Source organism: Conger conger, chromosome 13, assembly GCF_963514075.1.
Source record: "Conger conger chromosome 13, fConCon1.1, whole genome shotgun sequence".
In the NCBI taxonomy this organism is placed as follows: domain Eukaryota; kingdom Metazoa; phylum Chordata; class Actinopteri; order Anguilliformes; family Congridae; genus Conger; species Conger conger.
Window position 1 is genome coordinate 39,671,226 of NC_083772.1, and position 144,179 is coordinate 39,815,404.

Sequence of the window (144,179 nt, forward strand, 5' to 3'; positions counted from 1 at the left end):
TGACCTGGCCTCCCCCGGAGAAAATAGTCCTGTCCGAATAGGGCTTTAGAGGCTGTTCCTCACAGGAGGGGTAAACAATGAGGACCAGCAACCAGCAACCTGCTCCAGATCTGAATCTCCTCACCATACATCAAAAGTTTCTACTCCACATGCTCTCTCTTCAAAAGCAGCCGACTGTCATCCAGTCCGTGACACCTCCCTTCACTTCTTGGTCATCGCGGCTTTCCGTTTTTTTCCCCATTTTTGAGATGTCACCTCAGATGGATGAATATATGAAGATATAACGGCGAGCTGATCTGTTTTGAGTGCCGGGCGGTGCGAGACTGACGCTGGCATATTTTTGGCACGGAGCGGACTTAAATCCTTCACCGCGGCAGGTACTGGACGGTGATTGAGAATGGGGTGATGTTCTTGGGGGGTGAGTACAGTATCTCTGCAAGACTTCTTTATTGTCCTCTACACTTCTCCAGTCCAAATTAATGATCGCGTACTCAGATTGAACAGATTTTTGCCCTCACTCCTACTCACAGCGGTTTGCTGCTAGTCTATTGGGTGTTAGCTTCCCCACAGCGGTAAGCACAGCAGAACCCTGCCCGTCATCTGACACAGACTGACGAGCCTGCTCTTCAGACTGTAACATGGCTCCCCTGACTTTCAAGATCGGTTGTCTCTTCTTTCTTCTGTTTTGGGATCATGTCGTACATTATACAGTAGCTGTGTAACAACGGGCTATCTGCAGTGTTACTTCCTTTGTTTGCAAAGTTATTTGTTGGCTTGTTAAGCGAACTTTGATTTAAATAGGCCTACTGTGCCTTGGGAATACAGCACCTGCAAGAACTGAAAATGCAACAATGACGCATTATGCAACATTTGCGCATAATGTAATAAAAAATGAAAAAAAAAAACGTATCTAATAACCTTACGTAATGAAACTGCTTTGCGGAAAAGTTCTTACAACATGCGTAATGTTACAAGTCATCACATTATAAAGCTAGTGAAATAAGTTTGAGTTTATAGTGTAATAACCTTATTACATTATAAAGTGAGTATTACGTGGCATTTAGCAGAGTACATTTATTTAGTTTAATAGTGTCATAATGACGTGTAGTTACAGTTGATCTATGTACATGTATACAGTACAGTGAGCTCAGGTTTCGGACTAATGCATATTTTGGTTCTTCACTTGGCTCTGCACTCCACTATTTTAGACTTCTAATAAAATGTGTTAAGTACAACATTTATTTTTGTTATGGTTTACTACATGAATGCATTCATTCCTGACCACAATTCATCTTAGTCTCACAACTATGCATCTAATAGTATGCAAAACACGGTTTTGAAAAATCAGACAATTAAGTATTGCATCGTATCATTATACAAAATCTATCTTTAGCACTCATCAATGCCACTTACATAATGAGACATTTGTAAGAACAGTTCAGTCATCCCCTTGCATAATATGCTTAATTTGAAATTATTAAAATTGATTTCAGTGTTCTTTATTTAGAAATTTTACCCCCACCACTCCTATTTGTACTGCGGATAATCTCACAAATATTCTACTGCAAGCAGACATATTAACAAACTCTGTAAATATTTTACAAATAATATGTATAGACACTCAGTGACCACTTTTAGGTAGACCTGTACACCAGCTAGTTAAGGCAAATATCTAATCATTCGATCATGTGACAGTGACTTGTTGCACAGAAACATGCAGACGTGGTCAAGGGGTTCAGTTGTTGTTCAGAACAAACATTAAAATGGGGAAGAAATGTGAACCAAGCAATTTTGACCATGGAATGATTGTTGGTGCCAGAAGGGGTGGATTATGTATCACAGAAACGGTTGAACAGTGCAACTCACAATCAGAGTAACAAAAGCGGAAAATAAATTGTGATTGCGTGCACATTTCAGAAGCTCTCAAGCATCGACAGGGGAATCCAGGCGTAGAGCGGGCCACAGAAAACCGCTGAGCATTAGACACCGTTCGAAAAATAAACTAGCAAAAAAAGAAGATGTTTAAAAACAAAAAAAGGGTTATGTGATTTCTGGTGAATGGCTCGAAGCGAACAAGCAATAGCACTCCGGCAGTATCGATCTGCGGTCGGGAGGACAGGAATGCATTTGCAGGTGTTCAGTTTGAGGGGCCAGCATGGTGTGAAATGATTGGAGTCTGGCCCAGCTGACACCCCCCACCCCCCGCCCACGTGGTAACTGCCAGGCACCCCCAGGGGGGAGCGTCCCCCAGCCATGAAGACACTTGTTCTATGATCATGATGAATAATTCTTCTGATTACATCTTTCCATGTCTCGGTTATTTTCCTTCAAGTTCTCTGGCTTTCTCACAACAGTCAGATACAGCTGAAGTACAGGATCTTTGTTTTCTGTGATGTGATTAATTATGGATCTTATCTGTAATAATGGGCTCACAGGAGTACAGGAGACTGCAGTCTGCAGGTCTCTCACTCTCTCTCACACACACACACACACACACACACACACACACACACCTCAAAGGTGGTTCTGAGCACAATAAACAAACTCTCTCACACACACACACACACACACACACAAACACACGCGCACACGCACACACACGCACCTCAAAGGCGGGCTCCAGCACTCTCTGGGGGAAGTGGCTGTAAAGGGTAAGATGTGTTAGAAATGTAAAGGAGATTTACTGCTGATGACTGCGCACTATCTGCACAAGGTCTAGTGGTCTCTTTCCATATGTCAGATGCTATTAAGCCAACAGTTCATCCCACCCAAACTCCTTTGCAGAATTCAGAGCAAAGCAAATGTGCAGGGACTGACAAGGTGACAGGTTAGCACAGCATCTGCCTGATGAAACTGCACCAGCAGCATATTATTTATTGAGTGTTTACTTGTCACACCAAGCCTTCAGAAAAGGAGAACTAACCTAAATCTATTATACGCATGTGCTTAGGAAAAAATGAACTCAAAATGTATTTGGATCGGCTTCAGGATATATGGAAATGCAAATGAAAAATAATATGACAGGGAAAAGTTTAATTGTGGATTTGCAAAACCACCACTATTTTGAAAACAGAAAATACATTCAGAACATAGAATAAAGTTTTACACAAATTGAATCTCATGAAATAAAGTCCAGTCTATGCTTCAGAACCATTGAATGCAAAGCTATAACCTTAATAAATAAGTCGCTGTGTGACTTATTCCGTATTATATCTGTGGCCAATTATTTTTATATTTTATTCTTTTATCATGAATTTCATAATGATTAATTTCATAATTAATATAACACTGTGAAACCCAAATGTCCATGGACATAAACTATTGGATTCAGGGCTGGGCGATATGGCCTAAAATGTATATCACAAAATATTTTGAATTTTGGAGGTAACAATATATCACAAATCACAATATATGCTTTTTTTCCCCTCCTAATTTCAAGAGAAGATGCTTTAAAGGCTCAGGGCTGACGGACATTATGATTTATTAAATTCATCTATCATGAATTATTGAGTTAGCAGGTTTGCTTTCCCTTTAAGAAATCTCCACCAAACTTTTTCCACTAACGCTGTGTAGCCATCAAAATCCATTCTCTATCGATATAGATGAAATAGCTAAATCCATATTGTGGCCCATATTTATACCGTTATATTGCCCACCCCTAATTGGATTTAAATCAGGTGATACGCAGGGTGTTTGTAGTCATAGTCTTGATGCAGGACGAAGCACCAGCCAAAGAAGATGGAATTTATTTGTGCATAGCCAGACAAAATCTGACTGTACACTTCAAAATTCATCCTACTGTTGACATCTTCCCTTACACCATCAACAAAGATGGCTGACCCTGTTCCAGAGGCAAACAAGCAAACATACATGCCCAAACAATGACACTACCTGTTCCAGAGCATTCCACCCCATGGGCTGAGACAATACACATTACACACACACACACACACACACATTCTGCTCATAGGTCTGAGAGAGAGACCTTCCCATCGCTTCTGTAAAGGGGCATTCTGTCATCTGTCTTCCACAACTCTACGCGCTTGTCTCCGTATTCTTCGGCAAATTGTAATCTGGCCTATCGATCCTTGCTGCCAATGAAAGGTTTGCATCTTGCAGTGCAGCCTCTGTAATTCTGCTCTCAAGGCCTTCTTTGTATAGTGGTGTGTGATATTTTCACCTCTGATCATTGGAGAGTGCTAGTGATGTCACGAACCACTTGTGGGTTCTTTCTTTTTCAAGACTTCTTCTCTTCTCTCGCCTCAAAGATTAGTTGCTTTTCAGCTATAGTTAGTCTTCTGGTTTCCATGATGTTGTATGCCTTCTGACTACAAATAAAATCTACGCAGATGAAAGCAAAGGGTGAAAAGCAGGACTACAAACTTGCGGCTCTTCCATGCGTGAATAATTCATGCAGAAGGAAATAATTGAGCAACAGCTAACACCTGTCAGTCAAACATTAACTTGCATCACTGGAAATAGAGGGACTCTGTCTCTGTAAGACGGTAAAACATATATGCATGCAAATACCATGAAGTAAAAGCTGAATGCCGGTAGTTTTGTCTCATATTCATCCTTTGATCTCAAAATCAAATGCATTAGATATACACTCACCGAGAACTTTATTAGGAACATTTTTACTTTATTACACCTACTTATTCATGTAATTATCCAATCAACTAACTGTGTGGCAGTGGTGCAATGCATACAGCCATGTATATAGGGGTCAGTAGCTTCAGTTAATGTTCACATCACTCATCAGAATCAGAAGTGACTGTGGAATGATTCTTGGTGCTAGACAGGGTTGTTTGAGTATCTCAGAAACTGCTGATCTCCTGGGATTTTCATGTACCCTAGTCTCTAGAGTTTGCAAAGAATGGTGCAAAAAAAAAAAAAAAAAATCCAGTGAGCAGCAGTTCTGCAGACAGAAACGCCTCGTTAATGAGAGACATCAGAGTAGAACAGCCAGACTGGTCAAAGCTGACAGGAAGGTGACAGTAACTCAAATGACCACACATTACAACAGTGGTATGCAGAAAAGCATCTCTGAACACACAATGCATCATAACTATCCATACTATCCATAACTATCCATAAGCGGATAGGCTACAGCGGTAGAACTAAAAAAAAAAGTCTACTAAATACCTAATAAAGTGTTCGGTGAGTGAATATTGCAGCAAATGTAAAAAATATCACTCTACCATTACTGTATTCTTGGAGGCTTTAAGTGTCAGCTTGATAAAACTATTCACAATAAGTACATTTTTGCAATTAGCTTAAAAAAATGAATCTGGGAAATTGTGCTTTTACAGTAGATTGAGGTATTGTTTAACTGAAATGTAATCTTTCCCGAAGAGACATTAAACCTTACTCCTGTCTCTCACTTTCATTTAGGGTCAGTGACACAGCCCATATGACACACATAACTCATTTTAAGTAGATACATTTACAAGCCTGTAGCTCAGCCCTGTAAAAGTATGTGACCTGTTGGACCATCATGTCTAATTATCCCAATCAAGCACCAGGATCATATCAATTAGAAAGTTGATGACAAATGAGTGTGTAAAAGGAGTTTTAAAGAAGTATATGTACAGTATGATAATATCTGAGTAAGATATAGATACCATTATTTATTAACTGGATATTTAAATCTTAAAACCATGTTGTTACAATGTCACATTGCACATGTAATATGCAGTAATTAACTGTCGGTGACCAGTACGTAAGTAGAGTATGCAAATTTATTTTAGAATAGGAACCTTGTGTGTTGATTTTGCCATATCCACAAGAATTTGCACCAATCTCACAGTTGATTCCAGTTTAGGCAATACATGTTTACGGTTTTATTTATTTGATTACGTTTATTTACTTTTTTCAGCTGAATGCGAAATGAAGCATCAAGGACTTGGCAGACACTAAAATGAATATTCAATCCCAAATAAACTCATAAATAAAGAATCCAAATGAAGAATAAATCTTACGCATCACCGTGTGGCTGTCATCAGGGGCCCCGTACTGTAAAATCGCATTTCAGTTATGGTTATTACAGAAACTAACGGTTTGAAATCATCACCTGGTAACTTCAACAAATGCAGTTAAATTTGGAAGTTTGTGGGCATGTTTGTGAATTTTAACACTCACACCAGTGGGTGTTTCCTTCATACCACAGACTGAGTGGGAACCTTCTGTATATAGCTCAATGCAGAAAACAAACAAACAAAAAAAAACTGTAATGTGTAAAATGTCTGCTTCGTATAAACAGAAAGGGATGCACAACTCTGGTCCTGGAGGTCCAGTCAGTGTGCTGGTCTTTGTTCCAACCAGTTAGCCTGACCTTTTTCTGACAACTCTACTATATAAACCACGCCAGTTCACTCCTGTAGTTCGGCGTAGTAAAACCATTAGGATACAACAGCAGTGTGTAGCTGTAGCTAGTGCCTATACAAATATCAGATCAAGATATGATTCAGCTAATTAAATAATGAAAAGAAGTTGGAAAATCCTGAAATGGATTCGCTCTTTGTGTGCACCCCTGGCATTGACAGTTCACTTTAAACGCTAAAATATTTTTTAAAAGTTGACATCACCAGGAGGTGAAATACACAGAGGTGCTTTACATTGCAGTGGTCTCAAAGTCATTGCCAAGGAGGGCTGCGTGTATGAAGGTGTTCATTCCAACCAATTAACGCTGCTTTACGTAACTGATTACAATGACTCATTCAGCCATATACATTTAGCTGCAGTAAAGCACAGAAAATAATACAATTTATGTTGACAAGACAAATACCGCTTTTCACTCTATATACATTATGTGGAAACCTACCATGCTAATTGAGCAAATAGGTCAACAAATTATATACCTAAGCAAGATCTGAGGCTGGATTAAATACCAGCATACACAGCCCTCTAAGGCACTGAGTTTGAGAGCACTGTTATAATGAATGTCCAAAACTACACCGCATGCAAATGCTAATACACTCATTGTGTCAAATACAGTCTGCACTTTGCTTTGTTACTTTCAAATTCATCTCAAATGCCATTCTGTCAGACAGAGGGAAAATAGGTTTTGCTTTAAAGGTCCCACATTGTGGAAAATTACATTATAATGCGGATTATAAAGAAGCTGAAGGTGCTACACACACACTGTGAAACTATCAAAACGCAAATAAATCCACACAATCCGCATGAAGAAAATGTGTATATAAATGAGCTGTTTGACCAGGATACGCTCGTTTGCTTCAGCGCGGCCCACCAGAACCAATCAAAGTGCTCGGCACAGATGGCGTTCAGTTTGTTGGAGCTAGCCAGCCAATCAGAACAAAGGTTCATTGACATAAATGAGCCTTAAAGGCACAGTCACTAAAACAGCCTGTTCATGGTAAAGCTCATGAGAGGCCCTGTAAATACTGGTCGTTTATGGTACTTAAAACCACACAATCCTTAGGGATTGCAGGACCTAAAATAAAACTCTGGAAAGGTGTACAATATAGGACCTTTGACCTTCTGTTTGTGTAGTGCAAAAGCAATAATGTGGATCAAGCCAATAGCTAAAAGGGTCTCTTTCAGCCTGAGACTTTTCATTGGCTGATAGCACTGTTGCCAGGGAGGCCAGCCCCACTGGCCCCTGCCTCTGGCTACAGACAGTTCTGTGGCAAGGTTTTTAACCACAGATACCAACTGCTTTACTGGTATTTCATATAGTGGAATGCTATCTATAGCAGACATTGCAGCCAATGCCTAGGGCGGGCTAGTGATATTTCCCGTCTTCATTACCCACATTTACATTATAACTTACAGTAATTTAGCAATACATGGAGACGGAGAAACATGCTTCTATTCTTGTACCCATTGAACATTGACAGCCTTGCATTCACTATTCCAGCAAAGAAAAACACTACTTTTTCAGTCACTGGAACAGGCAAGCAGTCCAGACATGTACATAACGCCGCACTGTGTTGTACCTGAAACATTTCCATGATAAGGACTGTATTAGTTTTGACCAAAAAAACGAAACAAAAGAAAAACAATTAATGCATCGAATGAACCGATTGTATTAACAAGTCATAATCGTAAAAGGACAATGTTAATCATTGGTCAGGATTTAGCATTACTAATTTGTCAAGTTTGTCAATTTTAGCATTTTGTTCATGATGATAAAAGCAATCTGCGAATTAACTGCATAAATAAGTGAATAAATGAATAAATAGTAATGAAAGGAAAGAAGAAAACAAAAAGTAAGGGGGAAAAACCTCTCATTGTTCAATGCATATTTACTTTAGCCTCGCCATACACATCCTTCAACACTTTTATGTTACATAATTATTTTACAAAGATTTTTACTTTTGACAGACTGCTGATAATGAGCACTTGTTACTTGTTTTAGTACTGTACTATCTGTGCTAAGTGTCATCACTGGAACATTTCTGTCAAAGAGAAAAATGTACTTTAAATTATCAAAGATGAAATATTAATGTAATTCTACATATCTCGTATTTTTTTAAACATATAAGAGGCAAATGGGATCAAAGTTTCAGGTTTCAATGTGGACCACATGTCGAAAACGAGGACAAAAATGTTCAAGTTCTTAGTGAGCTACTCGAGTGATGCTGCCATTTTAGTGTCGGTTTACACCATCCGGTGAAGACATCAAGAAAGCGACATCGACCAAATTAACAATGAATATTCTTACAGAAGTCTGTCACTCTCTGTGCTCCCCTGCCATTTTCTGTTTTCGTGTCTCTTGTCCTAGCTCTCTTTTTGTAGTCTTGTCATTCATTAATTCGTTCATTTCACCTCTTTCTCATTACCTGTTTCTCTGCACTCGCACCTGTTAGTTATTTCAGCTCATCTCATCGTCTCTGTATTTATACCCGCCTGTTCGCCCCTTGTCCTTTGCCAGATTGTAATGTGCTCACTCCATTCTCTCCAGTGTTTTCTGCCTGTCCTGTGTAATGACCTCCCTTGTGTACCCCGACCTCTGTCTTTCGGATTACCCTTCTGCTCTGTCTTTGATCACTCGTTACTGGACATTGCCTGGTTTTTCGCATTACGCTTCTCGGATCACGTTCTGTACCTTTGCCTGGTCTGACCGCCTTGCTGTGTTTGAACTTTTGCCTCTGACCTCAACGGAGTACCTCTGTTACATCTGTTTGCCCTGTGCTTGGACTCTTGCCTGTGACCCCGATTACAAACTTGATTACCCCTGCTGTCTGTCTGCCAACATTTGACCATTGCCTGCCTGACCAGCCTTTTGAAAAATAAAGACACTTATTCTGCTTATTTCCGGGTTGCTATAGGTTCTTCAGTCTTGACGCCAGACAAGTTCATGCTCAGCATGGTGCTTCGGGAAAAGCACACATTAACTTTCCCACACAAAGAATCAATACCATAGCACACACTGCAGCTACGAGCAGGCTTTACCCTCAAACAAATTATTTATCTTCTAAAGAAGGTAACAGAGGTTTCTCAGAAAATATTTTTCACACAGAATTACTCAGTACACAACCTGGTCTCACAAGATCATCCACTCAGTATATTTTTATCCACAAAAAGATTTGTGACCGCATCTGTCAAACCACACAATAAACCCACATTGTTGAATAAGGCTTTATGATACAGTACACTTAGGATGCTGTGCCTTGTCAGGGTAGAACTACGTTTTTAATGTGGAAGCACTTTTAGTCCCAGCTATCTGATATGCAATATTTTACCTAAAGCAAAAGTGTGAATGCACTTTCCAACTATTAAAATAAACTTAAAGAAATGCCACTCAAGGGTGGAGATGACATTAGAACTCAAACTATTCTCTTCATCTCTGTGTAACTATGAGAAAGCAGGATTAGATGCATACAATACTTTTATATCAAGAGAGCAACCATTTACAAAAGCAATTATGTCATTTTAAAGAACAACTCAAATTGATTGCTGACTGCTCCCGTGTAAACTAGAAAATATGATAAGAATACCAGCCTATATGCGCACACATGGTTACTGTAATGCAGGTGGTTTTTGGAATGTAACATTGTATTCTGTCTATATTATACATTCCCCATTCCCTGACATTCTGCAATTGGTGATAAAAACACCGACATAGTGACCTCTCCTTTCTTCCCTGACAAATTTCCCTCATTATTTTCAGTAACTAACTCTTTGTCCAACAAGTCATATTTTAACAGTACTGAACATCCTCGATCGTCAAGAAAATGACTTTTACAGTATTGAGAAAACAGTTGACACAAAACCATAAGGAATGTTCAAGATTAATGAGAAATATTCCATTTTATATTGACTGAGTGGAACCATTAAGATGGCTAGTCAGGCGTTGAACATTTAATTACAAGGATCCGCTAAGCTTTAATGACATCCAGTAAGTAGCACAGAATCCACAATGAAGCAATGCTAAGATGTGCAAATAATATGACAAAAAAAAATTAGGGACCAACTTATTCTTGCAGGAAAACATGCATCATTTCTCATTTAGATTTGATGGCCTACACATTCATCATACTTATAATATATAATATAATATAAAAATAATACAATAAAAAGAAACAAACTGAAGAACATGTACTTCCAAACCAAAATAGAACAACATTTGAGATTTACAGCTTAGTGTTAATTAGAGTGTTAATGGTCTCAATATACTCTAACATATCAATCTTTAGCCATTTATCAAGGAGTTTATCAATCCTGGCTAAATCATAGCTACCCGATGATCCCATTATGCTGAGAAATAGCGGTCCAATCCAACGGATAGGCAGTAAAGACTTTAAATGCCCTTACCTGTGGGACACATTTGAGGAGTTTTATGAAACGCACTTAGATGAAATCCCTTAGGTAAGGGCAAACAGCCTCTTTAACAAAACATCTAAGGGGAGAACTTAAGGTTTTATGCAACCAGCCCCTGCTTTTAACCGAGTCTGAGATACAGGAGATGAAAACATAATGTGCGATGGATGTTATGTTTAACAAGCATATCACACCTTACGGGTATTCCGTCAAGTCTCAGTACCAGTAAAGAAAAACAGTTCTCTAGCTGAAGTTATGACCTCTATCTGGAACCGCAAAAGTTCAAGAAGGGAATGTTAACTTTCTCTCCCCCCCCCCCCCCCCCAACTCTGCCGCTGCCAAGTTTTTTGAGTTCTGCTGCAGACAGTCTTCCATAAATAGCTTGCCTCTTTCGCAAATGGCCTTGCCTGTTGACAGTCTTACTTTCACATTACAGCGTGCCCGTCCTGCCCAGCAACTCACCTGGCGTGTTAATAAGAAAGAAGAGCCACATTCCATACACATGACTTAAAACAAAATGTCCGCATATTCGTCAGACTGGAAAGTCGGAAAAGAAGGGGAATTAGTGGGACATACATTTTTATCTTCGAGAAGGTCAGTGTGAGAAAAAAAAAAAAAATCAATTTGAGATTATGATATGAGTAAAATTTATATCTACTTAACTGAGCCTCAAAAGAGAGAATAGGCATAATTAACCCGCCTGACTAAAAATAATACCTATCAGCAGGGCTCTGATTTCTCCCAAATGAGACCTGGATGACACTTTATCAAAAGAATAATCCTGAAAACGGAGCCCTGCAGAGCTAAAAATGTGTTTGATGTTTTAAAAAAATAGTTTCCCCTCGTAGCGCACAATGCAGTTCGGGGCTGGGCTTTTAATGAACGACCGATTCAAGTCTTGAACAGCAGCTGACAGACCTGCCAACGGTAGTTACAGTTTTACAGCACCCCCACCAGGCTTTCAGTTAAGCATTTAGTCTCGCAACGCACTCTTTATCCCAGGGTTCATTTCCTTGTTTTTAGAAGTGTGCCTTTCACGCCTTCTCCATAATTGCTCTGTTATATCTGGAACACCCGCTGGACTACAAAGGCACAGCAGGGCGTTTTGAAAGCAGGGCCCCAAGCAGGAAGCTGATTTCAATAGAAAAAAAATATTTAATATAGCACGGTCCAATTCTTTTTTTTGGTTGGTGGCCATATACATGTTCTTGGAGTATGACAGAACATAGTTATATAGTTTTTCTTTTGTTCAGCTACATTTGTAATGTTCTCAAAAAGATCATTTCATCATATGGGCGGCCTGTAGCGTAGTGGTTAAGGTACATGACTGGGACCTACAAGGTCGGTGGTTTGATCCCCGGTGTAGCCACAATAAGATCCACACAACCGTTGGGCCCTTGTGCAAGGCCCTTAACCCTGCATTGCTCCAGGGAAGGATTGTCTCCTGCTTAGTCTAATCAACTGTATGTCGCTCTGGATAAGAGCGTCTGCCAAATGCCATTAATATAATGATATTTGGCATCACAGTTTACCACAGGTGTCTTATGTAACCCTATAGAGGACAGGCGTGGGTCTATCTTCCATTATGCCTAGCTTGTGTCACACTCACTGACAGGATGTTAAGGTTTTTTTAAGCCCAGCATGGGTGGAGCTGCAATGAGTATTACATGTTATTTAGCTGACGCTTTTATCCAGAGCGACTAACAGTTGATTAGACTAAGCAGGAGACAATCCTCCCCTGGAGCAATGCAGGGTTATGGGCCTTTCTCAAGGGCCGAACAGCTGTGCGGATCTTATCGTGGCTACACCGGGGATGGAACCACTGCGTGTCCCAGTCATGTACCTGAACAACTAGGCAACACACTGCCCAAATAGCAGTACCTGCTTGTTTGAACCAATGGAATGATTTTCTCAGCACAGCAAAACACGACGACTGGATCAAATGTCAACCACCACTACCAGTTTGGCTAGTAAAATGCATTAGAAATAAAGGATCAGTGAGGCTCAGTGCTGACAGTCTGCACTCACGCTCCAGACTCTTTAGCCGCTGCAGTTTTGCTGTATTTGCTTAGCGTCTTCACGTCAGGAGGGAGAAAGAACCGCCACATCTTTCTCAGTTGAAGTGTCTGAAGTGGCTAGCACTCGCTCGCTCCCGCTAATAATGTTGGGGGGGATGACTTGGGTCACTGGCTTAGCGCGGGCGCAAAGAGGCTCTGGGCGGCCGGCTTGTCAGCTGGCTTAGCGCTGAGGGATGAAAAGGTGTTTGCCCTTTGGGTTTTGCTGAATTATCCTCTTCAGCCAAGACAGGGGCGAGTGAACCTAACAGGGCTGAGAGGCACAGAAATAACTGCTTCTGCTGAAGCGGGGTTTTTTTCTTATTTTTTTTGTATCCCGACATTTACTTTATTTTTTTCTCTCCTTTCACGTTTTAAATCAAACAGGGAGGTCTCTGTTTGATTTATATGCAAAGGAGTGAAAGGTTGTCCTCCAAATTCTTAGGATTCATTCTGTCTATTTTTCCATATTTCAAAAATGTCCAGTGTTTCTCAACTGCAGTACCCGGGGGGGCCAACCTGCCGGAAGGTTTTTGTTGTAACCAGGAAGTCACACACCTGACGTAAAGACTGAACGAACACAACCCAAAATAACCCATGATGAGTTAAATCAGGTTTCTGAGTTCCTGTTACAGCAAAAGCCTTCTGGTCCCGAGGACTGAGAAGTTGTTGAAAGAAGCACGGCCAATTAAAATAAATCTCTCTAAATTAAGCCTGGTTTAAATAACCACGGTCATATTAAAGCGTTTGTTGTGTCTGCCTGGTTCCAGCTCAGTCATCAAGAAAAACAGGTCAGGAAAAACTCGGGTGTTCATTCTCTTCCCGCTGACGCTGTTCCACGGAGCCCATGTGACCGGCTAAGGAAATATAAATTGAGCCCCATAATGCCTTCTAAGAGCCCACTATCCAATTACAAGCAGCTCCCCGCCATCCCAGAAGGAGAAACGGGAGAGCTAAATGCTAATTGCTTTAGCGCTCACGCCTACGCCAGCCCTCGGTCTCAGAGCGTAATGCGCGCCAGCAGTTGGACGAAGAGGAACACGGGCTGAGATGATGAAGGGAGCTCTGGCCTTAACTGACAACTCCCCGACCGCCCCTCTCCAGGAGCGACGTGCACCCGCTGACATATGCAACCTAACTGCGAGGATCTCAGGCTTTTATGAAGTCTTCCAAACTACGTCCCCTGACCCGAGATATTCGTCTCCTGAGTTAGCGACTGAGAGCACATCACCGACAGAGGGATCTCCAGGTTACTTCAGAAGGCACAGTCGGCTGCACTTTTCTTCGTTTGTGTCTGGAAAAGCAGAGGCGCCATTTGGAGCGCAGTGAAAGGAGAAGGTCTTGCATTGCGTTATTGCATCTCCGATGCGTTGCTGGTCATGTAAGCGACCATTGGCTTCAAGTTTTTACAATTTAATTTTGCTAAACTTTAACCCACCAGCCTCCCCCCCCCCCCCCCCAAACAAAGGTACAAATCAAGTCATTCATATTACATTAATGGCATTTGGCAGACGCTCTTATCCAGAGCAACTTATAGTTGATTAGACTAAGCAGGCGACAGTCCTCCCCTGGAGACAATGCAGGGTTAAGGGCCTTGCTCAAGGGCCCCAACACCTGTGCGGATCTTATTGCGGCTACACCGGGGATTGAACCACCGACCTTGCGGGGCCCCGTCAAGCACCTTAAGCACTACACAAGGCCGCCGCATTCAAACATCAAACTTGAAAAACATAGACAATATATTTGAATCTCAGAAGAAAATGTATTCACAGGCAACACGTCTTAATACTAAATTAAGTTCAGGCCATCAATGTGCAAGCAAATGCACGCTGAAAGTGAGTTCAACTGAGTCAAAAAAAAACACCGCAGTCAATGGTAAGGTTATCTGTTTCACTCTCAGCTTTATAGTATACTGCAGAACACAATTTAAAAAACAAATTTATCACAGGGAACTTTCATTAACTCATTTCATTAAATGAAACGAATAGCTCCACATTCGATTCACTCAAATTAAAAACATACAATTCAAATGAACTGGATGCTTAGCTTTCAATTATTCTACCATACACCTTCTTGAGATGCTTATTTGCCTTTAAAATAAACATTAATTCTGAATGCACTGCTCTTGAAAACAACTCAATTATAATAAACAATAATTAATAATTACAATTATTCTACGATTAATGTTGGAGCCTAGCGGTTATAGACTAGGTACAGCCCAGAAATCCATCTCGTGTAGCCAACGCGAAATCTGCAGATGTTTCCGGAATGACAAATGCCTGTTCAAATAATTGCGCTCAATAATCCACACCGGGCTGCACGAGGCGGGATAGATTCGACTGAACTCTCCGCCACCTCTCCTTCCCCCCCCCCCCCCCCCCCAGGGGGCCCGGAGACCACATCACACCCCGCGAAAAACATTCAGCGAGACAGCTTTATGTCCGTGTGCCGGGGAACATTTTACTTAACGCGCATCCTGTCAATAACCCCGTTTATTGATGTGAGAAGAGACTGCCACGCTGGCCACGGCCCGCGGGCAAACGGCACGGAAGGGAGAGGAAGCGGTCGCGCATCTTCCCCAGGTTTACCCACGGAAACACGCCGTTACGGGGTCCTCTCTCCTGATAGGTTTATCAGCGGCTCCACTTCCTTCTCCCGGGTAGCAGTCAAACCGTTTTCAGAAGCCGGTGATGCCCTGCTTGAAGTCTTTAGGAAGATTGTACCATTTCTCACCTAAACATCTTTCCCCTCCGGGAAGAGAAGCCAGACCGGCGGCCTGTTTATATTTGCTGCCGAGTATCTCGACCCCGAATGCTATACTCTACAGAAGTAGGATGACTCAAGGATGAAGAATATATTATCGATAATCTCTTTCAATATATTCCGGGGCGGGTGTTCTAACTGTAAAAATCTTCTCTCACTTCAGCCATTTTTAAGATTTAGGATTTTACCGTTACAGAAGGAGAACTCTGTAAGTGCAGTTAAGAGTTGAGCCCTAACCTCTCTACAGTTAGTTTGTTCAGTCATAAGCTCCCTGGAATATATTTGTTGAGGTTCTGCCCTGGGAGTGCACCAGGGCCAATGCGGTCATGTTCTGAAGTGGCGGATACGCTTGAAATGTGCTGAAAACGCCTCCATTCGATAGGGCCGGGTCGCCTTAAAGAAAGAGGCTGCTAGGAGCGTGACCAATGGGAAGGGGGAATCGCAGACTCCATAGGTTAGAAAGTAAGCTGCTTACGCACACAGAGTGGCATCAGGGCCCTGCAAACAGAATGAAATGTGACACTGATTCGAAATGAAAGGGGGCTTAATGAAAACTGAGGAAGCCTGGCTTTCACGGATGTTTGTTAGCGCGCTACCTTTTCCAATTCGGGCTAAAATTAGCTCATCCCAAAGAACTACCCATCGATTCATTACACTGGTGGTTTGGCTCACAGAAGTCGGTTGCTTCGACTTGACACGTCACTGTCAAAGGGATTGGTGACGCTGTTGTTTTAGTGAAGAGCAGTGTTAACCAAGCCTCTTCCTGGAAATATACGGTCTCGTAGGTTTTCGCACTAATCCAAACAAATGCTGCCTTCCTTGTGAACTCGGAAACTTGTTCCAGTGGTAACTTTGTAGCAACATGACGGCTGGCAAGAAGCTCCGGGAAGGTCACAATTACAAGTTTCCGAGATATTGGGAATGCAGAAAAAACACACCTCGCTCACTCTAGAAATCTTGTTGAGCTGCTAGTTAGAAGTCAATGTGATCATTGTAATCAGATGTGCCAAATTCGGTTTGAAGCGAGAACCTACCACAGGAAGGTAGATTCCCCAGGAACAGGGTTGGATACCACCACAGTGGAGAGTAAATCGTAAACAGTTGGCATTTATATAGTGCCTTTATCCAAAGCTGTACAATTGATGCTTCTCATTCACCCATTCATACACACACTCACGGCGATTGGCTGCCATGCAAGGCGCCAGCCAGCTCATCAGGAGTATTAGGGGGTTAGGTGTCTTGCTCAGGGACACTTCGACACAACCAGGGCGGAATCGAACCGGCAACCCTCCGACTGCCAGACGACCGCTCTTACCGCCTGAGCCACTGTCGCCCCTAGAGTAGTTTTATCACATACTTGTGTGTAGTACACTAGCATTAGCATGGAAGTGGAGCAGGGGGAGGGTGAGTGCGCTGAATATTCATAGACCTGCCCGCCCGTGTGCAGGCCCGGGCTCAGGGAGACGGCTGACGGCGGGCTGACAGACTGCGTTTTGTACTATTTTAATCGGCGAACGGCGTGCCCGGACTGCGGTTAGCGGCGGCGCGGAGCGGAGCGAGATTCCCCGGCTCCGTGCGTCTCCGCAGACTGATGAGGTGCCAGGTACGTATTAATCACAGCCCGTCCGCCTGTCTGAGAGGAGACGTCCCGTCCAACTGCTCCCAGACGCTCCCTCGCGCCACGACCAGGGTTCACAGGGCCGCGCGGTTAACGGACGCGCCAGGGTCAGACAGACAGATGCGCGGATAATCGGGTCCACTGTTTCCGGATGCGGCCCGAGGTTTAAGGCAGTTGTGGTGAAGAAGGTGGCAGGCTAACTCACATTTACACTTACACGCACACACACACACTCACACATGCACACTCACACGTGCACACACTCACATGTGCACACACACACACTTACACATGCACACTCACACGTGCACACACTCACATGTGCACACACTCACATGTGCACACACTCACATGTGCACACGCACACACTCACATGTGCACACGCACACACTCACACGCGCACACGCACACACTCACACATGCACACGCACACACTCACACGCACACACACACACTCACACATGCACACGCACACACTCACACGCGCACACACTCACATGTGCACACACTCACATGTGCACACGCACACACTCACATGTGCACACGCACACACTCACACGCGCACACGCACACACTCACACATGCACACGCACACACTCACACGCACACACACACACTCACACATGCACACGCACACACTCACACGCGCACACACTCACATGTGCACACACTCACATGTGCACACGCACACACTCACATGTGCACACGCACACACTCACACGCGCACACGCACACACTCACACATGCACACGCACACACTCACACGCACACACACACACTCACACATGCACACGCACACACTCACACGCGCACACACTCACATGTGCACACACTCACATGTGCACACGCACACACTCACATGTGCACACGCACACACTCACACGCGCACACGCACACACTCACACATGCACACGCACACACTCACACGCACACACACACACTCACACATGCACACGCACACACTCACACGCGCACACACTCACATGTGCACACGCACACACGCGCACACGCACACACTCACACGCACACACTCACACATGCACACGCACACACTCACACGCACACACAAATCTGCACATACATTTACACACACACACAGATACACATGCGCACGCACACACGCACACACACACTCACACACACAGGCACAGGTACAGACTAACCTACACACGCAAACCCATGCACACAAACACTAATCAAAACACATACATGCATACAAATACACCCACAAGCACACACACACACACACACACACACACGCGCGCACAGACACAGACTAACCCACACACGCAAACCCATGCATGCAAACACACACACAAGAAACACACACACGCACACAAATGCATGCATGCACAGACTAACCCAGCCACCCACACACAAACACACACAGAACAGCCCCCTCCCTCACCCCCCTCCCACGCACACACACCCCCCTCTTTCAATGAAATTAAAAAAACATGCAGCAGTCAATTACCAGAAGGTTTATAACAGCAAATGCATACCTTTGCGTACGTGACCATGTTCTTAATAAACAGTGCACAGTTTTTTGCATGTTCACCTTGTTATATGCAATATTGCCAGTGCACAACCATTGTGAAATTGCAAAAGGATTGAATTAAGAGCAAGCTACTTAGCCATCGTCACACATCTGAATCCATCTCTATGCCTCGTGCTGTGTGTATAGCTGTAGATTGTTGCCATCTGCAATAACAGCATAATAATAATAATATATATGCACAATGTACTCCATATGACAAATAAACAGCCGGCTTGTGAAGACGCCATCGCATATGCAGCCTTTTATGAATATGAATGGAAACATGTCGGCAAGTCAGCACCATCCAGATTTATGTTAATAAAGAATGTAATGGCGGACACGCTGAAGTCAAACTAATAATTAATATCTATCATTGTCAAATGTCTACGCATTTCTCCATTTCCCCCTTCTATACACCGTTTCCTTCTTCTCAAGGAAATGGAGCAGGGCTTAAGAAAAGATAGAGAACACCTTTTTTATTTTTTAACGGCCGAGTGCAATAGCAGCAGTCTTCATTATGACTCAAAATGGCCGACACAGCTAATCACCAACTGTATTATACCTGTGATGCCCAACGGCGAAATAATACAGCAAAACCAAGAGATTATCCAAACTGACACAGCCCAGGTAGTCATAGCCCCCCGCTCGATTCTCATAGCTGCAGTGCAGCGGAAGAGTCTAGAAAGTACAGTCTGGAGAGGTGAGGCGCCCATGACAGTTTATCTAACTGGCGGTGTCAGTTAGGGGGTTGGCATTCGGCAACACATCACAGGCAAGAATGGCCACAAGTGAACGGAAAAAAACATGAATTAATGTTATTCAATCCCACCTCAACTGCATTCTGATCCGTGACCCTGAAAAGTAGACTGAGAAGTTAGACTAACTAACAAGACTACCTACTTGATCATAATCTTTCGTTTTCACTTTTGACTAAACGTTGCAGAAGCAGTGTTAGCTAACGACTTGATCTTATAGGCTAACGGTGTCAGCGGTTGGCAATGAAATAAAAGTACAAATCTGGGTTTAAACCCGTTTTCTGTGCGCTAAGCCACACAGTGGCTTTCTGGCGTTTGGAAAACGGCTGATTTTTATATACGCGTGACTACATTTTGCGCGGATGTAAAGACTGGTCACTGACGGTTTGGTTTATTTCATACGGAAACTCCGCCGGGCCTTCCCCCTCGAGGCACGAGCCTGGAGAGAATACAACGTTTCTGTGGGCGTGTTCGCTCTGGCCGAGTGGCTCTACAGTCCTACCCATCAATCAACAAGAGGGTAGAGTTCATTCGCTCACGTCTATGCCGGTTTTTACCCTCGTGCCACGTCAGATTTTCAGTCAAGCTTGCTCTCTTTTCACACAAAACGAAGTAGCGCGGCTTAATTAAATATAAATTTCTTAAAACAATAGGATTACTGTTATCTATAAAACGGAGGCAAAAAAACTCAGCTTTACAACTCAAAAAGCTGATTTAGGGTTCATTACCCCTTTAATACTGGTTAATACTGCTTTAGTTCCTCTGGCCCCGCTACAGACCAGCTACCAGTCATCACCCGGGAGAGATCTACCACCCAGGAGGATGAGACATAGAGGAGGAATAGAGAAATAGAGGAGAGGAACTGGGGACGAGTGAAATAGAGGAGAGGAGCAGGAGGGTGAGTGAAATAGAGGAGGAGAACAGGGGGATGAGTCTGAAATAGAGGAGAGGAACAGGAGGGTGAGTGAAATAGAGGAGAAGAACAGGGGGATGAGTCTGAAATAGAGGAGAGGAACAGGAGGGTGAGTGAAATAGAGGAGAACAGGGGGATGAGTCTGAAATAGAGGAGAGGAACAGGAGGGTGAGTGAAATAGAGGAGAGGAACAGGAGGGTGAGTGAAATAGAGGAGGAGGAGAAGAGGGGGATGAGTCTGAAATAGAGGAGAGGAACAGGAGGGTGAGTGAAATAGAGGAGAGGAACAGGAGGGTGAGTGAAATAGAGGAGAGGAACAGGAGGGTGAGTGAAATAGAGGAGGAGAACAGGGGGATGAGTGTGAAATAGAGGAGAGGAACAGGAGGGTGAGTGAAATAGAGGAGAGGAACAGGAGGGTGAGTGAAATAGAGGAGAAGAACAGGAGGGTGAGTGAAATAGAGGAGAGGAACAGGAGGGTGAGTGAAATAGAGGAGAGGAACAGGAGGGTGAGTGAAATAGAGGAGAGGAACAGGAGGGTGAGTGAAATAGAGGAGGAGAACAGGGGGATGAGTCTGAAATAGAGGAGAGGAACAGGAGGGTGAGTGAAATAGAGGAGAACAGGGGGATGAGTGTGAAATAGAGGAGAGGAACAGGAGGGTGAGTGAAATAGAGGAGGAGAACAGGGGGATGAGTCTGAAATAGAGGAGAGGAACAGGAGGGTGAGTGAAATAGAGGAGAACAGGGGGATGAGTGTGAAATAGAGGAGAGGAACAGGAGGGTGAGTGAAATAGAGGAGAAGAACAGGGGGATGAGACTGAAATAGACAGGACTGAGGTGATCAGGGGACACAGATCTTGACAGGCTGACAGACAGAGTGATGTTCTGTTTCTGCTGGCCTGTCCAATCTGGTAAAGTGTGGATACGTGTCACCTACATTATTTGCAAAACGCTCAATAATGATAATAATGATTATTTCTACCTTTATGTATACAGGGTGAGTTGACTGAGCATGCATGCAACGCCCTGTTAATGCCCCCACACAGAAAGGCCCTGGCCCGGGATTCGAACCCACAACCTTCTTCCTGTGAGGAGACAGTGCTATCCACAGCACCATTATTATTATGATTATTACTGTTATTAATAATAATAATGCCCTGCGATGGACTGGTGACCTGTCCAGGGTGTATTCCTGCCTTTCGCCCAATGTATGCTGGGGTAGGCTCCAGCCCCCTGCGACCCTGTTCAGGATAAGCGGGTTAGGATAATGAATGAATGAATGAATAATAATAATGTTATTTTTATTATGAATAATAATAATAATAATAATAATAATAATAAATTATATTGTTATTACCATATTTAGACAAGGCCTAGTCATTAAACTCAAAGCATGCCGTACAGCACTGAAAAATGAATTAAGCCAAAAGTTATGTTCATTTTCAATATGCGGATAGGCTGGCTGCTTATAGGTACCAGTAATAGATCTAGAAAAGAACAGCATGGGGCTAACTACTTCAAGGAAACAGTAACAGATCCAGAAAAGAACTGCATGGGGCTAACTGCTCAGAGGCAACAGTAGACGCTCCAGAAAAGAACCGCAGGGCACAGAGCCAGTCAGGGGAGAGCGCAGTAAGCAGTAAAGGCGCGCAGTCTTTGGGCTCAGACGTGATGAATTAGCGAGCCTGATTAATTCTGGAGGAAGACAGTCGATGTCAGATTCCAGCGGCCCATAATTCATCCTTTCTTCAGGAGAACTCCTGAGGTAAAGAAGGAAAAAAGGGCCGACAGCAGTCCCTGAAACCTTCAGCTGATTTAGAAGGACACGGGCCTCGTCCGCGCTGTATCCGAATGAGGCCGGCCATATGTCGCCCGCTGCGGAGAAATCAAGCCGTAAACCGGCACGGAGACGCACCTCCTGCCTCTCAGAACAAAAGCATGAATCTTGTAAGACCGGTATTGCGTCTGCCATATCAGCCTGAAACGTTATGCATTAAACATGATATGCGCGGAAGTGTACAAGTCGACTAGAATTGTATCTAAACGGCTGTAAATCAATCAATCAATCAGTCAATAAATACATACAAGGCGTCACCGAGACCGAGGTGATGGATAGCACCTCTACCCATAGATCAATGCCTACACTGCCTTTCTAGGTGTAGATTTTTCCGGAATATCTGCATGCGAACACCAGAAATGCGCATAGCACATTTCCACCCTGTAATGTACCTAGGACGACACTTTCCCCAAACAGACGGTGGAGCCGGGGAAGATCAAACCAAAAAAGATTAATCTCAAAACAGGGCCCGTATGAAGCCATAGATTCAGGCGTCGAAATGAGATATTCCAACACTCCACGGAGCCCGCGCCGCGGAGGAGATTGATGAAATTCGACAAAACAAACATCAAAACGGAAAAAGACGGCTCTGATCAGCGCTTCAAAGACGGGGAGGAAACGTACGCACACGACACGTCTTAAACAGCGTTCGCTGCATCCTGGCGCTCCGTGCCATGGGTGTGTAGTGCTGCTGTGATCCTGATTCTGGGTGGTGTGAGACGGCAGCAGACAGGACTAACGTCGGTTTCAGGGCCCAGACACCGCTGCAAAGAGCGGAGCATTGTGACCCAACCTTCAACTCATTTATTCATTAATCCGGTTAGTCCATTAATTATTGAAAGCGTGTCTGTGCTCAATCACTACCACTGCTGTGCACTCAGTGGGCAGTAGTCCGCTGCGGCACCAGAACCAGCGCTGATCTGACTTCAGTACTGCAACACAACATGGTAATGACTCACACCATGAACAGCACCCTACATACTCACAAGCACACTGCAGCACCATGTACAGCACCCTACATACTCACAAGCATACTGCAGCACCATGGACAGCACCCTACATACTACATACTCACAAGCACACTGCAGCACCATGTACAGCACCCTACATACTCACAAGCATACTGCAGCACCATGGACAGCACCCTACATACTACATACTCATGAGCACACTGCAGCACCATGGACAGCACCCTACATACTCACAAGCACACTGCAGCACCATGTACAGCACCCTACATACTCACAAGTACACTGCAGCACCATGTACAGCACCCTACATACTCACAAGCACAATGCAGCACCATGTACAGCACCCTACATACTCACAAGCATATTGCAGCATTATGGACAGCACCTTACATACTACATACTCATAAGCACACTGCAGCACCATGGACAGCACCCTACATACTCATAAGCGCACTGCAGCACCATGGACAGCACCCTACATACTACATACTCATAAGCACACTGCAGCACCATGGACAGCACCCTACATACTCATAAGCGCACTGCAGCACCATGGACAGCACCCTACATACTCATAAGCATACTGCAGCACCATGGACAGCACCCTACATACTACATACTCATAAGCACACTGCAGCACCATGGACAGCACTCACACAGCCACTACAGCAGCTGGCCCTCATCAATAGCGTGAGCAGCTGCAGTGAGGTCTGTGCAGAGGCTCCCGGGGGAGAAGCAGTTCTGGGCTAAGCTGAGGAGATGTGGCTTTTTTGGATTCCAGCAGTCCTGAGCAGGAACAGTGCATGCCTATCGCTCCCATTCCCTCACAGCTGCCCGACCCAGAGAAGCACAAACACCGTGACTCACCTCCGCTCCTTTACTTATTTATTTACTTACGTAAAACTGCCCTCATTTCCTCCTGTGGGGGGGAAATAATCTTCATTTTAAAGCACATTAACGTTTCAATCTCATATCTACACTTGCCATGTGGACCGCGGGTTTGAGTCAACGGGCCCAGTTGTTACACGGGCAAAAAAAGCACGGCATGACATTGTGGTTTCCTGGACTGAAAAAAATACTCCAGGCATCAAATCGCAAATCCCAAAAAAGGGGGTCCAAGACTGATATTTCCAGAACTTAAGAGATCTGTGAAAGTTAATGAAATCTCGTCTGCGGGAGCACTCCAGAGCCTTCCAGAGCCTGAGAGGGCATGGCCTGAAGCTCAATGCGGAGCGCGCTAGGGGCTAGCACAGGAAGCAGCAGCTCCACTGATCCCAGACCTGTCTGTTATGAGCTGTGCGCTAGGGGCTAGCACAGGAAGCAGCAGCTCCACTGATCCCAGACCTGTCTGTTATGAGCTGTGCGCTATGGGCTAGCACAGGAAGCAGCAGCTCCACTGATCCCAGACCTGTCTGTTATGAGCTGTGCGCTATGGGCTAGCACAGGAAGCAGCAGCTCCACTGATCTCAGACCTGTCTGTTATGAGACCTTCCTGTCAACCAGTCTGGCCATTCTCCTCTGATGTCTCTTAGTAACAGTGGTTCTGCCCACAGAACTTCTGCTCACTGGATGTTTTTTTTTACACTATTTTCTGCAAACTCCAGACTGTTGTGTTAAAATCCCAGAAGATCAGCAGTTTCTGAGATATTCAAACCACCCAGTCTAAGATCACATTTCTTCCCCATTCTGACATTTGGTATGAACAACAGCTGAACCTACAGGTCTACCTAATACAGTGGTCACTGAGTGTATATTTGCCCACATCTATGCGAACACTGAATAGTTCATATTGCTTCTGTCTCTCTACAGTGTACTGAAGCATAGTGGTTAAGGTACATGACTGGGATCCAAAAGGTCAGTGGTTCAATCCCCAGTGTAGCCACAATAAGATCCGCACAGCCGTTGGGCCCTTGAGCAAGGCCCTTAACCCTGCACTGCTCCAGGAGAGGATTGTTGCTCTGGATAAGAGCGTCTGCCAAATGCCATTAATGTAATGTAATGTAATGAATGTTGCTTGTCAGAAAAATGCATTTCAGTAGTTTAATTGGCATCCTAGTAATAGTTTTACTCGTTAGTATGTTCACAAGTGAGAGAATATGGTTACTGTTCTAAGCTATGGTGTCATAAAATGTAAATTATTTGGACTAAAAAGTAACATTAGCTTTACGTCTATGGTACTTGGGCATATGTACATAGACCCACAAAGAAGTCTACACAAGTAAACAGAAGGACAAATCAGCTGGAGAAAGCGGTAAAAATGTCACATCACTCCAAGTTAATTCCTGCTCATTTGGCGGTCAGGAAGCGACTCGCTCCCATGTCATCTGGGGTATTTTCAGCTCTCCTGCCCCCTCAGCAAACGCAACACGACAGACACAGTCTCACACCCCGAACTCAAACCGCCGCCCCTGACTGCTCGTGGAACCACTACCGAAGAACAGAGAGAGAATACTCAGCGGATCTGCAATTCACACCTCACCCTTCCTCGCTGAAGGCAGCAGACAACTGCCTGAAACGCACAGAAACAAAACGGCCTCCTCGGAACACAACGCACTGTTCCCCCACTTACCAGATATCCAGTTTGACGGACAACATCACTACATATAATATAGCGTGTGTACAGTACTGTATAAAAGTCGTCGGCACAAAAAAAATCCATAAAGCAAAGACGCTTTCAAAAATAATGAAATGAAAAGTTTCTAAATATCAAAATACTATAAAGAGCAGTGAACAGTTAGGAACTAAAATCAATATTCGTTGTGAGCACCTTTCACCTTTAAAAATGCATCAGTTCTCTCGGGTACACTGTCTGCAGTTTTGTAAGAAAATCAGCTGGTATGTTGTTCCAAACATATTGCAGAACTTGCCACAGTTATACAAGCAGACTTTGGCTGTCTCACTTGCTTCTGGCTCTCCAGGTAATCCCAGACAGCTTCGATCAGGTTTTTTATCTGAAAAGCGGTCAAATGCTTTATAGGTTACCTTATTTAACAATAACCTTATTTAACACTGTAACGTTTCTTTTTTTGGGGGGAAAATGAATGTTCGGAAATAAATACATTAAAATCAAAGAACAATTTCATATATTTAAAAAAATCTAGGGCGCCTTAGACTTTTGCACAGTACTGTACATATTGTACATACGGCATAGCGCATACATGCAGAACAGTTGAGTTGGCCAGCCCAGCTGCAGTCACTGCAGGCCTGTGGTTCAGTAGAGCCAGCAGACATTCCTGTTTCCAAAAGCAAGAAAAGGTGAACAGCTTGCGGAAGAGTCATAAGCAGAGGTGCCTATCTTCCGTTTCTATTTTCGGTATTTCCTTACCCAGGGTGTCTGTCATACGCTTCTGTCCCCCTGACAATTCGAATAACAGAGTCTGGAGGTTTTTCATATTTCATTTTCTCACCTTGATTGCACTAAGGCAGTTAAAATGGCGTCCATGTTTTAACACGAGCTGTTCACTGTAAGGCGCCAGACACAATGCAAAACACACGCCAATACACCAGGGGACGCGAGTTCTGGAAAACTTTATTCTCTTTTCTTTTTCTAAACAAAACAAATCAAGAAAGAAGTATTTAGCACAGCTCTTTTTTTTGTACAGATTAAAGCAATGCAAAGAAACTGCATAATTCCAGCCAAGAAGAACAAAAAAAAAGAAACAAAAGCCTTTGAAGTTCAATGGGCTCACGCACAAAAAAACCATTATGAACAAAGAAAAAAAAAAGTTCTGAATGCTTTCGCTTACTTTCCAAAAATGGTAGCTATTATAAAAAAACAGTAGTATTGTTCGGCTGGAATTTAACAGAAGTTTTGAAGTGGCAGTCAAGGCGCGCATATGGAGGTGAGAGGCAAGCGTATCAATATTTTCAGCACAGCCCTGGCTTTTAAACCACCGTGTTTCGAGGCAACTGGAGAAAACGCTTAAAATACAAAGTTCTCACTGCTGAGGTGCCGTGACAGAGCAAAAAAAAGTGGCAAGAACTCTGCACTCGCTACGAGATGAAATTCAGCAGTCCCCCGGCCTGACTCCAGCAGGCCCGGTCTCCGGGGGCTCGTAACGCTGCTACAGATGTACGGATAAAGATTCTGAACCCGCTCCGGCCTGCGGTTTCACACCCTCCCTGCCTCCCGGACACCTGGGTCGCTCCCACCGCGCCGTTAAACACATACAACGGCAGCTCCACGCCTCGCCTGGCCTCCCAGTCCGGAACAGGGCACCGTCAAGCATTCTCCTCAATCTATTCTCCATTCCAGACGGCGGATGTTTATTGGCTGATTAATTAAAAGATACTGACAGGTAGCCGGCAGGGATGAGGCCAGGTGGAAGGCCAGTCGCTTACAAAAACACGAAGCCTTCAGGAAAGAAGTCAACCGCTATTAAACATAGATAAATGCACAAAATTAATGAATAAATTACAACCGTACACTGTGGTCAGCAAAGTGACAAAATGGCGTGCATTATGTATTCACTCCTACTGAATATAAACCATCCCTAAATCAGGGCCATCACATACGTAGCTCATGCAGCATATGTGTAATATCATTCAATTATTTGTCCTCACCCACATAAATGTATGTGCTTATTGAGAGAACAGCGTCACCATTTTGGATCGAGATTTCACCATTTTGGATCGAGATTTTTTCCATTACCGCAACAGCCATGCTAAAGCGATGGGCGACCGGCCAGCCCCCGTATTTATCACCCGCTCATTCGGAAAATGGGAAAACCCTCTGTCCATTTCCCACAAAGAGACAACGCGGTCATTTCACATCTGGCCAGTAACAAATATCAATTACTCGCACATATCAGCCGTACCTAATAACACGCTAGGCTGTGCACGGAGCGGGAGAAGAGCACGAGACCAAACTTCATTCTGTCCTCTGCTGCGGCGTCTTCCTGAGATGAACAAGCGCTCCTTTAAAGAAAAAAGAGACCGTCTGATGTCTGTTAATGATACTGGGAGAGCGCCTATTACTGTTCGACAGCACGACCTGGGGATTTTTGTCCGTTTCCACAGGAAATGAAAAATTTTCACAGGGGAGAGTGATGTCAAGCTCCAGCTGATATGTCATTTATGTTTAGAATCTGATCTGTCTTTTTTCCCCCCTATCTGGAGATATATGGTCATCTTTCACATAACCATGACAACTGGGCTAGAATGACACAGTGAAAGGCTTAGAAATTACATGTTTAATTATATTCTCCACTTTATACGGCTCCAGCGATCCACAATGAGTGCTACTCATTGTTCGGTTCATTTTCACGGTATACTGTTTGCTATTTTCGTGGGTTCCCTGCCAAATGTGAAATATATCACTCATTATATTTTTTTCAAGTAACTGGAAGCAAATTCGATCGTGAATTTTTAAGATCGCTTTGGGAGATTTCTCAAACTGAATTAACTGAAATGAAAACTCATATATGAATGTTTCAACAGCCCAAACAACCGCTCCCTCCCCCTCATGGATGTATGGACCAATAAGGCGAGATTATGCCATCATATGGCACCAAATGTGAGTAGCATCAAACCTTCCACTGTTCATCCTGCTGGTCATTTTCTCTTGGAAGTGTGAACTTGACTATAGTCCAGCACAATTGTAACACCCCAATTCAGACTACCCTAGGTACCCTACTCCTTCCTTTTTTTTCCCCTTACTATTTGGGGTTTCAAGCCAGGCTTTTTTTATTTTTTTTTATTTTTGCCCTTCTGTTACTCTGTAAAGTGTCTTAGTGACAGTTTTCTGTGAAAAGCGCTGTGAAATAAAATTGACTTGACTCACTTAACTGTCTCCTCAGGTTCCTCTATTGTGTCAGATTCCTGCAGTCGAGAACGACTTTGGCTTTTTAACCTGTCACAGCATTGGTAGGTTAAAAAGTGAACATGCCAATTGTTCGGTGAAAGATTTCTGTGTGACGGAATGCTCTGAAAAAATCTGCAGACACTTCTGAGCCCTGCGGTTCATCTCGAGCACATGACCACAAGGCCTGTCCACCTGCACTCAGCGGTTCTCCACCTGGTGGCACTACAGGCAATCCACGCAGATGCCCGACTCATTACGCCAAAAGGCAACGTGACATGTTCATCAGAGCAAAACAATAAAAGCGATGCAATTACAGGAAAATGTGGAACAGCGTAACATAAACAACAAGCAATGTTTTCAAGACTGATGACAGGGTAAAATAATATGCTACAGGTACATGGCATGCTTATGGTCTTAATGCATTTTGTACATTAATCTAACAACTTATCTACACACCTCACAACACACAAAGATTGCCATAAAAAACTAACATCAACAAAATTAAGATGGGAACAGGAGAGGAGTAAACAAGAGAGAGAGAACAACGAAAACACTATTTGAATTCTGATTTAATGGAGGTTCGAATCGCAGCAAACATTCCTACCCAAAAAGCGGATGGCTCAATGACGTGAAGGTTTTAAAGCACACGTGGGAAATTCAAGCACAAGGGGCAATTCCAACATCCAGCCAACTACGCAAGGAGCACTTACCCCATACTGCCAATCTGTACATTCAACATAAGTATCTCTTGCACATTATGTTTTGCAAGCACAATCAGTCATGGGTGATTTGAGAATGATTCCAGCAGATACCGTTAATCTCCATTTCAAATATTGTTCCTCTGTGCAGAGGACATTGTGAAGCGCTTAAATACACTCACTGAGCACTTTATTAGGTATTTATTAGACTTCTACTGCTGTAGCCTATCCACTAAGAGTTATGATGCGTTGTGTGTTCAGAGATGCTCTTCTGCATACCACTGTTGTGATGTGTGGTTATTTGCGTTACTGTCACCTTCCTGTCAGCTTTGGCCGTCTAGTCTGGTCATTCTCTGATGTCTCTCATTAACAAGGCGTTTCTGTCTGCAGAACTGCTGCTCACTGGATTTTTTTGCACCATTCTTTGCAGACACTATAGACTAGTGTGTATGAAAATCCCAGGAGATCAGCAATTTCTAAGATACTCAAACAACCCTGTCTGCCACCAACAATCATTCCACAGTCAAAGTCACTTAGATCACATTTTTTCCCCATTCTTATGGTTGATGTGAACAGTAACTGAAGCTCCTGACCCGTATCAACATTATTGTATGCATTGCACTGCTGCCACACAATTGGCTGATTAGATAATCGCATGAATAAGTAGGTGTAATAAAGTAAAACATTTTCCACATATAGTGCTCAGTGAGTGTATATTCAAGGTTCATTTTGATACAGTGTGTGGACAATGTGACTCAGATGGTCAAGGAATTACTGTACCTTCCTCTAATGATGACAACTCACGAAACCTGCAGTAAGCTTGAGAGGCTTTCAACCTTGGAATTACTGCTTTTAAGGCAAATAAGTATAATAATAAACTTGAAAAGCTGACAACTGCATATGGCACACAAGCACAAGAGCTCCAATTCAGTCAGTAACAGAACAAGAAACTGCCAATGCATTAAAACTAAATGACAGGAAAAAACTCACCAAATACCACAATGCCAACCAACTGAAAAATAAAAGTGGCTCAGTCAACCAGCTTTGACACTTCTGAAAGCTTCTCTAAACAATCTCCCTCAAGATGCCATCCCAAGCGTTAAAATAAAATGTTACTAATGGTAACATTACTAACATTTACTAAAGTAAATGCGAAAATATCTTTCGACCAGCTGAAAATACAAATGACAAGAGTTTTCTCGCACGAACATAGAACTGAGAAAATAGGGTAAAACGACTGATGCTTAAATTTAACAAAATATTGAGTGCTGAACTTTACTTACTAAACCTGAATGACATTTATACAGCGGCAAACAGCTCGTTTTATTTTTTGCCGAACAATTTTGTTCTACACTAAAGAGAAAATAGCATGTTTAAAAACACACAAGCCCAACTCCTTAAAGAACTATTTCACATGTTGTTGAAGGTGTTATTGCCATATTGTCTGCGTCATGATCAGTGTCAACATGCATAAACACGGTGCTGTCATTTCTCCTCACGCATCTAATTACATGGTAATTGGATGATTAACGGATTGCTGAGTGCTACAATTATGAGAACCGTGGCCGTTTCCACACGTTGCTTAAAATGGAGGCTCCATGCTTTGTGATTTGGACTGAAATGTAACTATTGTCGTATAAGAATATCACTGAATCAAGAAACTTGGGAGTGAGAGCCGGTAAATAACCAACTTTTTTTTTCTTTTTTCTTTTTAATGGCTGTCTTTCAGAAGACAATTTATCCGTCGAGTTCTGCTCGACAGAGGAGCAGCAGAACCGTGGACTATGGCGGGCTAAGGGGAGGGGGGGTGAGTCTCAGAGGCCATCTGGAGCGATCTTCTTGTCTTCCTGCGGAGACAGCATAACCGCTCTAAACTGTATCTCTCGACCCTCAGGAGCGGATGCCAAGAAACATCTGTTGCACTGACTTTCACTTTAATGACCGATAATTCCCGCCTTCGCGCCGATGTAGGCAGGGCACGATTACGCCGCAGGGCTTTCAAAACGGACCTGGCGGGCACTAACGCATCCAGGCAACACAGCCCCTGGAGCGGTTCTATCGCTGCCCTCTGGTAATATGGGTGAGGACGAGTCCACAAAAACTGCCCAGCACAACCTGCTTGTGCAATTGGTTTATTTTTGACCGTGCCCTATTCTCGAACTCAAAATCTTTTCAGCAGATTCTGTCTGTGCGGACAGACTTGACTTCACTTGATTAGTTTTTTAGGTTGCCCGGCGCCACTAAAAAGGCTGTCAGGGGGTTGACTTGTTGCAGTTTAACGTGATCCAATTTACAATTTTGTTCCGGTAGCCTACTTGGTGCAATTCTTAACGGTCTAAAAGCTCGCGAAATGATAAGGGGTTAAAACATGGAAGTGAGAGAGGAAAAGACTGAACACACTCGTTTCTTATCATCAAGTGACAGCGCAATTACTGAAGCACGAAGGAGCAGCAGTAGGTTATATGCGATTTGTATTATTTTAATAATTATTATTATTTGCGCTGTGTTGAAAGATTCATGGTCCAACTAGAGCACGTCATTCGTTATAATTGTAGCTACCTAGTATGGTTGCACGAAATAACATTGTTCAAAAAAGGTGCAGTGGCTACAATTTGAAACACAATTCTAATTACAGCAAGGCGTGATCTTGCAAATTATCGCCACCATATACAAAACAATACTTGAATAAACTTTAATAAAAGGAGTGGTAAACAATTGCTTACACGATGGGTCCTGGACCCGGTATCGACCTGCACAATTCCCAACTGTGTTGCATTACCCTCTACCCAATCGAGGTCAATTAGCACCCACTTGCTTAGTTCTTATTTATTAAAGGGTGGATGATTTATTATCCGGTGACTACCTGCAGTACTTGTTTGAGTTTGACGGTTTCGGACCTTTATTGACTTCCGAACACCTGAACACATTTTAGCAAGGACAGACAACCAACTTACTAACTTTGTGTAATGACAGGCATTTTTAATTTCTGCTAATTGCTCCTCTGTTCAGGGGTTCTGCAGCAGAGACGCTGATCCGCACCATACATAAACCCTACAAGCTCCGAGAGCGTGTGTCGGCAAAAAAAACAGAAAATAATTGTTCATAGTTACGTCATGAGAATCAGGTATCCGGCGGTTAGGCTATATGTCCCATTCCTAAGCAATATAGACGTGCAAGCGTAAGCTATCTGGTTATATGCTACATATAAAATATAGACGTTTAAAAAACGTGGGGAAATATAACAGTCTTAGTAGTGCATTTTTGAGACGCATTCAAATCACATGCTTTGGCTAGCGTTCTAGAGTCGCAGTAAACTAATCGCTTCATTGTTTACCAATTACTCTGTAGAAAAGCACTTCAAACATTATGCAACATAATTAGCACGCGCTTAAAGTAGCGCAAGGCAATGGTGATGTTTCATATGTCAGTTCCCTTAATCCATAGAATTGATGAAGATATGAGTTTCCACAGGTACACTGCAAATTTACAAATGCATATTTACCGTATGCCAAGCATTAGACAGAAAACTATTTTTTTTTGCCTACCTTGTTGAAGCAACAGTACACTCATCCCCATCAGAATACCCAAGCACACCGGATTGTTCATGTCGATTCTAGTGGCAGTTTGTCTCGAGCGAACGGGCTGTTTTGAAATCGCAGGTGGTGAATTTAAAATCCACAGTAAAGTACTACAGCGAAGCGCGCAGTTCCCACTGATAAGTCCCAGTCTTCCCCGACAGAGAGGCAGTTGGAAAGTAGCAAGAATCCCTCTCTTGAAAGCGCCGGCTATTGGTTGCGGTTGATGAGAGACTGACTAACGATAGGCTGCTTCGCACGGCATTCAAAGAAGCTTCTGTCCAAAATCCCACTGTCGCTATCATCGTCGATTTACCAAACTGATTTTCTCCACTCTTCTAAGAACATCTAAATTGATTCAGTTGATCTATCTGATTTTTGCTATAACGTATTTTCTCCCTGGAGGGGCGGGGAGAGTTTTGTGATATCTTAGGAACACATGAACATATTATTATTTTTAACGGAAATAAAATCGTGTGCCTTAAAGTCATTACACAGTACACTCTGTGTCCATTGCCTGCTAACTTTGTCCACGAGGAGAAATAAGTCTTCCTGCCTGCAAAATGAATATCTTGATCATTCATGTCCAAGTCTGGATTACTATCAAATGTGATATGGTAAATGGTAAATTTGATTTGATTTGATTTGATTTGATTTGAAGGTATGACACTTAATGAGACCCTTTCAGTGTGGCAGATGGACATGTACTCTGCTTCCTTACAGAACAAAACAAACAAATGCATGCAAGGAGCATAAACTTTTCATGGACTTGAAACATATTGTGTTGAAATGCCTCTTTCTCTTCCAAAGCACATTCCAATGTACACTCCTTTTTCGGACTGGGTAGGACCTCCCTTTGCTCCAGAATAGGCTGAATTCTTTTGGCATGGATTCCACAAGGTGTTGGAAATATTCCTTAGAGATTCAGGTTCTTGTTGACCTGATAGCAGCACACAGTTGCTGCAGATTTGTCGTTGGCACGTTCTACCACATCCCAAAGGCGCTCTACTGGATTGAGATGTGGTGACCACAGCCCTATGTTTCCACATTTCTAAGATTTAATTTTTTTTCAAAATTAAATGTTTATTATTGATCGTGTAAACTGAACTTTATATATTTAGATGTCAAAATAGTCCTCAAAGGACAGCACTTGCAGATGCCTGTTCCTGGCACATAAAAGGTTGAAAGTACTGATGTAGAGCCCTTTCCAGTTTTAAGTGAACTGCATAAATAGTGTTTTTTTTTTTCTTATTTCGCTTGTTTGCTTGTTCATTAAAAACTTATAGATAATTGAACGTGTAGTGTGTCTAAATTGCACAAACATACACTGGATTTCTTCACGTCCCATGCAAGCAGCCTGCTGAGTGTGAAGTCAACTGAACATAGAGCTGTGGGAACATAGACACGCTCCCGTGGCACTAAAGCAATGCTCAATTTATATTAAAGGGCCTATTTGTGTATGTGAGATTCCTCAGACCAGACAACTGTTTTCCAATTTTTGCCTGTTCAACCTGCACCAATCTTTCTTTCTTAGCTCACAGGAGTGGAAGTTGAAGCCCAGTGTTGTCTGCTGCTGTAGACCTTCCACCTGGCCATTCACTACTGCCATCAGAGATACTTGTAACAAGTGGTTATTTGAGTTACTGTTGCCTTCCTGTCAGCTTGAACCAGTCTGGCCATTCTCCTCTGACCTTTCCCCATCAACAAGGCATTTTACACAAACAGAACTGCTGCTCACTGGATGTTTTTTTTTTCTTTTGCATCATTCTCTGTTAAGTCTAGAGACTGCAGTGTGTGAAAATCCCAGGAGATCAGCAGTTTCTGAACTACTTAAACCACCCTGCCTGGCACCATCAATCATTCTACAATCAAAGTCACTTAGATCACATTTATTCCCCATTCTGATATTTGGTCAGAACAACAACTGAACCCCTTGACCATATCAGCTTGCTTTTATGAATCCAGTTGCTTCCGCATGACTGGTCAATAAGATATTTACATTAAGAGCTGGTGTACAGGTCTACCTAATAAAGTGCTCACAGTGTTATTTAACACATCATAGCTGCTGTAACCTTCTCTGCCTGGGAGTCATAGTGGTGCTACTCAATCCTGGTCCTGAAGAGTCGCAGGGTCTGATGCTTGTTTGTTTACACTTGAAAACCAGCCACCAATTCAGACCCAGTCGACCATGTGACATGTGTTAACCATGTAATCAACTGCTGTAATTGATGAATAAGATGCTAGCACCAAGGAAATCCACAGCATCTGCAGGTTGAGAACTCTTGTTGCTACATAAAGCTAGCTGTGCAAGTGCTAATTTTTTCAAATGGATTTGTACTGTATTACATGCTGATATCTTTGTGCATTTGTTGCAGTTTTACCTCCCAGCTGAGGCACAGCCAGTGCACCATTGTATAGGGTATGGGGTATAACCGGCTTTCTGTTATTTCCTTAAAATGTATTTTTATCCTGCATTTTGTAATTTGTGATGATAATTTAATTGTATTGTTATATTATTTTTAACAATACAATTCAAGTATTAATCCCCTTTTTTGGTTAAAAAAGGTTAAAACAACCTTCTCACCTTCTCTGCATTTTGTAAATCCACATACTACAAGAAATACGGTAATGTCAGTATCCTTTTCTCAACTAGTGTCCAGCGGACCAAATGCATAATAGTTTCTCATTCTGAAAATGCGCTAAAATGGAGAAACTTTGATTAAATGTCCATTATTTACTTAAAATTTATATAGAGGAATTAGCATTGTTGTCTGTTTTGCCGTATACTTCTACAAAAGTACTTGTACATAGGAATGTATCTACATTTTGTATAGGCTTTATAGAACATTATCAGCCCAAGCACAAGCATCTCCAAACAGTATTGGTAACTTAGTTGCAGATGAACTGCATTACCCCCATCCGTGTGTAGGAAAATTCTGTATAACTTCAGCTCATCAAAGAACCGACTACAGACATGTTATTGAAGTGATGACTAAAAAGCATTTTAGCTAATAGCATTACATTTCCAATGGTGTGTAGTTCGTTGATGTAAGACCCATAATATAATTTTGTTTCCATGTGTCATTTTGGAGTTTCCAAATGTCCCTTCTGGAAAACTGTCTAGACATAGATTCCAAAAAACAATATAGAATGCTCATTTTTGGTGATATTGTCCTCAAATTTGAAAGGGGATTTGTGCAATGCTGTGACTTGGCTCCATTGTGTTTCTAAGCACACCAGCCACAGCTACAAGAATCTATCCAGAAAATCTTTTCAGTGAGAAAAGAGCTTCTACTCCAGTGTGTTTGTGCTTCTGTAACTTTGTCTCAGGAATATTTAGAGCAATTCTGACAAACCCCAAAGGGCTACCTTTCAAAAGAGAACCGAATTATGCATGTAATGAAAAGGGTTCAAGAATAGTAACCATTTTATGTTGGGTATTTCTTTTCAAGCGTGTGCCAAGAAAAGGGGTTAAAGTAATATTGTTTCACTCATTTTAATTAATGATACATGTCAGAATTTTGAATAAGCATTGGCTGTTCCATAACTGCAGCATCTTGCAAAAACGTCCGTAGTGCATCACTCGGGTCTGTATTAAGTCAGGCCAGCCCCCTCGATGAACGGTGCCATAGAAATGCAATCAATTTCTCTGTGAAGAAACGCCGTTTATTAGATTCTAGAGGTATTTCACATTATGGGGCACTAGCAAAAAAAGAGAGAGTTTTCAAGGAGGAGACATCAAGAGATAATGAAGCTTGTACACACAAGATATGCTGTAGTAACATATTTCAGCTCTGAGCTCTAAGCCAAACAAAGTAACACAGAGGTCTTTATAAAAAGCCAATAGACGTTGTCAGCGAGATTAATGTCCAAACGAGCACTGACCTCAACAGCATAAATCTGGCTGACAGCAACAGTTCAGATAACAAGGCGCAGAATTCAGAAGTCGGACAAGTTCCCCAGTCCTGAACCAGTAGACTCCTTTGTCTGATTTAGGATCATCTCTCTCTCTCTCTCTCTCTCTTTCTCTCGACTCTGTACTTTCAGACATCAGTAATTCTATGGTGTCTCTCTCTCTCGGTCTCTCCCTCTCTCTCGTGCTCTCTGCCTCTCTCGATGCCTCTCTCTCTTTCTTTCTCTCTGTACTTTCAGACATGTAATTCCATGGTCTCTCTCCCTCTCTCAATTTTTCATTCTTTTTTCAATTTCAAGGTGCTTTATTGGTATGACATGCACTGTGTTGCCAAGGAAAATGTCACAAAGACCAACTCTAATGAAATAAAAAAAAAACATAAAAACAATATACACATACAGTATATAATTTCTTATTTAGGAGACGCTTTTATCCAAAGCAACTTGCAGTTGATTAGAATAAGCAGGGCACAACCCCCCAGGGCAATTTGGGTTTAAGGGCCTTGCTTAAGGACCCAACAGCTGTACTGATCTTATTATGGCTAAGCCTGGGCTTGAACCACCAATATCCAGGTCACAGTCTTGTACCTTAACCATAGGACTACCATATGTATGCCATACGATACACAATACATTAACTGCGGATGTTGAGAGACATTGCACCTCTGTGTCAATGACAGGCTGCCACATACAAAGCAATAAGCAACAATAATAAAGCAAAAATACTTATAAAAAAATAATAATGATACCAATTTTTCCGTATATTTCATTATTGCAGTGTAAATATACCTCACCTGTCTCATGGTCCTCTCCTCCTTGGGCCGTCAGGTTGTTTGTGTCTTCCTGTTTCAATGCCCAGGCTGTGCGCGCAGTCTGTGTTTGGTAAGAACCTGTCTCCGCTTCATACTGTGTCTCTGACAGCGGAGCACTATTCTGCCAATTTGACATTTATTTTTAGCATACTATAACCATCCCGCTTGTCTTGCAGTTTTGTCATTATCTTCCATTGTTCTGAATAAGAATGTTTTTTCATTTGTTGATTCATTGATTTCAGTTGAAGCAGGGCCGGTGTGAAACCGGTCATCGTGTTATTCGTTTTTGTCTGGTTTGTTGGGGCATAGCTTGTGGGATTGGAAGCCTCTATAATGGAGGGAATTTGGTTTGCTTTGTTTTAGTGTAATCCAAAATGGTAATGTTTTTTATGTTCATAAGTAAACGATTGCAGTCCAGTTCTGCCCTGCATGCGTTGTTCTTTGATTCAGCATACATGGTTTCTACTGGGTCTTTGTAAGTAGTCTTGATGGCTAAGTGGGCCCCATACCTCACTTCTATACAGCACAATCGGCTTTAATAAGCAGTCGATTATGTTTAATTATATTTGTAAAGGTACTTTAATGTTGCGAAGCTTTCTTTTGATTGCATAAAATTCCCTTTGAGCTTTAACCGAGTAGTGCATGCACTCCAAATAAAATCTGACTTAAAGATACAAAGATACCTGTAGATACAGTATGTGTAATGTGTGCTGTGTTCATGTCTCTGTCTTTCTTTCTTTCTGTCTCTGTCTCTCTCTCTCTTGCTGTCTCTCTTGCTGTCTGTCTTTCTTTCTTTCTCTCTGTCTCTGTCTCTGTCTCTGTCTCTCTCTCTTGCTGTCTGTCTCTCTGTCTTTCTCTCTCTCGCTGTCTGTCTCTCACTCTCTGTCTCTGTAATGGGATTAATTTATGCAAAGGTATCTCTGATACAGCTGTACTGTAACACTTGTTTATTTACTATTGTATTACCATATCATTATTTGGAATGAATGTGGCCCTGGGTCCACAGTCACCTGTGGGTCAACCATATGTGGTGGTGTTCACTTTTTGTCTTCATAAAACCGTTCACATTTGAGCAATCAGTGAATCAGCATGTTTAGGAAGCCAGTGTGAATCTGGCACCAACAATCATTCCACGGTCAAAGGCACTTAGATCACATTTCTTCCCATTCTGATATTTGGTCTGAAAAACAGCTGAACCTCTTGACCATATTTTGCCTGCTTTCATGCATTTAGTTGCTGCCACATGATTGGCTGATAAAATATTTGTATTAACAAGCTGGTGTACAAATCTACCTAATAAAGTGGTCACTGAGTGACTATGAAGAAATAGTTACTGTTTGAAACAAGCAATGATCATTACACCTACCGTGATGTGGTTCCTGTCAACATTACTGAGCAGTCTATCTTGCAGTTAAAAGAACTAAACTGGGGTGTCTCGGTGGCGCAGCCTGCAGAGCACTGACCGCATGCTCATTGTGAGCCGCGACGTCAACAGGTCGAATCCGACCGTCTGACAATTTGTCGCATGTCTTTCCCTCTCTCTCGCCCCCATTCTTCCTGTCTCTATATACTGTCCAATAAAGCTGAAAAAGGCTTAAAAAGTATCTTAAAAAAAAAGAACTAAACTGCACAGTGTTTCCAATATATGCCTATGTTTTGATAATATATTATAATAATCATGCAACTAACACATTAGTTAACATATGTGTACTAACTAATGAAAAGTTAATCTGCACCATTTTAATGTATTTGACATTACGTTAATTGCATTTGGCAGACGCTCTTAGAGCAATGTACACCGTTGATTAGACTATTCAGGAGACAATCCTGCCCTGGAGCAATGCAGGGTTAAGGGCCTTGCTCAAGGGCCCAACGGCTGTGCGGATCTTATTGTGGCTACACCGGGGATCCAACCACTGACCTTGCGTGTCCCAGTCATGTACCTTAACCACTACGCTACAAGCCGCCCCTGTTTTTGTTCGTTAATGGCAATTCATGTGACCTTATTGTTTTCAAAATATTTTACAGAATGCATAACTGGAAGCCTGATTTCTGAAAAAATAATTTTAAACACCCTCCTCGCTCAATGCAGTTTTTCCACGTGATCTTTTTTGATCTCTTCACCCTCACCCTTAATACCTTTTCGGAAGTCTTGCTCGCACACAGCTGGAGAAGTACTGGACCGGTCAATGATAGGAGAAGATGCAACAGTGATTGAGAATGGAACTTGTGACCTTCGGGTCAGAACACATGCTGTCAAAGCACCTCTGCACCAGTGCGCTGTGGGGGCAGTCATTAATTCCATTTGAAGCGGGCGATCCGGTAGTTGCTACAGAGGCTTTGTCTATTTTTATCGGTGAATAGGAAAGCTCTCTTAGGTGCAAATGAAATCGCAAGCGAGCTGGATAGAGGCTCAGTGGGATTAGCTCCTTCATGCCGGCTAATCCATTCGACATCATCGCATTTTGTTGATTCGCCTTTTTCTGGCGCAATCTATGGTTAAGAAAAAAAATTAATGGAACAAGAATCTAAGAGACTATCGCTTTGTCAATAATGGATGCTTACAATCAGGTGTACAAGGTTCATGCATTAGGCAAAATGTTCCAAGCAGGAAGGAGAGGAGGGTGTGGGTAGTTTCTCTGGACACACTGGATGTATAAAATATACGGTGACACTTTCTTTGGCTCCAGTTGCTTCAGAAAGTATTCAGACCCCTTCACTTTTTTTCCAAAAAGTTATGTTGTAGATTTCATTTTAAATGGATAAAATTGCCCATCAATCTACATCCAATAACCCATAATGACATAATGTTTTTAGATTGTTGTTTTAGAAATTTTGTACTAATTTAAAGCAATCGAGTGTGCAATTTGAAGTTAAATTAATTTGAATATATTAATTGTTGACAGCTGCTAGTGAGGTGTTCCATAAATGCGATTTAGATCAGTAATTTCTACATGAAGCCTTTTTTTCTTTATTTCCTTTGTGTACACATCCCATGGGTATCCTGTAGGTTTACCATTCTGCAAGTATAAAGATCAGCCTGTTAGGATATATCAAGATCAGCCTATTACGATGTATCAAGATCAGCCTGTTCGGATGTATCAGGATCAGCCTGTTCACATGTATCAGGATCAGCCTGTTCGCATGTATCAGGATCAGCCTATTAGGATGTATCAGGATCAGCCTGTTCGCATGTATCAGAATCAGCCTATTAGGATGTATCAGGATCAGCCTGTTCGCATGTATCAGGATCAGCCTGTTCTCATGTACCAGGATCAGCCTGTTCACATGTACCAGGATCAGCCTGTTCGCATGTATCAGGATCAGCCCATTAGGATGTATCAGGATCAGCCTGTTCGCATGTATCAGGATCAGCCTGTTCGGATGAACTACCTTTGGCTTAAAGGCCTCAGGTGAGGCTATACAACTTTGGATCGTAATGATGTACACAGTACATACTTTGAGAAACATTCTTTTTGAAATAAGAGTCCCTTTATTATTGTTGCATTGTTTGTCTCTTTGTTGCTTTTTCCTTTTCCTTTCCCCAAATTCTCACAATCCCACTCAGTATCCTTTGCAAAAACTCCCATCGGAAGGCTGTGAATTAGGCACCTTGGATGAAAGAGTTCCTGTTTGAATACCAAAACAAACAAGTCCCAGTCAGACACAAGGTGTGCTGGGGAAATGGACTTGTTCTTTCAATTTACATCAAAACAAGAGATGCATCTTTGAAGTTAATTTATTTTTAATGCTAATCCAAAATAGGAATTAATCAGTTCAATGAAATGCACTTGTATACACAGCTGGAATGCTGACATCGTGTCACAGAAATCAAATGAATAAATTAAAGAAATCACAGGCATATCTCTTGCACAGATTCACAAGGAAATAAGAAAAGGCAGGAAAAAAAAGATAATTTGACGGTACTGTTCACCACGAACATTATAAATAACATGTTTGAGTTTGCAGCTGTAAATCTGACTGTGCTAGTAAGGTGCAGTTATGAATAAAAAGATGTAATAATTTTCTTCTGTGGAACGTTTCCTTTCTGGCAGTTTTGCCCTTTGTCATGAAGGTTAACCTTCAAAGCTTCAGCCTGGTTCTAAAATAAAATGGCCTTTGTCTTCCACCAATCTCCAGAAAATGACTTTGCGGAAAGTGGTTGGGGATATTTCGGGATGTGTCACAGAGGAAAACATGGTGGACCCTAAACATAGCAGCGTAGACAGGCTGAGTGTAACAACAGACAGGAAGAGAGAATTGGGCCTTTTTATTCCAGTATACACAGACATCAAACTGCCTTGGATGCTTTCTCCGTTTGTTGGTAAACTTGATCTTCCCATACCGTTCGGTAAAGACCTTTGTGTGCTTTTGTTCCAGCTGAAATAACACGTTTTCGTTGTCTAATGAGCCGGCAATTCATATCTACTCCGCAAAGTGGGCTCGCCTACATACAACAGACTGATTGCGTTTATTGACCGGTTGATTGATTGACAGGCGGAATTGCACCCGAGTTACAATTTCTGAAACCGCGGACATCTGGTTGCCTCATTCTAATTTTATCAAAGAGGAAAATCATTGAAGTACGCAAATTAATGTTCCCTCATTCGGAGAATATCAAAGAGAAAAATCTTAGAAGCTTGCAAATTAATGTTCTGAACTGTGCCCATTACGGTATTGGCCAGAATACCAACAAGGATAAACAGAGGCTCTCAGAGCCTAGTCAGAAAGCCCTGTGTAAACCTGACATCTCTGCCTGAGAAGTAGGGTGCGGGATTCGCCATCTTTGACATCAATTTGAATCAGGCTTGAGGATGATAATTAGCTGGTCTTTGGAAAATTATACACTGAGAAAGGTGCCACACAAATGAAGACAAATGAATGCATTGAGAGACTGGGTCATCATTCTAATTGTATGAGGCAGGGCAGCAGACATACCGGTTGTTCGGATGTGTTTTGCTTTTGAAATGGCAACTATTCACTGTCACATTATGCTGCCGTACATAAAACTCCCCTTTCTTACAAATCCATCAGACCCGGTTTCCTGCATTCATTCTCATTCTGTCAACCTCCACGAATACTAATATCCAAAACCGGCGTGAATTAAAACATTTCTTTATCTAAAGGATTATTTTAGGAGATGAACATTCAGCATATTATGTTTTTAAACAACCGAGTAACAATTTCTTGAGAAAGCGCTCCAAGAATCTCTTTCATTACTACTTTTCTGCAACGTTGGCATTTGTACTGATGATCTTGGCCCGTGATTGCAATGACCTTTATCTACTGTAATTACTTTCAAGTTCGAGTGATAGACACAAATGCCCCCCCTTCCCAAAAAAAGAAGTGCATGCTGCTGTCACTTCTTTGAAGGTCAAAAAATGTCAGAAATTTCAACTCAGGGGCAAATCTACCTGGGCACTGGACTACAAACAGTTGCCATGTCACTGATTTCGTTGAAGGCCACCAGCTGATCTTCTCAGCCATCATTCATAATGTAGAAGACCAACTGACCAGAAAAGCCGCCCTCATATCAGAAGATGAGACGAGGAAAGCATCATTGAAACCCTCCCTCCCTGGGTGATGTCATAGGAAATGATGTGGCCATAGCCAGCACTTGGACTTTCAGGATTTGCTATCAGACATCTACACATTCAAACTGAGAGCATGAGGAACCACTCAGTCACCATTTTCAATTAAATGTACTAGCCGCTGTTTTCAATTACGACCACTATACCATCTTCCTGATAACTTGTTTGGGGATTATCATATACAGTACGACTCGACTGCAGAGCGCGAATCCTCAGACTCATTTTCAATTTCCCGTGTTCTTTCTGAAACTAATATTGTTTTATGCAATTATAGCCATGAACACAAAGCAATAAAGACATATTTCCTCAAGTTCCAGCAAGTGTGCCGATTACCTCCATTACATTGCCTGCACTCAAGAAGCCAAACTCTGTATATTAGTTTGACCATAACGGACAATATGATCTGTATTTCATTTTGTTAGTCAACAATAAATATTACGCTTTGACGTAAACTGGTACAACAATAACAACAGCAATTCAATGCGGTAAGCATTATTGAATGAAATGAGTCTCAGGTCGGCGTTCCATGAGCTCCTTTTGGTACATCAGCGCCCTCTGTTGATGACCAAGATGTTTTGCAAGCAGCCTCCCTGTGCAGAGCTCATAGTCTGGTACAATGTTTCCACAACTCAGTTCCTTACTGTGAAATTCGCTGCACAGACAGTGACACAGCATGCAGACTCCATTGATTCCATGCAGAAACTAAACACTGTGTTTGCGGTGTCGACCTTAAAAATATAAAAATAAAGTTTTATTAAAAAAAGAATATGTAAGTACTGAATAATACTGACTATATAGTTAAACTGTTTTTATTTGGGAATTATGGGGTGTACTACAGACTACAGAGTGACTGGTTTTTAATTTGTAAATATCCAATATGTACATAATATTTTAATTAACTGATTACCATCTGATTGGAACAGATTAATTATAAGAGGTGCAACCTGCCCTGCAGATTAGCTTTGAGGCTGGCTTCAGCTGTTCCGCATTAAAGCCAAATATGCCAAATATGTGGTTTGAACACAAACTTCAGTTTAAGGGTGAGAACATATCTGCTAATGGTGCATTTGATTTGTTAGTTTTTATATATATAAGTTTTACAATAATTGCATCCATGAAATCAACATTTGCTAAAATAGCTTTTGCTTTGTTGCTGCAATGTGGTTTGTTCGGCATGAATCAACTCATGGCACTGTTTATGTAGAAAATAAAGAGTTTAGTACAAATGTCGGATGAATTCGGACCATTGAATCACAAACAGTTTAACTTTGACAGCAGTCCCAGTGATGTGTCAATATACTCATCCGAGGATTCACAGAAAGGATCTCACTCCGTTGAAAAATAGGGTATTGTACAAGCACTCCCTTTGGCTGACTTTGTAAAGTTCCCATCCCTGACAACTGACATGGTGTTCAGATGACAGCACATTTGTCAGGCTGGTGCCAATAGACCTACAGGACACCAGAGTGCACACCAACAATAACAACAGCTCACTGTCCTCATGTAGCCATAGAAATGTGTTACTACATAAACGTACTGCTGTATTATGTAATACATTACACTAATATACACTCATGTAATATGTATTTTATATACAATTTCTCTTACAAACAAAAGTAGGACCACTTAACACAGCTATACAGTTTCACAGTATAGCTGTGCAATTATGTTGGTACGATGCGCATACTTTATGTACATATAGCACAGAATGTTACAATTTCAAAAAAAAAAAACTTTTATGGTCAAGCACAGAGAAGACAAAATTTCCCATGCATTGTTGACAATTTTCTTTGTATGAAAAAATATCAATGTAATAGTTTTGTTTTTTTTAATTGATGAGAAAGAACATCACGCCAATATAAACATCATACAATGTTCCTGTAAAAAACTAATTTTCCTCCTCCAAAGAGAAAAGGATTGTGCTGAAAGGCAAAAGGTGACAGGGAAGGTACATCTCGACTCTCATTCCCCATATTGGTGTAATGAGCCAGCTTCCCCTTAACCACGGATTTGTGGATCATTGCATGTAAATGACATTACATTACAGGCATTTAGCAGACGCTCTTATCCAGAGCGACGTACAACGAAGTGCAAATCGAACACAGGGACAAGTGTGAAGAGGACCCTAGAGGACAGTGCGGTTTTGAGTCCTAGTGTGACCATACAGATACAATTGGAATCCTTAAATGGCCTTGTTAATGTCAACATAGACAAGGTCCTTAGTGAAATTGTGACTTTCTCTGGCGAAGACGATTCGAACAGCAAACAGAACATTTGCATGCAATTCCATACCACGTGCGGTCTACACATTTCACTCTACATGATGACAAAAGATTCTCCACCCAAAATATTATTTCCTTGAATGCAGTCCATCGCGGACCACCACCATAACTACTGCTTGCTTATGCATCCATAAATAAGCAAACCCTCGGGGGGTGAACCTCAAGAGCTAAGCTTTACGAGCGTCAGTTCCACATGTGAAGCATCTGGTGTCATGAATGCCATCAGGAAAAGTGTGTGGGGGTGGTTTGGGTATTTGAAGCTTCAGACAGGGAGAGATGGCAGGAGTGCAAAGGTCTCATTTCGCATGTGTGTGTGTGTGTGTGTGTGTGTGTATTGTGGAGGGGTATTGTGCCTGCCTAGGTGCACTGCCTTCTTCCTCCACTCTAATTTACAGCTAGTCATTTTCCAGTGCCCCCCGCCCCACCCAGGTCCCATTATCCTCTGCACAGCGACAGTGATCGAGCGGCCATTTTAAATTTGAGCTGGCTCTGCGCCGCTGCGGGCTGTCAGTCTCCTCCCAGGCCATGTTTCTTCCATTATGACATCCCCCTTTCCCTGATCAGCTCCAGAAACCTCACTGACACGAAGGCCCAGAGCGACGTCGAGCGCGAAGGGAAGTCCTGACTCCAGCAAAATCCTCATGACACTTATTTTATTTTTCCCAGGCGTACAATTGGTTTTTTTATTCAACGGAAAGTTGAATTTTGAACGATTTTGAACTTGCCAAGTGCTTGCGAGGACAAAAAAATGTACGAATGAAATGACACGTGTGATAGAGGGCTTGAAACAAGGTCCTCAGAACGAGATAATCGAGGTGCTTACAGGTAAAGTATTTGTTTATGCTTCACCGGCCGCGGTTTCAAACATTGATTTTCAGTATCGCTCTGCGCATCAATCGAAGCGCTTCCCTGGTGAAAATTGCAGCGGCCATCTTAAGATGTAATCTAGCTGCAACCAGCTTCTGCTCCTGCTGGATCCCGTCTAGAATTTTGTGATGGTCTGCTGTCTATAGCAAGCTGCCCCACCAGCTGGACATGGTTTTGCCTGCCATCTCAGCCATCTTGTTTCCAGTCTGACGGTTTCCAAACCAGCTTCAAACCAGCTGGAACAGCTTAAAACCAGGCTGGAAGCAAGCTGCAATTTCCACCAGAGTTGATTCCAGTTAAGTCACCTCAGAGGGTTTCTCCTCGTTGCAGGTTTGAAGTTCAAAACAAAGCTCAGCGGCCTATAAGGCTTCCTGGAACCATCCTGTGTACTGACCCTGCTTTTCTCCGCAGTCCAATCTGTAGCCTGCAATTCAGCCGAAATCCAATATGTGCTTCTGTAGCTGTTTCACTAGAATATATAATATGTTATCTGGCTGTGATAAAGCAGCGATCAATTCAATATTAATCATTCAATACTTACACGTCAATTAGGAGAGACTAATCGTGTAGTCCGACAAATAAACAGACAATGGAAGAAGAGACCTTTCAGTGAACAGCACTGTACTCCAATATTCACCTGGTGCAGCACAGTCAGTGATTACATTTGTATGTTCAACCATTTTAAGGAAAATATTTTGACATGAATAAAAAAAGAAATAGACATTTTTGGCAGGTAAAGTACTTCACTGTTCTATATTGCCCCTGAAAACAAAGTGTCACTGAGGCACACACAGTCTCCAGCATCCTATTCAATGTGTGAACAAATAGTATTTCCTTTTTAATAAACACTTTTGAAAAGATACTCTGCGGAACCAATGTCTTAGACTTCAAATGTATTGAAATGTATACCTAAACACATTTGTGGTTAAAGTGTGGTTAAAGATGTTCTGAAATTGCTACTCAAGCTGAAGAATGAAACACATTTTCATTACATTTCCTCCAAGCCTAGAGGTGTTGGAACCTTTAGACACCCTTGTGCAGTGCTGAAAAATGAAATTGTCAGTATATCAAGCCACTTCAAAAATAAACTACAGTATGAGGCCTGTATCTGAAAGCAACTTGCTTTAAGGTCCTTTGAGAAAGTTGGTGAGGAACACAGTTAGATTCAACTGCATGTAATCAGGAAGTCCAGACTTTGCAAAGGGCACTAGAGGGGATAATTAAAGTGATTACCTTACAGGCTAATTGGAAACAGGCAAATTTGCACTCCATACAATTTACAGAGAAACAAATAATAACATTTAAGCCAAAAAAAACACACAATTCACAACAAGTTATACTTACAAATGGGGAAACATTCGTAATTATTTATGCTTGTTACTTATGCTTCACTTAATTTGTGCATTAGAATAGCAATTTGTTAATCCGGGAGAGCATGGGTTAAATAAGTAATTATAATGGAATCAATCATGCAGACATTTATTAATTATGGTTGTAATAGTCTTCTAACTAGCTGGAAATAATCCATTGCGCAATAGCAACAAACACACACAACTTCCTGTTAAACAAAGTATTACCTCACAATTCAATGAAAGCAGTCAAAGTGAAAAGTCTTTCTGCTGAGAAATGTATAATTTAACCACCATGGGTTTAAATCTTGCAGACAGAACAATACAAATCACAGGTTTACAAAGCTGTGTTCATGGCTGTGCAGAACAGCAGTAATATAACTCACAGTTAATCTCAGAATGCAGATGCACCATCTGAGGAACTATTTCATTCTGAGGGAAGAACTCTAGGGTCTGTCAGATCAACTTCATATCTGAATAGTTTTATTGCCATTATTCCATACAATGGGTATCAATGGACAAATTTAACTAGTTTTGTGCAAGCTGCCCATAAACTATTCAAATTTAAAGTCAACACTGCTACTGCTACTGATACTACTACTGCAGCAGCTAATGCTACTGCCAATAGTACTGCTACTGGTACTATTACTGCTGCTGCTGCTAATGTTACTGCTAATAGTACTACTGATATTACTACTGCTGCCGCTGCTGCTAATGCTACTGCTAATAGTACTACTTATATTACTACTGCTGCTACTAATGCTACTGCAAATAGGACTACTGATACTACTACTGCTGCTGCTAATGCTACAGCTAATAGTACTACTGATACTACAACTACTGCTGCTAGTGCTATTGCTAATAGTACTACTGATATTACTACTGCTGCTGCTGCTAATGCTACTGCAAATAGTACTACTGATACTGCTACTGCTGCTGCTGCTAATGCTACTGCTAATAGTACTGCTACTACTGCTGCTGCTGCTGCTGCTGCTGCTGCTGCTAATGCTACTGCAAATAATACTACTGATACCACTACAGCTGCTGCTAATGCTACTGCTAATAGTACTACTGCTACTATTACTATTACTATTACTACTAGTACTAGTACTAATCTTTCAATTAAAAAAGGATGAGTGCATTTATAGGTGGACAACTGAGGTGGGCAACTTTTTGACTGTGTCAAAATGTCATGAAATTGATCGAAACATGAACTGTGGCTGTCCCAGTTGTACACCTTGCAGACCTGGGTCAACCTTGAAACCATTGATGAAAATACTGTTCTACACATTACTGAGTTTTTCTGATGTATTGGGACCGATGAGGTACTCTCAGAAAGTTAAAAAGTCTTCCGGTCCTCTCAGACGGCTCAATTGCACCAGGCAAAATCAATTGATCACAGAAAAGTAATCTTTTCCCCAGACTGGGGCTGGGCCTGGTCCAGGCCTTTAAATGCCCGGAGTGTTAACCAGGGAGGGTGGATTTCAATCAGCAGGATTGCCTCTTGAAGCAAATGAGACGACTGAAATTCTGATTGAATGCCAGCTGCACACAAGTTTACAGTACTTTACTGGGTCACGCCAGTCCTGAATAGCTACGCCAAAATCGTAAGAAAAAGATAATTGGAGATAAAAAGCTGTTTAAAAAAAGCTCTCAAAGTGAAAAGTTTAGGGGACACTTCCTCTGTGCTGCTCGGCTCCTACACAAGATAGAAGAAGCTGGCACGGCTGGTTTATCGCGTGTTTCTGACTCATAGATGTGTACCTGCTTTATCGGTGTTTGGCCCCGAGCTGTTTATCATCAGCGCTTCACTGTAGTTGATCCAATGCTCCTACCTTTACTGGAGAAAAAGTTATCTTTCTAAAGCCCAGATATGGTGCCCATTGTTCATAGGGAGTGTGTTTTCCCCCGCCTCTTACAGGAGATCACAACCTGAGCTTGAGAACAGTCATGGTGTTTTGTTGTTTTATGTAATCTAATACTATCATGTGACACCTTTTTCATTTACATAAATAAACTGTCACATTGGAATACTCTACCATGTTCATGATAAGCAGATACAAAAGACATACACAACTCGGGCTAAAGGTCAAGGCAGTGCACATAATACAGCATACCAAAGCAGAAAGAAAGAAAATTGAAATTATGTGAACTCTAGGTCATGTCCATGCAGCTGAGAAACTGAGGTGGTAGTCTGAGCGACTGCAGCTAACACAGTCGTGTTATATCTGCATATCCTGTCATGCAGGGACTTGTCAATTCCCCATACAAATTAAACTACGATACACTTTCCTGTTTTCGAATGTCGCTCAATCAGTTCAGCAGTGGCAACCATGCCCTTGATAATACCACAGGAGGCCAAGCTTTAATGATGCTAATATTAGCTTCGGATGCATCTCACTTTGTAGGCCACCTTGTTGAAAAAAAAAAAAAACAGTTTTGAAACTGCTGCTCCTAGCTGGTTGACCAGCTACCAGCCCAGACAAGCTACCAGCACTAGCTGGTTGACCAGCTCATACCCAGCTAGACGAGTGTTAGGACCAGCTTGGTCATGCTGGTTGACCAGCTCATACCCGGCTAGACCAACTTTATAACCAGCTTGCCCAGCTCAATTTTCAAACTGGTCAAGCTGGCATAGCTGGACTTTACAGCAGGGTACCTATTGAACGTGGTCCATGGGAAACCAATAACTTAACCTTGTTCAAACCATAATATGCTACAGGAAGGAACTGGACCTCACAGACCACTGCAGCCCTCCATGCCATGAGGTGGCGCTCCACTGCAGCCCTGCTCCTGTGCCTCCCCTGGTCCACCCCACTCATCCACACATCCTGGAGCTACAGGCGCATCCCTGTGCCTCTCAGGAGTGGCCTGTAGCGTAGTGGTTAAGGTACATGACTGGGACCCGCAAGGTTGGTGGTATTGTGGTGTAGCCACAATAAGATCCGCACAGCCGTTGGGCCCTTGAGCAAGGCCCTTAAGCCTGCATTGCTCCAGGGGAGGACTGTCTCCTGATTAGTCTAATCAACTGTATAAAGCTAAGAGCGTCTGCCAAATGCCATTAATGTAATGTAATGTCTTGAAACTATATTTTTCCCCTCATTCCGACTTTTCCCTAGTTAACCCTTATGCGGAGTTCGGGTCAAAATGACATTTTCTGTGAAGAATTAATTGAGTACTCATGCTATGCCCCCCTACAAACATCTCTGACAAAATTTTCTGATGAATTTGAATAATGAAAGGGTGGAAACTAGGTGAAAACCGACAGCTCAGGGTAAATATGAACCAAAGACTTCTTCTTACACTATTTTCATCTCTAATTTGCCCTCACATCTCTGTACACACATGTACATGCATGCATACACTTATGCACACATTCATATATTCATAAACAATATTCTTTTTGCCTTTTGCTCAATCAGATTTGCAACATATTTCATGGAGTGAACACATAGCCCTCTCCACCATGTTATAGACCTATTGCCAAAATAAACCTAGTGACCCACCTCTACCCCCATATACAAACCTCCCCCAGCTCCCACCTCCCACCCCCATATACAAACCTCCCCCAGCTCCCACCTCCATCCCTATATGTACAACCAGTATTTCAACCCTGAAGCTAGCAGGCACACAGAGCGACACACTGCCTCCGCTTCCACATGATTCAGGAACTATCAGATGCAGGTCTTGTTTTGCGAGAGATTTTTGTCCGTAAGCAGGCAGAAGTGCGAGAGCTCTAGAGTGCCCAAAACTTGTGGACCGTAGAAAGCAGAGCAGCGCTTCTCCATAGAATAAAATGAGTTGACATACGCAATATGATCCCACTGATGTTGGGCTGTTTTTCAGTGCTTTTTTTCAGTGGGATTGTACAGATGAACACAAAAAGGCATAAACTCTTGTTTGCTAACTCAAGGTAATTTACAAGCTAGCTAGAAAGTTTGGCGGAACAACTTTAGAGTTTACAAACATTAGCAGCAGGAACTATTATTTGCTATTTTCTTGTGAATAAAAAACGCTTTCACTTGGATTGTGTCAAAAATATCTATATTCTTAAATTTTGTAATTGTTTTATAAAAGCAATAACTCACTCCAGGCCCTGGTATATTGTAATTTTATCATAGCTCCACTGTGCAATCGGCCGAACAACACCCCTTAGCTGTGATAAAATGTATATATACTGTACCACTGCCTGTCATGAGTTATTGCTTAAGTACTGATTTCATCAATGCTATTAACCAACCAGATTGCAAGATTTGTCCTTCCTGTCTTATATAGCCAAACATTACTCACACGACACGGCAAAGGTCTTCATTCTAAACATTCTTCTAGTTTCTGCATTCACATTCAGTCGTGTTAATTCATGAAAGAACGCGTGCCTGTTCGCACCTTTATTTGTCGAGTAGTTGCGTTGAAGTGGGAGAGTCTACAACACAGCGCAGTAATTATACTTATTATACTTTTATTTATTTGTATTATTGAGACTGTAGATATGTATTTTTTCATGTTCATACTCCATTTATTCTTATTTGCTTACACATTTGATATATTAAACTATACGTAGGCCAATATGTTATCCCAGTAGGGAACCATGATCATCATGGATTAATGTGTTAGCCTAATTAAGGGAGGGACCAAGGTCATTTCACCGATTAGTTTAGTTTCCCTACGTATTGTTTCATATGGAGAGTATCAGCTTGCTGTAATGTTGTCATTCAAGTCACTGCCAAGGTATTGACCAGCGACCATTTTGTTTTGTGTTCTTTTCTTTTTTTTTCCATCTTGCTAGTTCTCTTTCTTTGCACCACCTGAGCTGACCACCACCACATCCAGTATACTGCTTCCCCAGTGTTGGCACTATTGGCATGAACAAAATGTCGAGGTCAGGGTGCTGTCTAAAGTATACAGAGTTATTTTTCTATTTTGCTTTTATGTTCTCTGTCAGTGTCAATGAGCTGATGTGAAAAAGTCTGAACCTATTTGAGCTGACCCTGTGTCATTTAAATCAAACTTTTCCATTATGTACAAGTCCTACAGTATATATTTAAATGGTCTGAGTATCTGCATCATTAGGCGATAATGAAAAGTGCTTCTTTTTCCATCTGTACTAATGTCCATCTTGTCTGCTCGCAGTGTACCAGCACAAAGAAATGGACTTAGTAATATCTACCCTACTGTCATATTTGCAAACACCCACTTAAGAGAAGCAATGACACAGATGGGTAAGCCACTAGATTTTCGCTGTATCTGACATGTGAGAAATAATCATTGCTTTTAGTGAATAAAGTGGTCAGGGGGGGTATTTTTTGCTAATTTCGTAGACAAGCTCTTCAGATTACACAAAAGCACAGAGTGGGATTTCAATGGCAAATAAATTAAGTGTTGTAGTTTTGTCTTCATCTTCACAGTACAAAATGCTCATTATTTAAATCCATGTAAATTGTAGTAATGCAGGATTGTTGGAAATCAGTGGACAAACTTTTTTTAGATTATTTAAATGGGTAGCTATTCATCTACTTTTTAAACTGTCCGAATAACAAATTTCCAGTTCTCCATTGTTGTCACGTGACCTTTTTCTGCTTTATAATTGGACACCCACGGATCAGTGTCCATTCTGAGCATCCACATCCACAAGTGCGTTTGTGCGTCAACTCAATACAAAATGGCCACCTCGTTTAAAGCATGAAGCCATGTTGTTTTTACACGGATCATTGAAGTGATTATGAGCAGACCCAGCTTCCGCCAGCAGCTCTTTGTATGAGAAAAGAAAAAAAAAAAAACAGTTATGAGAAAATATTATAAAATAAAATAAACTTTTCAAGCTCCAGTAGAGGCTCTAATTTAACGCATCGCCTCCTCTCCACTAAAGAGACTTTGGGTCTGGATTTTCAATTGAAAGCATGCAGTCATCAGTATTACTGAAACCTTCAAGCTCTAAATATTTCTGTTTTTTCTGATTGGCTGCCACTCTGCCAGGCCCTTTTTGATTGCTCAGTTTGTCCTTCAGAACGTCTCCTCTGCACCGACTGAGAATGACTCTTAATAGTTGATGAAAATCTGCCTGTCTTGGCACAATTGGACCCTGGTGTATTTTGATAGACATCCTGATTTTAATACGGCATCACACAGTTTTCACAGGGTAGATCAATTATGGTAGGCTATTATTCTCTGAAAGCAGAAGGATTCTCTGACAACAACAACAAGTAAACATTTATATATAACAGAATAAAACAGATTGCAAATAAAACAATAATAAGGAACAATAATACAAAAAATAGGCCATAAGATACAACCACAATACAGCATTTCACACACGGAGAGACACCCTTGACTATTAAAAGCATTTACATTCTTCCCGAAGAGCTTCTTGGATGACATATGTAAAATCCCAAATTCCCGAGGGCAATGCTTTCCTGTAAATTATACCAAGCCCATGGTTCATAGTGAGAAAAAGCAGCTTTTCTAAAAGAAGCGACTCAGTCTTTCCTCTATTTTTTGGCCCAATGAAAGATGGGTCCAAAAGGTAACATCACGTTGCAAAATGATGACAATAGGTCTTGAGACAGAATGGGTAGCAGTGTTGTCAGTTGACAGCTCATTTGACTCTTTAGAGACTCGGTCTGAAGTTCAAATCTCAATGGATTAATGAGTGAGGTATTAACCTTGAGTTGCTTTTGTAATATTGTAATAAAAAAAAAAAACAACAACAAAAAAAACAGCTCAAGCTGGGTTTTGAAACAGCTGGTAGCTGGTTGACCAGTTAGTCCAGCTCCATACTCAACATGGTTTAATCAGCTCAAGCTATGGTTTCTAACAGCCGGTAGCTGGTAATTTCAAGCTGGTATTCACACCAGGGTATTCAGATGCGTACACGGATAAACGATAGCGCGGACAGTTCGTCTGAGATAATGGTATTTGCAAACTTTGAAACTTTTAGGTTAGCGTTTTGCCCTCAGCTATCACCAGGATTCTGCAGCACTAGAACACATTTCACTGCATCCTGCCAGAGGTAGAGTGGGTTTGAGTCAGCCAACTCTGAAATGCGTAACCATTTGATACCGAGCGAATGCTCTTGTCTGACTGCCAGTCTGTCGACACACAACATACACAGCTTCCTGATTCAGATTCTGAGCACGCTCAGTTCTGTCAGTTTGAGTGCGAGATGTACTTCATGGGAGGGGGGGGGGGGTCTTTTCTGTGCCAGAGCAGGGAATACACTCCTTATCATCTCTGTGCTGACACATTACTGGATGCAGCACCACCAGTCGAGCAACAACATGCATCAGGCCCTGTGGTGGGAGAAGCACTTCACCGGGACAGAAAGCACCGGAAAGAACGGGAGCACCATGGTGGTGTGTACAGAAGCATCTCTGACGGAAATGACCACCATCTTACTCAAACTGCCAGTGAGCTAGCAATGATGTCAGAGTCTGGAGGTGGTCCAATGAATGTACATGTTTTTTTTTGTTCTTTGCATTAATAATGAAGGGATTGGACTTTCTGCTGTTTCTTTCCAACACCAGTAAATTCCTTCATACTGAGGGTTCACTCTTCCGGCCCTTCCAGGAAAACTGCTGCTGTGTGTGGTAACCAATCACTGTGCAATAGCAGACCAGAAGGTGCTTCGCTCTGGTAATGTAACACGTGGCCTTGTTCCCAGTCTAGACTAACCAATGTTCCAGCTGTGTTCTTTGTCCCTATCTGTTAGCCAAAAGCTAAACAAAAATGTATTTTCTGTATTCATAATATAATGCAAACGGCGGATAAAATGTTGCTTCCCTAAAATTATTGGTTCAAATTTGAGGCCAGATGGCAAATATGCAGCAACAGTCTTTTGCATAAACTGATATTAGAATAAGCTGACGAAGAGATTGCCTTGGTTTTCAATTTGACAGGTTTCCATTTTCAATTGGTATAGAGGTTATGCCATTTTGTTTACTCAATTATCAAACTGAATTGAATAACTTGGAGGCATTCGGTTTACCGCCTGAATTCCAATGAATAGTTTAACAGGGTCTTATTCCATATAATACTTGGTAGAATTATTTTATTATTCAATAATGGAAGCTGATCAGATTTGAAGCTATATCTCATGCTATAATGGAAAGCCTTAGGATCTGCGGTATCTGACACATTTAGACATTCAGATTAATTATAGTATGCCTGGCCTAACAGACTGTTTCTTTAGTGTTCCAGCTTAAAGATGTCTGATCATGTTTAATGAACAAGCATTACCAAAACAAAACTATCAGATGAAACAAATGGTCTCTGTTTAACTCTGTTAAACAACGGCAGCCATTTTGCACAAGATTGCTCACCACACATCAGCTTGGTTGGAGAGGAAGATAACAATTATTTCAGCCAATTAAATTGGGCGATGATCAGGCGACAGGTTGAGAGAGCCAGGACATCGTGGAACCCCCTACTCTTTGCGATGAGTGTCATGGGATCTTTAATGACTGCAGTCGGGACCTTGTTTTAACGTCTCATGAAAGACAGCATCACCTGCTGCAGTGTCCCCACTGCAGATGGCACCCGTACCTTCATCATCCTCTCTGTCCTGGCCCGCTCTGCTGGCCTGGTCATCGGTGTCATGGCCTTCATCCATTACTCCTCCTTCGACGGGTTTTACTAAAACTTAGCCGCAGGCGTTGTTTTTCTTCTCACAGGAGTGTTTTATTTCCATTCATTCTCCCCTTCACCCTCCACCTGCGCTTCATCTCCGAAGGTCGAGGAATATTGACTCATTCATTGTTTTGCAATTAAAAAGTAGCACTTTAATTGTCAAAGTTAAGGATGGGTATTGATCTAATTCAGCTACAGACTGTGGACTGAGCACTAGAGTAGTGGAAGGTAGGTGAGAGCTAGAGTATGGTATTCTGAGAACATTAAACATTTAATCTGTATGGAAGGCCCAATATCTTCTAACCTGGTCTTTTGAGCTCCTTGGTCCCTCTATCGTAAAATGGAAACCTCTCTTGTTACTCTGTTTTCTGTGTTTACACTCTGAATATAAAATGCAGTCTGAACTTCCAACCTCAGCTTTATAAAGGCAATCCACAGAAACAGAAGTAAATAAAAACCCAGTGCATTGTGTTGCATAATGATTTCTGAGAAGTAACGTGTGGGACGCATGTATATTTAAAAAATTATATTATAAGATATCCATAAAAACCATATAAGCTGTTACCATTGCTTCTGAAAATCAAATACATTTTCTAAAAGCATTTTAACAAGAATGAAGGTATTATTTTTATTTCTTTCGATTACTCTGTGAACTTATACAATCTTTTTTTTAAATGTTTGAAATGTACCAGTTACCTGTTCCTGCAGCTGTCAACGCATAGGGAGAAACTGAAGGCTACAGAAAAAACAAAAGTACAAGGTGTACAAGTTAAAGTATGTTGTAATAATATGAGATTTTGAGAAATGGTGGGAAGGTAGAACATAACTGCTTGTGCCAGTATGAGGCATGGAGTCAACAAAAGGCGGGGGGGGGGGGGGGGGACGGTGGTGAACAAATTATTTAAACTCAAGGCGCCCTCTGGTGTTCATGTGTGAAAGTATGTCACAGCTTTCGCTTGTCACTTTTCAAACAGCAGGGCAATGGTCCAATATAGTAGGCATTTAACACACACTCTTAACCAGCGTGACTTACAAAAGGTTCCGGCAGCAAACAGCAGGATGCAAGTCTCATTAGAAGCCTTGGTGCATTTATTATAATAATGGCATGGTCTGTTCTTTAAAATGCCATTAAACCATTAAAATGTTGGATTTGAGCTATTGACCCAGAGAGACCACACATGCACAGGGATCAGAATTTCATGCTACACCCCATTGTGCAGATATAAAACTACCCATTTGAAATATATATAAGGTATACAGTAGTATAGCTTATTATACTTGAAGTACAATATGAGGCATACACTTTAAGTATGTTGAAATGCACTATTTTCTCACATGGGTGATTTTATTAACAGTCACAAACTACACCTTAATCCTACTGTTGACTTACAAATCCATATTACTTTTAAAGCAGATCATGGCTAAATTCCTCTATATTTTATATACAGTACAGTAATATGTAAATACATAGACTGTAAAGCGAGCTGAAACAAAGTAAATTGTATGTCCCCTTCAGTTCCTCCAATATGAAATAGACATGCACCTTACCAATTGTACAAATGCAACTACAGTGCACCTAACTGTGATGAGAAAGCTAGTGCACTGCACATGCAGTTTTGTGTTGCCTCAAGTTATACAGTACTGCACTACACCATGGACAAATATTCACCAGTCTGCACATGTTTTTGAGATTTTAATAAAGACAAACATGTGAAGAAAGTGTTCTCTTTCAAAAGGGGAAGTAAGATCACTGGCATTTCTTCTCCATGCTTGACAGGGTGTGAATGTTCAGTGAGTTATCATGATATCTATGGTGGCCAAAATGCAATCTTCAATGACTAAGCTATTTCAAAACAGGATGACCAGTTGAGTTTATCATTAACTTCCTGAAATAAATATGCAATGACCATGAAAGGGACTGAGTCAGGCAAATTCAGGCTTTTGTCTGGCCTAGTCAGGCAGATTGCATTATGGCCACCATAGATATCATGATAACTCACAGAACATTCACACCCTGTCATAGCATGGAGACAGAAGGCCAGTGATCATACTTCCACTTTTGGGGGTTACATTTGGAGTGATTTCTTTTGGTTTTTTTCCCATCATTACAACCATAACGTGCGGACATTGTTCAACCAATTAGAATGCATTAGACCTTATAAATGCACACCTTAATTTGTCAGTAATCGGACAAAGGGAACCCATTGCAGACTCAGGGATAAGATTACAGCAGGCTTTATTGACAAAGGGCAGATCCAAAATGCAGTCCACAAACAGACATAAAACAGATGACAGAAAAACACAGAACCTGACATGAATTACTTGCCTTTGAAAGAGAACAGTGAATGTTCAATGAGTTATCATGATATCGATGGTGGCCATAATGCAATCTGCCATGACTTAGCCATTTCAAAACAGGATGAGTTGAGTTTATCATTAGCTTAATAAATATACTTATGCAGTGACCATGAAATGGACTGAGTCAGGCAAATTCAGGCTTTTGTCTGGCCTACAAGTGGATATCCAGGAAACGATGTCCTTGAAGTCTCCCTGGACTCATGAAAAAGAAAGGACTCCCCTCTTGTTGTGCTCACAGATTGTACTGGAATAGAGTGTCCATTGTCCCTTTTCCTAACAGCATTGGAGAGAGATTACCAAAGGGTTTCAAGAAAATATCTCATTTTCTCAGACTCTTTATCTGTATTTCCCATGTTTCAGCTTTTTCGAGATTCTGTAATGAACACATTGAGACAAAATAACAGACGCTATTCAATACTCAGTGCTCTCCAAAATTATTCATACCTTTGGTGAAGATGAGCAAAAGGCTGTATAAGATAAACAAGACAGGTAATGAGCTACATTGTATGCTAAAATGAAATGGGAAATTAAATTCCTTTGTGCTGATTTCTCTGAAATGGTCTGTTGACAATGGTGTGTCATATGTTACGTTCTGAATGTGGGGAAACTGGATTCGGATTGCAAGCCCAGTTTGAATCACGTCCAGAATTGGTCTGTGCCAGATTCCGTCGGTATCGGATTCGAAAGCAAACTTTCCAAGCATCTTCTCCTGTTGCCAACTTCCAGCTGACATACTGGATGACATCCCATAATAAGCGTGCTGGAGTCATGAGACACCCTGTTGCAGAACTCGTTGTCAGGTCAAATGGAATGCCGGCTGGAGAAATGTGATCTTGCTCCAACACAGTGAATTGGATACACAACATAAACAAACAACTGCATGCATTGGATAGGTGGAAATCTGGGATGTCAACGGTATCCTACGAGTGCATTCAAGATTCAAGGTTTGCACAGTGTAGATATACAGATAGGTCATTTCATTTATATAGCGTTTAAAGTGCTTTACAGTGATGAGGGGTAAACTCACCTCAACCACCACCAATGTGTAGCACCCACCTGGGTCATGCATGACTGCCATTTTGTGCCAAAACGCTCACCGCACATTAGCGTAGACCTGCATCTCGCATTATGCTCTAGATAGACTGGTCTTAGGCAAAAGCACTTCTGCATGGAGATGAGAGACATTTTAAGCAATAGCGCCTGTCATGGTCTGTGGTTTGAAACAACTTGGGCCAGTTACACAGACACAGGTTAATCCTAGTCATATACTACATGGTTGGCATTTATATAGCGCCTTTATCCAAAGCCTTGTAGAATTGATGCTTCTCATTCACCCATTCACATACACACATTCACACACCTCACCAACAGCGATTGGCTGCCATGCAAGACACCAATCAGCTCGTCAGGAGCAATTGGGGGTTAGGTGTCCTGCTCAGGGACACTTCGACACACCCAGGGCGGGATTGAACCGGGAACCCTCCCACTGCCTGACGATTGCTCTTATCTGCTGAGCTAATGACGTCCATAAATAAAAATTTGAATGGATTCTCCATACAAAACTCACTTCAGCCCAGGAATACAGTAGGCTTAATCTGTTTCTGTTTGAGCAGATACACCCCACTAAACACTTTATTTCTAGTTTTGTTTTGCTTTTTGGTGGGGGGGGTGAATAGCTGGCTGGTTGAGCACAGAGGAGAGCCGGGGACCTGCTGAATTAATGCTCTATCTAATGCATGGGCACTGGGCTGTTGAGGCACAGTCTGGGAACACATTTCGGCTGGAAACACTTGCGCGACAGTGAGAATGTGGTGTTTAAAGGCTGCAGTGCAACGCGCTTCCATCTGGTGTCGTCACAGTCGTTACTCTTGATCACAAAATACACAGACACACACAGAGCTCATACACTCACTCACACACACACACACACACACACAGCTCATACATTCACACACACACACAGCTCATACACTCACACACACACACACACACACAGCTCATATACGCGCACACACACACAGCTCATACACTGACACACACACACAGCTCATACACTCACACACACACACACAGCTCATATACTCGCACACACACAGCTCATACACTCACACACACACACACCGCTCATACACTCACACACACACACACACACACACAGCTCATACACTCACACACACACACACACACAGCTCATACACTCACTCACACTCACACACACAGCTCATATACTCGCACACACACAGCTCATACACTCACACACACACACCGCTCATACACTCACACACACACACACACACACAGCTCATACACTCACACACACACACACACACACACAGCTCATACACTCACTCACACTCACACACACACACACACAGCTCATATACTCGCATACACACACAGCTCATACACTCACACACACACACACACACACAGCTCATATACTCGCACACACACAGCTCATACACTCACACACACACACACCGCTCATACACTCACTCACACTCACACACACACACAGCTCATATACTCGCATACACACACAGCTCATACACTCACACACACACACACACACACACAGCTCATACACTCACACACACACACACAGCTCATACACTCACTCACACTCACACACACACACAGCTCATATACTCGCACACACACAGCTCATACACTCACACACACACACCGCTCATACACTCACACACACACACACACACACACAGCTCATACACTCACACACATACACACAGCTCATACACTCACTCACACTCACACACACACACACAGAGCTCATACACTCACTCACACACACACACACAGCTCATATACTCGCACACACACACAGCTCATACACTCACACACACACATAACTCATACACTCACATACACTCTCACACACAGAGTTCATACACTCACACACACACACAAACACACAACTCATACACTCACATACACTCACACACACACAGCTCATACACTCACACACACATACACACACACAGAGCTCATACTCACACACACACACACACACACAGCTCATACACTCACACACACACAGAGCTCATCTTGTGTGAAAAAAAACACGAACAGTGAGATTCAATTTTAATTCTCAAGGGTTTCTGTGCAAATGGTTACAATCCAGAAGGCGTTACTTTTCATCTCTCCACAGCATTACGTTCGACTCACCTGTCACTGTCATTTGTGTGTGGTTCCAGCGCTAATTAGAAGAAGCCGAGTATGGCACAAAGCAAAGCACTTAAAAAGGTAAAAATAACCTCCGTCAACATACAGCTGTCACCTATCAGTCATACCCAAGTCTAGAATATTCCGTGAACAAGCCTCGTGAAAGATACTACCGTTCCAGAGAAAGGGTTGCCATGATGCAGCAGAACTCAGAAATGGTGAAAACAGGAAGTGACCTGTAAAATAATCTTCCCCATTTTGTTGCATTAACAGAAAATTAAGAAAAACAACTACAGAAAGAGCAAAGGTATATCACATCCGAAATAAAATTAGGGTAAATAAAAGCCAAAATTGTAGAATTGGAACGAGTTGGAAGGAAGGATTAAAGAAACTGAACAGTGCATCCCTAAAATCTTTCATTAAGAATTCATCAACCTGTTCCATTTAAACATCTCAACCAAGTACTGGAAGGCAAATAAACTGAAACCAGCATTGCCAGTGTGGTTCAAGAGTGAGAAACCAGATCCTTGGTTATATGGCACCAAAGTTGTCAATGCCAACGGTAATCTTATCCACTTTTGTGCTATGTTAGACACTCCTTAGTCTCTAGGTGTGTAAAGGACTGTTCCAAATGCTTTAAATTACCAAGACCTACGAGGGAGAATGTTCATAACATTTCTTTATTTGGTAGCTTTTGATACGTAAACGGTACGTTAACCACATGTTAACAGTGCAAGTGCAAATGCCAGAAAATGCGGCACATTTTCAGGAATATAAATGTAGAAATAGAGAGGCCAATACAGTACTGTAGCAAAACAACTTGATCAACTGGAACATAAATATATCAAAGAAAAAGTACACAGGTTCCCAGTTTCAGTTTTTTGCATCCTCTGCGACACGTTTAACTTACATTATGCCAACAAAACACTTAGGAACGGTTATCAAATCAACTCAATATTCAAGCTTAGTGAAAGAACGGACACATCCCATTCCGGTGGAAAATGAGTAAAACATGTTGAAATGTGCTACCAGCAGGCAGGGGGCGCGGGGCCGGGGCGGGCAGGAGCTCAGTCCACCTCCTCAATGGTCGGGCCGGAGGACCCTCCTCCTCCAGGGGCCGCCCCGGCCCCCGGGAAGCCTCCCGCCATTCCGTCGGGCATGCCCCCGGGCATCCCGCCAGCGCTCTGGTACAGCTTGGTGATGATGGGGTTGCACACCTTCTCCAGCTCCTTCTGCTGGTGCTCGAACTCGTCCTTCTCAGCCGTCTACAGAGAGAGGCCACAGTGAATTCATCGCCGATAACGAACTCGGTAATTTTTTGGTCGACTTTGTTTGCCGACATCAGTCGTTAATGGTTGTATTCACCCTCCCAAAAGTTCCATTTGAAACTAAAACATTCACGAGGAGCACATCTAGCGCTTTTGTTTTTCTTAGATAAACCAGCGGTAGCATATTTGGATGGTATTTCAACTGTCACGGTAACATTGAACAGCATACCAAACTTCAGAAAAAAAATGCAACAAATAACTTCCGTTATGGATGAGACGCAAAAAGACAGGTATTTTGGGGAGACTATAAACTTTATAAAAACTATGTGAATTTTAAAGTCTAATGCAGAAAGTTAGATATCCATGCAATGTACGCTTTGCTGAGCATAAAAATAGCAATTTCGAAAATATGTATATTTTTATGAGGAGATACCTGCGTTATGGGTGTGACACGTGAAATGCATTGTTTGACTACTTTCCAATCAAATTTTTATCATAAAACATTTGTTGTCATCTGAAATGGTTCTGAATATCAGTTTTGACATTGAGAAAACCATCTGAAATGGTTTTCAATGCAAATTGCATTGGAGGTACTCATGGACTAATAAATCAATTTTTAAGCATTTTCCTGTTGTTAGCCTACATTTTGCCAGATTTCAAAATGATCCCAATCGACACTTTGGGACATAATAAGTTTAATTGGGAAGTAAGTATGTTTATTTTTTCATACTCTTTACATTGGAATGGCCCACATATTGTATGATACCTTCACATGGTGGCATTTTTGTAGAAATATTGATATAATGCGTTCGCGTTCTTAAATTGCAAAAGTTTAAAACGTACACAGGTGACTGTGTATATGTGGAAAATTTAAATAAAATCAGTGTTAAAGTTGTCATTCCTACATGCAGATAATCTATGAACTAACCAGATAGTCAGCAGTGAAACTTTTAAAGAACTTCCTCTGCAATAGCAGAAGTATTCAAATTTGAATATTTTAATACCAACTCTTCAAATGGGAAGTACAGGCACCTGAAGACACGCAAAAGCTCACCACCTGGTTTCTATACTTCACATTTCACTACCATTTACATCAATGATTTACATTTCAGAATTGAGCAATCAGACTAAAACAACCTGTCAAACACATCCTGAAAATGTTGAAGAAGAAATTTAAATAAAAAAGGTTACCTGGTTCTTGTCCAGCCAGCTGATGACCTCGTTGCATTTCTCCAAGATCTTCTGTTTGTCCTCGTCGCTGATCTTGCCCTGCAGTTTCTCGTCCTCCACAGTGGACTTCATGTTGAAGGCGTACGACTCCAGGCTGTTCTTGGAAGACACCTTGTCACGCTGCTGGTCATCTTCAGACTTGTACTGCTCAGCCTCCTGGACCATTCGCTCAATGTCCTCCTTGCTGAGTCGACCTGATAAAGCAAGGGGTGAAAATTACAATTGATGCCGTTTCTGCGTCAACATTAAAGCAAATGGCAGAATCCCCCACCCTTCCAAGGCCCTGCCCTGTACCTTTGTCGTTAGTGATGGTGATCTTGTTCTCCTTGCCAGTGCTCTTGTCAGCAGCGGAGACGTTCATGATGCCGTTGGCATCGATGTCAAAGGTGACTTCGATCTGAGGAACACCGCGGGGTGCCGGGGGAATGCCAGTCAGCTCAAACTTGCCCAGCAGGTTGTTGTCCTTGGTCATGGCTCGCTCACCTTCATAAACCTGCAGCATTAAGGACATGTCAAATTAATTTTCCTGAAGCAACTTGCTACAATTTGAGAAACAAAGGCAATAAACATGAAGGAAAGTATTCGCTCAGACATCCAAGGAAGGTACTCGGGCCATCTTTGGTCTTGCAACCTCTAGTAGAAACTACGAATGATTTTGGAATCATTTTCGTCACAGCGAACAATTTCAATTCCCTCTCCCTCTGAGGTTCTGACCTGAATGAGCACACCAGGCTGGTTGTCGGAGTAGGTGGTGAAAGTCTGGGTTTGCTTTGTGGGAATCGTGGTGTTGCGTTTGATCAAAACGGTCATCACCCCACCGGCTGTCTCAATGCCCAGGGACAAAGGAGTGACATCCAGCAGCAAGAGGTCCTGGACATTCTCGGATTTGTCTCCAGACAGAATGGCGGCCTGGACAGCTGTGAGGGGGAACAGATACCACTTGTCAACAATGACAGCATACCACAATATTCTACCTGACCATCAAGGAAGGAACTAGAATGTTCCATGAGTGTTTAAACACTGATGGAAGCTATGAATGACACCTAACATAATGGTAAATGTCAGTAATGATTGGACCACGGGCCATGGAATGAGTCAAGACCATTACCTGCACCATAGGCTACAGCCTCATCAGGGTTGATGCTCTTGTTGAGCTCCTTTCCATTGAAGAAGTCCTGCAGCAGTTTCTGGATCTTGGGAATGCGAGTGGAGCCACCGACCAGGACAATGTCGTGGATCTGGGCTTTGTCCATCTTGGCGTCGCGGAGGGACTTCTCCACTGGGTCCAGGGTGCCACGGAACAGGTCGGCGTTCAGCTCCTCAAAGCGAGCCCTGGTGATGGAGGTGTAGAAGTCGATGCCCTCGTACAGGGAGTCGATCTCTATGCTGGCCTGGGTGCTGGACGACAGGGTGCGCTTGGCTCTTTCACAGGCGGTGCGGAGACGGCGAACAGCTCTCTTGTTGTCGCTGATGTCCTTCTTGTACTTGCGCTTGAACTCGGTGATGAAGTGGTTGACCATGCGGTTGTCGAAGTCCTCTCCTCCCAGATGGGTGTCTCCAGCAGTGGACTTCACTTCAAAGATTCCATCTTCGATGGTCAGGATGGAGACGTCAAAGGTGCCGCCACCAAGATCGAAGATCAGGACGTTTCTTTCTGACCCAACCTGGAAAGTTAATAGGTTTTAATGTGGAGTACAAAAACAAAATGGACATAATTTGCATTGTCAAGGAACTAATAGACAATTCCAAAGGAGCAGTGGTCTGCAGATAGATTAAAAAAAAAAAAAACAAGGGCTCAGTCATCTCAGATGTGTGCGCATGTTTCAATGAGAGTGGCCAAGCAGACCTCATCCTGGCATCCTACTTTCCCAGACCAACCGATCTGGCTTTTTCTTTTGGGTTTAAATAGGAAGTTAGCATCCAATTCCTGCAGCTTGGTCTGGCATTATTTATTTAAACCCTGGTCTTGTAGGAATGTTTGGCTGGAAGGACATTTTGGGAGGAAACAAGCTGGGGTTTGGCACTTTCCTTCATCCATTTCCTTGTCTGTGTTTGCAACCTTCATTGTTTTAAGGTAGTTGAACCATGTCTTTAGATTAGATGTGCATATTTTTGTAACTTCACACATTTTAACTTGGTTGCAAGTTGTACATTTTGATGAATGTTGATCCAACAGGATGCTCTGCCTATCACTGAATCAGGTGATTTAATTGATAATTTATATATTTGTTAATAATTACCAAATTAAATGAAATAAACATACAGTATTTTACTTGGTTAAGTGAGATGTTTTAGCTGTTGGCACTCTTGTGTTCAGTATTCAGACTGCTGGAAATTTAAACAAAGGTGTTGACGGTTAAAGCTGCTAGATTCATAAATTGCTGTTTTAAAACATATTTTATTGAATCCTTGCTTCCCCAACAGCATACATTATAGGAAGATCTCTAAAAGGAAAATGGGGGGGGGGGGGGAGAATATGGTAAACATGTTGTCTCCGGAAAGACAACGGATGATCAAAACATCATCGCATTAAATTCAATTAAATTACCTTTTTATCCAAGCCATATGCAATTGCAGCTGCTGTTGGCTCGTTGATGATACGCAGAACATTGAGACCAGAGATAGTCCCAGCATCCTTCGTAGCCTGGCGCTGGGAGTCATTGAAATAGGCGGGCACTGTGATTACAGCATTGGTCACAGTCTGCAGGAGAAGAATCAGAATGCACTTGAAGCCAAGGCACAATACCTTATAATCCAATAGTATACACATTTTAACTACATAATCCAGAAAAAAAGACTAGGAGTATAGACCTCAAATGACAATCACAATTCAAACCGCACACTCAGGAATAAGATAGGAACTGACCGGAGATGCAAAGAGTGTCTTTATTTTTTCCATTACACAACACTCTTTGCATCTCAGGTCAGTTATAAATATGTATAATTAAACATATATAATATATATGCTACCAGCATCTCATAGATGGAGTGACACGTTTGTGCACAAGGTGTTTCTTCTGCAATACTTTAAACTACATTTACAATTCAGCAACTGCTATGTGACAGTTGTAGGTTACAAAAATGAGATCAAATGAATTAATTAAATTAGTAAAAGTACAGGTTAAACTCATAAGTGCTCACTTTTCCAAGGTAGGCCTCCGCAATCTCCTTCATTTTCACAAGCACCATGGATGAAATCTCTTCAGGGTAAAATGTCTTTGCCTCGCCTTTGTAGTCGACTTGGACTTTGGGACGGCTGGAATCATTTATAACTGTGAATGGCCAGTGCTTCATATCTGACTGAACGACTCCATCATCAAACCTGCGACCAATCAGCCTCTTAGCATCTGAAAGGATAAAATGAAAGAGTAAACACTGACATAAACATACACTGGAATGCAAATAAAGTTCATTTGACAATTTAATTGATTTACTTTAGCTTGCTGGCATGCGCTCCTATAATTGGCACAGTTCCTGCCAGAAAATGATAGTGAAAGCTAATATCTCAGTATCAAGTCATTATTTAATACAAAAGGAGGAGTTCGTTTTAGTGGTAGTGGGGAGAGCACAGCCTCAATACATTGTAGAGCAATGAACTGAACTTACCGAACACTGTGTTCGTGGGGTTCATTGCAACTTGATTCTTCGCTGCATCGCCAATCAATCTTTCAGAATCAGTAAAGGCTACATAACTGGGTGTGGTTCTGTTCCCCTGGTCGTTGGCAATGATCTCGACTTTTCCATGTTGGAAAACCCCTACGCAAGAGTAGGTTGTCCCAAGATCGATGCCAACAGCTGGCCCCTTCGACATGTTTTCTAAAATATAAAAAAAGATGTAGATGATATAGATATATTCATGCTAACGAAATAAAACAACGTGGTAAATGATGAAATCAATTCATGACTACCCTGATATTGGTCTAATCACAGCTGATAACGCAGAACAAAATGTAACGAAATGTAATAGAAGACAAGAGGGATGTCACGTTTTCAAATATTAGCTTTAGTTATCATAGCAAAACGAACCATAAAAATACATTTGTTCAACTTCATTCTACAGTGATGGAGTCTCAAGCATATTATGCAATAAAACGACAACGACAGAGGAACATTTGTCCCACTACCTAACTCCAAGTTGACAGGTATATGGCTCGACCATCTGCCAACGTCTTTCGCCACAGTGGCAAATTAATTGTTTAAACTAAGGTTACCCTTTTGACGTTACCTAATCCCCTCCAAGCAATGGTCTAATTTACTGTCGCTAGTTATCAAGATCCATGACAAAGAGCAAATCCCCATCAATGAAATTGGTGGTCTTATCTGTAATAAATATAATCAGCTAGGTCTTCCCCTCCCCCAGGAGCATCATACATCTGACTAGCTACTGTAATGTATGCGCTGAACGCTGGTTACGCATGCCCTCGGCAAGACAGGCAGTCTTGGCAACAAGCTAGCATTCTCATCAACACAGGCCAACGGAAACCCCTACCTGTCACAGACATGATATGAATGAAAGTCAGGATGTCATTGTATATTCCAGATAATTCTCCTACATGGCAACGCGCACCTATCTACATTACTTATTTAACGTTAAATTATAGGCTACTTAGCGGTGTAACGTAGCTAATTGTACCGATCATTTAGAGGGAACAAAGCAGTTGCCTAACCAATGAAACCAAGACAACGAAGGGACGCGGCTGCAGGTTGAACCCTCATAACATTTAGCTGTCAAACGTTACTTTAGTTAAATTAAGCAATGAATAACCTATTAGGTAAGAAAATGAGAAATAAAGTCAAGGAACATCAAAGCATCCCTTTGTAAGCATGGTTATTTCATGGCGATCCATAGCTACTTTTTAAGAATGAAGGATTCTTCCAACGCTGAGTGGGTAATCACTTTCAACACTAACCTGAATAAGATGTAACCTGGCTTTCCTCAGGTAGGACTTTTCGTTTGATTTTTTCCTACAATGCAGTGCGGTGGAACAGGAGAATATAACGTTCATGATCGAGAACACTCTAGAACACATCTGCGAGACAACCAATTACACGACGGAAAATGTTTCACTGACAGCCAGGAGAAACCAATAGAACCTCGTAGTTCGACTGCTAGGGCGGGTCTTATGCTCTTGACTACTCCTCTCGATTAAATACTGTATTAATAAATGACAATCGCGCCGTAATTGCTTCATAACGACTGAAACTGTAACGAGAGATATTATTGAATACATCCTCCCATTTTCTTGAGACGTTTAATCTTTGCATTGCTTCTATTCAAATAAAATACATGTTTTCTAGGCTTGTCTTAAAGGCTGGCACATTCATGTTTAAATAACGTTATTATATTAATGATGATTTATTTATTGAACGGCTTTATCCCGAATATGTTTCAGTGTGGGGCCACCGTGGCTTGATATAAGACACATGCATCCATACATGATTTGCTCTTTAAGAGGAGTGGATGTTACATAAGTCGATGGGCATGTAGTGGTAGCGTACTGCAGCAGCATTCTATTAGAATCCACATGATGTCCAAAATGCAGCGCCTTATACTGCAGTGGCCGTTCTGACGATTACAGAAAGGGCTTTAAATGAGCGATATCTAAACCCCGTGAAGAGGTACATGGGATAATGGGAGACCTTTGCATATCCTGTAAGGTTGGAGCCTAGCCGATCAGCGGCTTTTCCATGTTGTCAGTCAGCTCAACACAGCCTATTACAAGAAGATGAATATACTCTACAGTAGCATACCATATTTCATTTGTAAACCTAAGGTTTAATCCCGTAATAGTCTGCCCGCCACGATGCAAAGCTACGTCTTCCAAATAATAAACAGCAATAAACGCAATTTAAGGTGATATATGGGAACTTCCGGTGTAAAGGCGCTCCCGAGAGACAGCGAAGAGGGCTGCCAGTTCAGCTGTTTTTTTTAAATGTCACAGGTTTCCTCCTGTGGGACAAGAAAACTGGCACGTTCGACCCGCAAAGTGTCTTCTTATCAGAAACATTGCTCACTGAGTCAACGCAGCTCATATTCATTTTTCATAAAAAATCAATAACTAATACTTCTGTGTATTTCAATGGTGACTAATTTATGAAAATATGAAAATGTGGACGTTTTACATGAGTAACACTGTTTCTGGAACTTTCAGCAACTGACATTTCTTTTTTTCCCGGGTGTAAGGTCGGGTTTGTGCGCCTTTGGGCGATGACGTCATTTTTACGGAATTTCCCCAGACCTGGCAACCCTCGGCAATACTTAAGCGAGCAAACGCAGTTTCTCGCTCTTTCTCTTTCACTGCGCGAAGCGGGGACAGTCCACAGCCTCGTAGAGACCATCACCACTCCACTTCATCCAAGTAAGTTTTCTGAGCTATAGCTAGGTAATTCGCTATTCTTTGCTTATAAATCCCACACGAACTGAACCAGTTTAAAAATATAATCGAGACCGGCATTTAACCCCTAAATTGGCTCTTTATCCACCCGGCACACGCGCCATTTTTTCTAGCCTTTGTTCGAACTACCGCCAGTTGTATCCCGGTAACTTTATTAACACTGTTGACCTTCTGCGCTACTTTAGAAGTTATTTTTTTTAATTAACGTAGCTAGCCACCTACATAAAGTTCGGTGGATCGCGACCTTTTTCCAGTATTGGCGTTACAAAAAAGGGGAAAATGTAGGTTTTTTTATTTTAGGACTTCCTGCTAGCTAGGCTGACTAGCTACATGTCTTTGTTCAGCTAAGGAACAAGGAAGTATGCTATAATTTAACATTAAATTGCATAGCTGGTAAATCTTGATTTCGTTTTATACACGATGTCTACGATTGCGTAACATCCATTGTAGAATCCTTAGTTGACTTAAATTTAGGCCAGGATATGACTTGGCAGACGGTTAGCACGTGTTTTATGGGAAGTGCTTAGTTACATTTTCGCATAGCTTCTTCAGTGGTGCCGGCACATTTGCTATATCCAAGACTAATTGCAATTCGCGGTATCACACGTATGTCAAATTTTTTAGCCGGTGACCAAAAGAACAGCCTCGGAAAGCACGTGCTGGTCATGAGCTTTGCCGACATCCCTGGCCTTTGATGACTCTTGCTCGCACTGTTTCATAACTACAATTAATTTAAAGTTGAAATGCTGTAACGTAGACTCGCTGTATTCCGAACAGAACACCGGGAAGCGGCGGCTTCCACAAGAATTTAACGGCCGTTCAATGGTAGCCTAGTTCAGGAATGTGGTTTATGAATATGATTGCCTATCTACCCTTGACGCTAAAACACTGCTTAATGTTTATTGGAGTAATTGGAGAACGACACCACTTCCCTGTATTCGGAAGACCGTGTTGGCTCACTGTTCCGAACAGCACCTGAAGCACAACTACAGTTCTGCACTCTAGCTTAAGTCTACCCGGTTCGTGGTCCCACAGCTTCCTTTCGACACGGTCACATGGGGAGAACCATTACCTGCCGACTCGTGATCGTGTACTGACTCATACCAAGTTATGAAACCGGAAGGGATTGGGCTTTACACACAAACCAAAGCTCATGTGAAAGTCTTATTTATTCGTCAGGAAAGTTGCACTGTTCGGAACAGGCTGAACAGGTTCGGAACAACAAGATTTTTAGAATTTATTTATTTTATTATCCTTATCTCCCCCCTCCCCCCCCGTGTACACGACTAACTATTTAGGTTCAATGTTTAGTTTCGATAAACCAAGGCAACCTTAAACCATTCAGTCCCTCGGGTCTGGTTTTCACTGGTTATCTATACTTTGATTTAATTTGTTTTAATTATTTCACACATTTCTTGTAGTTAACACGATTCTCTTCTCCTTGTGTCTAAAGGTAAACATGTCTAAGGGTATAGCTGTCGGCATTGACCTTGGGACGACCTACTCCTGCGTAGGCGTCTTCCAACATGGCAAAGTCGAGATCATTGCCAACGACCAGGGGAACAGGACCACGCCCAGCTACGTTGCCTTCACTGATGCTGAGCGATTGATTGGGGATGCAGCGAAGAATCAAGTTGCAATGAACCCCACAAACACAGTGTTTGGTAAGTATACTCCAAGTACAGGAGTGGATCACTAGTTTTGTAATTGGTTAATTATAGAAACAAAGAACTCTTAATACTGGTTGCTCACTGTGATGAAGATGATTCCTAAGTCATTCGTAGTTTCCACCAGAGGTTGCAAGACCAAAGATGGCCCTAGTACCTTCCTTGGATGTCTGAGTGAGCACTGCTGTATTTGTGCCAGACTGATGAGCACCAAAGTGGTTATTAAATGTGGTTGTGGTATTAACCTTTTACAGATGCCAAACGCTTAATTGGGAGAAGATTTGATGATCCTGTTGTCCACTCCGACATGAAGCACTGGCCGTTCACAGTTGTCAATGACAGTGGCCGCCCAAAAGTGCAGGTGGATTATAAAGGCGAGACCAAGTCCTTTTACCCTGAGGAGATCTCTTCTATGGTTTTGGTGAAGATGAAGGAAATTGCTGAAGCTTATCTTGGAAAAGTAAGTTGAATGCCAACAAATGCCAGGATTCAGGTTACTACAAATGTGTGCTTCCTACATTAATACATGTGTTCTCCCTTTCCAGACTGTGTCCAATGCTGTTGTAACAGTGCCAGCTTACTTCAGTGATTCTCAGAGGCAAGCTACAAAAGATGCCGGGACGATTTCAGGGCTTAATGTTCTGCGAATTATAAATGAACCTACTGCTGCAGCCATTGCCTATGGCTTGGACAAAAAGGTAATTCTTTGGTTTTTCTGTGGTCCGAGTCTACTCATGAAATGTAGCTAGTGGTCTGTGTGGCAAAAGTTGTCCAATGGCCAATAAAAACCAGGCAGAACTTAGAATATGCCCAATACACCACTTCCAATGGCCTCTGAGGGAGAGGAAATTGAATTGTTCGCTGTGATGAAAATGATTCCAAAATCATTCGTAGTTTCCACCAGAGGTTGCAAGACCAAAGATGGCCCAAGTACCTTCCTTGGATGTCTGAGCGAACACTTTCATATGGCATATCTTCGAACTTTCGTAATGTGGCCTAATACTCAAGTGTAGGTCAGTTCACGAATGCAAACCTTGTTGCGTTTTTCTTTTTGTAACGGTTAATGCAATTGGCTTTACCTGATTTAATCTGATGGGCTACACCTTTTGTTTTGTTCATTACATTTTTATATCAGCAGTAGAATGCGTACAAACTGTTATATGCTCTTATGGCTGTACTTTCTACATAACTAATCAGTAGCTAGCTATAGAATTCTATGGCTAAACATTCCTGAAATAAATGTTTACAGTATAGCCTTATTGAACAAACTAATCAACTGGTGACAAGCTAATTACTAGCTGCTGTTGCTACAATATGTAGATGTAGGCTAATATACTTTGCATGCTCCAATCTGTGGAAAAAGTAATTTGCAGATTGAAGTGTTCATTATCAAGGCTATATAATCTGCTGTACAGAATTGACGGTTACATTTCTTGTAGAAGACGAGTGCAGTTTCTGGATTGTGCAAACAATAAAACTGAAATGAATTTCATCCTAGGTTGGAGCAGAGAGAAACGTCCTGATCTTCGATCTTGGTGGCGGCACCTTTGACGTGTCCATCCTGACCATCGAAGATGGAATCTTTGAAGTGAAGTCCACTGCTGGAGACACCCATCTGGGGGGAGAGGACTTCGACAACCGCATGGTCAACCACTTCATCGCCGAGTTTAAGCGCAAACACAAGAAGGACATCAGCGACAACAAGAGAGCTGTTCGCCGTCTCCGCACCGCCTGTGAAAGAGCCAAGCGCACCCTGTCGTCCAGCACCCAGGCCAGCATAGAGATCGACTCCCTGTACGAGGGCATCGACTTCTACACCTCCATCACCAGGGCTCGCTTTGAGGAGCTGAACGCCGACCTGTTCCGTGGCACCCTGGACCCAGTGGAGAAGTCCCTCCGCGACGCCAAGATGGACAAAGCCCAGATCCACGACATTGTCCTGGTCGGTGGCTCCACTCGCATTCCCAAGATCCAGAAACTGCTGCAGGACTTCTTCAATGGAAAGGAGCTCAACAAGAGCATCAACCCTGATGAGGCTGTAGCCTATGGTGCAGGTAATGGTCTTGACTCATTCCATGGCCCGTGGTCCAATCATTACTGACATTTACCATTATGTTAGGTGTCATTCATAGCTTCCATCAGTGTTTAAACACTCATGGAACATTCTAGTTCCTTCCTTGATGGTCAGGTAGAATATTGTGCTGTCATTGTTGACGAGTGATATCTGTTCCCCCTCACAGCTGTCCAGGCCGCCATTCTGTCTGGAGACAAATCCGAGAATGTCCAGGACCTCTTGCTGCTGGATGTCACTCCTTTGTCCCTGGGCATTGAGACAGCCGGTGGGGTGATGACTGTTTTGATCAAACGCAACACCACGATTCCCACAAAGCAAACCCAGACTTTCACCACCTACTCCGACAACCAGCCTGGTGTGCTCATTCAGGTCAGAACCTCAGAGGGAGAGGGAATTTAAATTATTCGCTGTGATGAAAATGATTCCAAAATCATTCGTAGTTTCCACCAGAGGTTGCAAGACCAAAGATGGCCCAAGTACCTTCCTTGGATGTCTGAGCGAATACTTTCCTTCATGTTTATTGCCTTTGTTTCTCAAATTGTAGCAAGTTGCTTCAGGAAAATGAATTTGTGTCCTTAATGCTGCAGGTTTATGAAGGTGAGAGAGCCATGACCAAGGACAACAACCTGCTGGGCAAGTTTGAGCTGACTGGCATTCCCCCGGCACCCCGCGGTGTTCCTCAGATCGAAGTCACCTTTGACATCGATGCCAACGGCATCATGAACGTCTCCGCTGCTGACAAGAGCACTGGCAAGGAGAACAAGATCACCATCACCAACGACAAAGGTACAGGGCAGGGCCTTGGAAGGGTGGGGGATTCTGCCATTTGCTTTAATGTTGATGCAGGAATGGCATCAATTGTAATTTTCACCCCTTGCTTTATCAGGTCGACTCAGCAAGGAGGACATTGAGCGAATGGTCCAGGAGGCCGAGCAGTACAAGTCTGAAGATGACCAGCAGCGTGACAAGGTGTCTTCCAAGAACAGCCTGGAGTCATACGCCTTCAACATGAAGTCCACTGTGGAGGATGAGAAACTGCAGGGCAAGATCAGCGACGAGGACAAACAGAAGATCTTGGAGAAATGCAACGAGGTCATCAGCTGGCTGGACAAGAACCAGGTAACCTTTGGTTTTATTTCTTCCCTCCCAAGCGATGTAAACCCATAGATGCATTTTAGGTTTGGGGAATGTGGATTTTTACTTTCATGTTATACCAAAACTACTTTGCATGCTACATTTTGTCTAGGTAATCTCTTGAACCAAACTATTCATAAATATTAAGTCCATGCAAATCCTAGTGCATAAGTTTCACAAGACTGCATTCGGCATTTGGAGAATTGAACTCATCTGCTTGGTGTAATTCTGACTTGTTTTGTAGACTGCTGAGAAGGACGAGTTCGAGCACCAGCAGAAAGAGCTGGAGAAGGTGTGCAACCCCATCATCACCAAGCTGTATGAGAGCGCTGGGGGCATGCCAGGAGGGATGCCGGGTGGTATGCCTGGTGGCTTCCCAGGGGCTGGTGGTGCCCCATCAGGCGGCGGCTCCTCTGGACCAACCATCGAGGAGGTTGATTAAACGGGTCACGTCATCACAAAGTTAAACCCCAGTGGCCCAATCTGTGACCTGAAGGCTGGCTGAAGGCGACATTCAAAATGGCTTCAGTTTGAATGTGTAAACTTGCATTTAGATCTAGCTGAAGCTAGCCAGTCCTACAATTGGAGTCCTGGTGCATAAAGGAAAAATAAATTATAAAAACCTAAAACTTGTGATTTGTTTCTGTGGGCGTGGGTGGAGTAATTCCTCTGAAAGATGACGCAAGAGTGGTGTGATGACAGGTCTGTACAGCAAAAATGTTTTGCTTCCTGTTCAGGAATTTAACTGCAAATACCTTGGTTCTTTCTCCAGTGATCTCTACTCAATCAAATGTGCTAGCTATGCTCAAAAGCACTAACACTTAAGATAAGTAATGATTTTACTAAACCTTTTGAGCTTGCTGGGAAGCGATTCAAGGCTAGTTAATTTTTTTTTTTTTTTTTTTTTTTTTTTTTGGGTAAGAAACCGACCATATGTCACTATGGGAAGATTTGCTGCAAATGTCACCTGCATAAATGGCCACCAATTGCAATTCATTAGTGTGCTAGAATGTCTCCTTAAATTAAACTGTTTATAGGCCAGTTTGCATTAGAATGCCACATTTAAATTCAACATAATTTATGTAACTCAAAGAACATAAAACAAAGAACAAGCTTTGCTGACTGATTATAAATCTTACATGTCACCTAATGTTGGGTTAGTTGTGAACATGATGTTTCAAATTTCTATTTGCTATTTATGGCCTGTAGGCCTCATTGACCTGACCTCAGACAACTCATTTGAGTAAAACCTAATTTATGGATTATTTTGACCAAATACTTTGCAATGTCCTTTGTCAAAGTTTAACAAAGATGCTTGTTTTGAAACCATTTCAGATTTTTAAATGGTAGCACACACTACCATCTACATAAGAATCAGTCATTGGTACTAACAAAAACATTCAAATGTTCACAATCTGTCAATCAATGGTGGTCACATTGTGTTCTCATGTACATGTTGGACAATAAATACATGGTGGTTGTTGCATGTGCCTTGCAAATACACTGCTCAAACAAATTAAGGGCACATCAGATCTTGATGAACGATTTATTCCAGTTGAAAATATTTACTAATGTACATTGTATAATTTGTTGTGAACAAAATCATCAACCCATTGAGGGCTGGATTCAAAATCAAAGTAAAAAATTGACTTCACAGGGTGATTTAACTTGAATTTTATCACGGCAACTCATAATGTGACTCAGAAGTGTGTATGGCCCCTGCGTGCCTGTATCCACTCCCAACGATGTCTGGGCACGCTCCTGATGAGTCAGTGGATGATGTCCTGGGGGATCTCCGAGACCTGGATCAGGGCATCAGTGAGCTCCTGGACAGTCTGGTGGTACTTGGCGGCGTCGGATGCACCAATACATAACGTCCCATAGGTGCTCAATTGGATTTAGGTCAGGGGAACGTGAGGGCCAGTCAATGGCATCAATGCCTTCCTCATCCAGGAACTGCCTACACACTCTGGCCACATGAGGCCAGGCATTGTCCTGCACCAGGAGCAGCCCAGGGCCCACTGCACCAGCATAAGGTCTGACAATCAGTCTGAGGATTTCATCCTGGTACCTAACAGCAGTCAGGGTACCGTTAGCTATGAACATGGAGGTCTGTGCGATCCTCCCCAAGGATATGCCTCCCCAGACCATCACTGACCCACCGCCAAATCGGTCATGCTGGATGATGTTACAGGCAGCATAACGTTCACCATGGCAGACTCTTTCACACCTGTCACATGCTCAGTATGAACCTGCTCTCATCTCTGAAGAGAACAGGGCGCCAATGGCGGACCTGCAAATTCTGGTGGTCTCGTAAATGCCAATCGAGCAGCACGGTGTTGGGCTGTGAGCACAGGTCCCACTAGAGCAGGGGTCAGCAACACGATGCCCGCGGGCACCAGGTCGCCCCCAAGGACCACATGAGTTGCCCGCAGGCCTGTTCTAAAAATAGCACAACTCAATACTGAGCTGCATCTAAAATTTAATTTCATTCTGTTGCTATTTTTTTTTTTATCACACTTGCATTTATATAGATTTAAAAATGACAATATCTTAAAAATATGTTTATTATACATGAAGTTTAGATAAGTTTAGGTGAACTCTGACCTACTCTAGTTCAAAGGTCAGTATTGTGCGCGTGACAAAACAAACTGGTAGCCCTTAGTATGACTCAGTACCCATGAAGTAGCTCTCAGTTTCACAAAGGTTGGTGACCCCTGCACTAGAGGACGTCGGGCTCTCATGCCACCCTCACGGAGTCTGTTTCTGACCGTTTGGTCAGAAACAGGCACACCAGTTGCCTGCTGGAGGTCATTTTGTCGGGCTCTGGCAGAGCTCCTCCAGTTCCTTCTCGCACAAAGGAGCAGATACTGGTCCTGCTGCTGAGTTGATGCCCTTCTACGGCCCTGTCCAGCTCTCCTTGTCTCCTGGTACCTCTTCCATGCTCTTGAGACTGTGCTGGGAGACACAGCAAACCTTCTTGCAACCGCACATATGGATGTGCCATCCTGGAGGAGCTGGACTACCTGTGCAACCTGATTGGGCTGCAGGTACTGCCTCAAACTACCAGTAGTGACAAGGACACTAGCAGAACACAAAACTAGAGATGAATCAGTCAGGAAGGATAAGGAGAGAGCAATTGTCTGTGGCCACCACATGCAAACCTATTACCTTTTTGGGGGTTGTCTTGCTTTTGCATCTCCATTGCACCTGTTGTCATTTTAATTTGCACCAAAGCAGGTGAAATTGATTCACAATCACTAGTACTTCCTAAATGGACAGATTGATATCCCTGAAGTTTAACTGACTTGGTGTAACACTGATGATTAAGTGTTCCCTTAATTTCTTTTAGCAGTGTATATGTACTGCATTTATGGCACATAATGCTTATTTTGACATATCTTAATGCACACAGATTTCATCTCTTCCTTTTGTTCCAAGTTAGTCATGTTTATAGATAGTTTCGATTGACTCTGTCAAGAACAGTTCTAAGCAGGATTGTACGTCATCAACCTGGGATATGGCATCTTGTTGGCCCTGGGGTCATCCTGATAACATTTTCAGTCGACAGCCAACCTCTCCTCTCAGGTGGGGATGAAGACCAGGACAAATTCCCATTCTTTGGCCAGAATTCAACTTCAAGCAGGGCCCTCTTCCTCATCACTGGATTGTCTCTTGGTCTAGATCATATTCTGTGTTGTCTTCAACTTTTGACACTTCCTCCTCTAATGCATCTACAGTGCATCCGGAAAGTATTCACAGCGCTTCACTTTTCCCACATTTTGTTATGTTACAGCCTTATTCCAAAATGGAATAAATTCATTTTTTTCCTCAAGATTCTACACAAAACACACAATAATGACAACATGAAAGAAGTTTTTTTGAAATTTTTGCTAATTTATTAAAAATATAAAACTATAAAGTATTCACAGCCTTTGCTCAATACTTTGTTGATGCACCATTGGCAGCAATTACAGCCTCTAGTCTTTTTGAATATGATGCCACAAGCTTGGCACACCAATCTTTGGGCAGTTTCGCCCATTCCTATTTGCAGCACCTCTCAAGCTCCATCAGGTTGGATGGGGAGCGTCGGTGCACAGCCATTTTCATCTCTCCAGAGATGTTCAATCAGATTCAAGTCTGGGCTCTGGCTGGGCCACTCAAGGACATTCACAGAGTTGTCCTGAAGCCACTCCTTTGATATCTTGGCTGTGTGCTTAGGGTTGTTGTCCTGCTGAAAGATGAACCGTCGCCCCAGTCTGAGGTAAAGAGCGCTCTGGAACAGGTTTTAATCCAGGATGTCTCTGTACATTGCTGCATTCATCTTTCCCTCAATCCTGACTAGTCTCCCAGTTCCTGCAGCCGAAAAAAAATCCCAACAGCATGATGCTGCCACCACCATGCTTCACTGTAGGGATGGTATTGGCCCGGTGATGAGTGGTGCCTGGTTTCCTCCAAACATGACACCTGGCATTCACGCCAAAGAGTTAAATCTTTGTCTCATCAGACCAGAGAATTTTGTTTCTCATGGTCTGAGAGTCCTTCAGGTGCCTTTTGGCGAACTCCAGGCGGGCTGCCATGTGCCTTTTACTAAGGAGTGGCTTCCGTCTGGCCACTCTAACATACAGGCCTGATTGGTGGATTGCTGCAGAGATGGTTGTCCTTCTGGAAGGTTCTCCTCTCTCCAACGCTGGAGCTCTGACAGAGTGACCATCGGGTTCTTAGTCACCTCCCTGACTAAGGCCCTTCTCCCCCGATTGCTCAGTTTAGACAGGCGGCCAGCTCTAGGAAGAGTCCTGGTGGTTCCGAACTTCTTCCATTTACGGATGATGGAGGCCACTGTGCTCATTGGGACCTTCAAAGCAGCAGAAATGTTTCTGTACCCTTCCCCAGAGGTCTACAGACAATTCCTTTGACTTCATGCTTGGTTTGTGCTCCGACATGCACTGTCAACTGTGGGACCTTATATAGACAGGTGTGTGCCTGTCAATTTTGAGCTTCATGGCAAAGGCTGTGAATACTTATGTACATGTGATTTCTTAGTTTAAAAAAAAAAAATCTCCAAAAAATTTTTTTCACGTTGTCATTATGGGGTATTGTGTGTAGAATGCTGAGGAAAAAAATGAATTTAATCAATTTTGGAATAAGGCTGTAACATAACAAAATGTGGAAAAAGTGAAGCGCTGTGAATACTTTCCGGATGCACTGTACACTGTCAGTTTCCTGCCCTCTCTCCTTCTAATCAATGTCATGATCAAAGATATGATCAAGAGCCTCACATACAGTATTTTATTTCATTCTGTGGCCATTGTGTTGCCACACAATGAATTGTGAGCTAGATCTCAAAAAGGCTTTATATACCAGAGCTGCAAGAAAAGTTCAATATATTATTAAAACAATTGTTTGTGAGAATGCCAACAGGTGTGGTTCCTGTGGAGGGTTTCCATGGAAGCCAAGAAGCGGAGTGAGGTGTATGTGCTCAAACACACATGCATGCGGAGGTCTGGCAGTGGAAGTGTATGCATCTGATTAATTGCCATGTGCCTGAACACTAATTCAAATTCATTTCTAATGTCCGGTAATTTTTGACCGGGAACACCGCAGGTGTACAAAAGTTAAATAAAGCACCCAACATTGCGGCTACTTGGTAGATGTCCTTATCCAGAGTGACTTTGGGAATATGGATAAGAACTGAGAACAGCTATTCGCAGGAATAAAAAAAGACAGATTGATGTCTTTTTAAATGTAATCTCACCCATTAATTTCTAATGTCCGGAAATTTTTGACCGGGAACAAAAGTTCAATAAAACACCCTAAATTATATGAGAATTACCACATTGTATTTTGTATGTTCAGTTGTCCTGTGTGGACAAAATCCTGGAACATTATGACAATCACAGAGAAAACTAAATCGGTCGAATTCGACCCGAACACAACATGAGGGTAATCGTTTCGTGACAATATAGCCGGTTTGAGCACATGTGGTAAAGGTTTCAACATCAGCCTTAACGATGTCGGCGCAAAATTATCCTGCGGTGGATGAAGTGGGTGTCCTATTTTAGGAGAGCTTTCCGTTGTACTCGTTTCCTCCTTACCGTCTTTGTTTCACGGGGAAGAATGCATGTATAGAGGCCTTAACTCACTGTCACGTTCTGCGCAAGCGCGCATATGGTCCTGTGGCTATGAGAATGACACAATGAAAAGTCTGTTCAGTTTCCGGTTCAGACTCCGCCTTTTCCTCTCTGGTTCCGGGCAGAAACGTGTAGAAAGGCGGAAGCGTAGAAAGTTCTAGAAAGCAGAGCAGTATTTAGGCAGCGTGGCGATAGTTTTGATTGTACTTGTTATTTTCTAACCTTTGTCTGTTTTGCTGAGTCATGTCATTAATAGGAGAGAACGATGTACGAGGTGAAACTGCTGTTTTTAAAGAGATAAGCGCTGAAGACGATGACATGCAACCAACTGTTATCGAGAGTCTCTGCATGAACTGTTATGAAAATGTAAATTGTTTTTATGATTGATTGCAAGCTAGCGTTAGTTCTTGGGGGGGTTTTTTTCTTATTTTTTATTTTTTTATTCTTTAGTTATAATGTCTTGTGCTAGCTAGCTGTTTTGCCTGATCCAGTATGGTGAAAGAACGGGGTTTTTGTTTATTTATTCGGGATTTTACATTAACGTTAGATCGCTAACTAGCTGTCAGCCGACTTCAATGACAGTGGTACGGTGGTAACTTGACAGCATGTCCTTAGCTCTAGTCTAAGTTAGCCCATTACTATTTTGTTCGCGGCACTTGCCGTATTAACGTTACTAATGTGTTACAATTCGTGATCTATGTAGCTACCTTATCCAGAGTTATTACGGAAGTTAACCTATTTTGTCCAAGGTGTGGCGCAGGAGAATGTGTACGTTTTATTCCTTGAAGTGAGTTTAGACTGACAGGTGTGACTAGAGTGGGCAACCGCGTATAATGCATATAATATTTAGCAATTCGCTTTCTATATAGGGAAGCACTCGTCTGTTGCTGACAAGGATTCCCTTCTTCAAAGAGATCATCATAAGCTCATTCACCTGCCCACACTGCAACTGGACCAACACCGAGATCCAATCAGCGGGTCGCATTCAGGACCAGGGAGTCACGTACACCCTCCGTGTTAGATCGAAAGAGGTAAGCCACGCAAAGGAACCTACAGACGTTTTGTAGAAAAGAACAATGTCGTGAATCAAAAGTTCTTGTGTAACCGAAGCACCTTTTATTGTGGCCTCTAGAGGGCAATGGCACCATGCAGAGCCACCTTATGCCTCAATCCATCCTTACCTTTGTATGTCTAACAGGCCTGGGTCAAATGCTTAATTCTTTTGGATTCTAATACACTTCTACACTTTACTGAGCTTGTCTGGTCTATTAGAACCTATGAAATACGCCCAATAAGTGCAGAGAGGACCTTCTCTTCCTCTTTGTTGACTCAATTGCACCAGGCAAGATCAATCAAGCACAGACAATTATCTGAATCCAAAACAATTACGTATTTGACCCAGGTCTGATGTCTAGCAAATATCTGTAGATTTTAGGCCATGCATACTTTCTCTTTGTTTGTTCAGGACTTGAACCGAGAAGTGGTGAAGGCGGATAGCGCAACTACAAGAATCCCGGAGCTGGATTTTGAAATTCCTGCCTACACGCAAAAAGGGTGTAAGTTAGAAGGCTTAAGGTAGCCACAACTATCAAGCTGACACTATGGTACAACAAATCTGCTCAGGCTGAGTTTTTCTAATAAATCACTGCTTCAGGTAATGGTCTTGTGTTGATGAGGCTCCAATGGGAAGTGGCAGTTGAATCCAGTTCCACAATTGCCCGTTAGCCATGGCTAAAATGGTATAGAGAACCAATAGGATTACATTGCGGTTAATTGGTAGATGTCCTTATTCAGAGTGACTTGGGGAATATGGATAAGAACTGAGAAGTACAATGTCACTAAGAAGGCACAGGAGGCCCGTTCATAATAATTGTAAACTTAACCAACAGTTACAGTTATTAACAAAGGTAAATACTGCTGATACCTATTACTGTGAAGAGCGCTCCACATGGACAGGGCTTCTGCTGTACGGAGCGCACAGGAAAACACATTAAAACATTTCCCACATTTTTTCAAAGTTTTCCCAAATTTTCCAAAATCACACAATCATAACTTCCCTTTGCAGTCACTAACCTGGCCATCTTTTTTCTCCCTTTCTCCCAAACATCAGCTCTTTCCACCATCGAAGGCCTCATTGAGAGGGCCGCTGCAGGCTTGGAACAGGAGCAGCCCATACGGCAGGTGCTAGAGACTTTAGAGAAAATGCAAATCAACAGCTATTAATCGGCATAATTGGAGGTATAAAAGTTATTTTTTTTTTGCGGGTTAAGTATTCACGTCTCCCCGCAGGCCACAGCCCCAGAAGTCGCTGAGAAAATCGACAAGTTCATTGAGAAGCTGAAGAAGCTGAAGGACGTTGAACAGGAATTCACTCTGGTGAGTGCAGCTAATGAGCAGTTTCTAAAGTCTTTTTGGATATCCCTTTGAGCAGTCAAGTGATTAAGAAGGTGTTCGCTGCCACCCAGACACTGCCTTGATCAGGCCTCCCTTAGCGAACAGGGCTATTTCACCAAGCAGGATTACCGAGATTTGTGAGGGTTCTGGGTTTTATCCGGTGCAGTTGTGAATCAGGTCCCTGTTCTGCAGAGAGAATTGTGATGAGAGAAGCCACTTTGTCAGCCCTTTGGCAACATTGGTAGAGCTACAAGAGTAAAGTGCACAGTTAGCTTCATCAATTCAAATGTTCAGTTTTGAGAATAAGTATTTATATATTTTAAGGAGAACATGCAGTTCATCCTCCTTATGTTTTTTTTGTGTTTTTTTTTTTACGGCCTGCTTTATTCAGGCAGGGGGATAATATGAGAGGGTTAGAGAAAGAGAAGGCATCGCAATACTGAAAGTTTCATAGTGCGGATTTGTACTATGTGTTGAGGATTTTTGATAATTGAGAATTATTGTGTAATTATTGGGTATGAGTGGCAACTACTGTGAAACGAAGTCTGTAAGAACCATATGTAAGTACTGGTAAGAATGTTTTACAGCCCGTTTCATAGTACTTGCCTCGAGCAAAATAGTTACCTGGCCTAGTACAGGCTGTAAAATAAAGCGTAACCTAAATGTTGTCGTGTTGGTGTTTCCCCACAGGTGATTGACGACCCTTCTGGAAACAGTTTTGTGGAGAACCCGAATGCCCCTCAAAAAGACGAGGCCCTCTCCATTTCACACTTCAAGAGGACACCTGAACAGGACGCTCGGTTAGGACTTAAGGTACGGGAGCCAGTTGGCACGTTATAACACCAGATACTCGTCTGTCTACCTCAGTCTGGCTCCTGGGTGAGTTTTTGCATGTAAGGCATTTTCACGTTATCACACCCTCTAAAACGGGGATGTCACATCTTATCGGAAAAGGGCCTGCACCCATTTTCGGGTGAGATTGGACACTCCTGCTCTAAAACCTGGGTAGACTGAAATGTACAGGGTCTCTTTACTTAGATTAAATAGACAGGGGCTCTTCACTTTCACTACTTTGACCCAGGTTGGCACTTCTAAATGTTTCAGTACTTTGAGATTAGCGCTAATGTATTGTGACTGATTAGTTGTTAATCTGTGTACTCGTTGCTTATCAAGTATTTGAGGGGAGTTTCTGAACAGTAGCCTTAAGAGATAAAAAAGCAAGGTACGTAGTTTTGTTCGGGTACTGTGTCTTTTCTGACAAAACAAGATCTATCCCTCACTGGCTTTATGCACAGTCTGGATTGTAATGTGTACTTGTAATGTGTTTTGCTTTGTCAATAGTGTCTCAAAAATGGATGCCTATAAATAATTTCCTTCTTGTTTATCAGTTTTCAGTTTTGCACTATACTAGAAGGCACTAAGCAGATAGTATTTGTATACTTAACTAAGGGGCAAGTATTCTTGTTTTGTCTTCTGTGAAACCCATTCTTGAATATTGGAGCATCACAATGGATTTGGTTTTTCGCAAGGGATGGCAGTTTTCAAAGGGAATTGCCAGTGGTAATGTCAACACATTATATATTCACAAATGTAATGCCTCTGTACTAATGTAGTTGCTTGTGTGTATACATCTGTATTTAGAAATGCATTTTAACATAAATGTATTAACAAGACGGTAAACAGTGGTTTAAAAAAAAAAAAAAAAAAGAGAAGAAGAAAAAACTAATGACAAACTATTGTTCCTGCCTACCATCCTTGAGACATAATAAGGAAGCCATTGAAATATAAAGCGGTCAAATGCAAGCAGTTATTTTGAATGTCTTGAACACAAAGATTTGAACAACAGGCTGTTTGGTGAGTGACGGCTTGCTTTCATAAGGCTGTCATTAGGCTCCGGTACAGCCTGCTGAAGCGACTGTCATGAATCTCACGGCTTTCACTGCGGATTATCTCTGAATCTGCTTTTCATAGCCATGTCTTTCAAACAGACTCTCTCCTTTTTACCTGCCTTTCTAACACTGCAAAACCACAAAATAAGCGTCTTAAACTAGTATTTTTATCTTGTATCTTATATTTAGACTTAAAATCTTATTTTTATTACTTAGTAAGGTGATATTGCCAGTGAGGTGAGGGTTTAACTCGTTTCAAGATTCGCCAGCGGAGTGACAATTTCACTTGTCAACCAAACCGAGCTGTGATTTGACTCAAGCTAATATTTTCTACTTGAGACAAAAAAAAGAAGATCTTAAGTTTCAATACAAGACTAAAACACTTAAGACATTTTTACATTTTAGTCATTTGGCAGACGCTTTTAATCCAAAGCGACTTACAAGTGCATAGGTTCTTCCACAAGTCAAAGCATCACATCACATCCATAACTAGGACAATGCTGTTCTAAACATATAGTCCTCATAATTATTATTTTTTTTTTTTTTTTGGGGGGTTAAGACAAGAGGGATAGGGATATCAGAAAGGGGGGTGGGGAAATCAGGAGGGAGGACTAAGGTAGAGTTTGAAAAGGTGTGTTTTTAGTCTGCATCGAAATAGGGGGAGGGATTCTGCTGTCCTGACAGTGGTAGGCAAGTCATTCCTCCATTGAGGAACCAGAACGGAAAACAGGCGTGAACGTACAGCTCCACCGCCAGGTGCTCGTAGAGAGGGAACCATAAGGCGACCAGAGCTGGCAGACCGGAGTGGTCTAGCTGGGGAGTAGGGAGTGATCAAGGATTGTATGTAAGGTGGGGCAGTCCCCTTAGCAGCCTGAAATGCCAACACTAGGGCCTTGAATCGGATGCGTGCGGCAATAGGAAGACAGTGGAGGCCAATGAGAAGCGGGGTGACATGAGCCGACCTGGGCTGACTGGTGATCAGGCGGGCTCACGCTGGGAGACCGGCGGTTAAGACTGGCGGTTCACGGAGTGAATATGTTCAGTCCCGTTCTAATATGTTAGCACTGGCTCGGCTAAATCCTCCCGTCCCCTAACGTGAACGTTGTCTTGCAGGCTGATGATGATGATACAGAAGAGGACAATGCGGAAAAACCAGGCAACGACATGAACACGTTAAGAAACGAGGTCAGAGTGAACCTTTACTCCGTTATGATACAGCATTTTACATTTTAGTCATTTAACAGACGCTTAATCCAAAGTGTGCCTAGGTTCTTCTACAAATTAAAAACATAAAATCCATGAATGCCAAAACGAGCATGAAAACAACGTGTACAACACGGATGTGGCTGCGTTTCTTATTTTGAAATAAGTCCTCTCGTGTCTGTTTGTCTTCCCTTCCTCTGCTTCAGGTCTTGATGTTTAACACTAACTGTCCAGAGTGCAACGCACCAGCTTCTACCAACATGAAGCTTGTCCGTATCCTTTTTGTTTTTTGTGGGGGGGGTGGTGGAGTTGCATTTATGCAAACTAACTGCTTTTCACTTTGCTTAGAAATGGACACTAACGCTTATGGAAGATATTTTCATATTTTATCCTTGACCATTCTCTAGAAATCCCTCACTTTAAGGAAGTGATCATCATGGCGACCAACTGTGACAGCTGTGGACACAGGACCAACGAGGTGATTTATAATTCATTTATGATCGTTGCATTTGCTTCACGGTCACCTCGTAAGAGAAACGTACTTTGGTGCCGCCATTACCATTCGAGATGAAACCTGGTGCCAATTTATTTTTTTGAAGGTAAAATCTGGTGGCGCTACAGAAGACCTGGGGACCAAAATAACCCTTCATCTGACGGACCCCTCGGATATGTCCCGGGACCTGCTTAAGGTAAACCTGGCCATACGGATTTATGAAACATAAGGGTAATTCCATGTCAACTCAATACACATTTGGACCGCATCGTCACAGATTTTGATTAGTAAGGTAACTTGTTATGTGTAATTTTAATCTTGAAATCTGATTTGGAAAGAAAACCTATTTTTTTAAATGGATTCAATTTTCACCAAAATTAGGTTTTAATGTCAACACCATCTCCAGAAAATTTGGTCTTGGGTATTTCATTCATTGCCAACACATCATTACATATTTGAAGCAGCATCGCGCCTGCAACTGGTAACAGACTCCCCTTGTGTTTATGCTATGTTAGTGAGCATTTATGCTAAACAACTGATGGACCACTCCAGGGGCCTGTATCACAATGCAGGCTTATGAGTAAAACCCAGAACAGCTATTTTTACCGCAAACCTGCATTGTCATACCGGCCCCAGGTCAAAACGTATTAATTTACCTCCAACAATTTGATCATGGGTATATTTCACCAAAATAAATGTAGGGGCGACATGGCTCAGGCAGTAAGAGCAGTCGTCTGCCAATTGGAGGGTTGCCGGTTCCATCCCCCGCCCGGGCTGTGTCGAAGTGTCCCTGAGCAAGACACCTAACCCCCAAATGCTCCTGACGAGCTGGTCGGCGCCTTGCATAGCAGCCAATCGCCGTCGGTGTGCGAGTGTGTGTATGAATGGGTAGATGAGAAGCATCAATTGTACAGCACTTTGGATAAAGGCGCTATATAAATGCCAACCATTTACCATAAATGTTATGGTGTTTTAAAATGACACCAATTGCAGAATTAATTTAACTTTTCATTTAAAATTAACTTAATAAATGTTCAGTCATATCAATCAGCACAGCATGAGAAACCTAAGCAAGGTACAAACAGCGATTGGAATGGCATGGGAAATCCCTACTTGCACTTGTGTTGGAAAGAAAGCATCACCAATGCCATTTCTTACGACAGATTGGATTTGTAGGCCTTAGGACATGTAATGGTCACATGTAATAATCGTAAGGACTTGAGGAGGTGCAGGAAGTGGATGGGGCCTCGGGGTGTAAAATGGCCGTCTGTGTGGATTGCAGTCGGAGACCTGCAGCGTCCTCATCCCTGAGCTGGAGTTCGAGCTGGGCATGGCCGCTGTCGGAGGGAAGTTCACCACCCTGGAGGGCCTCCTCAAAGACATCAAACACCTGGTGAGTGCGGAGTCTCGAAGCTGAAACCACAGATTGTACAGACGAAGATGGGCAACACTAGGGGCCAGTTTCAAAGACACAGAATAAGCTTCTTTTTGAATAAAATTCAAGTTTGAACGAAGAGTCTCCCTATAAAACGCAGTTTAGTCCAGGACTAAGCTTAATCTGTGTATGTAAAACTGGGCCAATATACTCCAAAAAAGAAATTGTGCCCAATTTAAAATGCCTCATTGCAAATGTATATCGGCACTTGTTTTTGCAACTTCTACATACTCAGGAGACCTCAGACAAGCATGTACTCTTTAAAATACCTAAATGCTACAGTTGACCTGTATTGTACTTACTGATTTTATGTTATTGTGAAATGTATTTATTTATTATGTGTTTTCTCTAGATTGTTTCAAGAAACCCTTTCATCTGTGGAGACAGTGCCACACCAGGAAGAGCTGAGAAAATCCAGCTCTTTGGAAAGAAGATTGACCAGGTTATTTTTTGTACTTTATGAAAAGTATATTTGCTGTAATGCAAAAAAGTTCAATTCATGTTTCATGCTTGCAGTACATGGTGTTCTTTGTAAATTTAGACCTCTGTAAATATTTCAGGTAATTTCTGGTGAACGGGATGTTCACATCATCCTAGATGACCCAGCAGGGAACAGCTATATGCAGGTAAAATCCTCTTATTTATCCCAGAATTAAAGGAATGCATTTCAAATGTGTACTTTACATTACTTTGTAAAAGAAAAATGTATAAAGATTTATAAAGTATATAAGTGGTATAAACCGTGCACTTGAGTAGGAAAGTGCTCACTGCAGTTACTGCAAATAAAATCACACAAGCCCCTGTAACCAGGAACAGAAAAATGTCATGGACATGTGTATGTGTAAGTTGTGTGTTAGGAAATCCACAGACCTATTTCTATGTAAATTGGATCACTTTTTACCAACGGAGATCTTATGTGCCAATTTTAAGCTAACTGCATGTTTCTTAAAATTCATGAGCTTCTTTTGGCATTGCACCTTCTGCACACTAATCCCAGAAGAAGATGGAAAAGATTATTGGAGTACATATTCCTTAATGATGTTAGTCCTGTGCCAAATATCATTTAGTAACTTTTTCTTTACCCTTGGGCAAAGCCAAATTGTCATACCCCTTATAACATTTAAAGGCGATGAAAATGCAATTTTACTGCTCGAGTCCGCTCTCCATAATTGCACCTGAAATGATTGTATGTATGCTCTATATTTCTGTATAGTATACGGTTTGTCCAATTGTAATGTTTTTGACTGCACTGCACTAGTATCATTACACCTGTGGCTAACCACATACCATAATTCTGTGTTCTGTTCTTCACCTGCTGATACTGAAAACGTGATAAGAATCTGTTGTATAAGTAATGGCAGGGAGGTCTATTTGAGACCTTCACTAGCATGTGCTGCTGTATAATGCATTATTGAAGATGCACATTATACAGTAGCGGAGTAAAACGCGTTCCGGAGGATGTGTAAGGAAGACTAAGACTTTCTTTCGGCAGAACGTCTACGCTCCGGACCCAGACCCAGAGATGACTGTGGAGAAGTATGAGAGAACCTTCGAGCAGAACGAGGACCTGGGTCTCAACGACATGAAGACCGATAACTACCAGTAGCTCTCGTCATTGGATGCCAATGAATAGAGTGACATCTCTATAGCCAATACATTGCTCATGAATCTAAGATGGCCGCTTGCAGCTGGGATTAATGACTTTGGGTTTGAATAACCATGGAATGCAGTTGGGATGGTGTTGGGTCTTTTTCTGCTTTATAATTTGTAATCAAGCAAATCATCTTGAACATACATGAGACATTGTATCAGAAAGATGGGACATTTTGCACACACTATGTGGAAATATATTCATGCAATTTAAGGGGATTGGACTCAAGGTGATATATTTCTGTTTGGAATTCAAGTAAGGATGTATTAAAATAAATGTTTTTCTTTCCCCTGGATCTTTTTGCATGCCATTATGTTACAAAGGCTCTGAAAAGATGTTCCTCTTAAGTGTTCGGTCTAGGTTAGCGCGCTAACGTGCTAGCTAGCTTCAGTAACGTGTTCTGGCACTTCCTCTGCTGTCTGTAGGCTGTAGGCTGGTCCAGTAGGCCTAGCTGGAGGGTGACGGACACTCATACACTCACTAACAGCTTTTTCGGTACAGATTGAGAGGGGTGCTTGAAGCAAAAAGGCCTCACCCAACTAATTAGCACTTGTATAACTGACAACAATACAATACCAATCACCAGTCATAAGAAAACCAAGTTGAGAAACTGATATGTCCAACACTACCTAGAAATGAATGTCAAATGGAAACTACAAAATAATGACAGTAACGTTTTTTTCTCAATGGTAGATTGTGTAAAAGTGGAATCAAACCTAGCCCATGTTTTGTTAGTTTTTTCTGATTTTTCCCTTTTTCTCCCAATTTAGTAGCCAATTGTACCCTCCTCTAATTCAATTTGAGTTAGTGTTAGACACACCATCCACACCCCACCCCCTGGCGGCCGAGGAAGAGCGACACGCCTTCTTCAAGATGTCTCATCTCTCTAATCGTGTCCGTGGTTCCAAGGCGTCCAAGGCGCTTATTGTACGGCGATCAGCTAACCCTGCCAAGGCCCTCCCTCTGGAGGGACGAGCCAATTAATGCCGCTCCACATGAGCCGGCCAAACTTGGCTATTGGCAGGACCGGGACTCGAACCCCGGTCCCAGGTGTGCAACTGCAGCAAACTGCAACCGCAAGTCTGCTGCATCTTAGCCTGTTGCACCACCCTTCAGCCCATGTTTTTTAAGAAGACATCTTTGGTTCCCATAAATCAAGAGAAAATAGTATGGAGGATATTTGTTAGTGTGTAGTAGACTGTACGCATTTTGAGGACTCGGTAGGTAGGAGGCTGTTTCAGACGAACCACGATGTCAAGTTCCTCGGATTCCATTTAAAAATAAATTTTGTGGGTTCTTATTTTTTCCCCCATTTCAAAACCCCAATATCATCTCCAGTATCTGCTTGGATTTGTGCAAGATCTCTAAAATGATGAACCTTATTATGTGGCGTTCTGAGGAGAGATATGGATAACCTGAGTGACACTTGACCTTCAGGGTTGGTACATGGTGGTACATAATAAGGGGAAACACAATACGTGCTTTTGTACGCGATGGTCTCAAAAGCAAAAGGGCTTGCTTATAGCAGCTTTGTTCAGTGACAAAGCGGTCTTGGTCTTGGTGTCGGATCGGCTGCATCAGGTTATTTGTTTGTGCAATTATTTATTTATTTATGTATTTAATAACTGCCTTTAGCTATAAGCTGAGATGCTCATCGGTGATATCCTCTGCACATGCCAGGTTTTGTCACGGTATGGTGCTGGTGCTGGTAAGAACATCCCTGTAAGACAAACGGAGGGTGTCTGTTTCTGTGCAACCTCCTTTTTGTGCAAACCGGTCTCATTATAATTGATAATTTGTCAATTCTATTGTAGTAATAAGAATAATGCTGAAGAAATTAAGTTAATTTATGGATTTTCTTTTCATGTTTCATTTTTAAGTAAGGTACAATAGCTAAAAGATGTTTGTGTTAAAACATTGTTACAAGATCATTGTAAATCCCTTCCTATCATTGAAAAAGGCTCACTGACATGCTGACTCACCTTCTGCCTGTGTTTATAGTCCTTATATTCGGGTTCAAAATATACAGTTGACGGTCCGACACTCTGTACCAAAGCATTGCAAAATAATTCAAGCTCATTGGTTGAAAATTGGTTGTAATTGCCACAGCCAATGTTATTTCAACGTTCACTGGGAACGGGTGGGATAAACAGTGTTGTGGTTTGAAGGTGTTTGTTGCTGCTATTCCTCTGTTGACCGTTAGATTACCTATCGTACCTTTAAACACTGTATACACACAGAGAGGAAAATATATGAATGGTCAGTTGGATTGAGGTTGGGGGGAGATTCACTTTTTGGTTGTTTTAGCAGCATTTTTAGGGTCATGGTCCTGCTGTAAGGTGAAGCACCATCCAATGGGTTTTAAGGTATTTGGTTGTATCCGAGCAGATAAAATGTTTCTATACTTCAGCCTTCATCCGACTGCTGCTACCAGCAGTAACATCATCAATGAAGACAGGAGAGCTGATTCCTGTGGCAGCCACACATGCCCAAATCATAGCAGGACCACCACCATGTTCCACAGGTGAGTTAATATCCTTTGGATCATGGCCAGTTTCTTTCCTTTGCCACACTTAATAGGTTAATAGGTTAATATTCTCATCTGTCCATAAGGGGGAAAGCCAAGTCCATCCTGACCTGCTTTGGAAAAATATGGCCTTCAAATATGGCACTTCTAGGAGATTAAGATCTTCCTGTGATATTTAAGGAGTCACTTAATCCCTTCACCACCGTATTACATAATCTATTCATTGTTTGCTGTTATCAGAGTATGGACACGTAAGACATTACTGTAAACCAAAACCATTTGGAATAAAACATGCAAGATGCTTAATGAAGTCCTGAAGAAAGAATAAGCTGTCAAATGTATAGACATTTTGTGTGTCTACATCTGCATATGTACAGTTGTGTTCAAGAAAATCGCAGTACAACATCAGTAACCTGATGAACCACTGTTATTAGTAGTAGTGCTAAATCTGCATGGCAAATACTTTACTTGTAGATGTAGTAGTGTAATGGAAAAACTGTCATGACATGCACGCTGCTTGTTCAGAGTAATTGATTAATTCATTGAAAGGAGCATGTTCAAAATAATAGCAGTGTGGAGTATAATTAGAGAATTAATTCATTCTGTGAAAAAACAGGTATCAAATTAATTGTCCTTTATTAAGGAATATAAAATATATTTCCATCTGAATTGAAAATGGGCCGGAGGAACAATGTCATTTGATTAAAAAGTTGATTGGAGAGGGGAAAACGTATAAAGAAGTGCAGCAAATTATAGGATGCTCAGCTAAAATGATCTCAAATGCTTTAAAATGGCAACAAAACCCAAAACGCACAGAAGAAAACAAGCAACTACTGTCAAAACAGATTCGAAGAATAGAATGGCAAAGATTCAGCCATTCATCAGCTCCAGAAAGATCAAAGATGATCTACAATTACCAGTAAATGCTGTCACAGTTAGAAGACATTTGATCAAAGCTAAGCTATCAGCAAGAAGCACCATTGTTGAATAAATGGCATGTGCAGAATCGGTTAAAATTTGCCAAGGAACACATTGATTGGCCCAAAGAGAAATGGCGTAACATCATGTGGACTGATGAGGGTAAAATTGTTCTTTTTTTCTGGTCTAGTGGTCATCGACAGTACCTCAGACGACCCCCAGGTCGGTGAATTCAAGCCACAGTACACTGTGAAGCATGGTGGTGCAAAAATCATGGTATGGGGATTTTTTCATACAACGGTGTTGGGTTCATATACCAGGGATCATAGATCAGTTTGAATACATCAAAATACTTGAGGAGATTATGTTGCCGTATGCTGAAGAGGTAATGCCCCTGAAATGGGTGTTTCAACAAGACAATGACCCCAAACACACGAGTAAGCGAGCAACATCTTGGTTCCAGACAAAAAGGATTGAGGTAATGGAGTGGCCAGCTCATTCCCCTGACCTCACCCCCATTCAACAATCCCCCGACCTCAACCCCATTCAAAGCTTGTGGGGTGACATAAAAAATGAAGCAAAACCCAAAAATTCACAGGAACTGTGGGATGTAGTTCATTCATCCTGGGCTGAAATACCTGTTTCATGGTGCCAGAAGTTGGTTGACTCGATGCAAAGCAGATGCGCAGCAGTTATCAAAAACAATGGTTACGCAACTAAATATTAGTAAAGTGAAGTTAAATCTTGAAAGAATTCTTCAGTTATACAGTGTTTGAGTTCGAAGAGAAAATGTAAACTGCCATTTTTTTGAACAGATAAATACATTTGAAATATTAAACTATCCATCCATCCATCCATCCATTATCTGAACCCGCTTATCCTGAACAGGGTCACAGGGGGGCTGGAGCCTATCCCAGCATACATTGGGCGAAAGGCAGGAATACACCCTGGACAGGTCGCCAGTCCATCACAGGGCACACACACCATTCACTCACACACTCATACCTACGGGCAATTTAGACTCTCCAATCAGCCTAACATGCATGTCTTTGGACTGTGGGAGGAAACCGGAGTACCCGGAGGAAACCCACGCAGACACGGGGAGAACATGCAAACTCCGCACAGAGAGGCCCCGGCCGACGGGGATTCGAACCCAGAACCTCCTTGCTGTGAGGCGGCAGTGCTACCCACTGCACCATCCGTGCCGCCTCAATATTAAACTAATAGCTATTAAAAATATTTGCACTTTATTCACTTTTTTAACCCACTACTATTTATTTGAACACAACTGTATGTCCTCTCAATGAGGGGTGTGGTTAGCCATGCTATTTTTAGCATAGCTTTGCTAGCCCCTTCCCACACTGGGCTGAAAGGGCTGAATTCTCTAAAGGCCGCCTGTATATGAAGCTCTGGGTGTGGAAGCACGTTTCATCGGCTGAGATCAAAGCAGATCCGACAGCCTCAGCCGTCACCTGTCGTCAGGCCTTCAGATATACAGGCCAGTCCTTAGATTTTATCCCCTTACACTTTTTCTATCCCCACTTTGCAATGAAAAACAAAAAACTATATACCAGGTTCAGCTTGCTCTCAATTTTGTATGGCCCTTAAGATGGTTTTTGGGGTGTGGGATATTTGAAAAAGTTCAAGCTGACAGTCAACATGACCAGCTGTAAAAATGAATGTAGGGAAGACAAGACCTGCGAACTAGAAGGTTGTAACTGACTTTTTCTCTCATGTTGTTTATGGGGCAATTTGATAGGATTTTGATATTGTACATTCAGAGTACTCTTTGGGTGTCTGTCATTTTGATCTTTGAAGAACTGCCCTGCATTTCAGTTTTGCTGTGTTAGGATGTGAAAGCTTTGAAGCTCAATATTTCAGATATAACCTTCCGTCAGCGAGAGCTAGAGAAACTGAAACTCTGGAGATCTGTCCCACATCGTGGTGCTGTACCAACCCCAAAAGCATTAAACTCGAGAAAAGCGCAATTATCAAGACTTGTGTTTGCCAACTGCCTGTAATGCTTATTACATTAATCTCTATCTCTACGCCAAACCCGAAATATATTTCTTGTATTATGTTCCGTTTCTTGATCTTCTAACGTTTGGTTTAATCTTGATTCATCCCGTACGGCTATTTTATCATTGTTTTACAGTGAACTTGCACGGTGCCGTTATTGCACAGATTAGCGACCGTCTTCACCTTCATTATGACATCACACAATGACTCCAGACTCCTTTAAAAATGCGTACAACGCCCGACTGGATTTGATATTCTGAGAGGACGTCTCCAAATGTCCCCCTTTGATGTGCGAGCACATTGTATGGCTTTCACATGAACAGCCGTTCATTAGCCATGACTCATTGTCTGTTGGAGCTTCTGCTTTAGTCCGCAGCATCTTTAAGGCAATGGTGGTGTGACTTCACTTGTTTGATAAAGAATCCGTTTCGATTATGTCTCGTATTTAGTTGGGTCCCCAGAGGGCTTCAGGTCCTTTGTGGAAAAAGGAGGCCTCCCCAAACCCCCCGCTGTCAGAAAAGACACCCATTCAAACAAAGATAATGTGTCTTTTGTGTGACACCTGAAACCTACAAATAGGTTTGATTTTCCCGTGAACCCAAAACACGGGATGCAAAAATGCTCTGCATATGCTACAATCTTGGAAAACAATACAATGAAAAGGATGGTTTGAGTCTGGCTGTTCAGTGATTTCGTTTATTACCTTTGATTAACAGAGAATGTGTTTGATAAGGGGACATAGAGGCATGCCATGTTCTTTGTTGCTGTCGTGTCTTACGGCTTCACTTGATTCGTCCACTTACCCTTCGAAATTGAACCATTTCTTCCAAAATGAGCTCTGGGATTCAACAAATCAAAATGAATTATTAATGTAGGTTTTCATTGATAAATTCTCTTTGTCTTGACAGCATTGTGTTGAATGTTGGAATACTCGGTAGATTTGGTCTTACAGTAAATAACTGGGGACTTTGCTGTCAACAAGAAAAAAAAACTCTCAGGGAACACAAGCGCCCCAGAAGATGTCCCCTTCTGAGAATAACTGGTTACCCATGAGGCATGGTGTGGTTATGCTTTGATTCGGATTGGTTGGAATAGCTACGGTTTCATTTTGGCCATGACATGTCACGATGTTGAGCCAATAAAACAAAGCTCCATTTGTGCCACAGTTGTCGCCCCCTGAACATGAATTTGTCATGGCTATTTAGCACATTGAGGCTGCTCATTTTGGCATCAGTCTAGAATATTCCATATTGTCGTGTCTGGTGTCTACGTCTACAATGATTCTTGCCAAATTACGTATTTCCTGAATGTTCCTGACTGTAATGTGCTTAAGCTTAAAAACTTAAAAAAGACTACACAAGCACTATGATGTTTGTTTTAGTTTTATTGAGAGGGATACATTTTGGAGTAATATACTCAAAGGAAGATATTGAGAACATACTTTAGATTGGACAGGCCTTAATTGGGGGGGGGGGGGGGGGGATGGGAGCATTTGAGCATTGAATGCTTATAAGACATGAAGCTGTGATCTGAATGTTAAGGCTGAAAATGTTAACATTGAAAAGCAACAATAATATACGCTTAGCTTAACCCAAACTCCCTCCTTATATTTGCTTTCCCCACTATTTCAGCCAGAAGTGTTCTAACCATAATAATAATAATGCCATCATAGAAATTTAGATGAACTCCCAGGGATTCTGGATTATGGGATGAGAAATTAAATTAATCCAATGTCATTGGAGTTGCATTTTTTCAGGAAGAAGGGTTGAATAATGATTATTATTATTATTATTATTATTATTATTATTATTATTATTATTCATAATAATACCAAAGCAATGATTGGAAGCATACTATGTGCTTTACCAAATAGTAGGGCCACCTCTAGTCTGTGGTGGCCTGAGCCAGCTACATTAGTAGTCCACTGACAGGCAATAGCAGTACAGTATATTACTGTAAATAATCATGCAGCTCAGATGTTGGACTGCCAGGTGAAAATAAGTGCCCTCTGTTTGCATACTGTATATTTATAAGGACGCAAGCCTGCACTCTCCCAAATTGACAGAGGATGTTGCGTCAGTGGAGTAAGCTTCCAAACCCTGCTAAGAAAACAGCTCAAACTGAAACAGCTGGTAGCTGGTTGACCAGTTTAGACCAGCTCAAGCTACGTTTTTAAACAGCTGGTAGCTGGATTTTACATCAGGGAATACATCGGGGCATTCTAAATGTGGGGAAAAACAACAATATGGTGATAAAAACACAAAGTCAGAAGTGATATGGATATTTATTTTATATAACTAACAATGTTAGCAGCACTGCAGTCTTTGGTAGTTAAGCAGGATCAGTAAAAGCCTACGATAATACTGTATGCTGATCCAGACACCCTTGAAGAAATTCCACCAGTGCTGGTTCCAGGGCGCATGATATCCAGTGGGGAATAAAAACATATTTAATTGATTCTCCCAGGCTTTGTATTCCAACATTACTGCATTCCTCGGATGTCCAGCTAATAAGCAAGCAAATCAGGTCTTCTGTTCCAAAACCCAAAGTGTGGGACTCACTCTACAGACAGTATCCAGGGGGAAATAAAGACAGGTTCTGATATTGAGCCACAGAAACAAGAATCAGATTAAGACCGACGCATTGCAGAGGGACTGGCCGGAGTCCGAATCTGCTGTAACCAATGCCACCACTGTCAAGAAATAATATGTATTTTGTGTTTCTTTTTTTTTTGTGCAGTACACAATGCTTCACAAGCACTCATGCAAACGATACCACACAACTGTATGCTAATAAACAACAAATACATTTAAAAAGTCTGAATAAGAATACGATAATGATATTCTGTTGGGTGTTAAGAAATGTTCCTGTCGCTTTCTGGGAGTTTCCGTGTTCATAATCCTCCTTGTTTTGTTTATTATGGTTCCTTTCACACCCTTTCACCAGTAAAGAGGTCAGTATAAAGAGCAGGTGTCCATAAAGGGAGTGCAGCATTAAGACCCTGACAAGAGGAAGAGATACATAACCTGGGCGTAGTGCTACACTCCCACTCACTCTTACTCTGAAGCCCACCAACACAAGGTAATGCATTTTTGTTTACTAGCAATGCAGTATACTGTTTAGACTTTAAAATGTGCTTTCAAGTTCATGTGCTTTCAGCATCCATTTTATCTTGCTACCATTGCTTTTGTCGACAATATTTCAGAAAGTGTAAGATACCATGTAAACTGACATACGCTATTTAAAGGTATATTTGGGACTAATTACTGTAATTAAATAATAGAGCTGTTTTTAATGTTTTAATTCTTTAAGTCGATATAAAAAAAATATATGATTTCAATTATTTTGCTATTTTTGTCAAATAAAATATCTTTTTTTAATCATTAATGATATTGCTATTTTCGTGAAATACAAATCATATTTTCTATATTGCTTTGTTAAAGTCCATCAATGCATGATTTTAGATTTCTTTTTTTTGATACTGAGAAAAGTATATTACCATTGTGGAGTACAGTAGTCAAGCATGTTTAAGGAAATTCAGTAGCGGTTAAAGATTTAAGGTTTTTTAATTTGAGGTAAACGTTTTCATGGCAAAAGAAAGTCAGTAAGCAATCGATTGAGTGAACGGACACCTGTATGGTGACACCAGGCGGTATCTCTCCGGTTGCAGGACAATGTGGCTACTCGTGCTCGGGTATCTCTTTGGCCTGATTCTCAGCTCTGAGGCTCAGATTCGCTGCGCCGGAAGCTCCACGTTTAGGCAGCCAGGTCAGTGTGACCACTGCTCAGACCCGTCTCACATCTCACGCTAATGCACTCTCTCCCCCTCCTGCCTTCTCACCTTACACTCCTTACACTCTTACACATTGCACATTATAGCTACTTTAAGAGGACATTATAGTTTATGAGGACATTACAGCTACTTTAAGAGGACATTATAGTTTATGAGGACATTATAGCTACTTTAAGAGGACATTATAGTTTATGAAAACATTATAGCTTCTTTAAGAGGACATTATAGTTTAAGAGAACATTATAGCTACTTTAAGAGGACATTATAGTTTATGAGGACATTACAGCTACTTTAAGAGGACATTATAGTTTATGAGGACATTATAGCTACTTTAAGAGGACATTATAGTTTATGAAAACATTATAGCTACTTTAAGAGGACATTATAGTTTAAGAGAACATTATAGCTACTTTAAGAGGACATTATAGCTACTTTAAGAGGACATTATAGTTTGAGGACTGACTGTCCAGTTTAGTGCAGGTTGGCTTTCATCTTCATCCCTCAATGTCCACTGTGAGAAATTAGCCGCCTTAAACATGCCTTGAGCATTTCTATATGTACTAAAACATATTCAGAAGATAAAATAAACACTGGATGAATGCTTTCAGCATTAGCTAAGACATATGTATTCAATACTGGAAGGGCCTCTTTCACAGGCACAGATTAATCTTAGTCCTGAGTTTTGTATGGAGAATCTTCATTGTAGATTTTAATTTAGTCTCAAACTAGGCTTAACACATGTCTGTGAAACTACATGTTGTAGTAGTATAATTAATCTGTGCATAAATTGTGTCTCCCAGCCAACTCTGACATCACGGTTATATGTGGAACTGAAATAATGGAGTTGAGCATCTTGATGTGTCCGATCTACTTCAGTGGATACAATGAGTCGCTCATGTCCCTCAACGCAATGTTCAATGTGGCAGCCTGCCATGGGACGCCTGACTGGTCCGTCGACCCACCCATCCTGAAATTTAACTTCAGCATTTCTGAAGATTCCCTCACTGCCTGCTCCAACAAGATAAAGGTACCCGACACAAAAAAAACTAAACATTTGTACTTCTCTTACAGATTAAAGCTATTTAAGCAATATTAGCTATCTCCAAAGTAAATTTAACAAACTGCATTTTGATTGAATGCGGGCCTGAATCCACAAACATTACATTCAGTCAACATATGCTTGAAGTTTTCCAAATATTTCATATGCGAACATGTATCATTGACAGAAGGAACTGAGTAATACCTTAAAGACCTTAAATGAGAAAAAAATGATTTGATACTATAAATTCATTGTAGAGACCTGGGGGGTATTTCACGAAGCAGGATTAGTTAGCTGGATTATCGCTGACTAAAATCCAGAGCACATATTTCTACTTCAGTCTATGTTCCAGAATTGGGAAGGTTCCGGGCTTTACTCAGTGCATTCATCCAGCTCTCAGTGCATTCATCCAGCTAACTCGGTAATCCTGTTTCATAAATTCATGTGGCCCTGATGTGTCGCTGTACTAACTGAAGTTAAAGACAGAAACGCCTTCTGTCTTTTGTGCTCTCAAAATGGATGCCAATCACTGACGTTGGTCCTTGAACCTCCTTCCTCAGATCACACAGGAGGTTGGTTCAGGCCAGTTCTCTGACTTCTCCAGCATTCAGTTTGTCAACGTGTCTGGGATGATAAACTCCTTGGATCCCAGCGCGAACACAATTACATACCGTCAAGAAATGATGTACATCTTTTCCTGCCGGTACCCTCTGCAGTACTTGGTCAACAATACGCGGTTGGGTGTGTGAGTACCTGTTGCTGCTACTACATTCACCACTTCTACAATAAAGGTACAAAAAAGTGCAGTACTTGTTGGTGGGGTGGTACCCTACAAGTACATAACATTGTACCCCTAGCCAGAAATGTACCTTTTTTGCTTATAAAACGTACTCATTTGTATCCAAACAGAACATTACTGTACTTTGAAGGTAAAATTCACTGGACAGTTAAAGGGCATATTTCAAACAAGTACCCTCACTCCATCAATGAAAGTTATGTATGGTCGTTCTGTTTTGTTAGTCACAGGGAGTTCGGTTAATCAAAGGATACATTCCCTTAGCCACAACGACAGTGAAGGAAATTACACTTGCTATTGTGCAGAAGATGCTACAGTTCACAGCATGGTGATGGACTGATTGACTTGTACCTGATGGATATGATCTGACACACTAGCTTAGTCTCCGGTGTTGTTTTCTCTATGACTGACGCTCATGTATTCACACTTGTAAACAGATCTGGGGTGAGCCTGGCAGTGAAGGACAATAACGGAAGTTTCATTAGCACGCTGAGTATGTCCTTGTTCGAGGTAAGGAGACTCTCTTGCTCATCCACTCTGCGAGACAATTTCATGCAGAAAATTATCACAAGAACCTCAATGTGGAAGAAATACAGTTCTAGATGAATGTGAAGGCTCTTCGGTATTAGAATTAGTCGCCCTAACTTTTACTTGGAAGGCAAACCTTAACTCAAAGTAGTCCATCTGAATTAAAAAATAAATCAGAAATTATATGTTATATTAATTATAGAAGTGAAATGATAAAGAGATAGTATGTTAGTAAGTTTTTAGATTATGGCAGATTTTGAGTTATGGTTAACCCCAACCCTAACTCAGAACCCAAACCCAAACCCTAAATCAAAATAGTATCTTCCATAAGAATAGAATAAAATAAAATCAGGAATTGTACTAATTAAGGAAGTAAAATGATAGAAAGGTAGTATGTTTTTTTTATATCATAACAGAGGATAAAGAGAAACTGCACCTAATGTTGGCAAGGACTTCACAACGGTGGATTTAGATCACTGAATGAATGAGATCAGCAACCGAGAAGATGGAGTTAATTAGCCAATCGATGCTGATCTCAGTAGATGAGAGACGGTGCTTATGAGCACGAGACTGCTTATGAAAAGCAGAACGGTGCACACAGCGGGAGGCAGAAGTATGATTTCTGAGACGAGCTGCAGTGCAGCAGTGGGGTAACGTGAGGGGTCTCTGTCTGTGGGCTCCCAGAACGTGGACTACACCAGGCAGCTGAAAATGCCTGATGGTGGGGTGAGGCTGAAGACGCGGATCTTTGTGGAAGTGAAGGCGACGAATCTCACAGAACGGTAGCGTACCATCTTCCCCTGCTGAAAGCAACAGTTCAGACCGGCTCCCAGCTCAACATAGGTTCAGCGGGGTTGACCAATTTGACATGTTTTGAAACAGCTGGTAGCTGGTTGACCAGTTCAGACCAGCTCCTAGCTTGACATGGTTTGAGCAGCTCAACCTATGTTTGAAACAGCTGGTAGCTGGTTGACCAGTTCAGACAAGCTCAAAGCACTAGCTGGTTGACCAGCTCATACCCATCTAGGCCAGCTTCATGACCAGCTCATACCTCGCGAGACCAGATTATGGCCAACCTTGACCAGCTCAATTTTCAAGCTGGTCAAGCTGGCATAGCTGGATGTTACAGCAGGGTCCTTTCAAATCACGAGTCATGACAACACAAATATTACTTTCTCCCGAAGACCACACACAAACCAAGACCAATCCAATCCATTTGAAAATGCAGTTCAAATTGTACTTCCCTCTAGGGTCTATCAGCGCACTTATCCCTGGTATGGGCATGCACCTTGCACTTTGTTGTATGTCGCTCTGGATAAGAGCGTCTGCCAAATGCCATTAATGTAATTAATGTAATGTAAAAGACCAAGCTGTGAAATTATAAGTGTATAGGAAGAATCTCAAATCAAGAGACCAGAGTTGAATGTGAATCTGTCTTCCAGAACTTGCGAGTTGCTAACAGAGCTTTTCCCTAAAGGTTCAACGTGTTGCTTGACCGCTGTTATGCCACAACAAGCCCTGTCCCCAGCAACAGCACCCACTATGACCTTTTTGTTGGGTAAGTCAGTTGATTGGTATGTCTGTAATTTGCATACAAGATAATATTCAGAGAATAGAAAATGCTGAATATAGACAACAATAGTTTCACATTTAAGAGTTTCCCCTACCTTAGGGGTCATCAACTATGGCCCTGAAATCCAAATCAAGCCTCGGGTAACTGTAATAGTAAAGTACTACTGAGTGGCCGGACTGACTGCCAGGTGAAGGGACGGTGGAAAAGCAGTTCCGTGAGCAGCGCGAGTAGCTGATCCCTGCTCCTGCTCACAGCTCACCTCACGCTCTTCCCTCCCAGGTGCACCAAGGACGGGCAGACCGTGATGGGGACGAACGGCGGGGCCCAGTTTGCGCGCTTCTCCTTCGAGGCCTTCCGCTTCGTGCAGCACAAGAACGTGACCGTCTCCACCTTCTACCTCCACTGCGCCACCAGGCTGTGTGACAGATCCGTCTGCAACAGCCTACAGCCGGTAAACAACACGGCGGCTCCTGGCCCACAGCCAAAGACCACCGAAACAATACTTTTAAGAACCGAGTGCTTTAGAGGATTATTTTGGGGTGACTCAGGTATAATTCACATGGAATTTGGACTGATCAATCAATTAACATGTTTTGTCATTTATAGCATGTGTTGTACAGTTTCTAGAGGGAAGTTAGAAAATACATTTATTCTGTATTTAGACTTATTTTTTAGACTTCTGCTGCTGTAGCCTATCCACTTAAGAGGTGTGATGCACTGTGTGTTCAGAGATGCTCTTCTGCATTCCACTGTTATGTGTGGTTATTTCCGTTAATGTCACCTTCCTGTCAGCTTTGACCAGTCTGGCCCTTCTCCACTGACCTCTCTCATTAACAAGGTGTTTTAGCATTTAGTTGCTGCGACATGATTGGTTGATTAAATATCTGCATTAACAAGCTGATGTACAGGTCTGCCTTATAACGTGCACAGTGTCGAATAAATCGAAACTCATCTTAAAAAGAACTTGAGTGCAGATCAAAATATGCTCACTAATGTTATGTCGATCTTTGCACCTTAGCCATGACACAGTACATGAATACACAAATGTACTTATTTGCTGAAAAATCGATCAATGCTATGCCTGTGTTTTTTTTGTCAGTCATTTTGTTCCTTTTTGATTTTAATTGACTGAATTATTTTTGTACAAAGAACTGTTCAGCAAACAAGAGGAGAAAGAGAGAGGTTAACTCAGCTCAGGGAACATCAGTCAGTGATGTGGCCACAGTGACGTCTGGGCCTATCATCACCAAAGTGGACAACGGTGAGAGAACACAACCAAACACTGCCTCAAAATACAACACTAAAACATGTTTCTTTACCTCTCATTTCTTACTTCCTCAAACATAGTTCAGTAATCAGTGTCACAGTGAATTCAATTATAAATGTCATTGAGTATATTTGTTGTATATTGCTTTCACAGAGACAAATTAACTGAAATTAATTTTATATTTTTTCTTCCTGTAGGTGGTCTTACAGTCCCAGCTTCTCAAAGTAAGACTTTTCATGATTGCAACATATGCCTGCCATAGACTCAGTGACAACTTTATTTCGGTATTTATTCTACTGCTGTAGCCCACCAGGTTATAAATATTGTGTTCAAAGATGCTCTTTTGCATACCAGCGTTACGTGTGGTTATTCGAGTTTGTCACCTTCCGATCCTCTTGAACTAGACTGGCCATTCTCCTCTGACTTCTCTCATTAACAAGGCGTTTTCGCCCACAGTTTTTGTTCTTCATACCATGTATCTGTAAACTCGAGACTGTTGCACATGAAAATCCCAGGAGATCAGTAGTTTCCTGTCTGGCGCCAACAATGATTTCACAGTCAAAGTCACTTATAATAATAATCTTTCCCATGGTCTGAACAACAACTGAACCTCTGTCTGTTGATGCCACAAGATAGGCTGATTCGATATTTGCATGAAGCTGGTGTACTGTACAGGTCTACCTAAAAGTGGTTACTGAGTGTATATACACAAGTTAATGTAGTAGAACATAATACAATACAATAAGATAGTTTATAGCTCTATAGATCTTAGGAACATAAAAGTGGTAGCATAGCCAACATTGGTTAAAGCAATGCTGCAGAATTAGATACGTATGAGTTCAAGACCAGGCTTGATGCTCTTAGCAGTAGGAAAGGCCCTGTTCTGATCATAGAACATTCAACACAGTTGTGAGCGAGTGGGATTGGAGGTCCAAACGCGTAGGAGTCGGGTTTTACAAGCTACTCACAAGATGTGAGATAACCACAGAATGGGGATGCACCCCAGAGGAGGAAGTAAACAATAAAGGGACTTAACTCCCTGCAATTTAGCAAATGAAGAAAATGACCCATTAATGCCAGTCGACAAATTTAATCTGATACCTATGGGGCGGCCTGTAGTGTAGTGGTTAAGGTACATGATTGGGAGCCGCAACGTCGGTGGTTCGAATCCCGGTCTAGCCACAATTTTTAAAAAAAAGATCCGCACAGCCCATATTGCTCCCTGGGCGCTGCACTGTGGCTGTGTCACTGCTCCTAATAACTAGGATGGGTCAAATGCAGAGGCCAAATTACCCCACGGGGTTCAATAAAAGGTATATTACTATATTACGAGGAAAATAAGAGATAAGTAGCCTACGCAAACTGTGCCAGGGAGGAAAGCTATGCAGTCTCCCAACTGCGCTATAGCATACCTAAAACTGGGAACAGCAAAGTGAACACGAAAGACAAACAAGACATCCCGTCTCCTATTCCACTGACAAAGTGGGAACACTAAACCTGGGGAACCTAAAAGTCTTATGCAAAAGTGACCCAACTACATAATCCGAAACTCCGAAGTAGATCCCCAACCCATAGGGCGTGGGCAGGTGTCTCTAGTACGGAGGTTACCTCCGACAGTGGCAAACTGCAACTTAGTGCTGCATATCCAATGGCAGAAAATGACGACAATCACAAAAACAAATGCGTTTAAAAGTGACCAAATGAAACACCTCACTATACTAAAGAAATGTAAGATGGCTGCCAAACAGGGAAACCGCACACTACGGGAAAGACACAAAATGATGGCAAGAATAATTTCTATCTATGGATAAAGGGAATATGACTCCCCCTTACGCTGGGTCAACTGGGGAGTCTGAACCAGTCTGAATTAACAGAGTCAATGAATTAAGAGTCTCAGTACTCCTGGGTCCACATTAACTCAGCCTAAAGCTCCTTCCTTCCGAAAGGTAGCTTTTACACAAAGTGGAAATAAACTCGGTGGACGAACAGCCAATGAGAGCAGGCGTGTGGAAAAGGGGTGCAATAATCTCAAAACTCTAAAGCTTGGCCTGGACAGTTGGAAGCAACGAACGTTCGTTCTCAAACTCCCAGCAGAATCCCGTCTTCCCATGGTCCCATGTCTAACATTTGTGTACCAAAATAAAATGTGAAAGTGAAGGTGTGACAGACTGTCCTCACTACCCTAAGTTGACAGAGAATTGCGACGTGTTTAGCTCCCATAGACTCCGTCACAACAGGTAATTGAGAATCGTCAGTCACACCTCACAACAAAAGAAAAATAAAAACTGAAAACTGAAAACTGAAAACTGAAAAATGAAAAATGAAAAATGAAAAATGAAAAATGAAAAATGAAAAATTGCAACAAACGAGCCCCGATTCAAAGAGGAACAAGGCTTAAATAGACAGGCACGCAGCTGACCTTGATGAGTAATCAAAGCCCAGGTGGCCGACAATTAGAATCAGTCGTCAGCACGAGTGCATTGATTACCTAATCGCCATTTGTTGCCAAAGTGAAATTAATGGCGCCAACTAGCGGCGCAAAACCAAAATGTCTGGAAAACCTAGCCGAGTCCCTTCCAGAACCATGACAACAGTCAAATGTTTTGTGTTCATTTTACACTAATTGTGTTTATACAAGTGCACAAGGGATACAAATGTACTCCATCAGAGTACATTTGTACACCTGAGGGTTAATTCTTGAAGCAGGATTACTGAGCTGGAACAGCTCTTTTAACTTCAGTCCATATTTTAGATTTGGGAGATGCACTGCAAAACACCAAAAAATTAAGAAGTATTTTAGTCTTTGTCTTATTGAAACTTAAAACATTATTTCTTTTACTTTTTTGCAAAAAAAGAAAAAGATGAAAATATTGCCAATTGTACTCAATTCAAGATTTGCCAATGGGATAAGAAAATGTCACTTGTCAAGCAAACATTAACTTAAAACCGGCTAATATCTTCTACTTGCGAGAGAAAATAAAAATCTAAAATGCTTGTTAAGACAGCGTGGTTAATCCACACCAACAGTTATCCATAACCCTGCTTCCTGAAACAGCGCCCTATCTAACTTCCCCCATCTCCCTCCCATCCAGTCGCCATACAGAAAGCCGAGGAGAACGGTGCTCTTGTGGGCGTGGCCATCACCGCGGGGGTGCTGTGCGTCCTCTTCGTCTGCCTCATCATGTACATCGTCCTCCGCCACAACTCCCGGAAGAAGTAACGACGAGACGAAGGACTCTTTTTCTTTTTTTTTCTCCGGAAGCTGCCACCGAGGTGGTCGCACAGCAACAACGGAGTGCTAGAACTTGGCAGGGATTGAAAGATTTTACGTAATGTCCTATTCGACAGACGTCACCGGTATCGTTGCATGGTAGAACGAAATAGATTGTTTCTCCTCCTGTAATAAGGCACTTACGTTCTTGAAAGGGTTGTTGTTATTCAGGGCTACTGTACATCTGTGTTCTTTTTTTACCTCTCTGCTGGGCTTTACTGGTGGAAATAATGTCCATGGGAATGTGTAGGGGAAACATATACCAATAGCCAACTTTTCTAGAGATAATTCCTTGTGTTTTTAGGTCTGTACAGACACATTTGATACGAGTGGATTGTCAGACACAAGAACTTGCTTATGTGGCTCCTTTGCAGTGCTGCTTTAATACAACACTATGGGCCAGCTTCATAGACATATTACGTTATTCCTGGAGTTTTGTATGGAAAATATCCATTCAAAATTGAATTTAGTCTTGGATTAGGCTTCATCTGTGCCTGTGAAAAACTTTATATAAAACGTTATATAATATATTGGTGCAATTCAAAAATAATTTCCTGTCCTTTTTCACATCTGCATGTATATACAGTAGAACAGTAAACTGTATGAATAATATATTTTTTAATAAAACATGTTTGCTATTCTTCTTGTGCCATTTTGAGGCTGGAGAATGGGTTTCTGTAGACTGGTGAAAGAAGGGGGATCTCACAAAGGTGGAGTTTTAAAGGTACAACAGGTAATTTTGGACTTCTAACGGTCAAGAGAAGAATAGCAGCAACAAACACCTTCAAACCACAACACTGTTTATCCCTCCCCCTTCTCTGTAAATATTCTGACATTGAAACGCCATTAGCTGTGGCAATTAGAACCGATTTTCAACCAATGAGCTTGAAGTATTGTACAGTTATACAATGTTTTGGTACAGAGTGCAAAAACAGACTTTCACCACAAAGGCAGTTCTTGGCAACAGCTTGTGTGCACTAGCCATTGTTCACAGACCTTTTACAATGTTAAACAGATACGCTAAAAACACGAGACGAAAGGGGCTCCGAGCCTTTGGTTCCTTCATGCGCTTCCTCCAACGGTATATTTTCAAACCTGAATTTCAGGACCATAAACACAGGCAGAGGGTGAGTCAACATGTCAGTGAACCTTTTTCAATCATAGGAAGGGATTTACAATGGTCTTGTAACAATGTTTTAACACAAAAATCTTACCTATTGTACCTTTAAGGTGACAGTATAAATGTATAAGTGACCCAACAGGAGACTCAAAGGTTTTGGGTTCAAATAACAGGTGAGGAAAAATATCCAGCTGCACACATCAAAAAATGCAAATAAACCATTCATCATCTACCATAATATTTAGTTATTTAGTTGATGCTTTTATCGAAAGTGTCTGATAGTTGATTAGACTAAGCAGGGGACAATTTCCCATGGAGCAATGTGGGGGTAGGGGCCTTGCTCAAGGGCCCAACAGCTATGCAGATCTTATTGTAGCTACACCGGGGCTTGAACCACCAATCTTCCTGGTCCCAGTCATGTACCTTAGCCACTAGGCTACAGGCTCCCCAGTCATGTAGCTTAGCCACTAGGCTACAGGTTGTCCCAGTCATGTACCTTAGCCACTAGGCTACAGGCTCCCCAGTCATGTAGCTTAGCCACTAGGCTACAGGTTGTCCCAGTCATGTACCTTAACCACTAGGCTACAGGCTACCCCAGTCATGTACCTTAGGCACTAGGCTACAGGCTGCCTCAGTCATGTACCTTAGCCACTAGGCTACAGGTTGTCCCAGTTATGTACCTTATCCACTAGGCTACAGGCTGCCCCAGTCATGTACCTTAACAACTAGGCTGCAGATTGTCCCAGTCAAGTACCTTAGCAACTAGGCTACAGGTTGTCCCAGTCATGTACCTTAACCAGTACGCTACAGGCTGCCCCTATCATCATCTTCATCACCATCTTCTTCTTCTTCATGACCAGTTTGTCAAATCAAATCATTTTTGACTTTCACTACAAATGCTCAGAGCACAGCTCATGCCCTTTCCATGGACACTTCTGCTGTTCCTGTGAAAGAATTAGCATGCAGCTGTAATGGAATGGTCCATTAACAATCAGTTGAGAACATGTACACAATTCACATTATCTTTTAGCATTATGCACTACACATCCATTACTCAATCTTAAACCTTCAGTTTTAATTTTTTGTAATGTACTAATATACTGCACATTATTATATTCACTTTCCTATTTGATGTTTTACAATGAAACCAGCTCAAGTAAGCACTTGGTTGTTATTTATTTGTTAGTAAGTCTATGTACAGAAATTCACAATAGCAGTTGCTCTACAATCTGTTTCAGGTTTTTGTACAAACTTTTGCTCTTAGTTATTTAATTAGCTCAATCATATCTTAATCTGACATTTGTTTTTCTGCTACAGTGACAGATTGCAGGTGTATTTTAAAGCTGTTACTGTGCTCAAGTACAGGAGTGGACCAATGTCGTTCATAGAGATATCAGAAAACGAAATCTAAGGTTAGGGGCAGGGTACATGACTGGTAAGGTTAATGATTCTACACAGCTTTTGGGCCCTTGAGCAAGGCCCTTAACCTCACATTGCTCCAGGGGGAATTGTTCCCAGCTTAGTCTAATTAACTGCAAGTCGCTTTGGATAAAATAAAATAAAAATGTATTAAAGAAATATTTGTTCTTGAGTTTGAGTTGAATATAGATAGGCCTCTGGGCCTGTGAGCGATAGTGAGCTCGCAGTAGAGGCTGAGTGAAAGGGAGCTCGCAGTAGAGGCTGAGTGAAAGGGAGCTCGCAGTAGAGGCTGAGTGAAAGGGAGCTCGCAGTAGAGGCTGAGTGAAAGGGAGCTCGCAGTAGAGGCTGAGTGAAAGGGATCCTGCAGTAGAGGCTGAGTGAAAGGGAGCCTGCAGTAGAGGCTGAGTGAAAGGGAGCCTGCAGTAGCGGCTGAGTGAAAGGGAGCTCGCAGTAGAGGCTGAGTGAAAGGGAGCTTGCAGTAGAGGCTGAGTGAAAGGGAGCTCGCAGTAGAGGCTGAGTGAAAGGGAGCTCGCAGTAGAGGCTGAGTGAAAGGGAGCCTGCAGTAGAGGCTGAGTGAAAGGGAGCTCGCAGTAGAGGCTGAGTGAAAGGGAGCTCGCAGTAGAGGCTGAGTGAAAGGGAGCCTGCAGTAGAGGCTGAGTGAAAGGGATCCTGCAGTAGAGGCTGAGTGAAAGGGAGCTCGCAGTAGGGGCTGAGTGAAAGGGAGCCTGCAGTAGAGGCTGAGTGAAAGAGAGCTCGCAGTAGAGGCTGAGTGAAAGGGAGCTCGCAGTAGCGCTGAGTGAAAGGGAGCTTGCAGTAGAGGCTGAGTGAAAGAGAGCTCGCAGTAGAGGCTGAGTGAAAGGGAGCTCGCAGTAGAGGCTGAGTGAAAGGGAGCTCGCAGTAGAGGCTGAGTGAAAGGGAGCTCGCAGTAGAGGCTGAGTGAAAGAGAGCTCGCAGTAGAGGCTGAGTGAAAGGGAGCCTGCAGTAGAGGCTGAGTGAAAGAGAGCTCGCAGTAGAGGCTGAGTGAAAGGGAGCTCGCAGTAGCGCTGAGTGAAAGGGAGCTTGCAGTAGAGGCTGAGTGAAAGAGAGCTCGCAGTAGAGGCTGAGTGAAAGGGAGCTCGCAGTAGAGGCTGAGTGAAAGGGAGCTCGCAGTAGCGCTGAGTGAAAGGGAGCTCGCAGTAGGGGCTGAGTGAAAGGGAGCCTGCAGTAGAGGCTGAGTGAAAGGGAGCTCGCAGTAGAGGCTGAGTGAAAGGGAGCTCGCAGTAGAGGCTGAGTGAAAGGGAGCTCGCAGTAGAGGCTGAGTGAAAGGGAGCTCGCAGTAGAGGCTGAGTGAAAGGGATCCTGCAGTAGAGGCTGAGTGAAAGGGAGCCTGCAGTAGAGGCTGAGTGAAAGGGAGCCTGCAGTAGCGGCTGAGTGAAAGGGAGCTCGCAGTAGAGGCTGAGTGAAAGGGAGCTCGCAGTAGAGGCTGAGTGAAAGGGAGCTCGCAGTAGAGGCTGAGTGAAAGGGAGCTCGCAGTAGAGGCTGAGTGAAAGGGAGCCTGCAGTAGAGGCTGAGTGAAAGGGAGCTCGCAGTAGAGGCTGAGTGAAAGGGAGCTCGCAGTAGAGGCTGAGTGAAAGGGAGCCTGCAGTAGAGGCTGAGTGAAAGGGATCCTGCAGTAGAGGCTGAGTGAAAGGGAGCTCGCAGTAGGGGCTGAGTGAAAGGGAGCCTGCAGTAGAGGCTGAGTGAAAGAGAGCTCGCAGTAGAGGCTGAGTGAAAGGGAGCTCGCAGTAGCGCTGAGTGAAAGGGAGCTTGCAGTAGAGGCTGAGTGAAAGAGAGCTCGCAGTAGAGGCTGAGTGAAAGGGAGCTCGCAGTAGAGGCTGAGTGAAAGGGAGCTCGCAGTAGCGCTGAGTGAAAGGGAGCTCGCAGTAGGGGCTGAGTGAAAGGGATCCTGCAGTAGAGGCTGAGTGAAAGGGAGCTCGCAGTAGAGGCTGAGTGAAAGGGAGCTCGCAGTAGAGGCTGAGTGAAAGGGAGCTCGCAGTAGAGGCTGAGTGAAAGGGAGCCTGCAGTAGAGGCTGAGTAAAAGGGAGCTCGCAGTAGAGGCTGAGTGAAAGGGAGCTCGCAGTAGAGGCTGAGTGAAAGGGAGCCTGCAGCAGAGGCTGAGTGAAAGAGAGCTCGCAGTAGAGGCTGAGTGAAAGGGAGCTCGCAGTAGAGGCTGAGTGAAAGGGAGCTTGCAGTAGGGGCTGAGTGAAAGGGAGCTCGCAGTAGAGGCTGAGTGAAAGGGAGCCTGCAGTAGAGGCTGAGTGAAAGGGAGCTCGCAGTAGAGGCTGAGTAAAAGGGAGCTCGCAGTAGGGGCTGAGTGAAAGGGAGCCTGCAGTAGAGGCTGAGTGAAAGAGAGCTCGCAGTAGAGGCTGAGTGAAAGGGAGCTCGCAGTAGCGCTGAGTGAAAGGGAGCTTGCAGTAGAGGCTGAGTGAAAGAGAGCTCGCAGTAGAGGCTGAGTGAAAGGGAGCTCGCAGTAGAGGCTGAGTGAAAGGGAGTTTGCAGTAGAGGCTGAGTGAAAGGGAGCTCGCAGTAGCGCTGAGTGAAAGGGAGCTCGCAGTAGGGGCTGAGTGAAAGGGATCCTGCAGTAGAGGCTGAGTGAAAGGGAGCTCGCAGTAGAGGCTGAGTGAAAGGGAGCTCGCAGTAGAGGCTGAGTGAAAGGGAGCTCGCAGTAGAGGCTGAGTGAAAGGGAGCCTGCAGCAGAGGCTGAGTGAAAGGGAGCTCGCAGTAGAGGCTGAGTGAAAGGGAGCTCGCAGTAGAGGCTGAGTGAAAGGGAGCTTGCAGTAGAGGCTGAGTGAAAGGGAGTTCGCAGTAGGGGCTGAGTGAAAGGGAGCTCGCAGTAGAGGCTGAGTGAAAGGGAGCTCGCAGTAGAGGCTGAGTGAAAGGGAGCTCGCAGTAGAGGCTGAGTGAAAGGGAGCTTGCAGTAGGGGCTGAGTGAAAGGGAGCTCGCAGTAGAGGCTGAGTGAAAGAGAGCTCGCAGTAGGGGCTGAGTGAAAGGGAGCTCGCAGTAGGGGCTGAGTGAAAGGGAGCTCACAGTAGAGGCTGAGTGAAAGGGAGCCTGCAGTAGAGGCTGAGTGAAAGGGAGCCTGCAGTAGAGGCTGAGTGAAAGGGAGCTCGCAGTAGAGGCTGTGCTGGGCCCAGCTGGCTTCCCAGACTGCCTGAGCTTGGGTCACATGACCCAGAGTTGGCAAATGACCTGAGCTACCATACACCACGCTGGCCACGGTGCCCATCTGAAAGAAGAGCAGGCCTGCTCATCCTACAATTCCTGGGCTGGATTCAAATCAGAAATTTAATGCTTTCTTACTGACATAAGGGAATCCCCAAAATGGCAGGATGAAATATGGCAGCCACGCCAAGTAGGGTTCGGTTTCCGAATTATGAAACGAGAGGGAGCAATTATATTCCCTCCCTCATTTTCTTCCCTCCCAGAAAGGGTATAAAATGCAGGCTTCCAGCAAGAAGATATATCCCACAATGCAAGGAGAGAGCGGTGAATCAGTGTGCTGCAGGATGAGTTATGGAGGTTCAGGAGGAATTCACAAGTGCATGTAGAAGGACGAAAATGGAACTTTGTCAGATACTTCAGCCTACACATTTTGTGTTTATGCATTAGGTATAAGGAATACTCATGACATGATTTGCATTTGGCAGACGCTCTTATCCAGAGTGACGTACAGTTGATTAGACTATCCTCCCCTGGAGCAATGCAGGGTTAAGGGCCTTGCACATGGGATCTTATTGTGGCTACACCAGGATTAGAACCACCGACCTTGCGTGTCCCAGTTATTCCACACATTGACCACTCACTCGCTGTGTGTAAAAATACTTCCTAATATCTGTATGGAATTTCTCCTATTCACGAACGGAATTTCATGAACCTTCCAAATTTATCCTAAGGAAAAAAATACCAGAGGTTACTACGGGGAAGCACTTCTATACGTAGGTTACGAGATCCACTCAGTTCCGTTCTGTTTTGCCCCTGGTCTATCTTCCCTCGCAGATCACCTGTTAATTGTGCTTGTTTCACGTCACGACTTTCATCACAAAACACCTCCCCTGAGGAATGACAGCCAGGGCGGGGCGGGGAATGTGTGAAAGTGGAATCCGAACCCGGGCCCCCTGTCAAAGCCTCGGAAGTTTTCCCACCACGTGAGACGTCTCAGAAACGCAGGACAAAGAGTGGCTGTGTACTACCTCATTGGGGAATCCTGATCGGCTAACAATGGAAACAACGGCAGAGACTGCCTGGACTATGCCAGCAGTAGTCATTATTGTCTAACAGTCAAAGCACCACTGGTATCTGCAAAATAGATACAATGAATTAACTACACAACCCTCCTGAGACAGACAACTAAAATTTCACTGAAATAAGTTTTACAATTTTAAAGTTTTATACACTCTTTCTTCCATGATGAGTAGAGCAGTTTTCAGGATGATAATTCCCCAGTGCCCAGAGCAGGACACTGACCTCCTGACTTTCTCAACCACAAGATCGGACCGAAATCATGCATTCACCGAACAGTATTGGAGAAACTGTTTTCTACAGCCAGCAGCTTTGTATGCATAGATCGACCTTCACATGGAAGGGAGGTGTTATATTCCCGCAGCAGAATTCCACCAGACTGTGGTGGACTATGTCACAGAACATGCAAGTCACATGGTGGTGAACAAACACCTTAACAGATACATGTGCAGCATTTCTCCAGGTTACGACATGTACACGAGAATAAGAGAACGCAAACTCACATTTCATGTTGTCACAGTGTATTCCTGTCATAAATATGTCTGAATATGAGAACGGAAGGATGACAACATCAACAGTAATCGCACGCTACCAGGCTTATATTTCCCCGACATTCAAAAGTGAGCGAAAAACAGAACAGTGCCATGTGAAAAGAGCATGCTGATATAATGAAAAGACTGATCTAACATTTCTAACACCGTTCAAATGTTTGGGGTCACCTCATCTTTTTCTGATTTAATATATCATTTTTTCTGTTTGTAATCAAACAATTCATATGTGCTCAAAGTGCAGACTCAGAGCTTTTATTAAAAAGTTATTTTGATTTTCATCTCACCATGTAGTAATTACAGCCAGTGGCGTCAGTTATTTAGGATGGGCCCCAGTGCAAGATTTTTTTATGGGCCCTTCCTCTGACAAAAAATGCCAACCAAGATGCAGCACGTGCACGCAAAAGCATATAACCAACGCAAACACGCGCACACACACACACACACACACACACAGCACCATTAGACAGATATTTTACAGACAATACTTTGGATTTTATTTGGCTCATGAGTAACTCTGGTTACTGGGACACAGGCTACATCGTTTGCGATACTTTAGAACATTCGTATTAATCAAGTCAGAACCATGGACCAACGTGGATGGTCATAGAATCAAATCAACAAGTCAGCAAATCAACTAACGATAGTTGAGTTGTTTACATAACTAATGCTTAGGCCTACCCTAAATCCTCAAATTGTGGCCGGGGTCTTTTATTTACTTAGGCTGCACAAAGCACAGGCCTTTATTTGGGGCAGGCTTGTATTCGAGGCAGGCCTTTATTTCTTATTAGGCTTCTGTTGTAGAATTTTATTCTTAGAAATAAAGTAAAAGGCTACACTTAGTGGGCCAACACTGTTCAACACTTCCTGTAACCGTTCAGTAGATAACATCAGGTTGAGGATCTTTTTTTCCTAAAGTGCGTTTTATTGTGAGACATGAGTTTTGTTTGGAGCAGCATACCGACTTTTCATTGGCAACAGTATTAAACCAACCAACAATATAAAATATGAAGAAGAGCTGTTTTATTTCATTGAGTTAAATCGAAACAATGTCTTCTAGTGCTCATGGACTGCAATATTACCCCGGCTTGTATTTGGGGGGTGGCCTTTATTTGTCCGAATCGACCACGCCCCCGGCTATTATCCGAAGCCCGGCTTCAAATAGAATCCTGGACACAATTTGAGGATTTACTGTATGCTACTCCTGTCAGTATCAGGAAAAGCAAAACACAATAAATTCACTGAATGTATTGTTCACTGTGTTCTGATGCCTAATTCACTAAATGCATTTTTTTTACAATAAAATATGAATTAATATATGAAAATCATTTATTTTCTTAGTTTTATCTTTCATTATTATTTTAAAAATTAACAGTATATTTATATTTATTGCATGTATTTATTCTTATTATGGACCTAACTCCTCCTCCAGTTGACAAAGCTAAACGAATCTATTTGGTCGCTTCCTCTTTGTTAAGGAATACAATTTATACTTTCTATATCATAAGGTTTTTTAAAACAGCCCCGTGACTTAAGATTTGTAGAAATTGAATCCACGGTAGCTAGCCTAACTGCTAGGAGAATTAGGAGCTTCCTTGGCTAATTTGAATGCAATGTGAGTGAAGTACATTTACGGACTTGACTAATGTTAATGAATGATTACAAGATTGCGAAATGTAAGAATGAAGTTCTCACATTAACGTTGCTGCGTTGAGCGAAAGAGGAATCGAGGGGTGGAAATATAGGTTGAGACGTTTTGGTACGTCCAAGTTGCTAGAAAACGTTCACTTTTCAGCCAAATGTAACCGAAATTTCTCCTGAAAAAGTACAGTTGGCTAACGTTATATCTAGCTTGCTATCCTACCTGCAGAGTTTAGGCCGTCCAGTTTAGGTAGTTTTGCCACCTTTTCCTCTTGATCCCTTTTTATCCTTTCTTTTCGGCGACCCACTTCTGTGCTTCAAGGGCATTTTCACACAAGGCAGCTAAACGGCGCTCAATATTATACTTACTATACTAGCTAATATGAACACATGATCAAGACCGTTCACATTGGAAAACAGCAAATATATTTCCCAGCAGCACTCTTGGCATATCAGAAAATAACACCAACACCAAATGAATTATCCATCCATCCATCCATTATCTTAACCCGCTTATCCTGAACAGGGTCGCAGGGGGGCTGGAGCCTATCCCAGCATACATTGGGCGAAAGGCAGGAATACACCCTCGCCAGTCGCCAGTCCATCACAGGGCACACACACCATTCACTCACTCACACACACACTCATACCTATGGGCAATTTAGACTCTCCAATCAGCCTAACGTGCATGTCTTTGGACTGTGGGAGGAAACCGGAGTACCCAGAGGAAACCCACGCAGACACGGGGAGAACATGCAAACTCCACACAGAGAGGCCCCGGCCAACGGGGATTCGAACCCAGGACCTCCTTGCTGTGAGGCGGCAGTGCTACCCACTGCACCATCCGTGCGGCCATCCAAATGAATTAGCCTGCCACAAATTATTTCATTGAATATTTTATAAATTATAGCTTTTTTTAAATGGAAAATAGACATGTTATAAATTTAGTATGATCACATATTGTACAAGGAAATAGCCATGTAATTGTAATAACCATGACCGAGACGAGTTTGCTTATTTAAGGATATATAAATACATACTACTGCTACGACACACGTAGTCACGTTAATTTCACATATATTTAAATAACGGACATACTGATATAAGATACGTAGAGACATGGGCCGTCCTAGACCTGGGGGCCCTGTGCCCATGGACCCCCCAAACCAGGGGCCCTGTATGACTGCCACTTTTTATATGTAGTCCCCCAAATTCACATAATGTCAAATAAGAGAGTCATATTTTTTATTTGGTTGCATATCCTTTGCATGCCATGACTTCCGGATGTCTGTGACCCATCAACATCATCAGAGTCTGGATATCTTATTATCAGGTTGTCCTATAAGCGATACTAAAAATGTTTGCATTACTTTAAACCATTTAGCCAACAAATGTGTTCTATACTGTATCAGCATAATTTACTGAGAGAGAGAGAGAGAGAGAGAGAGAGAGATGAATGGAGGCAAAAGTAGCCTTCACTCTGAGCTCACAGTCCTGTCTGCAAAGCCTGAAGCAGATGTGCAGTTAACAGTTTTTAGACAGAGCACAAGGACAAGAAAGCAAACGCATCAAACCGAAGATGAGAAGAGTGTGTACTCCAGACAGACACACCTGTGAACAGAAGATTTAGTAGTAGAGGAAGATTAAAGTGGTAGAACAACACGTAGAAGTGGAAAAAGAAACAGAAGTAACAGCAGAAGTAGAAGATGCAGAAAAAGTACAAGAAGAAGAAGCAGGAAAGAGGCAGAGTTACTCCTCGTTTAAAGTCCCACCAAACCTTTAATTTACATTCTCAGATGAATGTTGAATACAGTGGAGTTCATCAAGTTCTCACGGTTTCCTCTTTGCCAGTGGTTTAGCCGTTTTGTTCGTTTTTGATGCCAGTCAGTCTTCACTTCCTGTGTGACGCGCTCAGTGGCAGTTCTTTCACAAAGGGCGCAGTTTTCGTCGATGTGCGATTTATCTATTGGATGACTGATGCTAAATGCGTTGATACACTCGTCAAATTGGAGAAAGGGGAATGGCGGCAGTCTTACATATTGAATATCATAATGGCTTAATTCTGCCAAGCAGTGTCAGGGAAACAGAGGGAACAGATCAGCAGGGGTTAAAACAAGTACAGCTTTTATAAAAGAAAAAAAAATACAAATGAGAAAGAAAAAGTGATCAAACATGATTTATGATTGCACCACAGCGACTGAGAAATCTCCAAAGGAGAGAGGCATGCCAAGATAGATGTATACACAACCTTTTACATCATAAACATCTATTTCAAAAAGAAAAACTCAAGCTGAAGAATACTTTCTTCAGTCTGGCATGACACACCACTCCAGGTGTCCAGGTAAAATCAAGTAAAATCAACTCCGATAATACGTTTCTGTGCAGATATACATTTAATGTTGGCCCTGTAATGTCCATTAAAAAGCAGCTGTTTAAAAATTCACTTTCATTTAAAGTCTGGAAAACCATCTCCTTCCTTAAGGCAAGTGGTGACCAATATGTCAGAGGATACAATCATTTTGATAACATTGTAATTCTCAGTGAATGTGTATTAATGGGACACCAGAACTGCATGTAAATCCAAATAATCAGACCGTGACACAGACGGAATGGACTGGATCTAAAAGACAGCAACAATCTACAGCTTCACCATCTCAACATTGTATGTTTATTCAGTGGCAGAAGTTTGAACATGTAGGCATTCAGTAGTTGTGTTAGTAACCAATGAGAGTCAAACATGGAAAAGGGTTCATGACATACACACATATGCACACACACACACACACACACACTCTCATTGGTTCTCTCTCTCTCTCTCTCTCTCTCTCTCTCTCTCTCTCTCTCACACACATGCACACACACATACATACATACATATATACATACATACATGTCTATACTATACATACTAAGCAATAAATAAATATATCATATACTTTATATATGCCTGTTTACATCAATTGACAAATGAATTTCACATATAAACTATACATATACAATTAAAAAGGGAATAATAAATAAGGTTCTCTGTACATTTACAACTTCAGTAGCTGACAACACCAGGCTGACCGCGTCTTGGACTGCCGCTTCCTGCTACGCCTATGGAACCACGCACCTTCAGTGTTGTTTGAGGTAAACATTAGCACTTTTTTTGTAAACACTTTTAACAAAAGTGCAGTGATACTGTCCCTAGATCACAGCGCCACTTGATCCTTATAGGGTCATTCAGTGAAAAATCACAAAATGCACAAAAGACACAGAAAAAGCTTTGGGGGTGACCACTCCAATTTTGCTCAAACTTTGAATAAATGTTCTTTATGTATTCAATAGAGAACATGCAAAACATTAGCCTCATTGGGTTTGTTGTTCTAGAGCTATTGACTCTTTTGATTCATTAATGCAGGGAAAAACAAAGACTGTACTCATTCTCTGGCACAATTTTCAGATTATTATTATTCAGTTTATCATGAGTTTATAATTGGAAAGTAGACAGAAAATTGTTTCAGAGTACACGTTTTAATGTTTTCCCTGCTTTAATGCCAAAGATATGATGCTCCAAAATCGACACAAACTGCAATTTCCACTCATGAGTGACTTTTTTGGAGCCCTTTGTTTAAGATATTGTCAATATCTCTAGAACAACACATCCAATGAGGCTAATGTTTTACACATTCTCTGTTGAATACATAAAGAGCATTTATACAAAGTTTGAGCAAAATCTGAGTGGTCACCCCCTTACACCTTGATTTTTTAAGGAATGACCGTATACTTCTGAGCCATTTGGAAGAGTTTTCAAGAAAAAGAAAAGTTAAATCAAACTATATATCCCCAGGAGGGATTTACATTGAGATCACATCACCTTCAAGATCATTAGCTAACTTCAGTGGGAAAATGTAATTGCATGTTTCATGCTCCAGAATGAAGATAAACGTACAGTATTGGTCACCACCGTGCACCGCTACGCAGAAACGTCCCCAAATACCAGACCGCCTGGATCTCTCACGCGCTTAGCCTCTTTAAAAAAAATCAGTTAACACTAAGGTTAGCCCTCAATCTAACTGCAATGCACTTTGTCCTTAACAGAGGCAATTTCAATTTCATTATAAAGCAAATTGGTGGAATGAACAAATGACGTTTGAGTAAAGAAAAAAGTAACAGTAGTTTAATGCTGTTATTGCCATTTTGTAAGGACGAAGCACATTGTGTTTCTATCGATTTTTGTCTAAATCTACAATTGCACACTGCTTTAAGCAAATTTGCCCTTTAAATTTCATTTGTTTAAAAAGTTATGTCATCATTACAAATATTGTCTGTGCCATTGTGCTCCCTATGAATAGAAATAGCAAAATATAGTATCAGATTTCTTTACCCAGTGGCACATCCATTACATATCCTCTATGTAACTTTAATAATACACTAAAATGTACTGTTTTAACTCAATCATCATAAAAACATGTTTAAATACATCTTACTGACAAAATAAAATAAGAAAATAAAACAAAGCAAAACAAAACAAATGTCCAGTGCTGAAGTATGTGTATAAATTACAAAGTTATGAATTCAAACACTAATGCATATTGGGAAAAATAAATAACGAAATAAATAAATTGATATTTGTTTTTTGTTTGGGTAAGGAGAATCATTGGTCAACTGTTTGATCTTATTTGATGTCATTTTCAAGCATTGTGAATGCAGGTCTCAAATTGACATAATGACTCCTTTTTCATTAAACAATACAAAAATTTGAAATAAAATAGAAAGGAATTCTTCATTCTGAGGCCAGATGGTTACTAACACTTTGTGGTGTACATTCATGAACAATCATATAAAAAAAAGAAGAAACTGTGTGAGTCTGTTCTGCAATCATAATAATAATAATAATAATAATAATAATAATAATAATAATAATGTGCATATGTTACAAATTATTCCTACGTTGCAGTCCCAACATGTCTTGAGGGTAAAGGATGTGTGTTACATACAGTAATTTGGATGTGTTCTTCTTATAGTTTCTCCTTCGATGAGATCCAGATGTAAGGGCCTGACTGCTCCTCTATCACCAGCTTACACTGGGTATTAATGTCCTCTAGAGAATCTCCCTGCACCACAGCTGCAAGAGATCGAGGATACTGTCAATGATCTCTACTCTACCATAATACACACTCAACCATGATGCATACATACTCAACCATAATACACACTCAACCATGATGCATACATACTCAACCATAATACATATTCAACCATGATGCAAACATACTCAACCAAAATACATACTCAACCATAATACATATTCAACCATGATGCATACATACTCAACCATAATTCATACATACTCAACCATAATACATATTCAACCATAATGCATACATACTCAACCATAAGCATACATACTCAACCATAATACATATTCATCCATAATGCATACATATTCAACCATAATTCATACATACTCAACCATAATTCATACATACTCAACCATAATGCACGTCTCTTTCTGGTTGGACAATGCACCCAACATCACTGTAAAAATAATATTTGCGGTCCTTACCTGTGAAGTACTCTCCAAACTCCAGCTCCAATTTCATCGCCCGGTCGTATGTCTTCTTAGCCTGGTCCTCGGTGAGTCTCTTATTCATGTCCCTGATGTAGGAATATTACAGTGTGAGATTCCGCCATTCCCCAGGACATCACCATGACAACTGGCCTGCTTGACCTACGGTTTCATTTATACTTACATGAGCGATTCGATGGATCTGGGCTTGATGAAAATGGCAATGGGGTAGAGTTGTGCTACTTGTAATCGTTTGATGGCGTTACCCGACACATCCAATATGCAATGCTTTCCCTATCAGAGAGAGAGAGAGAGAACAGAGAGAGAGAGGGAGAGAGAGAGAGGGAGAGAGAGGGAGAAGAGAGAGAGGGAGGGAGAGAACAGAGAGAGAGAGAAGAGAGAGAAAGAGAATGAGAGAGAGAGAGAACAGAGAGAGAGAGGGAGAGAGAGGGAGAAGAGAGAGAGGGAGGGAGAGAACAGAGAGAGAGAGAAGAGAGAGAAAGAGAATGAGAGAGAGATTAGATTTTTATGCCCCCTTTATTTATATATTGCAATAGATGGTAATTAGAGAAACACATAACCAATGAGCAACAATGCTCCTAAAAATAAGTTAAAACGGGACAAAACATCGACAATGATTTAAGAGACCCAAATAATGTCATACCTATAAAACAATCAAAAAACAGACCTCTAGTAAGACAATGATAAAACCAATAATACAATAAATAAGTATAAACACAATAAAACCAAATCAAAACACACACACTTTTTCAAGAGAGAGAGGTTTGAGCGTTTTGTATCTTCAACAACTTTCTAATCAACCTTCTTTCATAAGAATGTTGCGCGTTAGAGAGCACGCATTTGAGGCAATGCATTGTACTCTTGTCTATACTTGTACATCACCAGATAAAAAAAACAAAGGCTCTCTTCAATGACTTTCGAATTACAACAGCCTCAAGTGAACATGCACTTACTCACACTTAACCTCCCGAGGACATTCTGGCTCAATACAGTATTTCTTTTAAGAAATCAATCAGCATTCAGTTGAAATGAAATATATATATTTTTTATATTTTCACTGCAACATGTTTTTTGTCATCTGAGACACTTGTATTATGTCAAAAATAAAATACTTCATCTTTTTTTCTCCTGGGTCTCCAGGGGGCTAAAAGGGCAAAAATATGCCACAGCTGAGCAGCTGACCTCCATTGTTTGTCAAAAAATCTTATCAGGACCTGGCATTTATACGGATATAACAAGAGCCATACCTTACTGTTTACAACCACTCACTACGGCAGTTACAGTTACTATTGGGTCTCATTTCAGCTTGTGGAAACCGGCCCTCAGTGAGGTGTGATGTTGTCATTCAGTCTCTAAGGGCTGGGTCGAAGTGTCCCTGAGCAAGACACCAAACCCCTAAATGCTCCTGACGAGCTGGTTGGTGCCTTGCATGGCAGCCAATCGCCATCGGTGTGGAAGTGAGTGTATGAAGGGTGAATGAGAAGCATCAATTGTACAGCGCTTTGGGTAAAGGTGCAATATAAGTGCCATTTTCCATTCTAAATAACCAATTTAGAGTAAAAAAAATCAAAACTGTATTATTTTGTGTAACTTATTTTGTTGATTAGTCAATGTAGCACGCCCAGAAGCTGAAACTGTGCCTTTATGAACCCCCCTATCAGGGCTCTGTTTGCGTTGGTGTAGACCAATCGGCCCTTTCTCCGTGGGGGGGCCAGAGCCGTGGAGGATCGCATGGGTCCAGGGTTCTCACCCGCTCGGCCACGTATTTGACAGACTGCACGCTGGTCCCGTACAGGTTGTCATTGTACTGCCCCGCCTCGATGAACTTGTGCTCCTGAATGTCCCTCTCCATCTGCTCCCTGGAGCACACGAAGTGGTAGTCCCTCCCGTCCATCTCGTACTCCCGCCTGGGCCTGGTGGTGTCTTTAACAACAGCGAGGTTAGAGGTGTGTGACTGCGTCGCTCTTCAGTGACCAAACCAAAATTTATAATCGATCACAAACTCGTTGGGCCAGTTTTGCTGACACGGATTAAGCCTAGTCTGAGACTAAATTTAATTTTGAATGGAGGTTCACCTCACCAAGACTCAATTTAGTCCTGGACTAAGCTTAATCTGTGTCAGTGAAGCAGGCCCATTCAAACTAAAACAGCTAATATTGAGAAATTATTCATAGAAGACATGATTCAAAAATCCCCAGTACTCACGTGGCACGCACGACCCAAACTTGTCTGGGAATTCTGATATTAGGTCATCGTTAATTCTGTCCTTCATGGGTCCCAGAATGATCACAGGTCTGGTGTAGTTTACTGTTTATAAAGCACACGTGTTTCATTCATTACATTACATTACATTACATTACATTAATGGCATTTGGCAGACGCTCTTATCCAGAGCAACGTACAGTTTATTAGATAAAGCAGGAGACAATCCTCCCCTGGAGCAATGCAGGGTTAAGGGCCTTGCTCAAGGGCCCAACAGCTGTGCGGATCTTATTGTGGCTATTGTGGGATTCGAACCACCAACCTTACAGGCCGCCCATTCATGTAGAGTGAATAAGAAAAAGTAAACACCACTGCTTCATGAAGAATTTAATTTAAAAAAAAAAAAAATTATAATTTTTAATAAATGTCAGAATTTATTAAGGAAAAGTAACCAAGGTCCTTATGATAATGGAGGTTTAAATAAACACCCGAACATCAACACTGCAGCTCAGTTTGAACTGTTATTGTGTGTTTGATATTTGATATTAGGGACAATTCAATTCCATATGCGATATTCATACACTTATATTGTATAAACTGACCAAATGTAGACAGATGCAGTTATAGGTGTAGAGGCCACTTCAACACATTAGTTACACACCAGAAGAGCACTTACTCTCTAGTCGTATGACAGGCTCATAGGATAGAACCAGGTCCTCTGGCCCCCCTAGCAATACAGAGAAAGACACATTTTTAAAGGCATGCGGAGATGGATGTGAATGACTGGCAGCGAATGAGGGGATGATGAGATTGCTTTCACTCACTTCTTTCCTTTTTATGTTTTACTCCACTTTGGTCAGGTTATTTATGGTATTGGCATTGCTGGCTGTTGTGCATTAGACACCACGTGTTCAGTAAAGATCAATAGAAAGGAGAAGCTTAAATGTGTTGTGGCTTGAAACAAAAACTGCAATGAGAGAATGCTGAACACTAAATTCTCAGTCCCAAGTTACTGAACTGCAATGTCACAACTATAAGTCACAAAAGAAAACATGCAGTCCATGCCTGCTAATGACCACATACATTTAAACCCTCTTATACCCTCAAACATCAAATGTCAAAGGATTAAAGAAAAACAAGAGATTTTGTGATTTTCTGAAATGAACCTTTCAATAAATTATAATTGCTATATTCTTCATGACTTTAAGAGTTTATGGACCTTTACTAGACTTAATTTTTTTACTTCATCCCAGATACCTGTGTGTTGACTACAACAGACAGAATATGGTTAGAATAAGTCCCTTTCCCCTCTTCCAAAGAGAAGGGTATTTATATATCATGTCCTTCTGCTCTATATTCAGAAGGTTCCAGAGAGCTGGGGAACTTAACTAGGACTGCTGGGTATTTTTACACAGCAATCTAACTTTGATCTTCAATCTCATTTCTGAAGCAGGAAAGGGAAATTGCTTTGGGCCACTTGCTCTGCAGAATACAGCATAACGCAATGCGTTGTGGGGTACATCGTCCTCAACTGTTTTTCATCTCGAACGGCAGACCTGGATCAATGCATAAATAAACAGTTCAATGTCTATGTGGAGTTTAAAGATGGCTGACCCTGAATCTGCCCTGGCCTTCACTGAAAGCTGCCAGTTGTCGAGTTTTAAAGACTGAATGGACTGCAGATTAATTCAGCAATGGACCAGACAGAAAAAGAACACAGAGCACAGAGCACAGATGACAATAGTCCTGACAGTAGTCTATAACCCATATTTTGTTTTATAATTATAATTAAGTCTTCTTGGGTGCCTGTCAGTCACCAGAGCTACCCTGAAGATAGTGGATACAAGTTTATCCGCACTTGAGATTTGCAGAAGGAAAGACCCATGAATGACTGGCAGCTTGCGGATGTTAGCATGAGCAGAACATCTGTAAGTACTGACAGATGCTGCAGGTTTGTACTGCGATTACATCAGTGGAGATGAATGCTTGAGGAAATGCACTTGTCACCTAATGTTAGCGCAAGGACTTACTCAGTATCTTTGCCCCAAAATCTTCATCGCTTAATCCAGGGATGTCCTGCACAGCAGTCCACAAAGAAAGAGGGAAGGCAGAGAGAGAGAGAGAGGGAGAGAGGCAGAGAGGGAAAGAGAGAGGAGAGAGGGAGAGAGAGAGCGAGAGAGAGGAAGAGAGAGGAGAGAGCGAGAGAGAGGGAGAGAGGAGAGAGGGGAAGAGAGAGGAGAGAGAGCGAGAGAGAGAAAGGAGAGAGGGAGAGGAGAAAATCACAGAAGGGAAAGGTGAGGTTAGCCGGATTCAGGTGTATGGAGCTTGGCCCACGTGTCTGTTTATTTGAAAGCCTGCTCTGACCCACTCCACAGTGGAACAGTCTGGAACACACTGAGCTGTCACACTGTTAGAGATGAACCGACCTGTCTAACTCCACACCTATCAAACTGTCCCGTCCTTTCAAACAGGTACTGCGCACTGTTGTGTGTGTGTGTGTGTGTGTGTGTGTGTGTGGCTGTGTGCACACGTGTATACATGCATGTGTGCAAAAAACCCTTTTTGCAGGTGTATTTACATTCAGTACCACTGCAAACCTGCACACCCAACTCAATTGGAATGGGAATTATGAAGGTGAGAGTATGAAGCTCTTATAAGCTGAAAGGAAAAGACTGACAAGGCACATACAGGCCTGTCTGATGGCTGACACACTCACATCAGGAAAACAGTGACACATGCTGGAACAAAACAGCAGGCTGACGTGAGCAGAAATGTGGCCCTCTCATGGGGCGAACACACCACACTCCTGTGTGAAATATAGTCTGTTCTAACAGTGACTGCCAGCCTCTCCCATTCGGCCAATTTTGCTTTGTGAGTTTATTACTGAATCTTCTGCATTAAGCTCACAACATAAGCATGGACAGCTGTTGATGTAGATTTTTGGATTTTGAATCAATATAAACAATTTTCAAATGTGAAATTCAGATGAATGGACGAACGAACAACAAGCCCAAAATGAACATGACTATAAACTTTCCTGCACAATTTATTTTTTGACATTTTTAATATACGAAACAATTACCAGACCTCAGCTGCTAAAAATTAGGTGTAAAGTCAATAGTCTCATGATCCGAAAAAAAAAGATACGCACACAGGACTCAAATCACTTATTTAATATAAAAAAGGAGGGGTTTGAAAACCCAAGCCTTTGTGAGTGTGTCTTCTTTGGACAATGAGACTTTTTAGAATAGTCATAGGTCTTCAGCAGGTCAGTCCTGATGTCACTGTTCTTGGAGTCGTCCCTGATGGACATACACCATTACACTGGACCCGGAACTGTCCAGAACCACCGACAGTCTCATAGCCATTTTTGGAAGGTCTATGTCCCATGTACTAGCAACCATTGTCTCAAAAATACAGTACATTTTGTACTAGGGATATAGTCGCTTTGAGGAAAAAAAAAAAAAGAGTAAACATGAGTATGTTTTCATGCTATGCATCAGTCAAACTGAATCATGCAGATGACAAAGCCACGACAGGGGAAAGAGGGTAGTGCGAGGTTGGGGTGAAAGTGGGAAATCAATGGTGGTATTTCTGGATGCGGCATCATTGTATGTATCAGACCTGGGTCAAATATGTAATTGCTTTGGATTCAAAAACTTTTATGTGCTCGATTATATCTTGCCTGGTGCAATTGAGCCAACCAAGAGGACAAGATTAACTTTTTGAGAGTATTTCATAGGTTCCATACACCAACAAGCTCAGTAAAGCCTAGAAAAGTAGTTGTGTTTGACCCAGGTCTGTTATGAGTACTCAGGCATGTGTGACTCCTGTGCAATCACTTAAAGGTACAATAGGTTAGCTAAACACGCCCCAAGATTTGTCGCAACCGGCACGACGGTCTGATTTTCTTTGGTTTAACCACAAGAGATGTAGGATCTAAGGATTGTTTGCTGGTAGACTCTGCCATTATTCATGGGCATGGTTTATGCTGGTGCATTTTTCAGAATAAGCCCCCCCTCCCTCCACGCCATTGGCTGTGGCAATTAGAACCAATTTTCAACCAATGAGCTTGAATTATTGAACAGCTGTGCAAAGTTTTGGTACAGAGTGTTGTTCCGTCAACTGTATATTTTGAAACGCAAATTTAAGGACAATAAACACAGGCAGAGGGTGAGTCAACATGTCAGTGAGCCTTTTTCAATGATAGGAAGGGATTTACACTGGCCTTGTAACAACATTTTAACACAAAAATCTTACCTATTGTACCTTTAAGTGTGAAACAGTTAATTTATTCACCAATACACTTTCAGCACATCAGCAAGACTCTCAGATCTGTACAGCTGGTTAAAAACTCAAGCTTCCTGTTATATCTGATGAGTGTTTATCATTTTGGGCTATCTCCCGCTAGACACGTCAAACAACCTCTGGATTTTCAGACCCCTTTCCATCTGTTATCAATAATCAAGCGCACATCAGAATGCGTCTCATGTTTTATACAACTGAATGTTCTGCTCCTGACACAACACAACAGGGAATCACAGTTGCTCAGGCTAGTCAAATATTAAATCATTATCTTTGTTTTTCATTAATTCAATCATTGATGTGTTTTTCTTCTTTATTTGCTACTCACTGTCTCTAACTGTCATGAGAAATCAATACAAATCTGGTCTTGGGACTGAACAGACAACCCTTTCAAGGCTAGTCAAGGATAAGACATTTCAATGTAGGACAGTCATCATATATTGTTTCATGTGCATGCTAATTTGTACCATGTCAAACTTTCATATAGGATATCTGATCCCAATTGAAGCTGAAATAATGCTGAGCAGTGTACAGTCTGGTATAGAGAGAAGCCTCCACCATTTTAACTGAAGTTCATTTCTTCACACTGGAGAAGCTGTGCAGTTGTCATGGATACATAAAATCTATGTATGTCTGTTGGTGTTCAAACAGCCTAATTAAAACTTAATTTCACAGACTAATAAAGCAACCATGTTAAATGACTGTTATTACTGCTGCCACCGGTCATTATTGTGTATTCTTGACTTTCTTTGTGATGAGTAATTAGGCTTTCAAATGCTATAGAAAACAGTCTAATGTTGACATTAATAATGACATTTCTTTATATAGTATAGTTTCTGCCATTTTTAGCCAGTGTTGAATTGCCTTGATTGAAGCCACCTATACAAGACCAAGATTTAGAAGAAGACTGGCTTATTAGTGAACACATTGTTGGCTGTATATAACAGCACAAAGTCAACCTCATCAGTATTGTAAAATTATGTGGCTGACAAGTGATGTTACTAGGGCAGGGGTCGGCAACCCTGGTCCTGGGGAGCCACAGGGTGTGCTGGTTTTTGTTTTCACAGGAAACAATGGAAGGTGTGTTAACTCTATTATCAACTTCTTTCATTGATCAATGAAGTGCTGAGTAACAACAAAAGCCAGCACACCCTGCGGCTCTCCAGGACCAGGGTTGCCGACCCCTGTACTATAGTACTATAGCATTCTTAATAATTCATAAGGCCTAAAATGCTTCATAACTCTTTGAACCATAGTTATAAAGACACTGGATATTAATCATGTCTGTCCTACCGTAATTCTCCCTGTTCTACAGCAGCTTGGTTCAAGAGACTAGAGACTAGTTTTGTGCGTTATCCACCCAGTGGTTTCCGAACTTTGTGCCTTACCCCCTTGGAATCGAGCGTTCCCAGTTTAGCGTTGAACTTGACCGTTTTTAGACGTGCTCGCTCCTTCCTCTCCACTCTGGTAAATAAAAAGATAACCAAGCAGTCATGTCAATCAAATGTCACAGACTTACACATTAATTTCATTACATTCAACCATGCATCATTATTGACTCTTTGTTTTCTTCAAATTTCCATAAATTCCTAAATTCCAGATTTTGTACAGCATATAAACATGCTAGGGCAGGGGTGTCAAACCGAATTCCCAGGGGGCCGCAGTGTCTGCGGGGTTTTTGTGGTTTCCTTTCAGTCAGCTGCCAAGCAACACGTTGAGAAGAAGGCGTGTGGATACTTTAACCAATCAATGACTTGAATTAAACCACGGGTGCCCAGAACACCCCAAAAACCAGCAGACACTGTGGCCCTCCAGGACTGGAGTTTGACACCTGTGCGCTAGGGGATAAATGCACGGTACGTATTCAAAAAGACAATCGAGCAGAGGAGCGAGTAGCCGCGGTAAGGAGAGCGAAAGCCGTCACCGTTACCTGCGCTTGCTGGGGACCACGCCCATCTCCTCGCTGTCCCCATCGGGGGTCACCATGCGGGCCTGCCACCACTCGTCGTCCGAGGCGTTGATGACGTGCAGGATGTCTCCGTACCTGAAGCTCAGCCCCTGGCTGGGGAGGCCGCTGTCCTTGGCCCGCTCGTACTCAAACAGCGCCCTGGACCGGCCGATTTATCAATAGATTAATCGGCCAGTCAGTCAGTCAGTCGACCGATTAATCAGCCGATAAATCAGTCAACCGATTAATCAGTCAATCAATCCATTTTTAGGGAAAAAAGCCCTAAAATCATACTCCTAAATCAGCTTTCACTGACCCACAGTAGCATAGTGCCTTATTGATATACAACCAATTACCACCAGCAAAATGGCTGACCTGTAGCACCATGACCATGTTGACATGGCAACACAGGCACACAAGCTCATACACACAGGCAAGCACACACGCAGAATTACATTAAAATGAGCATATGTCCTAAAACGTGTTTACATATGTCAAAAATGTTTCATTGCATGTAAAAGATTTTGACTTATGCAAACACATTTGTGGATAAAGAAGTCTGGGTAGTTTAATGGAACTGGTCTTGGGCTGGGTGCATTACTTATGATTTTTGAATTTATTCAACCCCAGAGTTTCATGTAAACAAAATGCACAGCACTTTGCTTCACGGGTGATACATTCAACACACACACATATGCACATGCGCACACTCACACAAACACACACACACACACACACACACACACACACACAATGCAACTGTCCAACAATTTAAGCTTTCTCTCATTTTTTGGCACATTCTCTAAAAGCACGTTTTTAGAGAATGTGATCAGAAAACAGCAGAAGGCAGTGGGATGGGTTTTGAATGGTGTTGCCATAGTAACGTGGGAATACTGATGCCATGAGAGCTATTATTAAGAATGGGTGAAACAGAATGTGCCATTGTCCTGATAGATCTAATAAACATGCATTAAAATTGAATAACCTTTCCCAGGAGAGAGGTTCAGGTGAAGCAGCATGCATTGTTTCATTGGCTCAAAAAATTAAATCTCTCTTGACCAAAGCAAAGGAAAACTAATGGATTTAGTTTCATAGCTTCATTTTAAAGAGGATCCTTGTCTATTTTTTTAAATAGACAAGGCAAAATTGTCTATGAACATGAAGGCTCCTTACATATTCAAAGTACAAAAGTACAAGCATTACTGAACCACACAGAGAATGCAGTAGAATAGTGTAACAAATAATGAGACGCACAATAAATTCTGCACAATAACATTATCCGCCATTTTGGCTCCGAGTCTAAATGGCAGTCTGGATGGCTTGTGGATTAATGAGGAGTTCTAGAATGTTCCAGGATGTAGGAATCAGCATTGCCATGGTGACGCGTGATGAGCACAACTTCACTGAAGCAATGAGCAGTGAGATCACAGTGCAGCCAGCGAGAAAAGAAACCGAATCAAAATAAAAGAGACAATCAGAGGATAGGGTTGATGTGGAAATTAAAAATAAAATGTCAGATCTACATTTTAACCGAATTTGTTTTGATGTTACAAAAAGTAATCAATTTTTATTCGCGAGAAAGATAAAAAATATTTGAAGTTGAGTTGATTTCAGGATCTGTGGCAAGAAGATGAGAAAACTGTGTATGTCTACCTATACCAGCTTAATGCTCCATTCCAATGGAGAGAAAGACACAATGAAAAGAACATGCCGCTGACGTCTGGATGTATGGTACACACATGACTGTAACCAACCAATGAGTAAGACCCCCGCAGCACTACCTGACATAGAGCGAGCGCTTCTGATTGGTCCGCAGGGAGCCGCAGCCAGAGCTCAGGCTTTGGTTCATCATTTGCTCCCTCAGGTCATGGATCTTGGCCTCGAAGCGCCCGTACTCTGCGAACACACACACCGGACCGCGGTCAAAACAACAGAACGCGCTCCGTGTCCGATAGCTGGCAGCCCCTGATGAGCCGACGCTCAGAGAGGGCACAGCGCCATGTGCTTCACATTTTCAAGAAGATTATCTTGTTAATGTATTAAATATGTGACACTATTGTGGCATAATATTCTTACTAAAAGAAGGTTACCTTGTCAATATATTAAACACTACGTGATAGTATAGTGTTTACTTAACGCGACAGTATTTCGCAATGATCTAAGGAAGGACAAGGTGTTGTTGTGCGACCACATTCATTGGTTAAATTCATTTTGTTTTACTCGAAGGCTTTGAGTAAAAGGTGTAGCCACAGTAAGATCTGCACAACTGTGGGCCCCTAACCCCACACTGCTCCTGGGGGGATTGTCTCCAGCTTTGGATAAATGTTTAATGTTTAAGAGCAAATCATTACATGTTTAATTAAAAATGCTTGGATGTGTGCGTATGCATGGTTGTAAAATCTAATTACAGTGTTATTAGAGGAATAATTTGGGTTTGCCATGGTTTTATTTGTGAAACTGAAGTGTGAAAAATCTGTTTGATCTGTATATTGCCCGAGGAAGCAATGAAAGTTTTAGTACAGAACGGCTGGGAAATTAGGGTTCCAAAATTAAACAAAACCTCATGAATAAAACACGACTTCAACACAACAATTACAAGAAGATTTTAAGTTAACGTGTCAGCAATAATATGTGAATGCGTTTTTCATTTTTACTTTAAAATGATTGAATAAATACTTTGATCAATAAAAGTATGCTGGGTAAGTAACTGCAAATTACTTCTACACTGTGTGCTGATATAAATATCCATTTAGCTTCTGAATGCAAGACAGGACCAGTTATTTCATACATCACAGATGTTTAAACCACGGCTGAACACTCACCACAGATTAACACTCATAAAATGCAGACATAATCAAATCACACTTCCGTGATGGGAAGCACAATGCAATCTGATAAATATACACTACGTTTGAAACAACAACATCATTATCAATAACATAAGTTGAATAACACAGTTGAATGAATACAATGAAAAACAGCAAATGCACTATTTCGGACAGCAACAAAATAAAAACCATGAAGGGTTTTGTGTGTGTGTACCAAACTACTTCATTACATTTATACCTGTTTCTACCACCACAGACAGGAGTATGACATAGGCAAAGTCAAACCTTAAACATGAAAACTGATTATTCAGAATAATTCTGTGTCTGTCCCATAGCTGAGAAATACTGTCCCTCGTCACTGTGAAGAGAATGCTGTCGGCACCGAACATCTCTGTGACATGACCAGAGATCAACCGCCTCCACCTGCACTGAGCTGTGTTATGCTAGCCAAATATATCATATTCATATATACCGTACGTTATATTTTTCTGCTCATGTTAGGTACTTGATCTACAGTGCCAAAACATACTGTAAGGAGTATTTCCTCTTAAAGATTAAACATTTTTGACCATGAATATTTTCTTTTCTTGAGAAGATGCATTATTGTTTGAAATGTATCACAGAATAGACATTTAATGTTCCTCAAGGACGACAGGTGGTAGAGAGGGGGAAAAGTCTATAAAGTTATAACATGTAGACATATTAACAAAATACCTGTCCTTGTGGGAAATGCTCAATTTCTCAAACTCACTTACTTTTGGGTAACCAGCGCTTTTTAGATTTACTGGGCAACCCTTGCAGAGATGCAACATTAGACAAAAGGCAGATTTTAGGTTGACCACAGCAGGAGAGGTTTTTATGAAATCCACAGATAAAAGATGCAATCTGAAAAGCATTATGAAGCACTCACACTAAAAAACAGACCAACGGATTGATTGTCAAATCTCACTGGCAAACTTACCTCGATACGTCTGCTCAGCGCTCCGAGCACGATGCGGACTTCAGCATCTTTTAAACAACTACTCCGGATGCTTCCATGAACCCTTCCAGTGCTGACAGAACGATCCGGTGCGTTTCCACACGTGCTCAGTGAGCAGCATGCCAGGGGGTCTCTCAGCCCCCCACAGACCGCCTAATGATTGGTCCCTTATCAGCGAAGCTTGCGGCAGAGTGCACAACACACTCCCCTCCCTACCTCACCAAACGAGCACCCGCTAACGGTTAGCCGCCCCCCCTCCCTACCTCACCAACCGAGCAGCTGCTAACAGTTAGCCCCCCCCCCCCTTCAGGGTGCGTAGCGACCAGGGAAATGGCAGCTCTCGGTTGTTGTTTGCAACCAGAAACTGAAAATCTACAGGGACACTAACTGATCTGTCGGCACTCATTCCTTTACATTTCTGCACAGAGACAGAGAGAGATAGAGAGTCAGAAAGAGAGAGAGTGTGAATGAGAGAGAGAGAGGGAGAGTCAGAAAGAGAGAAGAAGCCAGTGCCTGTTCAACTTGTAAATATAATTAGAGTTGATAAATAAATGCTCTCAAGTCTATGTTTTTTTTTTTTGCAATTGCTGTATTTGTGTGTCTCTTCTTTTATGTCACACTTTGGCAACATTTACTGTATGTATTTCATGCCAATAAAGCACATTGAATTGAATTTAATGTCAAAATTGAATTGAGAGAGAGAGATGATTGAACAGAACATACCAACAGCCCAAATGCATGAACAATGTGATGTTACGTGCAATAACATAATCCAACGGAATGGGGGAAAACCACTAAGCGCTGTTGCGTAAAAGCCAGGTTTTCAATTTGTCAACATTTCTTCTCAATAATTTAATCACCTCATTCCAACCTTGTAATGCCTCAGCTGTACCCAGTCCTTTTCTCTGGGAATATACAGTGGGATTATGTCGGTATATTGAACTCCCATCCCACCTTTCTTAGTTCATCATTGTCATCACAGGATTATATGCAAAGCTCAGAATTCAATTCTTCATAACAACTCACTGTTCCCCACAGGCCTAATACCAGAGCAAATCCAAAGCCTTCTGTGATGCTAACTGCTTCTGTGATGCTAACTCCTTAGGCTACAGTGCAGGCCTGGCAACCCTTTTTTAGGATGTATGAGTTTGTTTTGTATTGTTTTTTAGCCCATCTGAACCCCTATCTTCAAAGTGGCCTGATGACTACACTTAAACAGGGCCATGGAGGCACTCAGAATTTCAACATTCAGACGCAGACATTGTGAGAATACTCCAAGCTCAGTTAAATTAAGCTTAGTTAAGAGTTCTATATCTCATCATTATTTACAGGTACAATAGGTAAGGGTTTCAACATCAGCGCGTTCACAGAGAAGGGGGAGGGATAAACAAAGTTTGAGAGTGTTTGTTGCTGTAATTCATCTCCTGACTGTTAGAAGTCCAGAATTCCCTATTATATCTTTAAATTAAGCTTAGTTAACAGTTGTTAATCAGTATAGTTAAGCTTAGATGAATCATGTGCCAATCATGTGCCAAGGAGGTTCGAGAGTATGCAGGTTTTAATTACAACCAATCATGACACCAGCTGATTTCACTAATTACCACACCTCCGATTAGAGAGGAGGGAACTAATTAGTGAAATAAGCTGGTGTAGTGATGGGTTGGATACTCTTGTGTGCACTCTTGGTCCTCCATGGCATGTGGTTGAGCACCCCTGACTTAGATGGAGAAAAGCCTGAAGAAACAACTCTGGCTCTCCAGAACCAGAGGTCCCTACTATAGCATGCCTGAATCAACATGGCTGACCTTCCTATATTTGCTTCAGAAACTCCTTCAACACTGTCGAACACAACTGAAGCGTGAACTTGTGATCTGAACGATGGAATCCTTCAGGCTCCTTCGTGTTGTGTTACTCCATTCGCTGTAAATGGTAACTGCATCGAGCAAGGGAAGAGCTGGTTGCCAGTGGATACAAGCTCTATGGTCCTATTAATATCGCGGACACTGAAACATAACACTGAATGTCATGAGCCCAACAGGAGGAATATGATTGAAAAATGTTTTTTTTGGCAAATTGTAAAAGGGGATAATCACCCATGAAATTCTTAGGAAGTCTCAGTGTAATTGGAGGTAGGAAACCTAAGATGCCTGCCTGATTATAATCTTACACACAAATGACTTCAAATCTGTGAGACAAATGTCACATGACCAAGATCACAGAGAGTGACGTCTGCTTCAGTTAATCTCTCAAATTTCTGAGAAAGTAAATCACAAATACAAACATGTTTAATTCCTCTTTAGACATTTCTGTTTCACTGTGTGCAATTTCTCAGATGTGCAGCACGCTTTAGTGGTTAAAAAACTAACCCTTTTACTACAAGACTGCAAGTCCAAATATCCCCCAGGGATACTTGTATACGACCCCACACAATTAGCCCAAATTTCTTGAGCAAGTGTTCTGAAATTTTGATGTTATTAAATTAAAAATATAAAGCAGGTAAGAAAGTTTCATGAACAATAAGGCCATCTGCTAAAATAATATCTTTCCCCAGGGAGGGTGGTCCTGGAGTGCTGAATATGTTTTCGAAATATAAACTTGATTGCACAGCTTTGTTGACTATTAGTATTCTATATCTGAACATCAGTCTCAATCGCACTGAAACACTCCAGCTGCTTAGTCATACTTAATCTAATTATGTAGTTATGGGCTCACAAAATGGGGGCAGGACTGGCTTACCCTGCATTACACAGTAGAAAATGTTTATTACATTTTTGAGTTTGTACTTTCTGTTCCACATGGACAAGTACAGGGAGTAAAAAAGAGGACGCTAAAGGCACACAGAGCATCTCATTACATTACAATACATTAATGGCATTTGGCAGACGTTCTTATCCAGAGTGACGTACAATTGATTAGACTAAGCAGGAGACAATCCTCTCCTGCCTGTCCCAGTCATTTACTACTACACGACAGGCCGCCCTCCCAACGCAAGTATGGCCGGATTTCTAACACAGTCTGCTCAGGAAAACGATGGTATATACATAACACTTAAGAATATGGTGTAGTTATTATTATCATATAACTTTTCAGAAAGAGAATATACAGTATGGAGCCTAAAATGCATATTCCATATCCATAACCTTGAGTGGAGCTTGGGCCTCAATATAATTTTTTTTTTAAACATTCAGGCTTTGAATCTAACTACATTGTTCACAAATCAGTAGATTGGTAACATTTAGGTAGGTAAAGTTTAAAGGGTGAGACACAATTATATCACAGCCTGTCTCTGAACAGAGATCAGGGAGTTTTAGTTTTTACGACAGCCCAAAGTATGTAAAGAAATAGAGTATTTAATAAGTTCCATTACACTAGACAAGCTCAGTAAAACATAGAAGAGTATTTCAATCCAAAACAATTACGAAATTGACCCAAGTCTGTAAAAAGCACTACACTAATAAGTACTGATGGATCCATTTTAAAAAAGGATCATCTTGATCAACGGCATCATAGTATAGTCTATCTCTCCCAATTCTTCTGCCTTGTAAGCAAATTTAAGGACCCGAGATATCTACACCTGCATTTTCAGGTAAAATAATGAACGGCATAAACTGTATTCCCATCTAAAAGATGTGAGCAAGGAGAGTAATGATTCGCTCAGAGCTCAGCAGTTATCAATGACTTCATTACTAATACAATCTCAGCAAAGTTCACAGTGATTAATGTACCTCACAATTCCAGTGCGCCTTATTAAAACTGATATTCCCCAAACCAATCAAAGACAGACAGAGGGCATACTGCATATGCATGCCACCATTTTATAAGGCTTTCCGTACAGTGCACCTTCTCTGACATATAAGGCAAGTTATTATAAAAAAGCTCAAATTTGTCCCCTGGAGTAAGCACCTGAACAGATTAAAATGCAAACACAATCCACAGCACCATTTTATATTGTCTTCCTCAGCGAAACCTGTGAGGTTTGCTAAGGAAATTGAAATCTGGACATTTTCTGTACAAGCAAAAGTGCCTTTCTCCAAACAAGGCATCATTCCTTTTTCAAAATAAAGGACATAATCTTCCTCTGTACTGCAAGTTTGAGTACATTTCAATTATTAGGCCATGTCTAAAATCCATCCATCCATCCATTATCTTAACCCGCTTATCCTGAACAGGGTCGCAGGGGGGCTGGAGCCTATCCCAGCATACATTGTGTGAAAGGCAGGAATACACCCTGGACAGGTCGCCAGTCCATCGCAGGGCACACACACCATTCACTCACACACTCATACCCACAAGCAATTTAGACTCTCCAATCAGCCTAACCTGCATGTCTTTGGACTGTGGGAGGAAACCGGAGTACCCGGAGGAAACCCACGCAAACACGGGGAGAACATGCAAACTCCACACAGAGAGGCTGGGATTTAAACCCAGGATCTCCTTGCTGTGAGACGGCAGTGCTACCCACTGCACCATCCGCGCTGCCCTCCCATGTCTAAAATCAATAATTATAAATATAAAAACAAGCAATAATATTTTGCCTTCTTTGAATGCCACTGCCTCCCATACCCGTTTCTTATTTTAGTTTTCGGTTTGTAACTGCAATATAGTGAAAACATGATTAACTATTGGCTGCAAACTACTCCGCTGGATTTCCTTCTTGGCAAGAAACATATCCGCACCCTTGTTCTGTTTAGCTACCCGGAGATCTACATCAGTCACTGAGGCCAGCTGGCAGCTCCCAGAGAGACACAGATGGCAGATAGTCCTCCGCTGTAATTCGCAGTTTGAGCATGCATCTCGGAGTTCCCAGTAGCTGCTTCTGTGACGGGTAATGAAGGTAAATGCGAAGGCATCGTGTTCGCTATCCGTTTCGGGGGACAGCAAGCAGAGAAACTACACCACCTGAACGAGATCCCGGCAGTAAAAACTGAGGCAGTAATGAACTCAGCGATATCCTCCCTGCGCCTTCCCATCAGTCACTGCTTCCGAAAACTATCAACACGTATCCCCAGAGTAAGAGTGGAGGCCGCAAAGTCCCAATTCTAATCTCACTGACCAATTATGATGAATCACAAGCTATTTGAAATAGGTATATAGCATTATAGCCGCGTTACAAATGGTGTGTGTGGTGCCATTGCATTTCTGAGACTACATTGTACATACATACACTTTAGTTATGGAAAACAAACAGCTTTAGTTGTGGAAGGAAATTAAATCAAAGCCAAACCATTTTTATCAATAGTTTACATATACATTCGGCATGACTTGCGTCTGTATAGAAAGGTTACATTTTTTTTTCCTCAATAGTTTAGTAAATTTGTATGTATTATGTATTTAAACTATGGACAAGTTGTGATATAAGAATAGAAGAAGATTCAAACATGCATGCAGCAATTTTTAGTTTCACATTCATTTGGCACCATACATTGCTTTTAATGTTGATTATAGTTAAAGTAGGGGCACACAACAAGGGCTGATTCATTTCCGGAATTTTCTACCAACTTCTGCCCTTAATCATTTAATTAGCTCAATCATATCTTTATCTGACATTGATATAAACACAAAGCTACAGCCCCAGACTGCAAGTGTATCCAAAACATTGTAGAGTACTGTTCTGAAGTACAGGAGCCTCTGTCAGCTAAATAAGGACAACAAAGTGATTCCAAGGGTTGGCATGATTTGGATGATTCAATGATAATTTCATTTTAACTGTGCCTCTTGCTATGTAATCATTTACAATAGCACAATGTGAATATGGTATTTGTATTATCCACTGCATGTATAGCTATTTCTGGCATAATGTGGCTTAAGAGGGTAAATAATCCCTTGAAAGCGTAAACCTTTGAAAAGCATCATTAAGAAAAATTCTGGTATAAAAACCAGCATACACTGTGGTCCACCAGGACCGAACTTGAGAAGACAGTAGTATTCAAGGCACAAGGTGAGCAGGGAATGTTCTTTAAGCAGCGTCGCCCCAGAAACATCACATACTGTAACAGCTGTAGAGTACATTTCCAACCATACCAGCACAATAAAACAACAGTCACCACTAACATGCTGAACTACACGTAACTGTCCCCAGCCAGGGAAACTAATCACACTTTCGGTCTGACTCTCTCTCTCTCTCTCTCTCTCTCTCGAAAGAGATGGAGATGGAGATATCCACAAACATAGTGTTTCCTGTTTCTCTGACCTCTGTAACACTAATGGCCTTGGTTCGAGGAAGACATCAACAGACCGTGGGACATAAGAGACTACGCAAATGGCCCTACTCACTTAAAGACCAATAACAAGTCTCCATAACAGGTTAGATTCAGGTTCTCCAGAGCATCCACATTCAGCGTTAGAACAGATAGAGTTTCTGCTGCATCCTAAGAAGTTGGGGGAATGTGACTAATATGTAATTTATATTCACAGAACCTGATTATTAGCATTTTTGTATACAGTACAATACGTGATGTCAACTTCAACAGTCACATAGTCCTATTCTATAACCAATGCATTTCACATGGTCACATTATTTTGGCAATAATGTGGCTTCTTAATAAACTATTAATAAAATGTTGAGTCAAGGAACTGCACATTCACGTTGCTGTGTCAGTATCCAGTTAAGTGTTTATTTTTCTTGAAAAGAATAATACATTTTGAACAGGTCTGAAGAACAGGTACTGTACAGCAACAGGTACGCTGAACCAACCTGCATTCATATCATCTCCAACCCAAAAATGTCACAGCGTTGTAAACAAGATTAGTAGAGGACTTACATAACTGAAGCCACTTGCTAAGCAGTCAGCGCGTTCTACCACATGAAGAATCCCAATGAACGATTCTATTATCACACACATCTAATCCCAGGAGGCCCTGTGTGAATACCACTGATTGAACTAATCATATTTAATTATAATTTTCATGAGTGGAATCAGACACTTCCGTTCCAGGCTTGAACAGAATCCAGCACCTATGCCAGCCCTGTTCTGATAAGGTCAGACGTGTCTGGTTTAGGAATGCGTACCCTCATAACAACTAGCACTTCAGTCACCCTGAAATTAAACTGTATAACTGCCATACTCCTTTGATTGCTTAGCCATGAGTACTGCAATTAGAGCGAGTTAAGCAATAGGACCTGAGAGGCCGTGCTGTATTGTGAATGCACTCGGTAGGCATGGGGGGTGGGGTGGCCTGTAGCGTAGTGGTTAAGGTAAATGACTGGGACAGGCAAGGTTGGGGGTTCGAATCCCAGTGTAGCCACAATAAGATCCGCACAGCCGTCGGGCTCTTGAGCAAGGCCCTTAACCCTAAATTCCTCAGGGGGAGGACTGTCTCCTGCTTAGTCTAGTCAACTGTATGTCGCTCTGGATAAGAGCGTCTGCCAAAAGCCATTAATGTAATGAATTCACGATACAGCACAGCCTCGAGTGCTGGATGTCTTTCATAAAACGGGCACAACATACAGAAACAATTACTTGACGACACTGTATTATTTCTTTTGTAATTTATTTTGTAAGTAAGGGTTTGTGCGCGGAGTGATCCTGTTTACAAACAGACTGTTTGACTAACTGTTACTGAAGGGAATCTCTGCCAGTCAGCATCCGGGATCGAACCACCCCGTGTTAAAATTGCCAGCAGTGACACCCGGAGGATGTGGAATGAAATGCATGCTGAATGTTCTGGAAAGTCACATGGTTTCAGAGAGTGAGGATGTAGGGGTGAATTAGGATGAGCTTAACGTGAGTTGAGCATTACTGTGTACGTGGGCAGGCATGGAGGTGTAGAGGGGAGTTGTGTTTCAGTGAGTGTATTATATCAGGATGGTCTTATTGTATGGCCCCCCCAGCTGAACACACAGCTGAAATTCAGAGCCTTATCTTCCACAAACTAAGGGAGTATGACATACTCATCTTATTACCAACTTCAGATAACAATCACTGTACAGACTACAGGCAACACATTCAAGAAAAGACGATATACTACTATGTAGCTATCATAACTATAGCCATGTCAGACATGCAATCCCATGTTTATCCCTAAAGAACATTAACAATGAAGTAATCAACATCAGGAAAGTGCTTGGGAACAAGGAGAGCAAACAATAACTATGTGGATTCAATTGTATAGTCGTCATTGTAGCCTGCCGCTTAACCTTTAATTGTATGTTGCCATTGTCATTACCGCATACCATCGATGCCATCTGAACTCAGAGTGCTATGAATTGCTAAATACGCAACATACGTGCTATAGAACAGGCAGACATGCATCATTGTACCACCGGTAATCAACAATAACTGTCTCTGTGTGTATACAATGTGTGTATACCATGTTTACCATCACTGTGGGGATGCCTGCACAGCCTTACAGTAATCTGTGTTCTCAGAAAACAATT

The 144,179-nt window shown here is 42.0% G+C and overlaps 6 protein-coding genes and 4 non-coding genes across 14 annotated transcripts in view; 6 read left to right on the top strand and 4 right to left on the bottom strand.

Moving 5' to 3' along the window:
• LOC133107905 (protein CEPU-1-like) overlaps window positions 1-33,464 on the bottom strand; it is a 298,151-nt gene extending 264,687 nt beyond the window's left edge. For all 3 annotated transcript variants that reach the window (XM_061217197.1, XM_061217196.1, XM_061217194.1), the window contains exon 1: window positions 33,279-33,464. In XM_061217197.1, coding sequence (XP_061073181.1) covers window positions 33,279-33,339 — 61 coding nt within the window. In that variant the 5' untranslated portion in view covers window positions 33,340-33,464. The remainder of the gene's footprint in view (window positions 1-33,278) is intronic.
• Window positions 33,465-62,946: 29,482 nt separating this feature from the next.
• On the bottom strand, window positions 62,947-69,800 carry LOC133108420 (heat shock cognate 70 kDa protein). The gene is made up of 9 exons (XM_061217932.1): window positions 69,693-69,800; window positions 68,389-68,598; window positions 67,924-68,129; window positions 67,331-67,483; window positions 65,891-66,446; window positions 65,497-65,699; window positions 65,077-65,275; window positions 64,744-64,976; window positions 62,947-63,549 (listed from the first exon to the last, which is right to left on the bottom strand). The coding sequence occupies exons 2-9, from the start codon at window positions 68,591-68,593 to the stop codon at window positions 63,352-63,354; spliced, it is 1,953 nt and encodes a 650-aa protein (XP_061073916.1). The 5' UTR covers window positions 68,594-68,598; window positions 69,693-69,800; the 3' UTR covers window positions 62,947-63,351.
• LOC133108770 (small nucleolar RNA SNORD14) lies at window positions 65,365-65,461 on the bottom strand. Its single transcript, XR_009704700.1, has one exon. It is a non-coding gene; the product is annotated as a small nucleolar RNA SNORD14 (small nucleolar RNA).
• Window positions 69,801-70,986: 1,186 nt separating the features above from the next.
• LOC133108419 (heat shock cognate 71 kDa protein) lies at window positions 70,987-76,681 on the top strand. The gene is made up of 9 exons (XM_061217930.1): window positions 70,987-71,141; window positions 72,631-72,841; window positions 73,099-73,304; window positions 73,390-73,542; window positions 74,343-74,898; window positions 75,085-75,287; window positions 75,506-75,704; window positions 75,805-76,037; window positions 76,297-76,681. Exons 2-9 carry the CDS (start codon window positions 72,637-72,639, stop codon window positions 76,492-76,494), a joined length of 1,953 nt encoding a protein of 650 aa, XP_061073914.1. The 5' UTR covers window positions 70,987-71,141; window positions 72,631-72,636; the 3' UTR covers window positions 76,495-76,681.
• On the top strand, window positions 72,926-73,022 carry LOC133108769 (small nucleolar RNA SNORD14). The gene has a single exon (XR_009704699.1). It is a non-coding gene; the product is annotated as a small nucleolar RNA SNORD14 (small nucleolar RNA).
• On the top strand, window positions 73,703-73,799 carry LOC133108767 (small nucleolar RNA SNORD14). Its single transcript, XR_009704697.1, has one exon. It is a non-coding gene; the product is annotated as a small nucleolar RNA SNORD14 (small nucleolar RNA).
• LOC133108768 (small nucleolar RNA SNORD14) lies at window positions 75,323-75,419 on the top strand. The gene has a single exon (XR_009704698.1). It is a non-coding gene; the product is annotated as a small nucleolar RNA SNORD14 (small nucleolar RNA).
• Window positions 76,682-82,284: 5,603 nt separating the features above from the next.
• zpr1 (ZPR1 zinc finger) lies at window positions 82,285-91,543 on the top strand. Its single transcript, XM_061218122.1, has 14 exons — window positions 82,285-82,549; window positions 83,053-83,214; window positions 83,649-83,739; window positions 84,294-84,364; window positions 84,473-84,559; window positions 85,268-85,390; window positions 87,580-87,651; window positions 87,876-87,942; window positions 88,077-88,147; window positions 88,269-88,358; window positions 89,445-89,555; window positions 89,950-90,039; window positions 90,158-90,223; window positions 91,090-91,543. Exons 1-14 carry the CDS (start codon window positions 82,427-82,429, stop codon window positions 91,201-91,203), a joined length of 1,338 nt encoding a protein of 445 aa, XP_061074106.1. The 5' UTR covers window positions 82,285-82,426; the 3' UTR covers window positions 91,204-91,543.
• Window positions 91,544-100,386: 8,843 nt separating this feature from the next.
• Window positions 100,387-108,928, top strand: LOC133107565 (zona pellucida-like domain-containing protein 1). Its single transcript, XM_061216557.1, has 9 exons — window positions 100,387-100,480; window positions 101,306-101,532; window positions 102,105-102,289; window positions 102,778-102,850; window positions 103,553-103,650; window positions 104,346-104,426; window positions 104,721-104,892; window positions 105,591-105,750; window positions 108,801-108,928. Exons 1-9 carry the CDS (start codon window positions 100,387-100,389, stop codon window positions 108,926-108,928), a joined length of 1,218 nt encoding a protein of 405 aa, XP_061072541.1.
• Window positions 108,929-119,724: 10,796 nt separating this feature from the next.
• Window positions 119,725-144,179, bottom strand: part of LOC133107662 (disks large homolog 2-like) — a 104,470-nt gene continuing 80,015 nt past the window's right edge. For 2 of the 3 annotated variants that reach the window (XM_061216714.1, XM_061216713.1), the window contains 10 exons: window positions 133,777-133,891; window positions 131,978-132,154; window positions 131,436-131,511; window positions 127,773-127,818; window positions 126,419-126,469; window positions 125,746-125,847; window positions 125,291-125,463; window positions 123,704-123,813; window positions 123,517-123,608; window positions 119,725-123,075 (listed from right to left, as the gene is read on the bottom strand). In XM_061216714.1, the coding sequence (XP_061072698.1) occupies window positions 122,969-123,075; window positions 123,517-123,608; window positions 123,704-123,813; window positions 125,291-125,463; window positions 125,746-125,847; window positions 126,419-126,469; window positions 127,773-127,818; window positions 131,436-131,511; window positions 131,978-132,154; window positions 133,777-133,891 (1,049 nt within the window). In that variant the 3' untranslated portion in view covers window positions 119,725-122,968. Of the gene's footprint in view, window positions 123,076-123,516; window positions 123,609-123,703; window positions 123,814-125,290; window positions 125,464-125,745; window positions 125,848-126,418; window positions 126,470-127,772; window positions 127,819-131,435; window positions 131,512-131,977; window positions 132,155-133,776; window positions 133,892-135,784; window positions 135,916-144,179 lie in introns of those variants that run through there. The other variant, XM_061216715.1, reaches the window with a different exon arrangement.

Excerpts from the sequence above, each read along its gene's own strand:
- zpr1 (XM_061218122.1), top strand. The coding sequence starts at position 82,427 with ATGTCATTAATAGGAGAGAACGATGTACGAGGTGAAACTGCTGTTTTT. Across the intron at positions 84,560-85,267 it reads TTGAACAGGAATTCACTCTG|GTGATTGACGACCCTTCTGG; the intron begins GTGAGTGCAGCT and ends GTTTCCCCACAG. Across the intron at positions 90,040-90,157 it reads TTGGAAAGAAGATTGACCAG|GTAATTTCTGGTGAACGGGA; the intron begins GTTATTTTTTGT and ends TAAATATTTCAG.
- LOC133107565 (XM_061216557.1), top strand. The coding sequence starts at position 100,387 with ATGTGGCTACTCGTGCTCGGGTATCTCTTTGGCCTGATTCTCAGCTCT. Across the intron at positions 101,533-102,104 it reads CCTGCTCCAACAAGATAAAG|ATCACACAGGAGGTTGGTTC; the intron begins GTACCCGACACA and ends CTCCTTCCTCAG. Across the intron at positions 104,427-104,720 it reads CACTATGACCTTTTTGTTGG|GTGCACCAAGGACGGGCAGA; the intron begins GTAAGTCAGTTG and ends CTTCCCTCCCAG.
- LOC133108420 (XM_061217932.1), bottom strand. The coding sequence starts at position 68,593 with ATGTCGAAGGGGCCAGCTGTTGGCATCGATCTTGGGACAACCTACTCT. Across the intron at positions 66,447-67,330 it reads CATATGGCTTGGATAAAAAG|GTTGGGTCAGAAAGAAACGT; the intron begins GTAATTTAATTG and ends TTAACTTTCCAG. Across the intron at positions 65,700-65,890 it reads GGCTGTAGCCTATGGTGCAG|CTGTCCAGGCCGCCATTCTG; the intron begins GTAATGGTCTTG and ends TCCCCCTCACAG.
- LOC133108419 (XM_061217930.1), top strand. The coding sequence starts at position 72,637 with ATGTCTAAGGGTATAGCTGTCGGCATTGACCTTGGGACGACCTACTCC. Across the intron at positions 73,543-74,342 it reads CCTATGGCTTGGACAAAAAG|GTTGGAGCAGAGAGAAACGT; the intron begins GTAATTCTTTGG and ends ATTTCATCCTAG. Across the intron at positions 74,899-75,084 it reads GGCTGTAGCCTATGGTGCAG|CTGTCCAGGCCGCCATTCTG; the intron begins GTAATGGTCTTG and ends TCCCCCTCACAG.